Source organism: Rattus norvegicus, chromosome 8, assembly GCF_021556685.1.
Source record: "Rattus norvegicus strain SHRSP/BbbUtx chromosome 8, alternate assembly SHRSP_T2T, whole genome shotgun sequence".
Taxonomy (NCBI): domain Eukaryota; kingdom Metazoa; phylum Chordata; class Mammalia; order Rodentia; family Muridae; genus Rattus; species Rattus norvegicus.
Window position 1 is genome coordinate 29,946,502 of NC_141541.1, and position 135,496 is coordinate 30,081,997.

General features: G+C 38.7%; 1 protein-coding gene and 1 long non-coding RNA gene across 9 annotated transcripts; one reads left to right on the forward strand and one right to left on the reverse strand.

Moving 5' to 3' along the window:
* Positions 1 to 8,863: 8,863 nt before the first annotated feature.
* LOC108351664 (uncharacterized) lies at positions 8,864 to 56,734 on the reverse strand. 3 transcript variants are annotated; one of them, XR_015627083.1, is made up of 6 exons: positions 56,612 to 56,734; positions 24,283 to 24,371; positions 22,033 to 22,245; positions 17,359 to 17,505; positions 15,188 to 15,271; positions 11,544 to 11,856 (listed from the first exon to the last, which is right to left on the reverse strand). It is a non-coding gene; the product is annotated as an uncharacterized LOC108351664 (long non-coding RNA). The 3 variants fall into 3 exon arrangements; XR_015627082.1 differs by lacking the exons at positions 11,544 to 11,856; positions 15,188 to 15,271; positions 22,033 to 22,245 and adding an exon at positions 8,864 to 9,008; XR_015627081.1 differs by lacking the exons at positions 15,188 to 15,271; positions 22,033 to 22,245.
* Positions 56,735 to 56,817: 83 nt separating this feature from the next.
* On the forward strand, positions 56,818 to 120,078 carry Septin7 (septin 7). 6 transcript variants are annotated; one of them, NM_022616.2, is given in 14 exon segments: positions 56,818 to 57,003; positions 62,983 to 62,984; positions 77,504 to 77,606; positions 91,168 to 91,274; positions 98,715 to 98,815; positions 100,184 to 100,318; positions 105,529 to 105,646; positions 108,337 to 108,429; positions 109,509 to 109,605; positions 111,241 to 111,292; positions 113,434 to 113,559; positions 115,741 to 115,876; positions 117,651 to 117,790; positions 119,017 to 120,078. In NM_022616.2, coding segments are annotated over 14 exon segments (1,311 nt in total). In that variant the 5' UTR covers positions 56,818 to 56,942; the 3' UTR covers positions 119,057 to 120,078.
* The last annotated feature ends 15,418 nt before the right edge of the window (positions 120,079 to 135,496 follow it).

Here is a 135,496-nt window from a genome sequence, read left to right on the forward strand (position 1 = left end):
CCGATGCAAAAAAATGTATTTAAGTGCCATGCTCAGAATTAAAGGTGTGCAGGAATTATTCCATCATCTGAGAGCTTCTGTCATAAGAGCTGTAACACTGCCACTTGGGGAAGAGATCTGCTCTTGCCGAAATGGCCACCAGAAGCTCCCCTGCATCCTTTGTTGGCTAGTCAGTCTCCTGCTGGCTCAGCCAGACCCAGCAACTGAAGTGGCAGGCAGCGGCAGAAAGGAGCAGTGTAGCCGTGGAAGGCCTTGGGCACCAATGGAAGAAAAACCCTTGGTCCTGCCAAGGCTGGACTTCCCAGTGTAGGGGAATGTGTGTGGGGGTTGTTGGGAAGGGGAACACCCTTAATAGAAGAAGGGAGGGGTGTTGGATAGGGGGCTTATGTCTGAGAGACCGGGAAAGGGAATAACATTTAAAATGTAAATTTAAAAAATCCAATAAAAAATTAAAAAAAAAAAAGGAGCAGAACCGGCACCGGGGGTGGCAAAAGCTGTTCCACCTCCCTGCCTGAGTTCTCTTTCCTATCTCCCGAACCCACACCCACATACCTAGCCAGGCAAGAGATCGCTGTACAGAGCACCCCTGCACCAGAGCCCAACATGTGTGTATGTGTTCTACATGCATGCTGGTGCCCATGGAGGCCAGAAGAGGGTGTTAGATTTCTTGTAACTGGAGTTACAGGTAGCTGTGAGTTACTGTGTGCACTCTGGGAGCTCAACTGCAGCCTCTGCAAGAGCAGCAAGTACTCTTAACTACTAGAACACTTCTCTAGGCCCCCAATAGCTGTTTTCTGAGCAACTATTTTATATATTCCTGCTGTATGTCAGGTACTGCCCTTGAAGAGAAATACACAGCAGTAAGCAAAGAAAACCCTTGCCCTAGTATGTTCGTAGAAGACAGACAATAAAGAAAATCAGATCGTTCTTCTAGAAGGAAAAGAATCTATGGTTTGTTTGGGAGGGCTGACATTTTAGGTGAAGTGCCTAATGGGCCCCTTAGTTAGAAGACAGTTCTGCGAACATGACAGCAGCAAGTGTGTACTGGGAGACAGCCCTCCAGGAGAGGGAACAGCCTACAGCACGATCCTGAGATAGAATTTTAATTAGTGTGGTAAGTTTTCCTCTTACTCAGCTAGCTCTTAAATAATTAAGACCGAACCATTATATATATATATATATTATTTTTTCATTTTTTTTATTTAATTTACATCCAGATCACAGCTCTCCCTCCTTTCCTCCCAGTCCCAGTCTTACAAATTCCTTCCCCCACTGTCCCTTCCCCCTTATCCTCAGAGAAGGGGGAGCCCCACCTTGGGTACCATCCCACCCTGGGACATCTAGTCCCAGCAGGACTAGGCACATCTTCTCCCACCAAGTGACTGCATGTAGTTCCTGGGAATTGAACTCAAGATCTCCTGGAAGAGTAGCTAGTGCTTTTTTTTTTTTTTTTTTTTTTTTTTTTTTTGGTTCTTTTTTTTCGGAGCTGGGGACCGAACCCAGGGCCTTGCGCTTCCTAGGCAAGCGCTCTACCACTGAGCTAAATCCCCAACCCCGCTAGTGCTCTTAACCATTAAGTCACCTCTCCAGTCGCCAAGATTGGACCATTATATTTATTTAACATGCTTTAAACGCACAACAACTGAGCAGTGTTATTCTATTTTAATCCTCTAAACTAATCTGACTACTTCCCAGCCAAAACTCCCGAGACACTTGCATTTTATGTTTTCTCTGCTCGAGCTGTTTTCTCACGATATGCTGTACCCTCTCCCCATTGCTAATCCACTTCCTCTCTCTCCTGCCACGCCTCTGACTGGGAGGAAGTCCTGCCCTATTCTCTTCCCTGCCCAGTCATTGGCTGATCAGATTTTATTGGCAAATCAGGGAAGAATTGTGGAGGAATGTTTACATAACATTGAGACAGGAGATACTTAGAATAAGAATCGCAACTAGATATGTGGGTACAGAAATCACTGTTTGAATCATACAGTGCACAATAAGATTATGCCTACAAAGCAAGCCTAGTGTGAAGAATAGTGGATTTGGCTGAAGCTATCTAAAAATGGAGTCTGCATAAAGGGAAATGAAGTTTGAGAGTAGGAGATCATGGTTGACTTGAGGGGGAGAAGGCAAGTATCCAACTTACGTTTTCATGGGGCTTCCCAGGCTGCTGGGTTGTGTGAGACTTCGGTACTGTGTGAGAGCACCTCTCACTCCTGGAGAGATTGAGCAAATGTCAGTTCACTCCGGATAGAGCATTAATGACAAAGTAATGAAGCTTCCATCCAAGTCCAGCTTAGTGAGCCAGTGAGCTTGCCTGGGCTACTTACTACAAAGCATAGGTGAGTCAAGGACTCCTCATCACCAGAAAGCCCACCCCACAATATGTGACAACTCATGAAAGCCACCTGCGGCTCCCGGAAGGACTGCATCATTTCAGCAGGTCAGAGTCTCCTGTCCACAGCAGTTACTGCTTATATAACCCAGGCAGGGAGTTTAGTAATTCTGTAATAGTCAGAAGCTGGCCAAGCCCGGTGAGCTTTGTTACTTCCTAAGACTTTGTATGATGTGTACATGTGTGTACAAGTATGTGTGTGTATAGGTGTGCGTGTATGTGCACATGCATGTGAAGGTCAGGTGCAACCTTGGTGCAAATCATCAGGACCTATCCACACAACTTTGGGGACAGGACCTCTCACTGGCTGAAAACTCACCAAGTAGTCCAGGCTGGCTGGCTAGTGAGCCCTGGGGATCCTCCCATCTGTGTTCCCAATGCTGGTACTACAAGCACAGTCACCACACTCATCCTTTCTACATGGGTTCTGGTAGTTGAACTCTGGTCTTCAAGCACTTTAACCAACTGAACAAGCTCCTCTGCCTCAACTTAGTGAGTCTTACAAGCTACCTCCTCCCTGCATGAAGGAAAGTTTCGATTTGAAGAAAATTGCTGCACAGTACAGAACAGGACAGAAGTAGGGTTAGAAATTGTTGCAGTGGTTTATGGGAAATGACACATGTGATGCTCTTACCTTAGTGCCTGATGTTAAAACCACCAGAGTCTGCTTGCCTCTTTCATGTCACATGATGGCCCTTGGCTACCACCCCACATCCTTTCTCAGTACCTATTTTTATTCTCTCTAGGCCTCCTTTCTCACTACCCATATCTGCACTATTATAAACTTAAAGACACACTGCCGTGTCCCAGATATACTACTCCTGGGCATGTAGCCATCTCCCCGTGTCCCACCACAGAGAGAACAGCACATCCACATTAACAGTGTCACTAGCACAGGAGCAAGGGGATCGAACAACCACGGTGCCTGTCAGCATATGAACAGACGATGGCCGTGTGGAGCGTACACACAATGGAATTTTATTTAACTAGTTTACAATACATTATCCCACTCTTAACTGGACCCCTGTTGGCTTCCTCACATTGCTCCGAGGAAAAGTCTGTCCGTCCAAGGAAGCTTTGAAGGTTCTTTTGATTCTTGGTTAGACAGTAACAAGTCTTTCACCCAAGTGGCTTGAAGAGCCACATTCTACAGGGTACATCAAAAGGAGAGACAGACAGTGCTAGAAGAAGGTTCTGCCATAGAAGTTGATTGACATTATTGGTGGAGCCAATCAGATTGCAGCCAGGACAGGAGTAGCCTGTGCATTATTTGCCAGTATAGATGATCTAAGAAAGGCATCCTGAGGACATTTTCTTCATTGAATCAACATCAAAGCATGCACAAAACTGAATGGGACAGCTTACTATAAACCTAAAGATATAGTATAGATAATTTTTTTAAAGCTTTTGATTTTTAAAAACATTTTTAAAACTACTTTTGTTTAAAACTTCTGTACAATTAGAGAGCCTATACTCATAGTTCACAGGAGGCAGACACAAGAGGGTCATTAGCCTCTAGTCAACCTGGGCTGTCTACTGAGACCCTGCATCAACAAACAAACCAAAGCAAAAAACAAAACAAGCAAAGATCAGACATCACTAAGTCCACAAGATCAGGTAAATAATGCCCTCTCCCTCTGTCCCATTGGAATATCTCTAGGGACAATGTCAGATGCAGCTGTCACCTCCTATGACAATAGTAGCTCCCTTTGCAGCTACTAGTAAAAGACATGCCCAAGGATGTTTCACATTAATTAACTAATTAATTAATTAATTTTAGTAAATAAAGTGAGCGTTTTGCTTCCATGTGTATCTGTACACATATGTGTGTAGCACCTGCAAAGGCTAGCAAAGGGCATTGTATCTCTTGGAACTGGAGTTACAGATGGTTTGTAGCTCCCATAGGGGTGCTGGGAATTGAACCCAGGTCCTTTGCAAGAGTAACATGCCATCTCTCCAGCTTTCTATTTATAATGAGAAATGATATACTTTAGAATAATAAAAACATGTCACAAACCCATAAAGCAATAACATTGTTTCGTTATCAAGAACTATGAGCTAAGTGCTGAGAGATAGCTCATTTGGTAAACTGTTTGCTCTAAAGGCAAACGTACCTGAGTCAACCCCCCAAATCCATGTAAAATAGACAGGCCAATGGACTGAGTTCTGAATGCTAGCACTGGGGAGCTAGAAATGGGCATATCCCTCTATCTCACTCTCTGGCCAGCCAGTGTCACTGATGACCTTCAAGCCAGCATAGATTTCCAGGACTACTTCTGGAAATGTATCCTATGTGTACTACTGTATGCTATACATAATTGTATATGCTTACTTTTATACAACTAAATGGTTGTCCCGACAATGGGTTTGTCTGGACTGGCACTGCCACAAATTCCTGAGCAATACACTGTACTACATAAAAATTACAGCAGCTAAACATCATTAAGCAGTTGGGCTTTTGAGCTCTATCACAGGCTTGAGGGACTGCAGAGACATATGTGGCCTGGTGTTGGCTGAAACTCTTCTTGTGCAGTTTAGGACAGTATTGAAGGTGCTACCTGGAAGGATGCTAGCATAGGTAACCAGAAGTTGATTCATCCACTGGCTGGACCTGGGAGTAGCAGGAGTGGGGGTTGGTCATTTCCATTCATAGCACAGGAGGATGAGAAGACAGGACCCATAATTCCATACCTATAGCTCCAAATCAGATGACACAAAAGTATGTTTTATAGCTGCCACCTTCTTGGTGTTGCAATTCAAATGATCTTTCATGTGAGCAACAGAGGTAGTTTTTGGGAGCTGTTCTGACATCAGAGCTGCGATGACTACACAGACATGGGTCCAAAGCACTGAGCCAAACTGACTGTGTCATCCAGCTCAACTGTCTCTTCATCAGAGCCCCAAGAAATCCAAGTCTACTCTAACGGTCCCAACCAGGGGACAGAGAAATTCAAGCAGAGCCAGACAGTGGCCTTAAATCATGAAAATCTCTTAAAATCTCTTCCTTGTGCCTATCTTATGCAACTATTTGGACCTGTGGACACATTATAGACTCCTGTGATGACACTGGAATAATCCTGTCAGGGAAGGTTTGAGCTTGCAGAAAATCAGCACTTGACCAGAACAGACACAATACACTTTGATAGCCAGAAAATTAATTGTGTTACAGGAAAGGCATTAAGGCAGGCAAGAGAGTTTCCTTAGGCATTGTTCACAGCAATAATGAATTGCCCATACTTGTTTGTGAACTAAATCGTACTGAAGGCACCTACTTTGTGGGTACCATGCTCAGCTCACACAGTGAGGAAAAGTACATGCAAGCCGTGTCTTCACAGGGCCCTCCAAGGAATATACTCAACATCAGACAGCCAGTGATATTATCACAGATCCAGGGAGAGAAGATGCTCAGAGTGCAGGACGGGTCATCCCGAGCTTGTGAGGACATTAGAAACGACAGATGTAAGGATTCATTTTTCTCAGGAGCTTTGTTTTTCAGTGCTGAGCACGGCCCCTCTAGCCTTGTGCCTGCTAAGCAGGTGTTCTACACTGAATCATGCTTGAACTAGTTATAGCCACTCTTTGCAGGGCCTTCGAGAGGCTGTTCAGCTGCTTGAGAATATATGTCATTATCATGGCGATTTGAGATGATGTCATGGCTGTATTCCCAGTTTTGCCAGTCCTCAATAATTATCTTTGAGTGCCTATTATTTGCCTAAATAGCCAAAGACTAGGAAAATAGTGAACAAAGGTTCAGAACCCTGCCTTTGTAGGACTGTGTCCGTGAGGGATGGGGTGGGGGTGGGGGAGGAGCAGAATCAGACCGTACCCTAGCTAGCTATAGGCTGCAACCTAGTGATGGCTTCCTTCATGGGACAATGCAGGTACAGATGTGCATGTGTGTCAACAGGGTTAGCCAGCAAGGACAGACTTTCTGAGGGAACCACAGTGTGCTAAGAGTCAGAGATACAGTTAGTGAAACAGGGAAGAAAGCAGGAGACCTATTTATAAAGTTCCAAGTAAAGCTTACTGCTCTGATAAAAGTCACTGTGTAAGGGTGAGAAGACACCTCTGCAGGACACTCATTGGGGTGGGGGGATGGGGAGGTAGTGTGTCTAAAGTAGATGGGAAGCTAAGAATGACGTTAAGCAGGGAGTGACATGGCCCAGGGATATAAAAAATGGCTGCTCTGGCTGCAGCAAAAAATATCAGATTACACTGGTTGCTTCTGCCTTTCTCACTCTGCTTTCCTGTGATTTCAGAGATTTAAATAAATGCACACCTGATATGGCTGGAGGCCAGTCAACAATGAAGAACTGTGTGGCCTGTGGAAGTGGGCACTGCTTGGTTCTGAGCAGCTCTGCCTCTGCCCCTCTCCTCTTACCTCTTCTGGAATCCATGTTCCTCCCGGTCTATGGAGTGGGAAGAGCAATATCCACTCTGGGGAGTCACAAGAGCAATAGCAAAGGGGTTCACCCATCGCCTGGCACTGGCAGAACTCTGTATGTGCCAGCCGTTATAGGTAGCCAATGTGCCACTGCCACGCCAGTCACAGGACTACATCTAGCATATACCTGGTGTGTGTGTGTGTGTGTGTGTGTGTGTGTGTGTGTGTGTGTGTGCCAGCACTACATATTTTTTTAAGCACTACATATTTTTATAGATAGCTAATGATATCCACCTAACACCAGTACATAAGACAAGCTTGTACTGCCTGCACTATTTAAATATAAACACATAGATAATAACATTTAAAACCATTTCTCGGGGCTGGGGATTTAGCTCAGTGGTAGAGCGCTTACCTAGGAAGCGCAAGGCCCTGGGTTCGGTCCCCAGCTCCGAAAAAAAAAGAACCAAAAAAAAAAAAAAAAAAAAACCATTTCTCAGTCTTTTATATGACATACAAGTCATTCATGGTTGGAACTTGTGCGATTATTCCCTGCACCAACAAATCAGCATATTCATTAGCTTGTCCATCCTCCTGCCTAAATGGCATTAACTTCTTAGGAATAATTTTTTCCAACAGCTTGTTGTAGCCCATTGGGGAGTCTGATGTGCCACAGTAGGTGCCCAGTAAAAAACTGCAGGATGGAAAACCGAGTAAAGAATAAGTGAATACATTTAACTACACCTTACGAGGCATTTAAAGAGTGGAATATTTGATATCTAGACTGCCCTAGAAGAGTCAAGAGGTATGATCAGCATATACTCGGACTTTATGTGAGCACACTGTCGCTGTCTCAGACACCAGCAGAGGGCATCAGATCCCATGACAGATGGTTGTGAGGCACCGTGTGGTTGCTGGGAATTGAACTCAGGACCTCTGGAAGAGCAGTCAGTGCTCTCAACCACTGAGCCATCTCTCCAGCCCCCCTTTTTTTAATTTATTTATTTTGTATATGAGTACACTGTAGCTGTCTTCTGACACACCAGAAGAGGGCATCGGATCTCTTTACAGATGGTTGTGAGCCACCATGTGGTTGCTGGTATTTGAACTCAGGACCTCTGGAAGAGCAGTCGGTGCTCTTAACCACTGAGCCATCTCTCCAGCCCACACTCCGACTTTAAACAGAGCTACGGGGAGCAGCTATAACAAGTTCCACTGTGGGCCTGTGCTATGTTTAGTTTTGAGCCTAAAAATTCTTCCAAGCTCCTTGTTCACAGAAAAGAAACAACCTAGATCTTAAAGGTCCTCTGTTTAACCCCAGACACAGGGTCCCCAGATCGGCTTTTCTCTTATCTCACTCGCTATAATTAGCTGCCTTGACCAGACCTCTGCTGGCACTGAAAGAGCAAGCCAAACAGCGGTAGATTTTGTTTGTTAGGCACAGCTGAGCCTGGCTCAACAGAGTGTCGATTCAAATGGGAAATAAAATATGCAGTGAAGTAGAGAAACTGGGAACAAAGAATCCAGTCTGACAATTTACAGGAGAGCTAAAGAAACACTCAAAATGGCATCCAAAATGCCCCAAGAATCCAAAAGAGAGAAGATGGACTGAGAAACTGAGAGGAGCTCAAAGGCCTGATTCAAAGTCAAGGAAGAGATTCAGGGCTTTGGAAGAGGGCGGTTTAAAGTGAGGCTCACTGAAGTGTACTCTATGTACAAAATGAAATTTACCCCTGTGCTATACAGCCTTCTAAGTTTTGACCAGCACATACAACTATGCTGTTATCACCATAGCTATAATATAGAGGTGTTTAATTATTGCAACATTTCTTCTTATTCTTTTGGAACCAGATATTCCCCTAGCCCTGATCTGTTTTCTGTCCCTCTAGCTTTGATAGGAGTGCAACCACAGGCAAGTTCCTAGTTCAATCCCTGGTGCCACCCTCAAAATTAGGAAAGGGGCTAAAACGGCCAGTAGAGCTTAGCCTGTGTGGGTGATGGCTGAGACTCTTTAGCCATCAACGTCTGTCCATTTTCCATGCTGTTTAATCATTTAACGGACATTTATATTAACCAGAAATCGATTATCGATAAACCCTTTAATAACAAACTGTAGACAGCATGCACTGTCTTTCTTTCTTATAGCCCATCTGTGAGGAAGTAGAGTCAGCACTTCTCAGATAAGAGGAGAGAATCACCGAGACGTCCAGCAGGTAAGGCGAGCAGTGACTGAGAATAAAGACAGGCAGAAATGGTACCATGACTTCCCTCTGGTGCTAGATGAGGTCAGTCTGAACTTTCCTCTTTTTTTTTTTAAATCATACTTTGACAATGAGATTATGTTACTTCTGCAAACAAAAGACTACTATGTATAAATGACCTATGTAAATACACATACCTATGCATAAACAAAAAATGATACATGCAAAGTTTGATTCTATAGCCTTTTCTCTTTGCTGAACCGAGCAGAGTGTTGGGAGATAGTTTAAAAGGAGACAAAAGGCTCCTCTTGGTGACTAGCACTCATTTAGAGAGAAGTGAGGCTCACAAAAAGGACTAAAGCTCTTCTCACAATAGCTCTCTGCACTATTGACCATGAATAGACCATTTCAAGCATAGGTGTCACCATAAAGGGCCACAAATAATTGGCCTTGGGAAAGTCCAAAGCCCTTCGAGACACTCCAGACATAGAAAGGCTTCCTATCCTCATCTTTTTATCTTGCCCCATACCTTCAGAAGACCAGACAAGAGGAACTTATCCTCCTGGGCAATCCGAAGCATACGGCTGTTTTAACAGCACTAGAGTGGCAGGAAGCCATATTATGAGACCAAAGCTCAAAATACAGGCCAGATGTGAACATAAAAGTAGTGCATACATTTAAATAAAAGGTTTGTTGAGCATCTATTCCCCAAAGAATTGTATCTAGAACAGTGATTCTCAACCTGGGTTGAGACCAGGCTATGACCCCTTTGGCAAACCTTTATCTTCAAAATTATTTATATCGGGATTCATAACAGTAGCAAAATTACAGTTATGAAGTAGCAACAAAAATAATTTTATGGTTGGGGTCACTGCAACATGAGGAACTGTATTAAAGGGTCACAAGGTTAGGAAGGTTGAGAACCACTGCTCTAAAATAAAAAAAAAAAACCAACTTAAAAAAGTCAATTTGGATTGCCTTCACAATGGATCAATGGATGATACACAAATGGCTTTAATCAGATTCCACTCACTTCCCTTTCTTGAGAAGCAGTCTTCTGCATAATCTCAGGGGTCTAGGTATGCAAAATGAGTACAAACCAGATAGGTTGACAATCCATCATAAGAATGTATGTTAAAACATTTGTTCGGTAGATAATCTGACCATTTCCTACAGAAGAAAACAACCGAGGGGAAGTGTCTGCTTATTATCGCCTGGCTAACTGAACCTGGGCTGAGTATTTTATATTTCAGGCTGGAGAGAATCTTCCCAGTTTCTCAGAGATGACTGAAGTGCTCATTTACAGTCTTTGATGCTGAGGATGCTGTTTTGCATAAATACACAGTACAAAGCAGCAGAGGCATGTGTAGGGTCATTTCAGAAATTGTTGGGAAATTCATCCTAACCATAAGCCAAAATTCATTTAATGTCTTTGTTTTCTTTCTGCCTTATTTAATTCAAGGCAGCAATTCAAATAGCAATTCATAAAAGCATTTAAAATTTTTGTGCTTGTGCCTGTGGTGTGGATGTGGCATGTGTGAATATGTGTATATGTTCATATATATGTGGGCACATGTGCCTATGGAAGAACATGTTAGCATTGGGACTTTTCTTCAATCACTTTCTACTTTATTCATGGAGGCAAGGTCTCTCAATTGAACCCAGAGCTCACCAGTATAATATGGCTAGAACAAGCAGCCATCTTACTTTGGATCTCCTGGACAAGTACTGGAACTGCAGGTATCACCTCACGCCCACCTAGTGCTGAACTCAAGTCTTCGAGCTTGCCTAGAAAGAGCTTTGCCAGCTAAGCCCTGTCCTCAGCCCTCAAAGGGCTGCGTACACTGTAATCCCAGCACTCGGGAGTCAGAGGTAGGTGGATCTGAGTTTGAAGCCAGCCTGGTCCACAAAGGAGGCCAGGACAGCCAGGGATACACAGAGAAACCCTGTCTCAAACAAACAAACAAACAAACAACAAAAGCAAAGCAAAACAAAACAACAGCAAAAAGAAAATCATTCTGAGACTGGAGAGAGGGCTCAGTGGTTAAGAGCACCATTGCTCTTGCAGAGGACCCCAAATCAATTCCCAGCACCCATATGAAGGCTCATGCCTGCCAGTAACTCCAGTTCCAGGGCATCAGATACTCTCTTCTTGCCCCTAAGGGCACCAGGCAGGAATATAGTACTCATACATGTAGGCAAACATGCAAACCTGAAATAAAAGTAAATAACTTAAAAATATCTAACATTCTAATACAGCATGACCCAGCAACGTAAGAAGTTGACATTTACGTGCTGAGAAATGATTTTAGGAAACTACTAAATGATTTTGTCTTTGGGAAACAAACTTGTGTTACTCAAAGAGCAGAAAGTTCATTCCTCCAGTAAAATCACTGCAGTTCCTAACCAAACCATTAGAATTTGAGCTGAGGTGTTATGGGCCACATTCACTGGTGCTATGTGATGGGGCTGCACGAATGGTGCAGTGTAACCAGGGTGGGATAGATTCCTGTAGTAAAACATAGGTGAGCATTGCTAGAAACACCTTTAACTCATTACATAGTTGATTTTGAATTAATTTTTTATTTTTAAATCCATTACTGTTACGAATTTTTGTGGTCCCTCCTCATATTCAAATACATAACTTCATATGGGAACATGACCCACAATTTTTAAAAAGGCTGGAGCTGTGGATTCCCAGAGCTCTCTGGCCACCCCTGTAACCAGGTGATGACATCGGGTTGGTTGAGAGACCCTGTCTCCAGTGGCATGGTGGGACGACAGCTAGCATCAACCTCTGCTTTACACAGGAACAAGTGCAGCAGACACATCCTGTGTTGGTTAGTCTTTGTCTCCGAGACACAAACTACTGTTACCTGGAAAGAAGGAACCTTCACTGAGTACTTGCCTCCATCAAACGTCTGTGGGCATGGACGTGAGGCACAGCCTGTTTGTTTGTTTTGTTTTTGTTGTTTCAAGACAGGGGTTCACTGTATAACCCTGGCTGTCCTGAAACTTGATCTGTAAACCAGGCCAGCCTCAAATTCACAAGAGATCTGCCTGTCTCTGCCCTCCTAATGCTGGGATTAAAGAACTGCGCCACCTGTCTTCGAGGTATACTCTTGATTAAGGAATGACACGGGAGGGCACAGTGCACTGCCCTGAGCTCTGTAACATAGCCATCTGAGCAAGCCAGTAAGCAGCACTCCTCCATGGTCTCTGCTTCAGTTCTCACCATCCAGGTTCCTTCCTTGAGTTCTTGTGTTTGATCTCCCTTGATGAAAAACTGGTCCTGTAAACCAAATGCACCCATTCCTCCCCAAGTTGGTTTTAGATAATTTTTTTTAATCACAGCAATAAAAAGCAAACTATGACATATATTCCCCCCACCACCAATAAAAGTAAAGATACCATCATTAGTCATTAGGGAAAAGCAAATTAAAGTCACAATGTTTTACAAATGGCTAAAGTAGAAGGTCTTGAAAACAAGAAAATTGATACATAAATAATAAAAAATAGATACATAACAATAAATAAAACAAAACAAATAAAAATAGATAATAAAAAATAAAAATGCTCACACACACACACACACACACACACACACCAGTATTGACAGCAGCACAAGTGAAAGAACATGAATTAATCAGACTTTTCTATGCTAGTAGTGGCACTTCAGCTTAGCTACATGTCAAAAGTCATGGAGGCATTTCTAGAGACTTGTGCAGAAGTGTTCATTGCTATTTTAATTGACAAATAAACTGAGCTCACAATGGATCCCTACTCGGCATCATAACGTAACAAAACCTGAAAGACATCATGCTGTAGACTACTCTTTTAAAGGTAATCTTGAGTGAAAGAGGACCCAGGAAAAATCATAGTGTATGACTGTATCTGTAATGAAATGCTCAAAAACACAAAACTAGCCTATGATGGGAAAAAATGAAAGGCAATTGCCTCTGAAGTTGTTAGGACAAAAGGATGGATGTAAGGGAGCTTTCTGGAATAAAAGCAATGTGCTCTATTTTAATAAGTGTTTTCATTTTATAGAAGCTTCGACCTTCATTCCAGAGCCAATGAATCAAACCCAAAAGGTGAATGTGCTTTGACCACTTTAACCAGTAAGGAAGAAGTGAGTCTGACCAAATACCAAACTCTACTTGATGGTATACATACTACAATCTTTAGGGGTAAGGGAGAATAAATGCATGTAAAAAATAAGATGGCTTGTTGAATCTGGGCATGACTACATGCATGGGTGAGGGGTAATTGCTCAGAGAGTAGAAGGCCACTTGTACAATGCAGACTGCAGCATGAGGCTGCTGACATTGTTTTTCATTTGTTTGTTATGTGTTGTGTTTTTTGAAACAGGATTTCCCTGTGTAGCCCTGGCTGTCCTGGAGCTCATCTGCAGGCAGGCTGGCCTCAAACTCAGAGATCGGCTTGCCTCTGCCTTGAGTGCTGGGATTAAAGTCTGTGACAACATTGCCTAATGCTGTTAAGCTTTTTGTCAGGGAACTAGCTAATATTTAGGAAAAAGGAATAATGAGGTCAGACAAAAGGGATGGACTTGATGTAAGAACAGTTTCAGATCTGTGAGTCAGGGAGGGGAACAAAACAAGAGAAGGAAAAGTAAGGGGAGAGAGCTGATCCACGGTGGGCAATGCTCACGTGATTAAGTTCTCGTTTCCATGGAATCTTTCCTCTATAAATATTTTGTATGCTATTCTGAGAAAACATTATTTTTAGAATAGGGTGACGGCCTCCTTGTGTTCTAGCAGAGGGCATGGGGAAGATATGTTGACCACAACAGATTTCACTAACTGCCCAGGTCACCAAACTGTGATGCTGTGTTCTCATAAAGTACCAGCTTTTCTCTTTCTGAAAGAGAAGGTCTGGCTGGGTTGCCCAAGTAGCTGGCAAATGCTTTGCTGCAGCCCTGGGCTTTGGAGGCTAGGTTTTAGCAAATCAACAGGGAGAGGCTTCTTGAAGAGGTCTCTCTTGACACACTACCTTGTTAAAGAGGAGGTAAGTTCACTTCGCCCACACACAATAGACCACAGACAGTGCTCCAAGATAACAATGCTGGCTCCATTCTCTACACAGCCAGGGAAAATGGAGTAGCAGTTCCCAAAATTCTATAACAGAGAAAATGGCTGCAGTGACTTAGCAAGGAAAAAAAAGAAAAGATGGACTCCAAAGCTGGAAAGAACATTAAAAGTTCTCTAAGAAATAGATTCTCACTTACATCATCTACCTCAATGTATCTTGCTAAAGTCGTTCCTCTCCAAGCATGTACCATATGTTAGGAACCACAGGGAAAGATAATAATAGCTTTCTTATACCATATATTCACAATTCTAAGATGCATAATTATTTTTTGCATATTTAGGCATCCCTGAGATGAGATGGTTTTTACAATTAATGTCATGTAATAAGTACTACATTTTTAATGGTGTATGAGATAACTGATTCCTAAAATCATTTTTTTTAGAGTTATTAAGCTACAATATCTGGTGTTTCATTGCACAAAGTGTTCTCATCTTATTTAAACTCAAGAGCATCACATTTTGGTGAGCTGGGCAGTTCCTGAGATCTGGCAATGGACAACACATCTCCCCATGTCCTCAACTAGAATATGATGAGGTCATCACTCTACTCTAAAAATGTTGTTTTCTCTTAATAATACACAAAATATTTATAGAGTGAAAAGTCCATGGAAACAAGGACTTTGTCTTACTTCTAAAGCACCAGGGTACAAAGGATTTTTTGGCAGAGAAGATATTCAATAAATATCTATTGAATAAATGTTGTATTATAGGAGGAAATGAGAGGTCAGAGAGGGGAAGGAGGGAGGGAAAGGGAGAGGGTGAAGGAAGGGAGAGGGAGAGAGGGGGGGGAGGAAGGGAGGGAGAGGGAGAGAGAGGGGGGAGGAAGGGAGGGAGAGGGAGGGAGGGGAAGAGAGAGGGGGGAGGAAGGGGGAGAGGGAGGGAGGGAGAGAGAGAGAGGGAGAGAGAGAGAGAGCGCTCTGAGGGATTTGTGTGCTGGAACACTTATACAAGGGGTGGCTATCCTACCATTTTCCCTCTGTTGATAGTGTTTCATAAATCAGTCAAGTCATCCACCCACAAAGCCTTCTTTGGGTCAACCTAAATGCAGTTGGTCCCCAGCATATTACAAAGCATACTGGTTTCTACATCAACTGACCTGATTTTAACCATCTGCTGCTGCATGAAACTTTGGGAGAGAATATCTAAGTTGTCTTGTTCTTAATCTTTGTTTATCTGCAAACTGAGGAATAATAAAACCTTCAGAAATAACTGTGAGTCTTAAAGGATTTCAGCTATGGTGAATGTACCCAACAAAAGGCAGGGGTTAACAACTCTTCCCTCCCCTCACCCTGCTCTATGTCAGCTTGATTACACTTCATTAGTTTACCTTCCCCCTCAGATATTAATTTAATTCATAGCCAGCTTTTCAACGCTCAAGAGAGTCCCTGACACATTCTAAGTGCCCTTGAATATTTTGGAATTGATTCATTCATTCATTTCATAATTAAATACCTACTATGTGCCTGCTATGTACTAGGGGCCATTCTAACTACAGGGTGTGCCATAATTCTTAATAATAGAACTTGAAAACTCCCTGTGCACGGGTTGAGGATATAGCTGACTGGCAGAGAAATTGCCCAGCATGAACAAGGCCCTGAATTTGATCCTTGGCACTGTTAAAAAAAAACTCTTTGTCTTCATGGTGGGAAGATAGGCAGATGGACAAGACACAAGGAAATGCATTATGGGCAGTGGTAAGTATTGTAGAGAAAATAACACATAAATGGATTATAATACATGTGGGATGGGTAGGAGTAGATTGTTGTAATACTAATTTAAATGTAGTAACTGTTGGAGAGATGGCTTATCGGTTAAGAGCACTGACTGCTCTTCTAGAGGTCCTGGGTGGCTCACAACCATCTATAATGAGATCTGATGCCCTCTTCTGGTGTGTCTGAAGACAGCTACAGCATACTTATATATGCTAAATAAATAAATCTTTAAAAAAAAAGAGCAGAAACTCCAAAGGAATTATGGAAATCTGTGCCCATATCAATCTAGTAATTTCTGAGAGAAATTAAAATATTTATAGGGAAAATTGGAAGAAAGTAGCTAGAGCATTCTAGAAGGTGGAAACATTTGACCAAGAGCAAATTAAGCAAAGCACTGTGTGGACAATGCTAAGTGGACCGTTTACTAGAGAGTCTTAGCACTGTGAATATCAAGATAAGAATTTACATTGTACCTTAAGTACAATGCTGAATTACTGAAGGTTTTTAAGCAGATGGGTATCACTGGAAACTATCTGGCAGAACAACACTTACAGAAAGTGTTTAAAACAAACAAAAAAAAAAAAGACAGCAGCTCCATTTAAAATTCTTGAGTTTGGCATCACAGTGGGTCACCAGGAAAAATGTGCAAGTGTTAGGAAATGTAGGCTTGAGGTTAAGACAGAAAAACCTGGGATTTGAGAGATGGGCTTTGAGATTTCAGAAGCTCAAGCCAGGCCTAGTATGTCTCAGTCTCTTCCGGCTGCCTGCAGATCTAGATGCAGAACACTCAGTTATGCTACAGCACAGTGTCTGCCTGCTTTCCCATGTTCCCCCATGATGATGATGGGTTAAACTTCTGAACTGTAAGCCACCCCCAATTAATGTTTTCCTTTGCTGGGTGGTGGCAACGCACACCTTTGATACCAGCACTCAGAAGGCAAAGGCAGGCAGATTTCTGAGATCAAGACCAGCCAGGTTTATAGAGCAAGTTCTAGGACAGCCAGGGCTACACAAAAAAAACTCTGACTTTAAAAACAAAACATCAAACAAACAAACAAACAAACAAAAAAGTTGTTCTTTATAACAGTTGCCATGGTCGTGGTGTCTCTTCACAGCAATGAAACTCTAAGACACCAGACTAAACAGCTCGTGAGAGTCCATTCTAATGATCTCCCAAGGCTGCAGCAAATGGAACATGTTAAATCTCCCTCCTGACTTAAGAGTATTTCTCTCTGGAATGTTCCACACTTAGCCCAACACTAGATAACCAGAGTAAAAAGCAGAAAACAACGTGCTTTGGAAAGCTCAGATTCACTGGGAATCTGCAAGAACATTTCTCATGCCAGATGCTTCTGTCTTATAGAGGGATTTTGTTTAAAAGTGTGCTATGTGAAATTATCTAAGCACTTTTCATAAAGCAGTATGCCTATAATTAGTCCTATCTTAAAAACCACATGGCCCCTCACATTTGACTTCTCAATCTAGCCCTGACTGGAAGCATCAGAAAAACAATCTAAACCTAATTCTTTAGCATCTGGGATGATCTCTTGTTTACCCTTCAGCAAGCAGAAGTGGAGGTGTGGGAGGGCTGCAGAACCAAGGAGTGGGGTTTATAAACTCCAGGGAGAGAAGACACAGGAAGCAGCTGCTTCTTTACGTAAGATTCTTGAGAGCTGCTACCGTGCTGTGTGACAGTGGAGATCTGAGAAAAAGAAAAAAGAAAATGTTGCTGAAATAAACTTCGTTCTTCCTGACAGAAGTTAATAGTTGTCATCTTGCCTACAATTTCCCAAGTGTGTTAGTTGTCTATAGTTAGCACCAGGTTCCTCAGGAGGAAAGAAACTGGAGGAACACACAAAGAGTTAGCTTGTTTTACTTGAAATAATATCATCTTATTCTAGAGATCTTCAAATGTTTTGCTTACATAACCCCCAAAAGAATTTGAGTTACGTAACCCTTCACATATTTTCAGTTGACATATGAAAATTTCCAACATAAGGTAAAATGAGATGATCAACCATAACTAGGATGATATTATTGGAAAAAACAGGTCTTCCCTCCCCAAGGAACAAAACACTCCAAATTTGAAAGGAATCATGTAAACATTTTCTAAGTCATTCAAAGTTTTTCAGCATTTGTAATTGTCCTGAAGAACATTCCAATTCACATAAAGAGAATCAACACTTTGTCTGCTTTCTAGGTGTGTCAAATCCAGAGCTCCTCCCAGAAAGGCCATCAATCATCCCACCTCCATTTGGGAGTGACACACTTACTATTAATAAAAAGTCTTTGCTAGCTAGTGATTATAATGAGAATGGCCTTCATATGCTCATATATTTAAATGTTTGGTCTTTAGCTGGTGGAACTATTTGGGAAGGATTAAGAGGTGGGGCCTTGTTGGGGGAGCCACTTTACTGGTGGTGGACTTTGAGGTTTCAAAAGCCCATGCAGACCCAGTTTCTTTCTGTGTCTGTTGCTTATGGATCAGATATAAGCTCTTTTGATCTGGTAATGCATCCCTAATTGTAGTTATGTTGTGCCCAATGGAACAAAACATGATTCCTGGGGAATGAAAAAATTTACTCTTTCTTGTATACAGCACAAATGTACATTCAGTATGTAAATATCCATGAAGGACTCCTGTGGTGTTTTTACAATAAGGAAATGGTTGGAGCTAACGCCTAAAAATGATTCCCCCGCCCCCCAGGGGTGTGGAGAAACACTGGAAGACTGAAAAAGCACAGGTCTCTGTCCTGACGCTGATGGACTGAGAAGTCCCCACCCTCAGCATGTGCATTCCCTTGCTTTCTATGTGTGGTCACATCCAATGACTGAATAAGGCTGACTCATACTGTGTCATTTCCACCCAACATGGGGACTTATAAGAGAAGTCTTGACTCTGGAGTTTCTTCTCTGAGCTGAGGAAGACTTGTGGCATCTGCAATGTCTGACTCCCACTACCTCTGTTTCTGTAAACATCACTCCTCTGTACAACATGGGCACTCCTAGCTCTGTTCTCCTCCTAGAGAACAAAACTGGTATTGCGAAGACCAATGCTGGCTCACAAATAGATTTTAGCAATGAGTAGACAGAAAGCTAATGATCTGGAAAATGGCCCCTTTAAAATTGCAAAAAAGTCTTCACCTTCGAAAGGAATAAGGAACCACTCAAGGTTCAATTAGAGAAGAATGCTAAAAACAAATTATTTTAATTTAAGCTAATTTATAATTTATTTAATATGGGATTTAACGTAAGAATTTGATCCTCCTTAATTCTGGGGGCTGGTCACAGCTGGTTGCTTCTATGTCTAGTGCTGAAAGCCTTGACATTCTCAGAGAAAGCATTTGGGAAATAGAGATGGCAGTGAGGCCTAAACAAAGGAGCTCACAGGGAGAGATCAGAATCAGCATTATCTTTCTGCCCCAAGCTTCCAATGTCAGTAATCTGGTACTTTCTGAAGACGCTGGAGTCCATTAGGAGGCCAAACACATCTCTTAAGGGAGGCAGAGAAGCCGGAGAAGCTGCTGTCCTACCCTGCAGTGGTGGGAGTGGCATGAATGAGCTGCAAGAACAGAAGTAACCTGCACCAGCTCCCAGAGTGAGGAGAAGTAGCTGCTGTCCAATGTTCTTTTAGCTGTTTAGATCTCACATATGAAAGGTCCCATGCAGCCCATTCCATTCCACAGGTGCACAGAGAAGGGAATGTGGAGCCCACAGCTTCAGCTGAGCTCAGATGGCACTCAAATCTGCCCCCTCTAACTAAGACCCGCTGACTGCATAAATTACAAAGGGCCAGAATTCCACCTGAAAGTTACATCTTAGAATTAAAGATAAAATGTGTACCTCTGTTGAATATACTAAAAGTTCATTAAGCCTAAAAGTCTACTGGCTGGGGGAGGAAATTACTTCTTTAGGACTTTGGCAATGACCTAGGGATGTAGAAGAGGAAGTTTAAATCTTAGAGATCTAGGGGTGTGTGTGTGTGTGTGTGTGTGTGTGTGGTTGGTTATTAACCTCTGTAATGTTCTGTTTATTCATCCATAAGAAGGGCAGGATTCGGTGAGGATTACAATAGCACACAAAGTTAAGGTATACAGTGTCAGTCCATCATTAGTGTTTACCAAAGGTCAACCATTATTTCAGAGGTGTTTTATAGCTTCTCCATTAATAAAATCATGCTGAGACCGTAGATGCACTGAATTCCTAGACAATCACACCAGACAAAGATTGGTTAGGTTAGAGATTGAAGCTTTCAGAACTATCAGCTCAAGTCCCCTAAAACCAGAGTCACCCAGTGTCCTTGGGTGACAAAAGCAGACACAATTCTGATAGTCCTAATGGGTTAGCTCCCAATTGATCCCACAAATAGCTGAAGGCAGAAGATCATAACCAACGAGAAATGATGCTTCACTGATATTGAAAGTCATTGTTTCCTCAAGGCAGATCCCCCCTTCATGCCTCAAAGAGCTGAACTGACCTGGGAGTTGTGGGAGCAAATAAAGTGTGAAGAGCAGGGAAAAGGTCATTTTGTTCTGTCCTAATGTAATGTGTTTCATCCTCTGCTTCCTTCTACTAGTGTGTAATTTAAGGACCACAAATGCAGTTCTCGGTCAGAATGCACCTGGTCTGGAATTAATCAAAACTGTGTTTTTTGACAACTACAAATCCAAGTCTAACTATCTGTAAAAAGACAAATACTCAAAAAAAGAAAGATGAAAGGACAGAAGATGGGAAAGAAGGAAGGAGGGCAGGGCAGAGAGGGGGACGGGAGGGTGGGGGAGGGAAGGCGTTGTTCCTTATTTGGCTCAGCAATGTGTATTCCAGAGAAAGTGGACTCTGGATTTTGCAGAGCCTTAGGAATCCAATCTCTAGGTTCTCTCTCTGTAGCCCAGGCTGTCTTCAAGCTCATAATCCCCCTGTCTCACCTTCCTGACCATTAGAATTATAGGCATGTGGGACCATGTCTGGAGTTCTGTCTCTGCAGAATGACTTCAAACTCAATGAACTAAATAAACAGTTAGTGCGTGTGTACTCGCCGAGCCCATTCCTAGCTTGCAGCACAGTCTATTACCCTTAACTTTGTCTACAAGCCTCCCGTGACTCATTCATGCCTTTGTGCTTTAAAGAAAGGCTGATGATGCACTTTGCAGGATCCTGTGACGATTACAATAGTGAGCACAAAGTGAAAAGCACACAGGATTCCTGCTGCACCCCATCAACGTCATCCATACTTCCCATATTCTGCATTACTGTACAGAGATCCTACAGCACACTTCTCTGCCACACAAGTCTATCGATTTTTTTTTTAAAGAATATCTGAATTGGCAGCAGAACTCCTTTAGAAACAAAAATAGTGTTTACACCAATTCGAGTTAAAACACTCCTCCTCCGAATGATTTAAGATATTCAAGCAGCGTCTGCTGTTTCAGCCTTTAACAAAGGGTCTTTTACATGGCAGCAGCAGCTGGGGGAAAGAAGAGGGAGACAGAAGCTGCCTCTGCTGTACTCATCTGCCACCCATAAACGATCTTTTCACGAGGACAGCCGATAAGGAGGAGAGGGAAGACAAAAAGCATTCTTGACTGAGGACTGGAAGAGCAGCACCCCCATGCCACGTCTGGTTCAGATATGCAGAGTGGTTTTCTCAGGCCTGTGCCTCTTGTGAATTATGATTCCCCCCACTCCCAGCCCCACCCTCTGGCTTCATATTAGAGACAAGATGCAGCTGTCAGGGTCTCCAGAGATTTCCTAGCAGTCTACTATAGTGAAATAAAATAGCATGTTATGCTGGAAAACTAGCTAGTCCTCTTTTCACATGGGCTGTGCTATCTCAGGGGCAGGACAAATGATCCCTGGCCTTGCTTCTCTTGAGATTTGTACCATGAGTTACACAAACTGTGTGTGTGTGTGTGTGTGTGTGTGTGTGTGTGTGTGTGTGTGTTTTAATGTGTTCCCTGATAATTTATTTTTGAGACTGATTCTCATCATGTAAACTAGGCTGGCCTTTAATTTATATGTAGGGGAAACTAGCCTGGAACTCAAAACTCTTCTATATTAGCCTCCCAAGTGCAGAACCTACAAGGCATGTGCTACCATGTCTGCAGAGCTGGTTGAAGTAGAGTACACTTCTGGAAGAATTGGATTTGCTTGTGTGATATATAAACAACACACACACAGGTGAAAAATTCTCTCTCCCCCCCCTTGGAAATCTGTCCTGAAGGAAGACAACTATTTTGTTTTCAACTGGAGAGAGGTTGGTAGCCCTAGTGTCCCAGGTGACTCAGGATGTTGGCAGCCTCGTGACTTCTGTTTTTATCTTTGGCTCGTTACTAGTAGAGCATCACACATCACAGCATGGGCAGGTTGAACTGCTTCTGCCGTTCCATGCTTAGCTTGATCCACATCAGAGAAGAGCAGAGCTGGCTGAAGTAGAACTGAAACCCTACATGGATATTGGAATACATCAGTAAAATGTTGGGCAGTGTCAACTGTGGGCGCTTTCTGGTTTAAACTGTAGGAGAGATCTCTGTAATTTGAATATGGAATGTTCCAGTGGTTTGTTTCAGGTAAGTTCTAGCAGGAGCTTTTAGAAACTTCTGTAGCTAAAGAGTACAGGGAAGAAGTTAGACTGCTGGGGCCATCCCCTCCAAGGGACCATGGAGACTCTAGCTCCGTTCTCTCTACATCCATGCTGGACAGGGTGAGCAGACCTCTTGCCTTGCACACCCCCAATCATGATGTTTTCCCCACTACAGACCCAAAAGCAATGGTCCCACATGACCCTGCACCAAAACTCTGAAACCAAAAGCCAGAATAAATCTCTAGTCCTTTGTATTGTTTGTCTCCAGATTTTGGCAGAGCACCAGAGAGCTAACTTACACAGAGAATGAGTTAAAAGCAAATGTGACACCTCATCTTCACATCTTGATTTCAATCTTTGGACATACCTCATGCAGAAATCTTTGCTAGAATAAAATTATCAGTTGCCAAAAAACAAATCAGTTCTGGACTGATAACCTGGTAAGGACCTAATTCAAGACACAAATATAAAATTATGTGTTCATTCAGACAGATCAGTCACTCAAAGCAAAACCTGAAGCAACAGAATTAATTTATCAGCTGAGGGAAAAAGGGAGATTTTTTGGTTTTCTTTTTTGCATTAAGAGCTTAATAAATATAGTACAGCTAATAAATACAGTAGAGTAGTACATTGAATTTATCTATGTCTATTTTAAAGACACTAATTCAAAAGGAATTGACCAAGTACAACAAATTATTAACTTTATCCTATATAACTTCTTATTTCTAAATTATGGTAATTTTAGTATCAACTATGCTGATATAGTTTTTTTCTTCAGAATCTCTTAAGTTTTTTGTGAACTAGTGAAACTCTGCTGCCATAATCTGATTTGGTCCTCACAAAGGTAGTATTACATAAGTATTCTTTTAATATCTTTGTACAAATAAAGAAGCAGAGATTTAGAGAGGTAAGTGATCTACTTTGAAGGACATCACTTAAATATGAAAATTCAAAATCAAACTTGGCCAACCTTGGTGGTATTCGCCTGTAACTCCAACCCTCAGAAGCTAGAGGCATGAGCATGGCAAACTCCAGGCCAATTTGGGCTACACAGACATGGAGAGAATCTGTTTTGCACTACTCATCCCTGCCCCCAAGTCAAGTGTCTTTGAATCCTGAATAAAGTATTTTTAAAAGTCTCTCTCTGGCTCTCATCTCTTCCTCTCTTCACTCCTCTTCCCTCTCTTCCCCTCCTGACTCTCTTCCCTCCTTACCCTCCCCCTTTCTTTTCCTTCTTTACCTCTTCCCTTCCTTTTCCTCCCCCCATTCCTCTTGTCTGTCTCCCTCCCTTGCCCTCCTCTCTTCAGTAGTAAACATACTGACGTATGCATATTTCCTGCATATTCTCTAAAGCTTCCATGAACCAGTGAACTTCCATCGCCAGAGACCCTTGCAGTCCCACGCTGTAAAGATAAGCAGGATGGCTGACATTCCTGCTACTAGACAGCCATGAGGTCGTTACCCAGATGCTAGATTCACCCGATACTAACTACTTAGACTGCTCAGACTGCGGCTGTTCAGGCTGGGGCTGTTCTTGGATTTTTTTTTGTCACTTAAGTGTATTAATGGCAATCATTAACTTAAAAAGCAAAGTTTAGAAATGACTGTGACTTTGGTCAACTAGGTTGTATAAACATGTGCTATTGATGTAAATAATGTGCATCAGACATTTGCTTTTGGTGGTTTGCAGAAGCACTCTTCACATTCCAGAAATCGTGAGAATCCAAGTAATATCCGGGTCACAGTTACAGTTTTTCCTTTGATTCAACACAGAGACACATACTTCTAATCACTAATACTCGGCCCTATAAACACACTGCTCCATGGTTTTACATATGTTATCTTATTTAACCAAGGCTTATAGGAAGCAGGCATAAGCTGACTAGTCAAACGACTCACTGGCAAAGACAGCTCTCCAGTATACGTTGGCCTTATGTCAGATCTAATTCTGAATCTCCTGCTCTTGGTGACAAGCCTGTGGCATCCCTCTACAAGACAAAAAAGAAATAGCTCTGTCAAGGAATGTGGAATCCATTCTCAGATTATTTTAAATGTTCACAAATGTAATAATAAAAGGCAAGATGAAATCTAATATTATCCCCTCTAGCCAACAGATAAGGAGTTGTAATGATTTCGTAAAAGGAATAGAGCCTTAATTTGTGAGCAATGCTTTTTCAAGGACCTAGGAAAATGAGGAAACCGCAGAGCACACTCTGAGATACGCAGCCTTCCAAACATCACCATTTCGTCTATGGGATAGCAGAGCCAGGAGTGGGGGTGGGGTGTCCAGAGAGCATGGCTGGGATAGATTTGAAACTGGTCTATTTATCTGGAGATGAAAGGGTCAGAAGGGCCAAGGGAAGATTAGAGCTAATGACTCACAGGACTAGAAGGTGGGTGGCTACTACTGTCATCATAGAACGGACAGTAAGGATCCAAGAATTAACTACTGGGATGGTAAGGCCCTTGAAGACCAAGACCTTTTGGAGGATTTTGCTATAAATAATTTACTTCATAAGCCACAGTCTTTAGGACAACACTTGTTGTATTAACTTATAATCATTACTAGCTTGAGGAAAAAAAGGAAAAGAAATCTTGTAAGTTTTTTCTTTATATTTGTGACTTTGTGAAGAAAGTCAATACCAAGAGTCATTTTTTTTTCTGAAAAGTTGGAATTATTATATCACTCATCCAACTCCAAAAATTCTAAAGGACCACACACTTCAGCTACTCTGGCAATAGATGATTTCCCCCTCCTAAACACTACTTTTCTTAAATGTCTATGCAGCTTTACCTTTCAATGGATTAAGAATGTTGTAGGGATGCAGTTACCAAGTTCTGTAGGTTGGTGTGAGACAGGTAAGAGTCTGTGTCCTTCAGTGGCTGTCAGATTGCTCTCTAACAGTGAGAAATACATTCTGCCCTTTGCTGATTGCATTCCCATCTGGAATGGCTAAAGCAACAGTGCAAAGGGATCACAGAAAAAGAAGCTCATTTGTGTCCCAACTACCCTTTGAAGGTTATCAGATCACAATTATCTTTTTCCAAAAAATCTGGTGGGAACTTGCAACGTACTAGCAGAAATTAGTGCGGAACAGCCAAGCATTGGTAAGTCCAAGAAGGTTTAAAAAAAAAGAATCTTGACTTTGAAAAGTATTTACATACGTTCCAGAGCATTCCAAGAACATAAAGAAAAAACTCAGCAGAGAAAGGCATTCCATGCCCCAAATTTTGTCTTTGAAACTAGGATTTGTGTGGAAGAAATACATTCTGTTTCTGCCAAGTGGGGAGAAACAAAACAGAAGTCAAAGGCCCAGATGAAGTGTTCTTGGAAAATTCGTGAGAAAGAGGGGCAGACACCATGGAGAAGCTTTGCAGAAGGACATGCCTTGCAATTTGAGCATTTTTGAGCTTGCAATGGAATTTTAAAGCCATCCAGAAACAACAGATGTTTGAACCCAAATGCTTCAACTTCTTGAAGCCAAAATGAGGAGGGCTCTGAAGAGGAATGATAGAGTTGTAACATATGAAGAATAACTTCAGGAACTCGTTTTCTCTAGGCAAACAGTTCAAAGAGATTGATTCTGTGGCTTGCTGACCTGCCTCCCCACGGTGCTCATTTATATTCTAAGCGATAAACTTCCTGTCAAATGGGAATATTAGTAACTCAGGTCCACATCTTCTCTCTAGCTAGGTCTGACCTCAGTCTCTACTCTTCTCCTCGTTCATCGTAACTCCTGACTACACTGAGATGTCAGAATCTTATATGTAAAAATCTCTACTTATTATGGCTGCTGGCTCCAGCATTACCTAGCTAATTTAATATCTGCAAGCAAGACACTGTGAGCATGCAACCAAACTAAACTATTATTAAGGCCCTTCAGCAATTAATAAGCCAAGTCCACTTCTGAAGTTTATTTTTCTGAGTATATGCTATAGGTGATGGATACATGTCAAATATGCTTTATTTGATTTAAAATAATCTATCATTCCTTCTAAAGCAAGATTATTATCATTATACTAGCTTGTCAGACCAACTCTGCCTTTCTATATCTCTCTGTTTAAAAATGAGTGCCGTACAGACTACTGCTTCACTCTATTCAGCTTCTAGAAACATTTCTTGTATACCATATTTACCAAATAAACTTCCCAGAGAGGGAGCAAGGTTAATTTATTTCCAGAAAGTTATTGGAATAAAGATATGCCATAATTAGCTAGAGAAATACTGTTAAATAGCATCTTGCGGAGAAAGCAGCAGTATGGCTGTACTGTTAAACGGCAGCCAGGAACTCACATTGCAACTGCACTTTAAAAATAGACAAGCAACTATGATTATAATTTAGCTCCACAGCACGTACGCATGGTATGAACAGGAAGTGGGAGTGCATCTTCTCAGCCTGATAAGAGTCTCTAATGCAAGACATATGCTTTGCTGCTTAGCTGGCAAGCTAGGCCTTGTCAGAAGGAGGAAGAGCATATATATTTATCTTAACTGAAAGATCAAACTTATAAACCTTGGAAGACTTTTTTAATTACTTTGGAATAAAGCTATGACATCAAGAGTCTGTGGCTTAGACTCAAGTTTTGAAAAGATAGATTCATTGGAAGAAAATAAAGACTTGAAGTAATTTCCAGAGAAAAATTCATTAAAGTTAGTTAGGTATTGCCAAGCTGTTATCTCAGGGCAGTCTCAGCAGGGCAGGGTCAGCCCTTACAGAAATCACTCTGGTCAAGAAAATGTGCCTAACAACAAGAACAGCAGCAGCAACAACAACCACTCACCAATGTCTATAAAAAGTCAGTAGTGAGCTTTCTATGGATTTTATGTTTCAAGAACATTTTACAATATCAATGATTATTCATAGTTTAACCTGGGGCACATAAAAATATAACAGAATACATTTGAGGTTACTCTTATGTTTTAGGAAGAATCTGGTAATTCTAAACTTCCAGATAAGTGTTTTAGAAAATAGAGAAAACAGACCAACATGGTTCAGCAATGGACACATGATAGTACATCAGCACAGATTGTTAAGTTTTCCAGTCTATATTAAAAATAATGAAGAGGGGACAAATGCAAAACCTATCATCAAAATTCAAATGGGATTCCTTAACATAGTGATATAATTCATACTAAGAAAAATCCGAGACACATGGAAAACATTTTAAAAGGGACTTTGATTTTAACTTGTATTCCTTTAGAAATAGAAGTCTTGGAATATTTCTCTGGTTATTCAGAATAAGAATGAGTTTACTCACCTTCCAGTTTCCCTCTGTGCCCGAAGGTGATTCTGTGCCACAGCTCTCTCCTCAGGAGAGAGCTGGACTCCCAAGAGTGCTGACACACTGACTTACAGGAGGGTCAAGCCACTGTCAGAATCAACAGGACCAACTAATACCAGAGATAAGCAGATGGAGAGAGGCAAGCACAAGAACATAAGCAACAGAAACCAAGTCCACTCGACATCATTAGAATACAGTCCTTCCACCATAGCAAGTACTAGAAAGCCCAACACACCAAAAAAGCAAGATTCTGATTTAAAATCACATCTCATGATGATGATAGAGGATCTTAAGAAGGACATAAATAACTCCCTTAAAGAAATACAGGACAACACAGGTAAACAGGTAGAAGCCCTTAAAGAGGAAACACAAAAACCCCTTAAAGAATTATAGGAAAACACAACCAAACAGGTGAAAGATTGGAACAAAATCATCCAGGATCTAAAAATGGAAATAGAAACAACAAAGACATCACAAAGAAATACAACCATGGAGACAGAAAATCTAGGAAAGAGATCAGGAGTCATAGATGCAAACATCACCAACAGAATACAAGAGATAGAAGAGAGAATTTCAGGGGCAGAATATAACATAGAAACATTGACACAACCATCAAAGGAAATGTAAAACTCAAAAAGCTTCTAACTCAAAACACTCAGGAAATCAAAGACACAGTGAGAAGATTAAACATAAGGATAATAGGTGTAGAAGAGAGTGAAGACTCCCCACTTAAAGGGCCAGTAAATATCTTCATCAAAATTATGGAAGAAAACATCCCTAACCTAAAGAAAGAGATGCCCATAAACATGCAAGAAGCCTACTACAGAACTCCAAATAGAGTGGACCACAAAAGAAATTCCTCCCATCATATAATAGTCAAAACATCAAATGCACAAAACAAAGAAAGAATGTTAAAAGCAGTAAGGGAAAAAGGTCAAGTAACATAATGAAGGCAGACCTATCAGAATTACACCATACTTCTCAAAAGAGACTATGAAAGCCAGAAGATCCGGGGAGAGGTCATATAGACCCTAAGAGAACACAAATGCCAGGGTAGGATACTATATCCAGTAAAACTCTCAATTACCATAGATGGAGAAAATAAGATATTCCATGACAAAACCAAATTTACACAATATATTTCCACAAATCCAGTGCTACAAAGGATAATAGATGGAAAACTGCAATGCAAGGAGGGAAACTACACCCTAGAAAAAGCAAGAAAGTAATCTCCTTTAAACACACCCAAAAGAAGATTGCTACACAAACATAATTCCATCTCTAACAACAAAAATAATAGGAAACAACAACCATTGGTCCCTAATATCTCTCAACATAAATGGACTCAATTCCCCAATAAAAAGACATAGACTAACAGACTGGATAAGTAAAGAGGACCCAGCATTTTGCTGCATGCAGGAAACACACCTCAGTAACAAAGACAGACACTACCTCAGAGTAAAAAGCTGGGAAAATTTTTTCCAAGCAAATGGTTCCAAGAAACAAACTGGAGTAGCCATTTTAATATTGAACAAAATCAACTTTCAACCAAAAGTCATCAAAAAAGATAAGGAAGAACACTTCATACTCCTCAAAGGAAAACTCCACCAAGATGAACTCTCACTTCTGAATATCTATGTTCCAAATGCAAGGGCACCTACATTAATGAAAGAAACTTTACTAAGGCTCAAAGCACACATTGCACCTCACACAATAATAGTGGGAGACTATAACATACTACTCTCAGCAATGGACAGATCAAGGAAACAGAAACTAAACAGAGACACAGAGAAACTAACAGAGGTTATAAACTAAATGGATTTAACAGATATTTATAGAACATTTCGTCCAAAAAAAAAAAAAAGAGAGAATATATCTTCTTCTCAGTACTTCATGGTACCGTCTCCAAAACTGACCATATGATCAGTCACAAAACAGGACTCAAAAGATACAAGAAGACTTAAATAATCCTCTGCATCCTATCAGATCACCACAGACTAAGGCTGGTCTTCAATAAGAACAAAAACAAAAGAAAGCCCATGTATACATAAAAGCTGAACAATGCTCTACTTGTTGCTAATTTGGTCAAGGAAGAAACAAAGAAAGAAATTAAAGAATTTTTAGAATTTAATGAAAATGAAGACACAACATACCTAAACTTATGGGACACAATGAAAGAAGTGCTATGAGGAAAACTCATAGCTCTGAGTGCCTCCAAAAAGAAACTGGAGAGAGCATACATTAGTAGCTTGACAGCACACCTAAAAGCTCTGGAACAAAAAGAAGCAAATACACCCAAGAGAAGTAGACTGCAGGAAATAATCAAACTCAGGGCTGAAATCAACCAAGTAGAAATGAAAATAACTGTACAAAGAATTAACAAAACCAGGAGGGGGTTCTTTGACAAAAATCAACAAAATAGATACATTCTTAACCATACTAACCACAGGGCACAGAGACAGTATCCAAATTAACAAAATCAGAAATGAAAAGGGAGACATAAGAACAGAAACAGAGGAAATTCAAAAAATCATCAGATCCTACTACAAAAGCCTATATTCAACAAAACTTGAACACCTGGATGAAATGGACAAATTTCTAGAGAAATACTAGGTACCAAAGTTAAATCAGAATCAGATAAACCATCTAATTAGTCCCATAACACCTAAAGAAATAGAAGCAGACATTAAAAGTCTCCCACCCAAAAAGTCACCAGGACCAGATGGGTTTCGTGCAGAATTCTATCAGATCTTCATAGAAGGCTTAATGTCAATACTCTCCAAACTATTACACAAAATAGAAACAGAAGGAACACTATCCAATTCATTCTATGAAGTCACAATTACACTTACACCTAAACAACACAAAAACCCAACAAAGAATTAGAACTTCAGACCAATTTCCCTTATGGATATCAATGCCAAAATACTCAATAAAATTCTTGCAACCTGAAACCAAGAACATATCAAAACAATCATCCATCATGATCAAGTAGCCTTCATCCCAGGAATGCAGGGATGGTTCAATATATGAAAATCCATCAATGTAATCCACTATATAAACAAACTAAAAAAAAAAAAAAAAAGAAAAAGAAAAAGAAAACCCAACACAAGATCATCTCATTAGGTGCCGAGAAAGCAAGCATTTGACAGAATTCAACACCCCTTCATGGTAAAAGTCTTGAAAAGATTAAGAATTCAAGGCCTATAACTAATCACAGTAAAAGCAATATATAGCAAACCAGTAGCCAACATCAAGCTAAATGGAGAGAAACTTGAAGCAGTCCCATTAAAATCAGGGACTAGACAAGGCTGGCCACTTCTCCCTACCTGCTCAATAGAGTACTAAATTCCTAACTAGAGCAATTATACAACAAAAAGAGGTCAAAGGGATACAAATTGGAAAGAAAGAATTCAAAATATCACTATTCACAGATGTTATGATAGTATACTTAAGTGAGGCCAAAAATTCTACCAGAGAATTCCTATAGTTGATAAATAACTTTACTAAAGTGGCTGGATATCAAGTTAACTCAAACAAATCAGTAATCTTTCTCTACTGAGAAGATATTCAGGCTGAGAAAGAAATTAGAGAAATGACATCGTTCACAACAGTCACAAATAACATAAAATACCTTGGTGTGACTCTAACCAAGCAAGTGAAAGATCTGTATGGCAAGAACCACAAGTTCCCTAAGAGAGAAATTGAAGATCTCAGAAGATGGAAAGATCTCCTATGCTCATGGACTGGCAGGATTAACATGGTAAAATGGCCATCTTGCTAAAAGCAATCTACAGATTCAACGTGATGTCCATCAACATTCCAATTCAATTGCTTATGCTCTAAGATCAGGAATTGGCAAATGGGACCTCTTAAAATTGCAAAGCTTTTGTAGAGCAAAGGACACTGTCAATAGGACAAAATGGCAACCAACAGATTGGGAAAAGATCTTTAACAATCCTACATCTGATAGAGGACTAATATCCCATATATACAAAGAACTCAAGAAGTTAGACTCCAGAGAATCCAATAATCTATTTTCAAAAAGGTACTGAGCTAAACAAAGAATTCTCAACTGAGGAATATCGAATGGCCAAGAAGCACCTTAACAAATGTTCAACATCCTTAGTCATCAGGGAAATGCAAATCAAAACAACCCTTGAGATTCCACCTCACACCAGTCAGAATGGCTAAGATAAAAAATCAGGTTACAGCAGATTCTGGAGAGGATGTGGAGAAATAAGGACACTCCTCCATTGCTGGTGGGATTGCAAGCTGGTGCAACCACTCTGGAAATCAGACTGGTGGTTCCTCAAAAAACTGGTCATAGTAGTACCTGAGTACCCAGCTATACCACTCCTGGGCATATACCCAAAGATCCTCCAACATATAACAAGGACACAGGCTCCACTACGTTCATAGCCGACTTATTTATAGTAGCCAGAAGCTGGAGAGAGCCCCGATATCCTTGAACAGAGGAATGGACAGAAAAAATATGGTACATTTTTACACAATGAGTACTACTCAGCTATTAAAAACAATGACTTCATGAAATTCTTAGGCAAAAGGATGGAGCTAGAAAATATGAGTGAGGTAATCTAATCACAAAAGAATACACATGGTATGCACTTACTGATAAGCGGATATTAGCCCCAAAGTTCAGAATACCCAAGATACAATTCAGAGACCACAGGAAGCTCAGAAGAAGGAAGACCAAAGCATGGAGGCTTCAGTCCTTCTTAGAAGGGGGAACAGAAATGCTCACAGGAAGAAATATGGAGACAAAGTGTGGAGCAGAGTCTGAAATAAAGGTCATCTAGAGACTGCCCACCTAAGGATCTATCTCATATATAGCCACCAAACCCAGAGAATGTTGCCCACGCTAAGAAGTTCATGCTAACAGAAGACTGATCCAGCTGTCTCTTGAGCTGTCTGCTAGAGCCTGACAAATACAGAGGCAGATGCTTGCAGCCAACCATTGAACTGAGAACAAGGTCCCCAGTGGAGGAGTTAGAGAAAGAACTGAAGGAACTGAAGGGGTTTGCAACCCCATAAGAATAACAATATCAAACAACCAGACTCCCCAGAGCACCCAGGGACTAAACTACCATCCTAAGAGTACACAGGGATGGACTTATGGATTCAGCTGCATATGTAGCAGAGGATGGCCTTGTTGGGCATCAATGGGAGGAGAGGCCCTTGGTCCTGTCAAGGCTGAATAGCCCAGTCTAGGGGAATGTCAGGGCAGGGAGGTAAGAGGGAGTTGGTGGGTGGGGGAGCACCCTTATAGAAGCAGGAAGATAGCGGGTTTCTGGAGGGGAAATTGGGAAAGGGGACAATATTTGAAATGGAAAAAAAATCCACAAAAATGAATTTAGTAAATTCAGCAAATAGTATATTGTTTCCTGTATATGAGGTCCTGTTGTCCTTGCAGAGATCTGGCAATGGGAAAGATAGATAGGATGATGGAATTCAAGAAGAAGTTGACAGTCAAGAAGCAGGTAAAGGAAGAGCCCTTCAAGCCTGTAAGGGTGAGGTGTTGTGGGTGACAAAATAGGTAATAGAATACTGAAGGAGAGCTTTGAGATGAGACCTGAACAAGTGGAGGAAACAAAGTTACTTCCCCTCACCCCAGCTTTCTCTTCCTCTCCCCTTCCTCTTTCACTTTTTCTCTCTCTGCCTTGTAGAATCCTAAGAAGCAAGCACTAATCCACAGATCCTGATCCTGAAGAAAATCTAGTGAAGTCTGAAGATGGTGACTGAGAGATAGAAACTTGGAGAAGATCAAACTGGAGCTATTGTGCCAGGTAGTGTGGTTTGGATAAGTATTTCCCCGACAAAGTTCCACATGTTAAGGGCTGAATCTGCCTGTGACACTATTGGGAGTAGTGAAGCTTTACATGGATGAAATCTAATTTGATAGTCTAAATAGGATTTAGGGTCCACTGTTGGTGATGCTGTCTGGGGAGGGCTAGGAGGTATAGCTTTGTTGAAAGGAGTATGTTGTTGGGGTGGACCAGGCTTTGAAAGCCCCAGCCTACTTCCAGTTACCTCTCTCGGCTTTGAGCTTGTGGTTTAGAATAGCTCTCAGCTTCCTGTCGGGCTGTCATGCCTGCTTGATGCCATGCTTTCCTGCCTTGATGGACTGTACCACTCTGGAAACTGAAGCCCAAATAAACTTTTCATTCTCTAAGTGGAATCATCCATGGTATCTTAACATAGCATCAGGGAAGTGACTAGTACATCTAAGAAAGAAAGTTATGTTATTGGAGCATGCTTCTGATAGGAATAGTGGGATCCTGGTCTTTTCTCATTCCTGCTATTAGTTCCTGGCACAAGCTGAGTTATTCCTTTTGTCTTGTGCCTCACCATGATCTTGCTACAGGCCCAGGAACAATGTGTCTACCTACTGTGGATGGAAACTTCCCAAAGTATGAGGCAAAACAAACCTTTAAGGTGATTTTTCTCAGGTATTTTGGCACAGTTATGGAAATCATAAGAAGGTCAAATTCGCTGAAAAAGATGGTCCTTTTCTAAAGAGATCAAATAAGTCGGGATCATGTAATACTGAACACGCCAGTTTTCCACAATCCTCCTCATGCTTTCTTAAATATCATCTTTCCTGTAACCTCCTATATCCCTATATGCTCTCACTTATGTGTTTCTCCCAACCCCTGTAAAACCATCTGTTATCTCTGGGGCTCTCCTTTGTATGTAATTCTTTAATATCATTTAAGACATAAATTCATGGTTTTTGTGAGTTTATATCCTTCACTTAAGTGTAACTTTATCTAAGAAACCAGTTAGTGTAGTTCAGTAATTTTACACCCCCAGACTGCAAACTATTGCCTAATACAATGGGGGTCTGAAAATAAATTACTAGATTATTAAGTTACCAAAGTTGAAAAAAAAAGAAATCTAATTTTTTTCCATCCTTGAAGCCATGTTTTGGTTATTATCTATATTTAAAGTCCTTTTCTTAGATCATTTGTAAAGATGAATGAGTATTCTCTATGGAGATGAAATACTAGGCAGTGATCCTTCAAAGTACTTCAGCATTCATTTCCTTCTTTGGGAGGTTAAGATGTCTTGTTCTCCCTTTGTGAATGAAGTGCTAACATTTTAATGGTGAGTCCAACTGTAGATACGGCTCCAGCAGGTTTGTGGCTCTCTGTTTAGGCTATTTTTCCATTCCTGGGTGATGACCTATGCTCTCCACTGAAAAGATATGAGGCACAGCTCCTGCTAGTGATTAAGGTGAGTACGAGGTGGCTAAGGGTGCATACCACAGAACAGAGAGCTCTTACTGAAAGCTGGAAATGTGACCTGGCTTGACTAATAACAATTTCATAGGTGTGTATATGATTCTGCCTTGATGAAAACCAATGTGTGTGGTAATACATACTGTATTTGGAAATAGGGTTCATTATGAATGTAAGCCTTAACATGGAAGCTTGTGGCAGACATCTCTAAGACACTAGGCTGAAATACTGTTAGATTAGTACATGATAATCAAGAACCTTCATATACACAGAACTGCTTAAAATATAAAGAAAACTATTTATAATAAAGAGTAATAAATATAATATGTTCATCCTGGCTCATTTTAAGAAAAAGGGTATCAGGACCTGAAAGCCCCATATCTACTACTTGATTACACAGATGAGGTCTGAAGGTCTTTAAAATATGCTATATTGTCCTGTCTGTGGTCCTCTCCAAAGGCACACAAACACGATCTTTATAGAAGGCAATTTGACAAAAGTGTAAATTGCAAATAACTTCCTTTTTAGCCAACAGTGTCATTTCTGGGAATTTATCTTTTATTATTTGTATAATTCAAAATCGTCCATGTGAGAGGCTGGAGAGATGTCTTAGTGGTTAAGAGCTGTTCTTCCAGAGGTCCAGAGTTCAATTCCCAGGAACCCTATGGAGAGGCTCACAGCCACCATAATAGGGTCTGAGGCTGTCTTTGGCATACAGGTGTAAACGTAGATAGAGCATTTATACAGATAAGATAATAAATATTTTTTAAAAGTCCATGTGAAGCATTGCTACGTTGTCATAACTATAGTTATGAGATGCTTGAGAAAAGTTCTTCAGTGTTATTATGTGTAGTAAAACGTAAAGATATAAAAAGCAGTTGTGGATGAGGATGTTGGTCATAGTCAAGAGTACTGAACTAGTACTCACAAGGCTTTGAGCTGGGTCCTAGAACTCAGGTTGAGGAATGGGCAGTGATTGTCGAAAGCTTGGCAGATCCAAAAAACATTGTTTAAAAGGAAGAGTGAGCTATGAGAATGTTTTTAATTAAAAATAAGGAAGTCGAGCTGTCTTGTGCCTTAGGGTAGTATTCCCTCATTGGATATTTCAGTGGTAGACATAGGAGAGGGACAGAAGGGAAAGGTAGAAGCTACTCATGAAAACAAAACTGTAGGGCAGGAGAGCTGGCTTGGCAGTTTTAAGAGTCCATGCTGCTCTTGCAGATGTCTGGATTTGGTTCCCAGTACTCATGCCTCCTGGCTCACAATTTCCTGTAACTTCACCTCCAATGGAATCAGACACTTGTGGCCTCCATGGGCACTTGCACACAGCCACATGGAGATACATGCACATGCACATATACATGATCGTTAGTCCTTTAAGCTAAGGATCCTGTGACCTATCCATCCTTGTACCACATGAGCTGGGAAGTCCTCCATTCTGGTTACCCTGAATCGATATAATGCAGTCACAAAGGCTGTGAGTGGGCACAAGCCACTAACAACACAGGCTTTCACTCCATGGAGAGTGAAAGGCCTGAGTGGAAACTTCAAAGTTCAGGCCTCACGGTTAGTGACCTTTCTCACCCAAAGTTGATATGGAACAGAGTCTGGTCTTGAACTCCTGATCTTCCTGCCTCTATCCTGGGATTATAAGTGTGAGGAGAGATTTTCATTAAAATATTGATATGCAGATATACGTGTAAAATAGGAATGAAGAGATAGCTCAGCAGTTAAGAACACATACTGTTCTTCTAGAAGATCTGAGTTCAATATTGGCACATCAAGTGATTCACTGTCACCTGTAACTCCAGCTCCAAGATAACCATGCCTCTGCCCTCTGTGTTCACACCTGCATTCATGTATGCACTAAAAAAATAATTAAAAATAACCAAGCTCATTATTGTTTTGTGTGATTTTTTTTTACATACTATATGAGTTAAGAGAAGATCTCTAAGAGGATAATTGGAGGTAGAAAGAATGAAAAAGAAGGCTTACTCATCAGCTGACACCATTCTGACCTGGATTTTAGAAAAATACAATGTAGACAAAATTTACTTGTTTACATTAATATACCAAAAAATTAAAGCTCTTATCATAATCCTTAAGCAAATACAGAATTTTTGAATACTGATTTGAATTATTGGGAAGTCTTTTGGCCCACAGATGAAATATGCCAACACAACATATTAGGTAATATGATAAATACAGAAATTCTATTTTCTCTTAATGGCAACATCCACATCTGAAGCAAGCTGTCAGTAGGAAGCAGTTTTGCTCGAGTTGCACAGCTTAGCAGATGTCTTTGTTAGGAATGTGACAATTCTGGTCATATTTACTTCACTGAATATCAAGTGGGAGAGAGAGAGAGATGCCAAGTCCTTGGCAATAGCTCGTGATTAATCACATCAAGCAAGCTTGGTGCATGCTTTGCCCTTTGTTACTTGTTCTGCACATTATCATAAAAATACATCCTAACTCTGATTCCAAATGGAACCCAATGCAGTTAGTATCGATGGTTACACAAACTATGTAAACTCCACGGGGAAAAGGGATTCCTGTCCCTTATGCTTTACTGCATAATACTGCTGAGTACCAATCACTTGGCATTTACTCTGTACCAAATTATGAGGAAGTACTCTGCAGTCACTATTTCGGACAATTGTAATCAGAGAGTCTCTGATAATCACACATATTCTCTCACCTGCTCTCTCTTCCTTTAACATTTTATTTGTTATATCAGTTAATCACTTGTTTTGATACGATGAGTGCTGTGAACTTTTGTGCACTGAATAATTCTGATGATAAAGAGTCTGTGCTGAATAGGAAATTATTGGGTAAAAAATATCAAATTACTGCCAAAAACAAATTTAGAGTATTGCTGCCTCAAATAAGTGAAAAAATCCATCCTTAATTCTATGGATTAAAAAGAAGCCAGCATTAATATAGCATTCAACAGTTCAGTGAGCAATTAAGTGCCTACTGTGTACATGCTTCACAGTCATCTAATAGTACACCGAAAATGAACTTGACCCAGCTCCTCTCTTTCAAGTATTTGCTCTAGTGGAGAATAAACAGTAATTTTTGTGCAAAGACAGATTTAAGTATTTTCTGTGTTCTGGATAGTAATTTAATTTAACACTGTGGGGGGCGTATTTTTTGATTCTGATGATGGGAAGAAAGCTTTTTAGAGAATAATTTGAATTTGGTGTCAAAAGTCTCTACTACGGCATGAATAGTGAGGGCCCAAGTCTAGTCTTCCTTGTGCCCTGCAAAGACTATTTGAGAGGAAGCCACAAGACACAAGCAATACTCTAAGAAAACATGATTGAGTACAGACTATGTTTAGGAACTTGTTACAGACCAACACTGGAAGGAGTAAGGTTAGAGAGACAGAGATGGACTAAACTAAGCAGGGTTTGACTATAGAGAACAAGGGGTGAAATCCTTTGACCTGAAAGTGGAACCCACTTAGGTCTGAGCCTAGGGAAGATAACTCTAGCAGCAATGTCCTAGAATGCAGTATTTAAGACACCGGTTGATGCAGACAAATAAGCTGAAGAGTGGGAGAGAGCTTTCAAAACCATTAGCGTGTGACTCCACTCCAGCAAATGGAGTGAACACTGAATGAAGGACGGGAAGCCTATTGCAAAGCCCCACACAAGGATTAATAAGGTTCTTGCTCTTTTCTAGATATGAAGCAGCCAGTGTGAGCATGCAAACACAGTATCTATGGCTACCTGAGCAAAAAAGACATTAAAGAAAAGGGGAACAAGTGGAGAAGAAAAGGGGGTTCAGGTTGTGGGAAGGGGATAATAGGATAATGGAGGTTGAATATATCCTCAGTGTATATATGCATGAAATTGTCAAAATGAAATAAAAGGTTGAAAAAAGAATTAATAGGCTTCTGGGACAGTAGAGAACAGGGAAGAGTGATTTGGGAGTTAACTGGGAAAGATACTGTATTGGATTCATTGGCCAAGATGAAGGACAATGCAGGAGTAGGGGTAAGGTGCATTCAGTGTAGGCCAGAGTTTAAAGTGTCTGAAATCCACCACCTTGCGATGGTCAGCATTTATAAGAGATAAGGGCATACAAACTAAAAAGGAAATGAGGGCTTGTTAGAGGAAGACAGATGAGGGTTACAGCCACCATACTGGGGGTCACTCTCACAAAGAAGACAGACAGACAGTTCAAGCCAGAAGGTTGATGAAACTAGGATAGGCTATTGGCAATTAAATGAAAAACACTGAAATACCAATCTTCAGATAGTCTGCATTTAGATAGCATGGGGATTGTTTGTTAGTGGGGCTGCTTTTTGTTTGCTTGTTTGTTTGTTTGCTTTTTTTAGGGAGAAAAGAATCCTGAATGGAACCTAAAGGGCAGCCACTAAGACAGGAGAACCAGAAGAACGTAACAGGGATACCAGGGTAAGAGGAGAGTTCTAGTAGGAAGGAGTGGGCACTGTGTTAAATGGAGCGGATGGACTAGGAGGCTCTGGCCTTGGGAAGCCCAATAGGCTAGTGATGCCGAGGACCCAGTGGGAGAAGAAAGCAAAGAGCATGAAGTGTAGACGGAGACTGGTATACCACGAGTGGAGTTGTCATTTAGGAGCCTTTCTCATTAGAGTAGGAGAGCAAAGGTGGTCGATGTCAAGGGAGGGCTTGAAAGAAAGGTAGGCTCAGAACACACAGAAAGGAGTCATGTCAAGAAGGCTGTGAAAAGGAAACAGATCACTGTACCTAATAAAGTCGCTGAGCTTTTCTCCAAAGTAAAAACCTAGTTACTTTTCAAAGTTTAGAAAACTGTGCCTCTGTGTGTGGTAAGACTGGAGAGAAGGTAAAGGGAATGGGTAATAATCTTAATACAGTTAAACAAACCACATCACATGACCACTAGCATATTCTAAAATAGGCAGCAAGCATGATGTGGAGAAATTTAATGAGACTACGGAAGATTGAAATAACAGGCATTATTATTATTTTAAAGAGTAAATCAGTGAGAGGTGAGAACAGGAGCACAGTGTTGTTGAGTCCCCAGGCTAACTGAATGGGAGGCATTTTACATTATCCTAACAACCCAATGATGCTATACATTCTGGAGATGTCCAGGTGCTTAGAAAAGTAAAAAGAACACACAGATGGATGCTTTAACCAGTGTTGAAAATTGGCTGAAATAAGAATAATTGGTCAGTGGGGCTGGAGAGATGGTTTTGTGGTGAAGAGTGGCTTGTGTGCTTGTAGAGAATCTAGGTTTGGTTCCCATCATGGCTATCAGATGGCATACAACTGTTTATAACTCTAGCTCCAGATGATCCAACACCTTCTTCTGACTTCCAAAGCCACTGAACTCACATGTACAGAAAGTACATCTAGACATACATATATATACACTCAATTAAAAACAAAAAATAAGGGGTGGACAGATGGCTCACTGTTCATCCAGGGGTCTTGAGTTCAAGTCACAGCAATTACATGGTGGCTCACAACCATCTGTAATGAGGTCTGGTGTTGTCTTTCAGTGTGTCTGAAGATAGCTACTTTATACTCATATTCCTAAAATAAATATTTAAAAAAACCCTAAAAATAAAAAGTTTATTAAAATATAAGTCAAGATCAGAGTGCATGCAGTTAAGGGTATAGTGAAATAAATCTGCCTGAGATTTGGGAAAGGGAAACTTACAGAAGCTTGCTAGAAGATGACTCATCAAGGGATGAATCAGGAGTGAGGCACTAAGTAGAGAGAGGAAGATAGGTAGTCTAAGACTCTCCAGTATGGAGAGGTTATAGGTGACAGTGACTATTAGGCATTATTAGTTTGCTAGAGGATTTGAGGCAGAATTATGTGGGAGTGAAGGAGGACAGAGTTAGAAAGATGATCAAGAGCAATTATAGACTTTTCCAATATGACAAAAGCCATATTAATATGGTACAAAAGAATATCTGCAAAAAAATATTTAGAAAGACACTCAGTCTTTTTCATTCATCAAATATTATGTATTGAGTATTAAAATGTATCCAACATGAAACTATATTTAAGAAAGCATGCAATGTGAAAGACTCTTCTGTAAATGATGGCTTAATTAACATTTAGACATTAGTTCCTGCTGTCTGTACTGATGGGTGACCTTGTACTAAAAGTAAAAAATAGACAGAGGTTACCTTGAGTAATGGAAAGAAATAAACTAGAAAGGCTAAACCTAGTCATTGTGAACCACCACCCTACAGTGAAACGGATAGCTGACCCAAGTGAATAAGTCATTCTTAAGAAACTGCTTGTGCTCATCTTGAGATCACCAATCATTTCCCTTCCCAATCATTTCCCTTTCCATAAGCTTTCACGGTCTTTCTGTGTCAATGAACACAAAAAAGGCTCATCACCATATCCCCTGGGTTGTCATAAGACTAACTTGGAGGTGGCACATCTGGAGCCACTGAACACACAAACCACAACAAGCTGGAATCACTGGCCCTTTGTACCCTGGGTGGGTACAGAGCCACGATTTTCTCGAGTTTGAAAAATAAATAAGTTGTTTTTTTTTTTAGAGACAAGTACAGTGACTCTATTATATACACTCATCAGGAGACTGTGCAGAGTTTAGGATGCTGTAATCATCCAACTGAAAGAGCAATTGTTAGCTCAGCACTGAAAATATATGTAAACAGGCTCGGCGAGTACACACTATCTCTGAGTCTTTGACCAAACATGACGGCATTGTTTACACAGTGTCAAACACTCTTTAAAGATGGGGAAGCCCCATTTTTATATTACTTAAGTGGAATATAGACAAAATGTTAATTATGGAAGTTGCATGGCAGATAAAAAGTTTATTGTACTTTTCTTGTATCTTTTAGCTGTGCTTAAAATTTCCTTTAATTAAAATAAATTCGAGAGAAATCCTTTTTGTTCTCACTCTGTAGCTCCGATTGCCCTCAAGCTCACAGCAATCCTATTTCAGTTTTATAAGTTCTAGATTTGCAGGTACATGCTGAATCTGGTTTAGAAAATCTACTTATTGTGCTAATGTAGCTAGTAGATGTGAGGTTAACATTTTTGTTTTTCTCCTCCCTGTTGACATACACTGCAATGTCTGGAGAGTAGCTTATCACACTTCCTGCTTTTCTAGGACAAATTAGACGACATGGACACTAAAATTTCACTGAAGTTGGATGGTATGACATCATTACTATTGTCCCCTCATACCTTGTAACTTTTACATAGGCTGCTACTTCATTGATTTCTATGTACCTAATACATTCACAGCTTTTCTCCTAAATAGGTGCCCTACCTTGATTCAGGCTGAATGGAACAGGTTTTAATTAATCACCAATGGATCTTGAGAACCTAGTATATATCATTATTTAACATTACTTTATGTTCAATGGCACACAAAATGTAAAGTGGAGAACAGCATGCAATAGACTGTCTTGAATTACTCATTAAAAATTTATTGGGCTGGAGAGATGGCTCAGTGGTTAAGAGCACTGACTGCTCTTCCAGAGGTCCTAAGCTCAAATCCCAGCAACCACATGGTGGCTCACAACCATCTGTAATGAAATCTGACACCCTCTTCTTGTGTGTCTGAAGACAGCTACAGTGTACTTATATATAATAAATAAATAAATCTCTTAAAAATTTATTAATGCCTATTATCTTCAAAAAGGCTACCAAGGCCTTGGTCATACAGCATACTGGGAATCTCTGCAAGGAATCAAGAGTAAGTAAGGCACAGTGATGTGGAAGTTCTAAGTGAAGAGTGGGGGATTTTATAAGAATTCAAATTCCCAGATCCAACAACAAGAGGTCCCAGGAAGCCGTGAAAACTACTGCTCTCAGTCATCAAGCCTCAAGGGCCCATAGCCCATCCAGGTGGAACTGTTTTCCAGTTAGAATGCAGGAAATGTGTTTGAAATCCATCCTGATGCTGGAAGGCAAATGCAAAGAGGGTCAAAGCCTAGAGACAAAGCAACAGGATCTGGGTAAGGGTGAGAACTGAATCTCAGAAGCCTGCGGATCAAGGCTGGCTGGCTTGGGTCCTGTTGGAGTCCTAAGGTCTATTTAAAGATGGGTTTGTATTTTGTCATTGTGTGTGTGTGTGTGTGTGTGTGTGTGTGTGTGTGTATGTATGAGAGAGAGAGAGAGAGAGAGAGAGAGAGAGAGAGAGAGAGACTATGTAAAGCTCTTTACTTGTGTAATCTCATTCCATATTCATGACAGTTCTGTGAGACAGGAGCTGATGTGTTCAAAGTCAGATGGCTAAGAAGTGACTAACAACTCCTTCTAATGATGTCTTGTTCTGTCTTCCCCCCTTCATGTTGCCTTTAAAAGCAGGTCAGACTCCTGCATAGATAGCTGGGAAAACATTTAAGCATGAGGGGCTTGTCTTTTTTAAAACATTTTAATTAATTCTTTGCGAATGTCATACATGCACACAGTGTATTTTGTTTGTATTCACGCCCTGCTCCTTCATCCCTGTCAATTTTTAAACTTTTCTATTAATTTTTATTTATATGAATACACTGTAGAGTCTTTAGACACATTGAGGAGGACATCAGATCCCATTACAGATGGTTGTGAGCCACCATGTGGTTGCTGGGAATTGAACTCAGGACCTCTGGAAGTACAGTCAGTGCTCTTAACCACTGAGCCATCTCTCCAGCCCTAGCAGCCATGTCAATTTTATGTCTTTTCTCTCTCTTTTACCATCATGACCACTGTGTGCTACCTATATATTCATGAATGTGGGGGCATCTGCTGGAACTTGTTTGACCGTCTTTCTTTCCTTTAAGGAAAAACAATTGTCCTAAAAGTCATCAAACGTAGATAGCTCTCCACTAGAGGTGGGGGCTTGTGCGTCCCTTCCCTCTTCATGCTGGAATGCTGACTGGCTTGATGTGCAGTCCTGGGCAGCAGCCAGTTACAGCTGCTGTGAGGTTTTCAGTGCAACAGTGCTTCCATACCCAAATAACACTGCTTAGCTCCAGTCCTCTCCAACCTATGGCTTTACGGTCTTTCCATTCCCTTTTGTCTTAATAGACCCTGAGTCTCAGGGAAGAGATTATGACATAGATGACCCACCTACAGCTGAGCACTTCGTAGGCTTTTATTGTCTGTGCTTCGACCAGTTGTGAGTTTCTGCAAGAACTGCTTTCCACTGCACAAAAATTTCTGAGTCCTGAGAGCAGCACTAATCCATGGGTACAGAGAGAGGAATTTAGAGGCAGTTTGATACTATGCCCATTTAACAAGAAAATAGTAGATTCCGTGCTGGGGCTTCTGAGCTTTTAACAGGTTCTTGGCCAGATTTACAGCATTAGGTATGTATTTCCTTCTGTGGAGCAGGCCTTAATAAGTGCTACTATTTTGTCCATGGTATATATCACCATGTTGGTTGTTGTTATAGCTGAAAGGGTTCACAGCTGAATAACACATTTATGGCTTTTCTTCTTCAGCAGCCTGCATGGCACCTTCTAGTATGATGAATGCTAGCCAGTGGAGGAGGGATTGGGGGTGGGGGGCTGTGAGGGATGGGTGGGTGGGATTTCTAAGTCAGTATCAACTTGATATCCCCATGTCCTGTGACGTTTTCATCAATGGAGTCTTAACATCAAGTTCTACTTTTTAGGAAGCTTATAAAATAGTAGGTTTCCAATCAGCCTTTTCAAACATCCTTAGTGTTAGTTGTCTCTTCAGCTCCTCCAACCTCTCATCCCTCTCCCCTTCTTAAACCTCTCTTCCAGTTATTCAGTCATTACCTGTATTAGTCAGGGTTCCCTAGTCACAGAACTTATGAAACGACTCTATATATTAAGGGAATTTATTATGATGACTTACTGTCTGTAGTCCAAGTAACCCAACAATGGGCAGCTGTGGAGGGGAAGTCCAAGAATCTAGTAGTTTCTCGGTCCCATGAAGCTAGTTGTTTCAGTTGGTCTCCTATAGAAGTAGGTTCTAACAGATGTGCTGGCAAGCAGGCAAAAAAGAGTGAATCTTCCTTCTTCCAATGTCCTTATGTGGATCTCCAGCAGAAGGTCCCCAGATTAAAGCCTGGATCTGGGACTTGCTTGTCCTAGGCTGACCTTGAACTCAGAGATCTCCTTGCCTCAGTCTCCTAGGATTAAAGGTGTGTACTACATTGCCTGGGCCTAAGCTTTTTATGGCCACTATGCCTTAAGATCTCCATGCCAAGATCCAGGTCAGAAATTTGTATCTTCCAGCCTTAGATCTGGATCACAGGTGAGCCCTCCAATTTTGGATTGTCGTCAAGTAGTAACCATTATATTCCCTTTCATATCACCCAGGGGCTCCTCTTACAGGAGATACCAGGCAGCTTAGAGTGTCCATACCATATTCATGAGGGGTGAAATAAGCTCCCATTAACTTATGACTGTGAAGGCTCCCATTATTTGCAGAATCATATCTCAGCCAACGTTGGGAAGTTTGTCTTTATGCCCTCCATGGCTATCTAGTTCTGTTTCTCCTCCAGTAATCAGGTTGTGTGTTTGGGTGGGCTACCTAATATTCTTCAACTGCCTTCACATCAAACAATAGTCTGTTGACAGAATCAAAAGGGCTGTGCTTTGGGAACCATTGATTTTGAACAAAGATTGGGAACTTGAATGAACGAAAGTAGTATCAGGACAGGGGCATAAGGGTTTGACAGATATGCTGAATTCCTGAAGTCACACTTTGGGATAAACTGGAGGCAAAGTGCTGTAGGAGAGAGATAAGATCTCAGGAAATAAAGGGACCAAGGGTTCTGCTGCTTCAGGTTCTCTACAAGTACTCTTCCTGCCACTGTACAAAGTCCTCAGTGTTCACTGGGAACAATGAGTATGTGTACATTTAAACAAAGATGGTCATTAACGTTCACAATCCGTCAAAGCCACTTTCTTTTGATAAGTGAGGTTACAGACCTCACTACTACTATGTTAGTATTCCAAAGGAAAGTCTGTCCTGCCTACAATAAGGGGTACATAAAACATCTCTCCTCGTACTCTTTATTTTAGTGCCACAGGAACTCAAGACAATGGACTTTTTCTACTCACCAATTACTGTTGAGCTCCTTATGGCTCTAACAAATGCATCCGACTAGTGGCTGCCACATAGATTTAAGTACTTCCATACTTTTAGATTTAGAAGTGATGTTTGCTGAGGGAATAGAGACCAGTAAATGATATTCTAAGATAATGTCAAACTTTGGATAGTTTTCTATATCCTGTATATAAAACAGAAGTAATTTTGTAAGTCAACAGTACAAAGCCAACAAGAGTTGACTTTGTGGTTTATTCTCTGCAAATTTTGAAAATCACCTGACTCTCCTACGATGTGCTTTCCACGGTGTACTACAATAGAGCAGCAATAATAACACTTGCCTAGAGAAGTTCTTCCAAGAATTCAAGTATACTATCTGGGAAAGTGCTCAAAGATGTTGATGGGGAGCTACTTGATGCTCAATAAATGAAGCTTTGAAAATGTATTGTCAAACTTTAGAGACTGGAATCCTATCTACCTAAGTGTGTAGAGGAGAATTTAAGAATTATCAATTTCACTTTTAATTCAAAACAACATGTCTATTGAGGTATTCCAACTACACAAATGGACAGATAAAAAGTACAAGGCTCCATCCCAAAGTTTATACCTTGGAGGTAGTCATTCTTGACAGGGTGACGTTTAGCTAGGTATGTTCGAATATTTAATTTTAAATCATAGTGTACATTATATAGTGTTCTGCAATTTTAAATTTGACTTAGCAGTGTATATAGACTCACTGTTCTATTTCCTCAGTTGGATTCTAATTTAATGATATAAACATGTTGTTAATGAATAATTGGTCGCTTTATTATTTTTTGCTCTTTGACTCAAGGGGGTAGTGAACATTCTTAAGTATGTACTCATATTTTGGCATGTGTACTAGATATTTTTTTCTAGGACAAATTTCTAGAAAATTGGTAAGTACTTGTACTGACCGGCCTTTGTTAACTTGAATGGAGAATGTTACAGCATGAGTTGTGTCCCTCAAGAACTACAATCCTTTAATTTACCTGGTGCTTCAGGGTGAGAATGTATTTCAAGACAGAGCCTTTAAAATGGAGATTAAGTTATTAAGAAACATGTTGTTAAAGGGGTCCTAACCCTGTCTGACTGGTATCCTAATAAGACAAAGATGTTTGGATGTACAAAGACATCAACAACGTGCACACGCAGAGCAAAGAGACACGGAAAAGTCAGGCATCTGTAAACCAAGGCGAGAAGCTTCAGGAAAAGCTAGCTTATTAACACAATTCATCTTGGCCTTTTAGCTTCTACAACTGTAAAAAATAGATTCATGGACAACATTCACATTGTGGTATGGTATTTCATCATGGCAACCCTCCCAGACTGTGAAAGTCACTAAAGGCTGTGTCACCTGCTTTGCTGAGCCCAGTGTTAAGAAGCTGAGGTAGTCCCTCTCTCTGCACCTCTGGCCTATCCATCTCTCACTGCTTGTATTGCCCTGCCTTGTTGCTGTTTATTTAATCAGATTGTTTACTCTGAACCTTGGGGAAACCAAGGATTTTGGGAGGTTTATGAAAAATAATTATTTATACTTTTAGGGTTTTTGTTTTGACTAGAATGTATGTGTACTTAGTATATATTGCTAATTACGTATCACAGCACATGAATGGAAATTAGAAGACAATTTGTAGAGTTTCACCCCCCAATCCCCACCATTTATATGGATCAGTTATCTGACTTGCACTCTTACCTGCTGAGACATTTCTATGGCCACATCTTTGGTCTTTTTGTTTTGTTTTGTTTTGTTTTGTGCTTTGTTGTAACACATTTTGCCAAAAAACTACAGGTCAAAATATTTTCCACTGAATCATTTTCTACTTTTTCACAATAAAATAGTAAAAGTAAAAGCAATAATTTCTTCCCCTCAAATTTTCTCAAATATTTCTTTCTTGGATTGATGGGAAAACACGTCTCCCTTTAGTAGATCATTTTGAGCTTATTAAATATGTTGTTCTGTAATACTAAGGCTTGCACTTAGAGATTGCATATGCCAGGCAAGCTGTCTTGCCACTGAGCCACTTCTCTGTCCCTTCTAGGACTTTTATTTTGATTATTTTTGGAGACAAATTCCCGCTAAGCTGTTCAGACATCCTCGTGTGACAGCTTCCACATAACTAGTATTATAGGCCTGCGCTACCAGGCAGACACTCCTTCTGGGTCACATAATTAAATGAACCTGGACTAACCCAGTAGCTAAAAGGCATCTACCCTTTCACCGAGTCCCTCTTGACCACTCTGTTTTCCCAACCCTCAGTAAATTTGATGTGTGTGCTTCCTCAAGAAGCAGGAAGGAAACCTGAAATTACGGCCTGCAGCCTCATCAGCAACCTTCACATACTTGACATTCTTTTCATTTCCTAAAGAAGTGACTCACCCAGAACTCATAGCCAAGGTAGCTGGAATGGTTGGCCTATTTCTTTTCCTTTAACAATTTACTTGTAAAATCAAGGCTGCTTTGCTGGATATTTTTGCATGTTGAGAATAAAAGCAGAGGAGAGTCTGTCAGGGGTCTAAAGAGGATTTTCCTTTTCTGATCTTTCTCATTTGTTTTCTTCCCATTTTGGCCTGGTAAGTCTCTTTACTATCAGATTAGTAAACCATGGGAGCTGAGTCAGAACTGACTCAACTAAGTGATCAGGAGAAGCATGGCCTAGAAGACCTGACTAAAGTAAGGCAGGTTAGCACACTCCCAATGTGATCAACTGAGCCTTTCATTTCAGTGTCACAGAACAGAAAGAGAAAAGAGAAGAGAAGAGAAGAGAAGAGAAGAGAGAGTTGTCATGCAAAATTCACAGGAAGACTATTTACCAAAGGACTATTCTCTTGTTTGTGTTTATTTTTTCTCTAATGTTTTTGCATGTATGTGCAAAGGAAGTTGGGAACAATTTAAGAAGCAAACCCAAAGATAATCTCCTTATTTGTAATATTCATGTTCTACTTTTTTGTTCTTTGTATTTTTTGATATTGCCATTTCCATTTTATTTAGTTTACTAAGTCGCATAAGAACCTCAAAATATATGCAATTATTCCCAATAAACTTGAGTGCTATATTAGGCCCTGTATGAGACACTAAGTTCTATATCAGATAGTTAAGATTTAATCTATCTCAGCATCTAGAGATCTACTCAACAATTTGCAGACACCTAGATTTTAAAGCTAGTGGCCACTGGGAAAAATTTAAATCACTTATATTTAGCTCAAAGCCCAAGATTATTTTGAGACAATAACAATTAAATGAATACTTTTATCAGAAACTAATTCCAGAAGTGTTCGTTTGTGTGTTGAGAATCATGAAAGGGAAAGGGAGTTACACCCGTGGCATATGTGCACTCCGGAGCTACAGTAATATCATCATCTGCGATACAGCTGCTTCCCTTAAATGCTCACACTCATAACTTCAATAGTAGGCAGGATATGAGCTATGAAAAGGCAGTTCTGCACTTGGTGGGTAGCTGATTGAGAGTATGAGGTCCTCTAACCTTCTAACTCTGAGACTAAGTGAAGGACACACATAGAGAGAGCCTTTGGGGTCAGGAACTTGAATAGATAAGCAAGCACTACTGTCAACTGTGATATTACTATCATTTTGGATGAAAAAGATGGTCATTATTTTCATTTCATGAAGTCTCTTCAATCTTTAGTGTTCAATGCATAATGTTATTACTTACTACAAATTTTCTGGAACAAATAAAATACGAAAAAGTATTAAGATAAACAAGACAAGTCATTTGATTCATGGAATCATTTGATTCATGGAATGAAATCACATTATGGGTAGCAATCATGAATACTATTACTTGCCTCTTACTTTTTGTCAGGTGCTTAAGTACCTCTCTAGAGTAGAGTCCAATCAACACAAAATGGCTAATGATACAGTAAGTCTCTAAGTTGGGGGGCTGGAGAGATGGCTTAGTTGGTAAAGTGCTTGTCATGAAAATGTGAGGAACCCACACTAAAAACACAGATTTGGGCCAGGTGGTAATGGCAATACACCTTTAATCCCAGCAAGAGGCATACAGATCTCTGTGAGTTTGAGGCCAGTCTGGTCTACAGAGTGAACTCCAGAACAGTCCGGGTTCCACAGAGAAACCCTGTCTCAAGAAAACAAAAACAAAAATGAGGCATGGTCCATATGCCTGCAATCTCAGTGCTGGAGATGCTGAGACAGAGAGTCTCTGGGGCTTCTTCTCATTGCCAGTGGAGCCACTTGATTCAGCCTCAACAAAATAAGATGGAGAAAAGACTGAGGAAGACACCTATTGACTTCTGGTCTTTGTACATATACACACATGTATGTGGACTCACATGAAAACACATATATGTATGTGCTTACACATACACACAACACAGTCTCTGAAGTTGTTAGGAGCCTCACAAAAAAGGGCAGCAGTGACACAATATTGTTACTAACAGTTTGACTTGTCTCAGTCTCCATGGTACTGTAATGCAATTGCTCACTTAAAAGAAACAGACTAGACTAACAAAAATGTCAAGGCATTTGCTTCCACTTTAAATTTCCCCTTATTCTCTCAGGTATACCTTCAGAAAACTCATCAGTCACTAATCATGGTTTATAGGGATGTAATAGGTCAGCTAGAAAAGAACAGGGCTAGTGCCTACTGCTTATAAAATGATGGTCAACTGCTAACCTATTACATCCTTATAAACTTAGTTAAGTTCAGTTCACTTTTGTATTATTTAGCAGGAAGTGTTCAGCCATTGCCAAAGTCAATATATTGAGCCTAGTTGCTGCAGGCAGCTGGTTTCCCATAGATAGAACCATGTGGACCTATTTCCTATTTCAGTCAATTTCTGATTCAGTGGTAGGAAATGCCAAAGGGAGTTGGCAGCAATGGCCTTTTCCACTTGCAATAGATTTTATAAACTTTGGATTTTTTTCCTTGATAGCTCTAAAACAAGGTACTGATGTCAAACAAATCATAATGAAAAACAAGGTAAGTGCTTTATTCTCGTTCCTGTCCCAGAGGCAACTGCACTGCCAGTCTATTGCCAGGGATGTGGGGCCCTCAAGGAACAGAGGGATTCTCATATGTATGAGAAATACGTTTGTAAAAAAGGCTGGGATGTGAACATTCCTTGAGACTTCAGTGATAAATTGAGATAAATTTGGACTTCTGGGACATCCTATTTCTGTGCTATGATTTTACCCACTCTCTTCTTGGCTGGTGGGAAAAATAGGTAGAGGTTAAGAATGGAGGTTGTTCTGATATTTTTTCCATTTTTTCAACTCTCTGGAATGAAGCTGAAATCTCCCTGCTTTTCCTTCCCTCTCTCTTCTTGCTGTGTATTTTGGCTTTTCTTCTACAATGTTTCATCTTTAAAGTATGGGGTTTTATTTTTCTCTATTTTTTGTTCATTAACCTCAAAAATGTCCCATCTTGTACTTCAGATTCTTAATCCATATAGGGATAAATCAGTATCTATTCCCTTTTGTTTGTCAAACACCACAAATTTTCAATTATTTTAATAAGCTTGTCTGAGCTCACCCCGACTTTCTTCTGGCACTATGCTATTTAATTACAATTATTTAATCTACACTCAGATTTCATGAAAACTTAAAGTGATTGTCTGGACGGTACACACATTAGTTTTTTGTTGTTGATGATGCTGTGATAAAACAGACTGACAAAAGCAGCTTAAGGACGTCTCTTTTTCTATTTTCCTTTCTTTTCTCTTGGTTCCAGAGGGATAGAGTCTTGGGAGGGCAAGGGAAAAGAAGGTAGAGGGGGGAGAGAGAGGGAGAGAATTCCTATGCACTAGGTGTGGGGAAGCACATGTGCCATTTCAGCACTAGCAAGAATGAGGCAGGAGGATTGTTAGTCGAAGATCAGCCTAGACTACACAGAGAAGCACAGCATTTCAAAGTGTCCTAAGTAGTTGTCTTGGAGTGCTGGTAAAGTGGAAGTCACTGGTGAACAACAGACACCTGGCATGCATTACCTATGCCTCTGCAGCAGGGCTCACATGTTTCCTCACACAGCACCTTGCTATTACTCAAGTCACTGAGGATGCTAAGGTATACTGCCTATGTGGAATACATGAGCTACTTCATTTGATTTGTTTTTTTTTTTTTTTTTCTTTTTTTTCCGGAGCTGGGGACCGAACCCGGGGCCTTGCGCTAGCTAGTCAAGCGCTCTACCACTGAGCTAAATCCCCAACCCCGAGCTACTTTATTTGAAATTAAAACCGAGAAAGTTTAGATTATTTTCTAATTCAATTCACAAATATCTAAAATACATTAAAATATAATAATCTATGTCAACACAAAGCACAGCTTATGAAAAATATCTGTATCTTCAAAGCAATAAAAATTAGTTTGGGACATCACTGCTTTATATTTTGGCAGCTAAAAATGTCGAGCTTGATAAGAAACAGCTAATTATTTATTTATTTATTGCATTTAACGTGTTACAATTATCATACTGAAAAATACTAGTGTATTTTTATGAGAAACAGATTTAATAGAGAATAAAGCCTCATAATCAGTTTAATATTGCCTTTAAAAGTCAGTATTAGTATGTTAAAATATTGACCTCCAGCTCCCACATTGTCAGAGACACAGTTCCCTACTCACTGTTGGGATTCCTCATTCAATATGTAGTACTATATTAGTGCCTACTACACAATTATCCCTCAGGAAATAGCTGCCGAATTAAGTAGTGAACACTGTACCCTATGTGGGGCTATCTATGTTACCAAGAATCCCTGCTCTTAAAGAGTTTGTACTCCACTGGAAGGGAGACAAATATTTACAAAAATGTACTATTAGCACAATTTGAAAGTAAATACAAGAAACTATAGAAGTTTAGAGGGCATGTCACCCAATCATGGGAGATCAGAAAAAGACTTTTAGAGAAATAATGGTCAAACTGATACTGAAAGGAAAAATAAAAAAAGCATGAGTGCAGAAAAGGAAATGGAATGTTAGAGTATTACAGACAGAGGGTCAGCAAGTCTTGCTAGAGTCTAGAGAGAGAGAAACAGTGAGCAGGCCAGAAATGAGGAAATATATCATGTACACCTTCTGGTATAAAGACTAAACAGACTGATCTAGTTAAGGCTTAGAATGGTCACTATGGATATAGAAGAATGAGTTATAAATCATGAAGCAATAGTCACTGGAATGATGATGATACCATCTAGAGATCTGAAGCAAACATAGACAAAATGAAATGAGAAGTTTAGTTTCAGATGTTATTTTGAAATACCTTGGACTATGTAGGATAGACATTTTAAAGGTATGTGAACTTTATTCTTAAAAGGGAGAAGTAGACTTGAAACTTATACTTAGGAGTCATCAGCACACATATGATCTCAGAAGCCAACAAGACACAAGAGGACTGTTAAAGGTGAAATGGGATTCGGGATGGTGCAGGGGATGAAAACACTTGCTGGGAAGCCTTATGAGTTTCAGGGATGGAATCAATGGTGAAATGATAGAACAGATTCCTCAAAGTCCTCTGACTTCTGCACATATGTTATATGCACATATACACAGTAATATACTACTAATAAATGACTTTTTAAATCATGAGACAGGGATCTGGTGAGATGCCTCAGTAGTTACGGTTTCAGGCTGATCTTCCAGAGGACCTACTTTCCATTCTCAGCACTCATGGCAATTCCTAATCTTTGGCACTACAGTCTCAGGGATGTGATGGCCTCTTCTGGCCTCTTTGGGTGTCATGCACACACATGATTAATAAACATATAATACATAGTGCGCGCGCACGCACACACACACACACACACACACACACACACAAAGTGAAAATAGGAACAAGTCCTATATATAAAGTGAAAATACAGATCAATTTGAACAACTTCTAGGTGTTAAGCGATAGGCAGATGATCCTAGAGTGAAAGATTAAAACAAACAAACAAACAAACAAACAAAAAGGTAGAGATCTAGGAGGAAAACCAGGAAAGTGTAGTTTTACAAATCAAATGATATATATTCAGAAAACCATGATTACTACTATCTAATACTGCAGAGAAGTTGATTTAATAAAGAAAAAAAGGTCCACTCTATCGAAAAACTGAGTACTGATGACCTAAGGTAGAGTGATAGGGATAAAATCCTGAAGCTTATTGAGTGGAATAAAATATCTGTTGAGAGAAGTTCCTGAAGAGACAGAAATATGTGCTTCGGAGATGGTAGGGGGTAAGGGAGTATCCAGTTCCTGGTGCCAAGTCGGATGCCTGTGCAGGCAGGCTTGTGAATGAGGAAACAATCCATTGGTTTATATATTTTTTTCTTTTTTCTGAAAATAAGTGAAAGATGACTTGAAAATAATGCAGAAATTCTGAGGAGGTTGTTGTTGAAAGTGGAAAGAAGAGCTGACTAGGGAAATAAGCACTTGATGAAGCTGGTAGTTTACTGGATGTGTACATTGTAAATATATATTGGAAATTTCCTGCATGCTAAGCCCAGAAATTTCTTTTTCAAGACTCTCTCTGAATTAGGTTAACGTCTAGGCATTATTTTGTTAACAAGGACACACAACAGATCATAAAATGAGCATAATTGGAAACTGAATCTCTTTCTGAGAAAACTCTACATGGTATAAACTCATTTCCTGTAATTTACCATGCATTTTCAATAGAACACACTGACGTTATTATTTGGGGTGAACTTAGTATGACAGCACAAATGTACCTTTGACATTATTTATATTGAGAATTTATCCATTTCCAGGAAATGACAAAGCTCACAATTCACTAATCTCTTAAGATTCAGATCCTACTAAAAGCTTGTCTTCAAAGAAATTTACTTACAAAGATAGATATTTTCTTTATAGACTATTAAATTATATAAAAATATTTTAATTTTGCACTATAAATTCATCATGATAAATTAACTACATGTAAGAAATATCAGTAAGCTTCTACTAGGCAATGGGCATGCATTAGTGTACTGAATTCAGACACTTGTAGAGGAAGAAACTTGATCATAGAAAGTTAAGAAATTTTTCTGTCCTTGGCCACGTACGTGCCTAATAATGTGAGCTGGGATTTGAACCCAAACACTCTAACTTCCTAGACCTTGTATTTTCTATACTGCTCTTTTATTCGACCCCCTCCCCCCTCAGTATAGCTCTGGTTGTCCTGGAATTCACTCTGTAGACCAGGCTGACCTCGAACTCAGAGATCTGCCTGCCTCTGTCTCCTGAGTGCTGGGATAAAGGTAGTGCCCTACCGGCCCAATGGCAGGCTATATTGCCTTTTTTGAGACAGAAACTTAATGAAAGAACTTTAACACAATAATTGGTTGGCAGCTAAGGTGGGATACATTGATAAATGTAAAAATGTAGGTGTAGGAACAGCATAAATCAAGATACAATATAATTGGATTTTTAGATAAAATTTCTTTCTTTAAAAAAGGCTACTTGGAAGTATTTCAAGCACACAGGAAATTGAACACCCTTGTGCCCTATACTTAATTTTAACATATTTTAACTTTTGGCTGTCACATTTTCTTCAGATTACTTGGACAGAAAATAAAAAGATACAATGGAACGCTTCCTGTTACACTCCCTCTGGTCCTCAGTAAAAGTAGCCATTATTTTAAACTTGATATGTATCATTTATGAGACCTTTGCACTTTGATTTCACAGCTTCTCATTTAAAAAATAAAACCTTTCTAAAAACATTACTTATACTAGATAATTTTTGCAACCTGCTTCCCCCTCAGTATTGCGTTCTCCATAAATGCTGATAGCTGTACTTCACTGAATTCACATAGTAGTCTGTGTACCAACTTTTTAAACGATGTGGGATTCCATTAGTAGATACTGTTTCACTGACAGAGCTGTGCTGCTACGAACATTTCTTTAGGGCTCACAGTAACTTTATACAAAATGTCTTAAATTGTGCACCAACTTTACAGAACCATCAGTTTCAAGCAGGGACGAAAGAAGGATCATTCATAGCGACTTAAGAACACTCTCACTAGGGAGGGAAGGTTCTAAGGACCGTATAAGACGACACCTCCCGCCTTCCGATATCCTCAACTGTTACTGAGTTTCTTTCTCATGCGTCCATTCATTTCCTCAACCAGAGGGCGAGCAGGGACCAAGGTGAGTCAACAAGTGTGATGAAACTGCAGCAGTCGGTCTCTCGACTGCGCCAGACCACCAGACATGACAAGAAGGAAGTGTCCAGGCAAGCAGGGCCTAACCTCACTTTCCACCCACAAAGTCACGGAAGTGAGGAAATGGGGTGGCCAGGAGAACTAGGAGAACAGACACCTGCCTGTCTCTTCTCTTTCACAAAGACGTCAGCTCCACAGCAGAACCGCCTAACCGGGGGCCCCCACCCTGAGGGCAATTTTCCAAGAGCTGGCTGGCTCTTTAACCAGCGCCTCCCAGCCTTACGCCAATTCCGTAAGGAGAAGCGGGGGCCAACCCCGCGGCTCCCGCTGCTCCAGAACCTGAGGTGAAATTGCGCGGGGAGGCACTGGCGGCGGCCATCTTTAGTTCGGGCAAGACCCCGCCCTCGCGCCCCAGTCACCGCTCCCACTAAATCCCCAGGACTTTCAGTGACAAAAGTAGCGCAGTTAACCGTAGAGGTAGTGTCGAGAAAAAAAAAAATACTGAAGACCCTACTGTCCACGACAACGGAAGTGCCCAGACGCGGCCAATGTAAACATGGCGGTTGAGGAGGCACAGCAAATCGGCGGCGGCGCCAGGGAGAACACGCTCAGAGCGAACGAAGCAGGGCGGCAGGTCGCGGAGGTGGGTAATCTCGCGAGAGCGTAGCCGCCTCGGCTCGGCCCGGAAGCCTCAGGGCGGGCGAGAGCCAGTGGGGCAGTCCGCCTGCTGCCGTGTGCGTAAGTGGGGCAGTGACGCTGGGCGGCTACGCTGCGGAATCGGCGTAGGAGGTTTTGGAGAATCCGCCGGCTGCGCCGCGCCGGGGCTGGTCGCGGAGGGGGAGGGGATGTCGGTCAGTGCGAGATCCGCTGCTGCTGAGGAGAGGAGCGTCAACTGCAGCACCATGGGTGAGCCTCAGCCCCCGGCCGCCGGCGATCCCGGCTCCGGCTCGGGACGCGCGGGTACTCGGCGACCTCCGGACCAGCCGGGGAACGCCCTGGGGCTAGAGGGGCGAGCGGCACGGCGGGGAGGCGGCGGGCCCGGGGCGCGGCGGCCGGGGGGAGGGGAGGGGAGGCGGCCTCGGTGACAGTTTGAATTGAGCGTGAGCGGAGCCGAGGCGGCGGCGTTTCCTGCGCTTTGGCGGGCAGGCCGGGGGAGCGGGCGGGCGGACCGTGGCCTCTGAGGCCCGAGTCGCCCGAGCCGCCCCGTCCCAGCCCAGCCCTCACCCGCCTTGGAGGCCAGTCTTTCCTGCGTCTCCTCTGGGCCTCCGGCCCTCGACTCTTCGGTCCCGAGGCCTTGCCTGCTCGGGTCTCCCGCCCGAGCAGCCTGGGTTGAGGTCTCCTTGTGGGTGTGTAGGCCGGGCGAGCAGGGTGGGGATGTTTGAGCGAGTTGGGCGCGGGTTCTCCGTGGGCCGGCCAGGGAGGGCAGCTGGAGGGAGGGAGGGAGGAAGAAGATGCCCTGGGCTGGGGCTGCGATGGAGGCGGCGGCGGCGGAGGCTGCAGCAGCAGCAGCAGCAGCTCCAGCAAACGTGGTGCTGCTCGCTTCGCCTTCTCCCGGCTCAACCCTGAAGGCCGGTGGATGGCGGGCGAGTCTCGAGACAGATCCTGAGCTTGGTTTGGGTTTAATTTTTTAGGAATTAGGGAAAGAGAAGGTCTCGGAGGGCGCCCCCCGGAGGAGGTGTAAAGGGATGGGAACGGTGCCTGGAAAAAGGAGGGGGTTGGGCAGACACGGACTGGAGAAGTTTAAGGAAATTAATTTTTGAAAATAATTTTAGTAGTCTGTTTTTCTCTTAAGCCTTTTCATTTCCTCTCCTCCCCCACATGCTGGAAAAAGAACAGGCCATCTCATTCATATTTTCCACTCCAGAGTTCCACTTCGTACTTTTTATGTAGTATGAACTAAGCAATTGAGTCTTTTTTCTTACACATTTCTTTTTCTGCTAAGTTACTTTTTATAGTACACTGTTCCATATCTGCTTTCTTTCAGTTGAAGGGTTAGAATCTGTGATGACCAGATGTTTGCTAAGTTGCTGAAATCATTACTTGTTACTTAAATCTTGGCAAGCTTATTGCTAAGTAGTTCAACTTTGAGAGTTACTTATTTTAATTCTCTAATTTTGATGAAAAGGAAAGCTCTTTCCAATTGCCTCTGGGGAGAGGAACAGGTAATCTAGAGTGACAAGCATTTTTTTTAAAACATATTTATGTGCATTCAGGTAGTGAGAAGTTGAGGAAACTCTGGGATTCATGCATATAGCAGGACTGCAACTTGTAGAATCTTGAGAGACTGAAGGATGGGCACAATTTCTTCCTGGATTCATTATTTCTCCAATCAGCAAGGGAAAGAGTAGGGGATGGTGGGGTTGGGGGAGTAGAGGCAAGAAACAATCTTCATTACAGCCAGCTGAATGAGACTAGAGGAGATAGGGCTTGAATGGCACTATCAAAGAAATATGGAAGCTACATGGGTAGTTTACATGCTAAAGTGTGCCATTCAGTGATAGGGCAGCGATGGAGCTTGGCCCTCTTTATACTGTTATTAAAAATATCACATTGCACTCAGGCTTACATAATTGAAAACAAAGTTTCTGTGTGACTATGAGAACTTGGTGAATGTTTTCCTAATTTAGCAATTTATAGGTACTGGTTTTGGTTTAGAGATAATTTGTAGGTAAGGACACGAAAAGTTATGGTAAAGACATAATCTATTGGGATATTTGAAGGACTCTTAGACCAGACTCTTATTATTAAGTTCAATCTACAGAAAATGCTCTTACTATTAATGCAAACCAAAACTGTTTATGAGAGCGGGGATGCAGCTTAGTGGCAGAGCAAGGTCAGTTTAGCAGAGGACTCCAAGCCGACCTTAGGACAGTTTAAAGGACTGTAACAACCAAAGTGTTAAGGAAGCAGGAGGAGAGTTAACTTGGGACTTTATGACAGATTGGAATGAAGCTAGTTGTAGAGCAGGTTGGCCTCAGACATATAATTTGATGGTATATATATATATTCAGCATAGACTGGACAGTAGTGTTGCTTGACTGAATTGCTGACAGAAAGCCTAATTTCATATTTTGACTTAAAAAGCTATCTTCAAATTTTTATTAAAAGTTGAAATTTGTTAATGCATTTTACTGAGCTTTGAGACAAAAATGTGTAGATTCCATTCTCTGTACTGTGTGGTCAAAAAGTGCTGTTGGTCAAAAGTAAGGATGTTAAAAGGGTTTGCGGCCTTGGTATGAGAAAAGAAGATTTAAATAAAGGCTGTTAAGTTCATGTTGCCTTTTTCTTATTTTTGGCTTCAGTTATTCTGCACACCAGAAGCTAGTAGGGCTAGAGAGGCCATATTTGTAATCTTCAGAAGAGGTCACCCTCAAAACCAGATAAAAATCAGGGCTGGTCCAAAAAAAAAAATAGTAGCCAATGACTGTTTCACCTTTTGAAAAGAATAGTTTTGTAGGGTTTTTATTTTATTTGTTTGTTTTCTTTTGATCATTTGTGTCATCAGATTTCTAGAGAGTCTAGGAGAGGGGGAGGGGCATTTTCTGGTTCAGAATCTTAATGAAAGTACACCTTTGCATGATTGAGAACTTGAAGCTTGATGTCAGACATAGATTCAGATCTTCACTTGCTCCTTCTACTGAGGTGTCACTCATTTTAAGTTAGTGTTCACAAAAGGTGAAGGATTTTTATTTTTTTCCCTTCCCCTTTTCTCCTCACTACATAAGTCCCTTTCTTTCCTCACTGCCCCAAATCCAAAGTTCTGCAAACGTCTTTTAAATAAAAGCAGAATGAGAAAGATAGCAAAAGTCCCAGCTTCTTCTTCTTAGGTCTAATATACAGAAAATGCTCTTGCTATTTTAGCAAAACAGAACTGTTTATGAGAGAGGGGATGCAGTTTAGTGGCAGAACACAGTTAACTTAGCATCTACAGGTTCTGGATTTGGTTCTAGTAGCCTCAGTCCTCACAGGAAGTCTTATTTTATTATGCTTAAAATTTCTATCTTTTAATATAATCCTGTGCATCTTCATACACTGGTCTGCCATGCTTTCAGAATAGAAACCTGGATTAGGGCGTTATGCAGTAATTTCTGGGTGGCTAAAGATGGTGCCTTATCAGATAGATGACTTAAAAGATTATGTACTTGTAGCCAGTAACTTTAAAAGTACTTTAAAAACTGAGAAGAGCAAAGTATACCTGTGTTTAAAAAATAGCAGGAGGCTGCTCCTGTTTACTTTATGTAGGGCTTTAGCTTTGCATCTTCATGTATTTGTGTTTTAGTCTATGTTTACTTTACAAAGAATATTAAGAGTATATCTCCCTTGGTAATCAAAAGTTACGATGACTCCTTTTTATTTTTAAAATTTTAAAATTTGTGTATGACTGTTTATATCTATTGTGGTGGGGGTGCATGTGGAGTTGAGAGGACAATTTGTTAGAGTCGGTTTTCTCCTTTCACTGTGTTTGGCACAGAACCAAGCTCAAGAGGTCAGGCTTAGTGGCACTTTAGAGGTCACCTTTGTGCCCCAAGCATGCTAAATCTGCTCCATTTTACTCTGGAGTCATAAATGAATAATTTTGGAAGCTTCACTTGAGATGAGCCTTCAGTCAGTTTCTCAATCTTGGCAATGTTAATGTGTATAGAGTAATATATAATAAGAGTTTATTATTGTTCTGTGAGTATAACCTGTAGGAGCATGTGTGTGCATGTATGGTGCATGTATGTGTGCATATTACATATACTTAGTATTTCTCAAACTTGAGAATTAGGATTATCTAGGTAGCAGTTTTGCTTTTATTGTTCATATTTGATTCATCATTATTATTATTGTAATTCCTTGACATTGTGCTAGATCAGTCAATAGATCCCAGAGTATAAATTGTGATCATTAAAAATGAAGAGGCCATCATGACCTTGTGTTTAAAAGTGCAGATTATCTTATTCTCAGTAATGTTCCTAGATTCGTAGTGTTTGGGAGAGGAACCTAGAAACCTTCATTTCCAAGTATTTTTCAATTTAGTAAGTTTATTAAGGTATTTATGCTATACGTTTATTTATACTATATAACTTTATTAAGGCCCTTATACTATAACATTTACAGGTTTTAAGCATGCACTTCAAGGAACCTTGATATGTAAGCACAGATATATCTTGTAGCCTTATGTACCAATCAAGACATTGAACATTTTAACATCTTGACATTTTCTTGTTTTTCTTTTCAATCTTAACCTTGTTGCTCCAGGAAACCATTGATCTGATTTCTGTTAGTCATTGATTAGATTAGGCTAGATATTAGATTACATACATTTATATATATATAGTTTTATATATATATATATATATATATATATATATAGTCAGTCTCTCTATATAGCTATATATAGTCATAGTTTTTCTGGGTAGTTTTTGAAGTTTTTCTTCCTTCCTGATTTTGTATTTGGTGCATATGCGTGTGTGTGTGCGTGTATGTCTATCTGTGTGTCTACCTTTGTGTCCATCCATATATTCAAGTGTGGCAGTCAGAGACTAATCAGTGGTTGATGCTGTCCCCTATGGTCTCCACCTTATTTTAATTTTTGGTACATGTTTTTGTGCTGTGGTTATGCACATGACTGTGGGTGCATGTGCCTAATTGCATCCATGTAAAGGCCAACGGAGGACATTAGGCATCTTCATCTATTACTATTATATTGAAACAGAGTCTCTCACTGAACAGAAGCTCAGTTTAGGGGTCCATTTGTCTCTGACTCTCCTCTTTCTGTGCTGGGGTTAGAGGCATGTGCATCCATGCCTAGCTTTGTGTGTGTGTGAGTGTGTGTGGTGCTGGAGATTTGAATTTAGGTCCTCAGGCTTACATAGAAAGTGTTCTTATTTACGGAATCAACTCCCCAGCCTATTTGTCTGATTTATCAACCTGAGCTCTCTGATTGGCTAGACTAGCTTGCTTGTAAGCCCCAGACATCATGCTGCCTACACCAGTCCGTACAGGGTTGCACATGCGTGGTGTCATCTGTGGATTTTATGGCTTACACTGGGGTAGTGGGAATCCAAATTGAGACTCTCATGCTTTCATGGCAAGTACTTTACTGACTAGGTGATATCTGCAGCCCCTTTATAAGATTTCAAATGCACAGAAAAAAGTTAAAAGATCACCTTGGTATATTTAAAGGAACATAATTCTAGTAGCTTTCTAGAGTTTGATAAACAGTCTTGGGATGGGCCTCTGGAAATATGAATAACTTTTGTCAATATAAAAAAATTTTTTTACAGCGTCTGAACATTGTAAAATAGTCTTGTAATGACAATTTGATATTTTGTAAGCCCTTTTTCATTTTATTAACAGATACTGCTTATAGAAGTCTTATACCTATGGACCCATAGCCTTGTGTATATTATTGTGTTTCTATTTTGTTTCTGGAATTGCTTTTTGTCCCTCCTCATACCTTTTCCATTTTTTTGGTGGGAGTGTCTTACTGTGTAGTTCAGGCAGGTCTGTAACTCATTATGTAGACCAGGCTGACCTAGTAGTAATCTCAGTAGACCACCTGCCTCTGACTCCCCCTGGGATTAAAAGTGAGCACCACTGTGCTGAGCTCCTCCTATCTTGAAAGTCATCTTTTCTACTCTTCAGGCCATCTATGTTAATAGCTTCTTGTATGTTAGTTTGAAGAATTCTTTTAAAGTACAGAATCAAAAATCATACAGGTTTCCTGCCCTATAAAACATCATATTGTGTTTTAGTTTGTTTGTGCTGTGATAACAGTATACCTAAGATTGAATCAATTCTAAAGAACAAAGTCAATTCTTACAGTTTTGGGCTGAGAAGGTCAAGATCCAAGTGCCAACAGGGTTACCTGGTTAGCTGGTTATAGCCCAGTCTGCTTAGCTGTGGCTTCCTAAGGAGACAAGTACCCTTTCATTGTGGTGAGGAAGCTTAGAATAAATAGTTTTCTTGCACCTCTTCTCAACAGTGCTTCTATTGTTTCTTTCTTTTTCTCTTTCTTATTTTTTGGCTCTAAATATTTTTATAAGATTTTTATTTTTTGAAATTTAAAAAACATCATTTCCCCTCTTCTCGCCAACCTACCCCCCCCCCTCTCTCTCTCTGATCCATGACTTTTTCTTTAGTTGTTATTACACACACGCTATTTGTACATATGTGATCTCAGGCTTAGTATTCTATAACCAATTGAATTCTTCTTGGGGAAGAAGACCATTTCTCCTTCTCAGCATTTCTCAGTTGCCCATTACTTACTAGGGTTGAGGGTCTGTGAGCTTCCCCATTCCATGTTGGCATGCTCATTGGTGTTGTTGATATATATGCAGGTCTTGTTAAGGGAGCTATGTGGATGAGACTTCTCCACATGTGGATCATCACCTCTGACGTTTCTAGGAGTTGCAGCCTCATAGCAAACTTGGTGTTCCAGCTCTCAGAAAACTTTTTACTCTCTCTTCCAAAAATGTCCCCAGAGCTCAGGAATTGTGTTATAGGTGGATCAGTTGGGACTGGAAATCTTGTTTTCTGTATTTTGATTTATAGTTTTCCGTGATGATCTGTGTTGCAAAGAGAAGTTTCTCTAATGAGAGCTGATAATTAATACTTGATGGTATAAGGGTAAATATTTAGATTTTGCTGATTTAGTAAGGTGAAAGTTGTAAGTTTTCCTCTAAGACCTCACTAGCCCTGGATATTTGGCTAGGTTTCTAGTACCCGGCATGGTTTCCCTCTTGATAAGAAGGTCTTAAGGAAAGAGTCTTTGGTTGCTACTACTGTACCCTTAGAGTTACCATGCCCATGCTTGTTTTTGTTGTGGTTCATAGTTGGCATATCTGGGTAGCACTGTTGGTCGCTTCCCTCCTTTGGAAGCTGGCATGGGTGTCTTCTGGTACCAGGAAAGCTGGTTCTCGTGAAGGAAGCGTGTTCTCTAGGTCCTGTGTCTGAAGTAGATGCTATCTTCGGCAATAGGGCTTTAACCTTCCACTTCTGGGGTGGCTCAACGGGTAGCAGCAATAGCATATTTTGGAAATTTCTTATGCAATCTTGATAACAACTTAAAGGGGGCTTCTCATGCATAGTAGAGGGGTTTTCTTCCTTTTTTTTTTTATGTTTGTTTGTCCATTTGTTTGTTTTAAGATAGTCCATGGCTCTTGGGAGGAGCACTGTGAGTCCAGGTGGGAAAATTTCATTTAAACAATCTATGTATGTATGCATGTACACATACAACACAGACTTGATATGTGCTATATTTCATTTTAGGTAGAGAATATGACCCCTTATGGCTTCTCTGATAATTGTTTGTCTTCCCCTTTTATATTCATGCACCTCTCCCAAATTAAAGTCCCATTTTCCCCATTTCCCCCTTGAATTCACTTAGACTGTGTTAACGCCACTTCCCCCTTCCTGCTTTTATTTCCTTGTTTTCTGCAGTTACCATATACTCATATCTGTAGACTTAGAGGAGCTAGGAATTGCAGATGAGCGAAAACCTATCGTCATTTGCCCTTCTGTCTGGATTGCCTCACTCAATATGATGAGTTCCATAGATTTACCTTCAAATTTCTTGATTTGATTTTTTAAACAGAGGAATGGTGTCACATAGTGTATATGTATTACATTTTCTTTATCATTTGTTAGTTGAAGGGCAGTTAGGTTGTTTTGATTTCTCTATTGTGAAAAGAGAGAGTGCAAAGAAGTTGGCTGAGACAAGTATCTGTACAGTATGATGTTGAGTCCTTTGAGTATATGTCAGGGAATGCTGTAGCTGGGTCATATGGTAGACTTGTTTTTAGCTTTCGAGGGTTCCTTCATACTGATTTCCAGAGTGGACGAACAAGTTTGCGATCCTACTGACCCGAGTGAGGGTTCACTTTTCCACACATCCCCTCCAGCATTTGTTTTTAGTTTGTTGTTGATGATCTTTATTATTTTTGACTAGAATAAGGTGAAGTCTCAAAGCTGTTTTGATTTGCGTTTCCCTAATTGTTCAAGATGGTAAACATTTTTGAGATATTTTTGAGCTATTTAAAATTTATTTTAATTTTATTTTGTACGCATGATTGTTGTGCCTGCCTACATGTCTGTGCACCATGTGAATGCCCAGTACCCACAGAAGTCAGATACTCTAACTGGAATTCCTGATGGTTGTGAACTGTGCTGTATGTGCTGGGTACAGAGTCCAGGTTCTCTAAGTTTTTGCTTTTGATGTAATATACCATTAGATTTTGACAACTTTGACACTACAAGTTCGTTCATTTAACAAATACATGTCTTGTATCTGCTATTTGTGTGTTTGGCTCTGGGAAATTGAAGCTAATACTTTGACAGAAGCAGAGCCATGATGATTAAGATCTTAGGTTACAAAGTCTGACCAGGATTCACATTTCAGGTTTAATGAATGCCTAACTGAATGCTGGGCAAGTAAAGTAGCAGTTTTCTTTTCCCTTCTTAAAGTAATAAGTAGACAAATCTTATTTAGCATGATGCCTGCTAAATGAGAAACATTGAGATAACTACCTTAGGAAGTTATCAGACTGTATTACTATATAGTGGACTGCCTCCACTATGCATTCCTGAGCTTGTTTGTTTTGTATTCCCAGATCTTTGTTGTACTTAGTAAATAACTTGTGGTGTGATTTAAAGGCCTGTAGCATATACTGATCCCAGACTGCCCTGTTCAGACTGGAGAAGGGGAATCTTTGGTAGATAAAAAGGATGGTTACTTTGTTACATGCTGAGAAATCATGGTAGTATCAGATTATGAAGCTAGAGGAAAAGATAATAAGAAATAAACTCATTAAAGAAGTTTAAAAGAATAGCAATGATGGGAATCATCTTGATGGTTATCACTGGAAGACTGGATAAGGTATCAAGGTAGGGTCAAGTGATTGGAAAAGGTTATTTATCTTTCCCAGGACTAAGATAGAATTAGAGCAGTCATAAGGAGACAAAGGGTTGGTTGGTAGCTCTTAGGGAAGGTGGAGATGCAGGCATAGAGTGCATAGGTACCTACCATTTCCTGACTGAGATGGACAGTTTAAAACATGAGACAGAGAGGCTTGGAGAGAGAGAGAATGAATGTGTGTGTGTGTGTGTGTGTGTGTGTGTGTGTGTGTGTGTGTGTGTGTGTTAGTTTTATTTCCTATGGTATCAGTAAGACATGGTCACCTAAGATCTAAAAGAACTGTTTTTAAGATTACTGTATTCACTTGTGCCTTAATTTATTATATTTTGTAAGTGAACAGATTAATTTGCACATCAGAAAATTCTAAAAGTGATTTAGTGAAGTTTTCCTGTTCTCGGTTAGGCCAAATCTCCTAATTTCTTGAACATATTATTACTAAAGTTTATTAACATTTGAACTGGTACATTTCAAACTAATGTCTTTTTTTTAAAAGAATTGACATTTTGTATCTTTTAAACTTTTAAAAAGTTATTAATTTAAAAAAAGATTTAATGTATGTTAGTACTCTATTTGTATGTACACCCGGATGCCAGAAGGTATCATACCACAGTAACCATGTGGTTGCTGGGAATTGACTCAGGACCTCTGGAAGAGCAGACAGTGTCTTAACTGCTGAGCTACCTCTCCAGCCCTATGTTTTTTTTTAATTTTATTTTATGTGCATTGGTTTGAGGGTATCAGATCCCCAGGAACTGAGTTAGACAGTTGTGAGCTGCCACATGGTGCTGGGAATTGAACATAAGTTCCTCTAGAACACCTAGTCCTCTTAATTGAGGAACCATCTCTAGTCCAAGATTTTGTATTCTTATATATAGTCAAGAGTTCTATTGAAGGATTTTTTTCTATTTTATCAAGTTTAGAGACTATTTTGAGGGAGATTATTTGTATAAGAGGAAAAAAAGTTTTTTTGTAATTTTATCTTTATGCTTTTAATGTATACTACTATTAAAAATAACTTGAATACCATTCCACTTGTTGTAACATTCTGAAATATGAAGTGATTTTCTACAAAGAAAACTTCTCTAGTAGCTAACTCATTTCTAATACTGACATTGTAAACCATTTTTAAAGTAAGTATAAAAATAAAATTTTAGTGAATGGACTTTTATGATTAGGTTAAATAACAGGGAACAGGGAAAACAGTAACTTCAATAATCGCTGATTAATTCATTTCACTCTTAATTGCTATAATCAGTGTTATTATTAAATGCTATAATCAGTGGTATTATGCCCAATTTTGGTGTCGGAAATATTTAAAGTATATAACCCATTCAAAGATTCATTTATTCTCTAGGTGAGAGAAAGGGTCCAGAAATTTGTATTTAAGTATTTTATATTTTAGGTGATTTTGACGAATAGCCAGGGCTGAGACTCTTTATAAGAAAGAATCTTTCTTACAATATGAGGCAATATATGTGAAAATATTCTGTAAATACGTTATGAAAGTTTGGTATTCACTTAATATAGTCTTTTGATCTATTAAACCATTATTAGTATGTTTTAAGTACATTTAAAATTTTTAAACTTCAGAATTAAATGTGTTAAAGTTGCTTATCTATTTTGTAGTTTCTGGACATTTTATAGCTTCGATATTTTAAATTATAAACAATATTTTAAAGAGAATATTTAGCAAACCTCTTCCCCTTCTCTAGTTATTCTTACGGTGTTTATTAGTACTTTAAGTTAGTAATTTACTTTTCTTACATTTTTGGGATGAGTTTTAAAACTGTAGCTTTTTGAATTTTCTGCTTTGTACATATATCTACCTACCTTTTATTCTTATTTCCTGGTTTCTTTTTTAAAAAGCCATCTATCTGACCTATGTGTTTCTGTCTGTCTATCTATCTATAAATATAAATATTTAAAAGGTAGTTTGACAACATGATATAGGTTTTCCCCTAGGGCCTTTGACTTCCTTACTCATATTTTGACCATGTTTACAGTACCAGATCTCAATTCTCCTGTGTAAACATGCCTCAAATTCAGTCCAATTTAAGATCTACACTGTTAATCATAGAGCTAGATTACTTGTTTAGCTCTCAGTTTTTTTCCTATAAAGTTGAGATGCTGGTTGAAAAGGAAGTTAATTTAAGTAGGGATAATCTTGTTCTGCGGATATATAAAACAATCTACTAGTAAAGGAGCCACCAAACCCATTTAGGCTGTTGACTAAAGATGCTCAGAATATACGGCTTGCCCAACAGGGTGAATTGATTACTCTAGTTTAAGTTTGGAGAAATGAAAATTTGACGTGAATGGAAATAGTGAAAGCATACAGAAAGTAGTCAGTCTTGCCTTGGCGTTTTTTGTTAGAAAGCACAAGTTGGTTAAATACAGCATACTCATAGCTTACTTCAGGCTTTTTTGATTGAAGGGTAGGTATTCTAAGTTCTGTTGGTTATAGGTATTGTGTTTAATGAAGTAGAATCTAGTTAAGTTAAACAAAGGACCTTAATTCCCGTAGCTAGCTTCTTCATCAATCTTTACTGTTTTGGCTTTTTCCTAACTAGTGAATCTGTGTTGAGAATATTGCACCTAAACCTCTACTTTAATAAGCTGGTTTATCTATTACTGAACTTTAGTATCTTTTCATTACTTACAGTGTGGGTTTTTAGGTTATTATTAAGATTACTATATCTCAGGCTCTACAGCCAAGCTATAGATTTTAATTGCCTATTTCTAGGTGGGGGTTAGGTGTGTGCTTTCATCAAAAGCTTACTAGAATCTGTAGCCTTCAAAGCTAAAGAAAAAAGGCCATACACCTTTTTTGTGATATTAAGTTATTTTTTTGCTTCAGTAGCTTAACAAAGAAGGCTTTTCAAATCTTTAGTTATAGAATTTAGCTTATAATTTTAGAGAAACCTTTATAATTTATTAAGAATTTAGCTAATAATTTTTGTAAAAATTTTAATTTCCCAGCAACTACATCAATATGCTAGGTCTGTCACAACTACTCTCCCCCACCCCCCAAAACCAAGTGTTTGTTTTTTCATGGGAATGCAGTAGGGAAGCAATACAAAAATAGAATTTTTTTCACTTACAAAGTTTTTCTGTTCAGAACCCTACAGTAAAATTAGAGAATGCTCATATATTGCATAAAGAAAAGATAACAATGACAGACGAAAACTGTGATAAAACTAATCCCTAAATTTCTGGGATAATCTTCCCAATAATTTCAGGAGATTGTAGGACAGGAAATAAATCATTTAGTCTCATCATAGAAGCAGCTCACCCTGCAGTCTAAGTTAGGTGGTTGCTTAACCCTGAACTGTCCGACATAATAGTAACACATGGTGGTTGAACACTTTAGATGAGGTGAGGTGTGAATTAAGGTATGGATTGTGAAACATTTTTATATGAAGTATCTTGTTAACTTTTTTTGTTTTTTTGCTTTTTTCCTTGTTAATTTTATATTGATTATAGAATGTTTTGAACATCTTGCATTGGTAAAGTATGTTGTTACATTAATTTTGTTTCCTTTTGCTTTTTTAATGTAACTCAAAGAAAATTTAAAAACACTTATGTCCTGTATTAGAACTCAGAGGTTCTCATTTGTTTCTTGAGATCAGAAGGCTATTTCTTCTTCAGTATTAGATAATCTTCTGGAGGCAATCCTGCGGCTTTTCTGAGGTTTGGGAGTTTGTTTTCCTTTCTTTTGACAGTGTTTATGAAGCAGACAGCCAGGGCTTTTGTACCATTGCTACTTCCCTCTGAACTATATTTTGTACATGGCCTTTCCTGGGGTTACATTCTAGAGAAATAAGCTAATGAATCTTAAAGTTAAATAACCTTTTAGGACAGTTTTGTTTCCCTACTGATGTATGTTGTCAACTAAGATATATTTCTTTTTTCCTTGGGCTGCTATATAGTTTTTGCTTATTCATTCTTTCCTTAAATTTGGAGAATTTACTGAATAGATCAAATATGTTTTCCATCTCTTATTTCTGAAGTTCTGTTCTAGTTATGACCTTCATTAAAACTTTGTCTTTCAGAAAAGGCACACGGTTTGGCTAGAGGTCTAGAGTCCTAGAAAGTAACTTTTAGCTTAGTCACTTGCAGACTTCACGTGTACCTTCTGTTTTTTTCACTGAATTAAGAAATAATAGGACTTAATTGGGGTCATAAGACTACCAGACTCTTGAAATGTCTAACTCTGCTGTGGTTGATATACACTTGAGCAACTGTTTATCTGTCTTACTTTATTAATAGTTTATTTCTCGACTTTCCTTGTATTCTCCTTACAGCTAAGATTTTTTTCTTTTGTAGTTTTATGAGTTTGTCAACATACAAAAAGTCTAATTTACCTGTTTAAAAGAAAGAGCTAGGGGCAGGACTGAAAGAGCTGAAGGGGATTGCAACCCCGTAAGAACAGTATCAACTAACTGGACCACCCACAGCTCCCAGGGACTAAAACACCAACCAAAGATTATACGTGGAGGGAGCCAGGACTCCAGATACCTATGTAACAGAGGATGGCCTTATTTAACATCAGTGGGTGGGGAGGGAGGCTTGACCCCCCAGGGTAGGGGGATTCTAGACTGTGAAGTGGGAGTGGGTGGAGAAGCATCTTCATAGAGGCGAAAGGGGAGGGGAGAAGGGGAATGTGGTGGGGGTGGGGGGTAACTGGGAAGGGGAATATCATTTGAAATGGAAACGAATAAAATGACTTAAAGAAAAGTAAACACACAGTAGTTTATGAAGTACATGGCTTCATTTTCTTTCATTGTGAATTTTTAAAAATTGAGTTGCTTCTGATTCCTTGGCGATAACTTGGGAGATAGTAGAAGAATTGCCATGAAGCCCAGCTAGCCAAACAACACTGATGTTAATTAAGATTGGGGTACTGTCTTCTTTTATATTGTTTTTATTATTTTTATTTATTTATTTACATTTGTTTATTTATCCTGGGTATGGGGATACTTGTGGAGGTCAGAGAACAACTTGCAGGAGTTGGTTATCATTGTCTTGTGGGTTTGGGGAAATTGAGCTGATGTCTTCATGCTTGCCAGCAGTCACCTTTTCCCACAGAGCTCTTCAGCTGGTTGGCTGTTAATTGACTTAAAAAAATTCTGTAGTGATGATGACTTAGGGTTCATTTCTTTAGTCTGACTCAAATACACAGATGTATACATGTTAATTTTTTTTCAAGCTATTACAAATCTTTTCCAATTAGTAGCAGTACTTATAGTCCTACCAGGAATTTATTACAGTTAGGGTTTTCTATATACTCATTTATTATATTTATAGAGGTGACCCATTTTATTTTATTTTATTTTATTTTATTTTATTTTATTTTATTTTATTGAGGCAAGTTCGCTTTCTGTTATTCTAGGACTTGCTTTGTAGATAATGTTGGCTCCTATGTGTGATCCTTTTGGCTTTGCCTCTGAGAACAGTCAATGATCCAACATGTGTAGTGGAAAAGAGAATATTCTATATTGTGAGTACACACCAGAGAGCTACATCCTTAACTTCAGCTAGAATTTTAATGGCCGTATAAGGGGCCTGAAACTTGTGTTTCTTTTGTTAAATCTTAAAAAGACACTCCCTTCTACAGTTTTCACACTTCACATTCTTTTAGTTATTGCCTTCTCCACATGTGACCCCTTAATTCAGCTCTACTTGCCAGCTCTCTTGAGTCTGGTCCTTTTGTCTTTTCCAGAGAATAACAGTTTCAGATAAATCCTAAATTTGTTACTTTATGTTCAAGTTATAGGTTGCTATTTGAAAACAAAATATCACATGGCTTCAAGTTTACATCCAAAGATTTTGTGATCTACAGCCTTACTTTTTATTTTTACTCTCTCTTTTTTTGTATTTTGAATCAGGTTGAATCAGGGCCTTGTTCATACTAAACTCTCCAACACCAACTTACATCATATTCAACCTTGTTAACTTTGGCAGGCCTTGAACCTGTATTCTTCCTGCCTTAGACTCCCTAGTAGCCACCAGGTCTAACTCCTTGCCCTCTCTACCTGTTTTTATTGTTTGCATATATTTGTCTCTTAAAATTTTTCTAGTCATTCCTCTCTTTTAAGATTAGAAGAATTAATCTAAATTAATGGTACATTAAATTGAAATGATTTCTATATTTACTAATATGTACAACAGTTCATCTAGTTGTTCAAACCTGAAATCAGAAATATAAGAATTAGCACCCCCCCCAGGTTAATTATAGAAGTACATCAGCTTAGTACTTTGGTATATAGTCCAGTATACATCTACTGCATTTAATTTAATGCATTTGAGGCTGGAAAAGTGCTCAGTGGTTAAGAGGCTTTTGCTGTTTTTTTCAGAAGACTTTTATTTCACAGCACCCATACTGGGTAGTTCACAACCACCTGGAACTTCAGCTCCAAGGGAGTTGATGCCCAGTTCTGGCTTCTATAGGTACTCATGTGCATGTGACATGTACACACACAGACACACGTAGGTGCACATGAATGAAAATAAAAATGAATTTTATTTTAGTTCATCACTTCCATCTGTAATCCTATCACTAGCTTAAAATTTACAACAGCAGAAATGAGATAGAACCCCCCTCAACATTGTAGAAATAAAGAACTGACTCCCAAAATTGTCTGACATTAGAGCCATGATATCCACAAGTTTGTACTCACACAAAATACATTTTACAACATAAAAAAACCAACAAAAACAAAACCCACATTGCAGTAGAAACTAGCTGGAGAAATACAGAAAAGCACATGAACCTTTAAAATAGGAGTAGGAGATATGCCTATGTAATCCTGTAATATTTCAGTGTTCGTGTTATACTAAGTTTAATATGTACTTTTTAGATTATTTATAATAAAAATATTCATACCATTTTAATGGTGCAGTTCTTCAACATTTTCTCTTTTGCTATATGATTTAGAAATTCAGCTAAGCAAGTGCCTGAGAGTTGTAGTTATATGTATTATGTAATGCTAGAGATATTATGTAGTAGACAAGTAAATTTTTGTGGTAATATCTTTTCCTTTTATAATTTGTGATTGGTTCTCATAGTTATAATGAGTTAATTAGCTTTGCAGTGGAGGTTTCACTGGGCTGGCCTTGAGTCCCAGTGCTCGAGTGACTCTGTTGCTCTGCTTCCATTTGGGGCTGGGACTGCGGCTGTGCACCACTGCCTGCCTCCTCCATTAGAATTAGTTGAAAGACTTGGAGGTAAATTTAATTTTTTGTCATTGAGTAAAACAACATGTAATATACATATATGCTAAAATTCAAAGATTGAATTTAAACCATAGAGGAAAGATCAGTGTTTATCCATGCTATTTAAAGTTATTGATGTATCCTTTGTATCTTTGCAACCTGGTATTTTTTTCTTAAATGCAATGACAGTGGGAGAAATAGAATCTATATATATGGTAAAAAAAAATATAACCCAGTTCTGCAAAATTTTCAATTTTATAGCCGGTTATAACTTATTTGAAATATATTGTTATTCTAGTATTTTTTAATTTCTACAACTAGTTAAATGAATTTAACACAGATCTATACAATGTATTTTATTTCCATCAACAGAGTAGTTTGTCTTCTCAAATAAGATATTTGATATAGAAATTTTATCTATTAACTAAAATATTTTATAAATACAAGCTATTATAAGAGATCAGTGTTGCTTCTTATGTAACTAGCTTCAGGTCAGGGAGTACCTTCATGATCCAAGGGCCTCAGTGAAACTGTTTATTTATAGTTTCATTATTATAAAAGTCATAATTATACCACTCACACATACATATAAATAACATTTCCTTACCCAGAGATTTAACTTCCTTCTGGCACTGTGACTATTTTATGTGTGCAGGAAAAGGAGTAATGGGTGGTTAGGACTTTCAGATTTAGGGGCTGGAGAGATAGCTCAGTGGTTAAGAGCACTGACTGCTCTTTTGGAGGTCCTGAGTTCAAATCCCAGCAACCACATGGTGGCTCACAACCATCTGTAATGAGATCTGATGCCCTCTTCTGGTGTGTCTGAAGACAGCTACAGTGTACTTACGTATAATAAATAAATAAATCTTTAAAAAAAAAAGACTTTCAGATTTAAAGACTTAGGTTTTTAAAGTTCAGAGTTAGGAAAGATGCTTAAAACTTATCTCCTCTGGTTAACAAACAGTGTTATGTTGTTAGTATAGTTTTTACATTGTATTTGGTGCCAGGTTAGCTCCAGGCTGTAGGTTTTGTATTTTCTGGGATGCTTGCATGCAAATTCTAGGAAAATTTGTTGGCGGCAGTAGCCAAATTACTTTGTCATTTGGATAAATTTTTTTTCAGAAGAAATTTGTTTTGAAAGTGTGATCATCCACTCTTTTGGAGATTATCAGTTATGGATTCATATTTTGTTAGGATTTTAGAGAAAATCTAGCACTCAGAAACCAGTCATATGGGAATTGTTAAGTTAAATGTTCTAGATCATTTAAATTTAAGTGTACCTAAATCAGCCTAATCACATCTTTGCTGTATTATTAAGAGTGGTCTTGTTAAAAGGTAGCAGTAAACTTAAAACTGTACAGGTCATCTTTTCCTTTGTTAGGTATAACAGTTAAAAGGCTGTCCCATCCTTGCAGTCTTAGTTTTCCTCCCATCTTCCTGGTAGGGTTTTCTCAACTTTAATTTTCAGCCTAATGTGTTAGAGTGCGTCAAGGCTTTGCCTTGGAGCCTCTTCCATTTGGAATCCAGTAGTATCCATGTGCAGATAACTTGCAACCTTGGAATTTTCTAGTCATCTGTTTAAAGCTGTCTACTGAACACCTCTGCTTGAATAAGACATCCCAAACTTACATGTTTAAGGCTGTGTTGATTTTGGCATTCCCTACCCATTTCCTCCATTACCCAGAGTTTTCATAACTATCACTAACCATCAAGTTGCTCAAGTCAGAAGCCAGTAGTTACTCTTGATTTGTTTTTTTTTTTCATTGATATTATCCAATTTATTAGCAATATTCCACCAACTCTACCTTGAAAAACACACTTGGAATCCTTAATCTCTCATTGCTTCCTGCTAGTAGCTTAATTTAATGTACTCTTCGTTGGATAATTGCAGCAGTCTTCTTAGTTCTTCTGCTTCACTTAGCAGTAAGAGCTATCTTTAACTTGTTAATCAGGTCACTTGCCTGTGTAAAACCCTCCGGTGGCTTCCTTTCCTGTCTAAAATAATATTCCAACTTCTTGCTTTAGCTGAGTCCCATATGATCTGGCCCCTGCCTGCCTCCCTGACCTTATTTCCTATCCTGTTGTCTTTTTCCTCTGGTGTAGATCACATATCTTCTCTTTTGTTCCCGAAAGTAGCAGATTTATTGCCAGTTTAGGGTCCTTCCTGTTGTCTGGAATGCTTCCTGCCTTTTCTTAATTCAACCCTAAAACAGTACTGATTATGAACCAAGGACTACTGAAGAAAAGACAGTAAGACACAGGTACATACTCTGAGGTGTTTCTACCTTCTGTCTGGTGGCTTCCTTTACATGGCATGAGAAAAGGATAGGTGGTGAAGACTTTTAACTCGCAGATAATTTGCACAGCAGTGCGTGAGTGAGTGTGTGTGTGTGACAGTTTTTGAAATTTTGCTTTTACTTATTAAATTAATTTAATTATCGGCTACGAGAAGACCTTAACTGCCTCAAATTGTTTGAGGTAGGCTGTACACAAGTGTAAACATGTGCCTTTCACAGGGAATTGATTCTAATTTGTTTTTCTGTGTTCTTTAAGTTGTCTTCCAGTTTTCATAGCCTGTAGTTTACCTAATTATGCCTGTGTGCTACCTTTAGCTACAATCTACTTGTCTTTTAAGTCTGAATTGACAGATTTTGAAATGCTGCATTGAATGTGTCAAAACTTAGCTATTGACCGACAACAATATGAAATTCATAGTATACCTTCCTGAAACTTCTTAGGTCTACATTTTCCTCAGCGTTTCCTGTAAGATTTCAGGTACATAGTATAGTAACTGGCTTTTAGTAAAAGATAGGAGATCTTTAAATGTTTCCAAAGGAAATAGCAAAAGTACTGAAAATGTGAGAGTATTCCTTGGACATGCATAGGAGTCTGTCTTCAGTTTATTTTAGCTTATTAATTTACTTTAATTTGTTGAGTTACATGTAAGTAACTTTCATTTTTCTGTATTTTGCTGTGTTCCAATGGATCTGCTACTCCTGTTTGGACTGAATGGGCCATTTTGTGGAATTCTTCACTTGTCTTCTGTGAATTTGTTCTGTTGGAATCTGGAATACTGGAATGATGGAAATGTTTCCATTACAAAGTAGCTGTGAGTATACTATGTAATTTATATAAAACATTGTTTATAGTCTAAATTAAGTTAAATTTAACTTATAATTAGATGAAATATGATCTTTAAGGAACTTAGCTGTACTCATAACACTTGGCTTTAAAATATTATAGTCTGATTAGACTCCTAATTGCGCTCAAAATTAACTCTTAATTTATTTGACTAGCTTGGGTCTTCAATATTTGGATTAAAAATTAGTTTAAAATAGTGGGAAGCATGGAAGTTGTGGTTTAGCTGTAAATGTGATCCCAGTTAAGAGTATAGACCATTTGAATCCAGACATGTTGGAGTAACTCTTTGATATCACATGTTTTACCATTAGAATTGAAATGTGTCAGAAACAGAGTCAGATTTACTTGACCAATTTAAAATTATTTTTAAAAATTACTCATGAAATGATTGTTCATCAATGAATCAAAACTCCGTATAACTGACATAGTTATAGTTTATTTTAAATCCAGTATTATACGTTTTATTTCATGAAGAGGGAGGTAGCAAGATCATGGGTCATCTTGAAATGATACAAGATCATGGGTCATCTTGAAATGATACAAGATCATGGGTCATCTTGAAATGATACAAGGTCATGGGTCATCTTGAAATGATACAAGATCATGGGTCATCTTGAAATGATACAAGTGGGCCTGGGATTACAGCTAGAAAGAAACATGCCTTTTGACATTGATACTGAAAATCTTCAAGATTTATGGAAAAGATGTGCTTTAAGCACAAATTTTTATATTCTTGCTTGAGTCAAGATAATTTAAAGAACATTTAAGTGTGGAAACTAGTGTGCAAAGGTTGTCAGTATATACATTTAAGGGGATTTGGTTTTTTCCTGTTAAAACTTCTTTGTTACTTTGTTGCTTTAGTAAGTCAGTCAGCTCTTGTTACTAATTTACTGTCAAGTGAGATCTTTGCTCTGAGAATAGGCTTTATTCATTCTTCCTTCCTGGGTTTTAGTAATTAGTCACTTTTATTTTCAAGTCGTGCTCAATTTTTCTGTACCTTTTTCAATTAATGTTTTTATTGATGATAATATAAGCTATTTGACTTGCTATGAAGAATAGCTTGTATAATTAAAAAAATAAGTTAATGAGGGAATTTGTAATGTTACAAAATTAATACATGAATTACATGGTTCTTCCTACCTTCCTCAGCAACCGAAGAACCTTGAGGGCTATGTGGGATTTGCCAACCTCCCAAATCAAGTGTACAGAAAATCGGTGAAAAGAGGATTTGAATTCACTCTTATGGTAGTAGGTGAGATGATTTCTTACTAATCTGAAGTTTTGTTCTTTTTAATCATCTTTGGTTAAATTTAAAAAATAGTATCTCTAACTTCAGTGAATGTATGTTGAACTTTATCTTATGTTCAAACATTTAGGAATACAGCTATTGCATAATAGAGTTTATATCTCCTCCTTCCTTTGGTAAAGCTGAGAACTGAGAAATGATGGGCATAGTAGTTGAGTAGAACAACAGTAATTCTCTCCAAGTGATTGCTAAAAGGGAAAGCCACCAAGTGGCTGCTTACTACTGTGTTTGTCCTCTGGCTAACCTCCTTTAGTGAAGTTAATGTTCAAGTGTTTGCTTTGAATTTTGGAAAGAAAGGTGTGTTAAAAGATCATAATTCAGATTATTACCTTTTGATTTACATTCATTGTGTGACTGTTGCAGGGAAGTGCTATTGTTTTCTAACTCAGTCTTAACACTTTGATCTATAATCCACTTTGAAGACATCATTGAGGGTTATTTTGAATATAGGTTGGTTAATGCCATCAGTTTATATATAGAAATAGCCTGTATTTTTACTCTGGGTAAGATTAGTAATCTTCAAAGACATTCTTATTCTTTTTTTTTTTTTTAAAGATTTATTTATTATGTTTACAGCACTCTGCCTGCATGTACAACCGCAGGCCAGAAGAGGGCATCAGATCCCATTACAGATGGTTGTGAGCCACCATGTGGTTGCTGGGAATTGCACTCAGGACCTCTGGAAGAGCAGACAGTGCTCTTAACCTCTGAGCCATCTCTCCAGCCCAGACATTCTTATTCTTAAGTGACTGTTTTCACTGGCTAGAGGCTGGCTTTACATTCTAAAATCATGAGTGTAAAGGAAATTTGTTATATTTCCTTGTTCCTGGTTTTAAGGATGTGAAAGCAGGACAGTGGATAAACTGTTCTTGACAAAGTCGAGTCCATGCTGGTCTTACACAGTGTATATTGTTTTGCTAATCAAGCTTTACCACATATTTATTCTGATGTTAAGATACTAGACTTAACTCAAATACTCTTTACTGAGGGGAACATTATTTTTTTTAATTACATATTTTTCCCTATTGGTTAATTTTTTTTTGCATTTTGGAGGTTGCATTTATTTTAATAGTTCATGTGGTTAAAACATTACAGTTTTATACTTAATAGTGTTAGTGTAGGGTTTTGAGAGGAAAATGTCCCTTCATCTGAACATTGGTTCCTGCGCTCAAGCTGTGCTCGTTGTGGAACTTCTGCTGCCTGTGGAGGATCAAGATGTAGAACTCTCAGCTCTTTATTTAGCACCATGCATGCCTGGATGCTGCCATGCTTCCTGCCAGGATGAAACTCTACTAAACCTCTGAAATTGTTAGCCAGCCCCAATTAAAATGCTTTCCTTTATAAGAGTTGCCATGGTCATGGTGTTTCTCCACATCATGAAAACCCTAAGACACTAAGAGAACTCTTAAAAGTATTTTAATTTAAGGAATAGCATTTGAATGTGTTTTAGTAGAATAATGCCTGGTAGTTTGAATAAGATGCCCCTATAGTCTCTGTGGTGCTGTTTGGGGCAAGCTGGAGGATGTGGCTTTCCTAGAGGAAGGATGTCACTAGCAGCAGGCTTTTAAAGTCTGTTTCATGTTTGTGATTCAAAATATGGGCTCTCATCTTGCTGTTCCAGCTATGCCTGCTGCCATGATTTCCCTGCTATCATGAGATTCTAATCTTTTGGAACCATAAGCCCAAAATAAACTCTTTAAGTTGCTTTGATCGTGATGTTTTGTCAAAACAACAGAAAAGTAAGTAATATACTCTTGTAGCCCTGGCTATCCTGGAACTCTCTTTGTAGACCAGGCTGGCCTAGAACTTAGAAATCTTCCTGCTTCTGCCTCCCAAGTACAGGTATTAAAGGTGTGTGCCATCATACCCAGACAGCTTACCTTTTTTCTTAAGGGGGAAAAACCACCCATTCCTGGACTACTTGCCTAGAGGTGGCACTGCCCACAGTCAAGAAAGTGCCCCATAGACTTGATAGAGGCCCTAGTTGAAGTCTCCGCCTTCCACATTACCCCATCTCCACACACTCACACATACTTTATTTCTAGATATATCATTGTTCATCCCATTATTACTGAAAACAATCTTGATTTCTTCTAATTTTGGACAATTATAATAAACAAGGAATAAGAAGTCTTGGAGATTTTTGTATTGGACACATAAAACCAGCTAGTACACCACTTGTATATCTTATTTAGTAATGTCTCAAAGTATTAGGCCCATTTTATACCCCCACCCCCAGTTTTAAAGCATCTGTATATTTTTTGGATAATAGCACTTCAGTCCTTTATCAGGTATGGAGAGGCGTATGTGCGTGTATATGCATGTTTGTGTATGTGTTCTGTCTTTTCATTCTATAGACATTGCCTTTCACAGAACTGAAGTGTTTGATTTTTAACAAAGTCTAGCTTTTCATGAGCTCTACCTTTTAAGGTTCTAAGAAGCATTGCTATATAAGGGACATCTAGGTTTACTCTTATGTTATCTCCCATGAGTTCTGCATTTTCAAGTAGGACTATCATCTATTTGGAGTTATTTTTTTTTTTATGAAAGGTGTGAAACAGATTTTTATTGGATTATGAATAGTCAGATGTAACACATAGTTGTGAAAATAACTTTTTTACTCTGGAATATACCTTTATTTCTGTGTAAGATTGACTGACTCTATCTTAGTCTCTCTAGGTTGTCTATTCTGAATTAATCTGTTTCACATGTATATAAGCATATGTACACATAGATATATGAATATAAGGTGTATACAAATACATAATTGAATACATTGTTTCTATTATTTTGAGCAAAATATGTTTTGATCAATTATGAATAAGAAAAAAAATGAAGATAAGAAAACTAAAAGTTGGCGCTGGTAAGATGGCTTAGCCATTAAGAGCACTGGCTGCTCTTCCAGAGCCTGAGTTCAATCCCCAGAAACTACATGGTGGCTTACAAGCATCTATAAGGAGAGCTGATGCCCTCTTCTGGCCTCTGGGTGTATCTGCAGCAGAGCACTTATACATTAAATAAATTAAATAACTGAAATAAGAAAAAAGTTTAAAAAGAAAGCTAAAAGTTGCTGGGCATAGTGGTGTACACCTTTGATCCCAGCATTTTGAGAGTCAGAGGTAGGTTGATCTTTGTGAGTTCAAGACCAAATTGGTTTACAGAGCAAGTTCTAGGGCAGCCACAGTTAGATAGTGAGCCCTGTCTCATAAAAATTAAAAAAAAAAAAAAAAAAAAAGGAAAGAAAAAATAAAAAGGAAACACTTAAATTTTCATTAGCTGTTGTTTTTCCTTTGATGCCTTTTTTTTTTTTAATGTTGCTACTGATCTGCCTTATTCAATGTGGTATTTCCCAATTACATCTATTTGCCTAAGCATTTGCAGTTTTTGGAGGATTAAAATAAAATACACATGTCCTTTAGGTGTGTGCATGTTGTCACAAATGACAAGATATACATCCCTTTTAAGGCTGACCATTATTCCATTTTCTGTGTGCCATGGTTCCTTTAAGTATCTACTCATAGACTGTTGAGAATCATGGTGCAGTAAAACACTTCTTCCGATGTACCAGTTTCACTTGCTCTGGTTACATAAACATTAGTTGGGTCGCTGAATATGTAGTTCATTTAATTTTCTTTTTCATATTTCTATGTTGTGATGGTGTCTTGTATGTGTAATTTCATGATTACATGTGTATGAGTGTGCATGTGAAGGCCAGAAGACTGTCTTTGATCACTGTCTAATTTACTGAGACAGGTTCTCTTGCTAAACCTGAAAGTCTTGAATTTGCTCCAGGGAAATTCTGTCTCTGCCTCAGGGGTACTAGCTCCATCTGGTCTCTCTCTTTGGTATATTGAGTATTCCAGTCCTCACGATTGCTTGGTATATGATTTATCCACTGAGACTTCTCTAACCCCTTATTTTTATTTTTTTTAAGAAGTACTTTACTGTTTTCTATAATGCCTATCCCACTGGTGCAGAAGGGTTTCCTTCCAATTCCTGGCCAACACTCAGTTACCTCTTTCCTTCTGACTAATAGGCATTATTCTAACAAGTATGGTCTGATGGTGCTTTTAATTTGTGTTTCCCAGTTAGTTACTAAGACTGAGTGTGTTAGGGTTCTCTAGTGGAGTAGATCTGATTTTATAGATTGGCTTACACACTATTGTCTGGGAAGCCTAACAGTGGTTCTCTCCACACCAAAGAAGCTAAGAACCTGCCATCTGCTCTGTTATGAGACTGAATTGTTTGGTGAAGGCTTGGTGGATTACTGGGGAGCCACTAGTCCTCATGCTGTGTTGGAAGCCTCCAGGAAGCTGGGTTCTGTTACTAGTGAAGAGATGTAGAAGTAGCAGCAGCTGCAGCAGCAGTAGGGTAAATGAACTTGTCAACAGGGTTAAGTGAACGTACCAGTGAAATATGAAGGCAGTGAAGCATACAATAAAGCATATTCTCTTAACTTTTGTTTTTTAATCTAGCTATACTGGAAAGTGCCACCCACATTTTACAGTGTGTCTTCTAACTTTAAGTAGCCAGGTCGAGAAGATCATTTATATGTGTGTGAGTGAGTGCTTTATCTTTTCATTGAATCTGGATCTGGGGCAAGTTGAAAACTTAAGATTTAACCATCACACAGAACACTTTTTACATATATGGTTATTTGTAACTTTACTGTTTCAAGACAGGGCTCAACTGTGTAACCCAGGGTGGCCTGGAACTCTGTGTAGTTCAAGCTGTCCTTGAACTTACATTCATCCTGCCTGTTCTTTCTATGTGCTGGGAGTTCAAGTGTCTTCGTGGTTCATATGTTCTTCTTTCATAATGTTCTTCTAACAGAAATGTCTGTTGTAATCCTTGCCCAATTTTACATTTGCTTGTTGCTATGAGTTTGTTGTTCAGTGGTGAGAATCCCTCACCTATTCTGCATAGTAACCCTGTTGTATGTGTGTTCAAGATATTTTGTCCTGTTTTGATCATCCCTGTCCCTGCCATGCTATGAAAAAGTTTTTTAGTTTGATGTAATCTTGTACTCCTATTTATTCCCCCACCCCTATGCTTTGGGGGAGGGTCATATCAAAAGCCCCCTTAAACCTTTAACTGAGAATCCAATAATTACTGAGATATATTTCACTGACTGGTTTCCTATGTTTCTTCCTTAGGATTTTACAGTTTCAGGCCTTATGTTTAAATCTTTAATTCATTTTTAATTAAATTTTGTAATCTCATAATTTTGCATTTGGACATTAGTTTTTTTAAACACTGTTTATTGAAGAAACTGTTCTTTATATGGTGTGTTTTTCTCATTTATGTTCTTTGCTGACAACCAATTGGCCATAAATTTAAATATTTCATAAACATATTCTAAGTATTCTCTTCTGTGATCTTTGGTATCAGAACAATTGTTCTCATTATAATAGTTCTGTAATGTAATCTGAAATCAGTTTAATACCTTGCTTTGTTTATGTTTCTTTTTAGGGGTGTGTGTGTGTGTGTGTGTGTGTGTGTGTGTGTGTGTGTGTGTTAGTGGTGTACTTGCATGTATGTGTGTATGTATGTATGTATGTGTACTGTGTGATTCCTGGTGCCCATGGAGTCTAGAAGAGGGTGTTGGATTCTCTGGAAGTGTAATTATGATTGTGAAACACCATGTGGGTAATGGGTCCTCTGTAAAAGCAATAGGTATACTTAACAAATGAACCATTTCTCTAACCCTGATATTCAAGAGTCTTTTTGTGGCCCCGTAGGAATTTGCATATTCTTCCTCATCAGTCAAATATGCCATTGGAATTCTGATCTCTTAAGCAATATTGTTATTTATTAATGTGGATTTTTGTTTTAGTTCATAAACACAGGCTTCTTTGTTTTTATTTCTGGTGTCTTTCATTTCTCTTGCTTTATGTTTATGTTTATGTGTGCTCTTTCATCTTCCTGGGTGATTATCCCTCCCTCCCACCCCCTTTTTTTGAGATAGGATTGCTGCGTGTAGCCCTGACTGGCTGTCCTGGAACACTCTCTGTAGACCAGGCTGGCCTTGAATCAGGGATCCATCTGCTTCTGCCTGCTGAGTGCTGGGATTAAAGGCATGAGCCACAGCTGCCTCCGTTTATTCCTTCATATTTTTGGGTGCAATGAGTTTCTTTTCCCTTCTCCTTTTATTTATTTTCTGTATAGTTAATTATTAGTATGTAGAAACACTGTCTTAGTTAGGGTTTTACTGCTGTGAACACATACTATGACCAATGCAAATCTTATAAAGACAGCATTTAATTGAGGCTGGCTTACAGATTCAGAGATTCAGTCCATCATCATCAAGGCAGGAGCATGGAATCATCCAGGCAGGCGTGGTACAGGAGGAGCTGCGAGTTCAACATCTTCATCTGAAGAATGCTAGCAGAATTCTGACTTCTAGGCAGCTTGGATGAGGGTGAGGGTCTTAAACCCACACCCACAGTGACACACCTATTCCAACAAGACCACACCTTCTAATAGTGCCACTCCCTGGGACTAGCATATACAAACCATCACATTCCACTCCCTGGCTTCCATAGGCTTGTCCAAACATATGAGTCTATGGGGACCATACCTAAACATAGCATAACGCAAAAATACATTTAGTCCAACTTTAAAAGCCCCCATAGTCTATAGCAGTCTGAACAGTGTTAAAAGTCTAAAGTTAAAAATCTCTTCTGAGATTCATCCAGTCACTTAACTGTAATCCCAAAGCGAGACAGGAAACCATCTGGGCAAACTCCAAACTCTGATTCTCCATGTCTGATGTCAAAGTGGTTTTCAGATCTCCAACTCATTTTTTATCTTTGTTAACTGTAACAAACTTCTTTCTCCTGGACTGGTTCCACTCCCTGTTAGCAGCTTTCCTCAGCAGATAGACCATGGTTCTGGCATCTCGAACATCTTGGGGTCTCCAAGGCAACTTCAATGTTACAGCTTCTTGTTTCAATGTCTGGGATCCACACATGATCTTCTGGACTCCTCCAGAGACCTGGTGTCACTTCTCCAATTCCATCCTCTGTAGCACTCTAAACTCAGGTTGATCCACTCCACTGCCACTGCTGTTCTTGGTGATCATCCCATGGCACTGGCATCTCCATACACTGAGGTCTTCTGTTGCAACTGGGCTTCACCAATAACCTCTCATAGGCTCCCTTCGTGGTGCCAAGCCTCAACTCCTTTGCATTACCCTTTCAGGCGTGGGGCTTCAACTGCAACTGAGGCTGCACCTTCACCAATGGCCTTTTATGACCTCTCACAGTGCCAAGCCTCAGCTTATGACCCCTTCAGGCTTTCAAAACCTGAGTGACTCTTACACATTACCAAGTACACCTGCAGCACGGGATACAACCTTGACTTTTTCTAGAACACAGCTTCTTTGTGCTCTCAGAAAACACTTTGCCGAAGATTTCACCTCAGTGATGCTGGTGTCTTCTAATTACCACTGATTTCTTAGCTCCAGCTAACCAGTATTGATTGTCTCAGTAATCCCTTTCATTCTGGAGTCTAAAGCCAAAGCCACGTGGCCAAAGCTGACAGATTCTGCTGCCTGCTGGGGTTGGAACATGTGTGTCCTCCCCACCCCCCTTGTTCTATTATATCAGCTTTCTGCTTTTCAACTCCTTCACTGCCTAAGCTTGGCTTTCCTGGAACTTGCTCTGTAGACTCACTGAATTCAGAGATCTACATGCCTGTCTCCTAAACACTGGGATTAAAAGTGTGGTTTACCAAGCCAGCCTGGAATTAAGTTTTTCTTCACCTAGAACTTGCTCTGTTCTAGACCGGCCTTGAGCTCAGAGATCTGCTTGTCTTTGCCTCCTGGATCAAAGGCTTGTACTACTATGCCTGGACCTAAACTTAGACAGGTGGGATCTTGTCCCAAGGTCACTACTCCCTTAATTCAAGTTAATATCCCTGAACACAGGATTCAGCTCCATTTCTCTTTCTGGTGTCCCTTTAATACATGAACCATATATATATTTTATATTTTTCCCTTCTCAGCTTGCTATGCTTGTTTTAAATACTGTTCATGAGAGTTAACCAGAGAATCAAGTCTATGACGGGCATTTCTGAGACTTCAGTCTCTGTCAGTGCAATTAATCTTAGTCTCTTCACCTTAGGCTCAGGCAGACTCTTTAGACAAGGGCAAAAAATAGCCACAGTCTTCACCAAAATACCACAAAGATTGTCTTTAGGCCACATATGGAAATTTTCCACTGAAACCTTTTGGGCCAGGTCCACACAATTCAAATCACTCTCAGTAACAAAGTCTTCCATATTCCTACTAGGATAGCTAATTAATCCCCATTTAAAGCATTCTAATGCTTTCTAAATCCAAAGTCCCAAAATCCATATTCTTTCAAACAAAAGCATGGTCAGGCCTATTACAGCAGTACCTCACTCTGGTACCAACTTCTGTCTTAGGGTTTTACTGTTACTGCTATGAACACACACTATGACCAATACAAGTCTTATAAAGGACAACATATAATTGGGGCTAGCTTACAGGCTCAGTGGTTCAGTCTACTATCAAGGCAGGAGCATGGCAGTATCTAGGCAGGCATGGCACAGGAAGAACTGAGAGTCCTACATCTTCATCTAAAGACTGCTAGCAGAATTCTGACTTTCAGGCAACTTGGATGAGGGTCTTATAGCCCACAGCCACAGTGACATGCCTACTTCAACAGGACTATACCTTTACTCCCTGGGCTGAGCATATACAAACCACCACACACACACTGTGTGTGTGTGTGTGTGTGTGTGTGTGTGTGTGTGTGTGTGTGTGTGTGTGTGTGTGTGTGTGTGTGACCACTCCCTACCCCAGAAGTTTGGTAGACCAAAAATTTAGTCTCCTAAATATAAAAATTATGTCTTATGTCACCAGAAACCAAACAGTTTTTCTATTTTAGACCCTCCTTTCTCTTACTTGTCTGCTCTGACTTGGACTTCCAGTGCTATTGTGCTCTGTACATGTGGTAAGAATGAATATCTCTGTGTTTGAGCTCTTAAAGGAATAGCTTTCATTTTGCATTTGAGTTTATTAGCAGTGAACTTGTTGAATGTTTTTCATGAAAGGATTTTGTATTTTGTCATTTTGCCTTTTTTGTATCTATTTTCAGATTTGTGTTTCTTATTATTAATGGTGCCATTGTTTGATTATGAAGAGGAATCTTTGCATTTAAGGTGCAGATTCTCCCCAGTCATGGGTTATGATTCTTCTAATGTGCTGTTGTATAATTCATTTTTCTAATCGCTTGTTTAGGACTTCTGCATCCTAGTCTTCAGTGGTGTTAGTCTCTAATCCCATCCTCTACACCTTCTTGTTTGTAAGAGTATCTCATATAGTCTGTATTTTCCTGTAACTGACCGAGGCTACTGTCCAACTCTCGATCCTCCTACTTTGGGATTGTAGGCCTGAACTTTTACAAAACCCAGCTTAATTTTCTCTTCTTAGTTTTGTTTCAGCTTAGTATGAAGATGATTCTAGCCTCATAGAATGAGTGTTCCTCCTCTAAGTTCTGGGAAGGATTTAAAGAGAACTGGTTTTCTTTAAGTGCTGGCGAGAGTTCTTTAGTGAGGCTGTTCAGCCCAAGGCTTTTCTTTGGTGGAAAGTTTGGTTAGTTGCAATTTTCTTCCAAGATGTAAATCTATTAGCACGGTTTCTTCTTCATGGCTCAGGTTTTATCGGGCATTTAAGTTTCAGAGTTTTATCTGTTTCTTGTGTTGTCCAATTTGTTGGCATATTCACAGTACTCTGTTAGCCATTTTTTTCTGTAAAATTCAGAATAATCCATTCTTTAATAATTTCAATATTTAATTTTTCCTCTTTTATTCTCAGTGTAATTGATTACTTGATTGTGTAATTGATTGTTAATTTGAAGGCCCTTTTGGACAACTCATTTAGCTTTGCTAATTTTTTCCCTCCCTCCTTCCTTTCATTTTTGGTTTGCTATGATCATTATTATGTTTAATTCACTTTTTTCTAGATCTATAACCTGAAAATGTAGTTTTAATGTAAACATTTACAACTGACAGTTCCCTAGTGCTGCCTTACTTACTGCCCTAAGGCTGGCACTGTCATTTTCATTGTTCTCTGTATGTATTTTAGTTCTTCTTACAGTTTCTTTTTTTAATCCTTTTGTTTATACAAGAGTATGTTGATTCATTTCTAAATATGTATGGATTTTTCAGTTAATTTTTTGTGTTTGTTTATGTGTTCGTGTGTGCATGCATGTAGAGGTCAGAAGATGGTATTGGTGTCTTCCTCCGTTGTTTTGCCTCCTTGGTTTTTTTTAGACAGTATCTCACTGAACCTAGAGCTCACTGGTTAGGCTAGGCTGACTGATGAGCTCCAGGGATCCTCATGCCTCTGCTTCTCTTGTATTAGGGTTACAGGTGAGTACGGTCAGATCCAGCTTTTAAACATGGATACTGGAGATTAAACTCTGAACTTCATGTTTTCATTGCAGAACACTTTACTCACTGAGCTGTCTCCATAGCACCAGTTTTATTAATTATGATGAGGAAATATGTGTTTTATTTCAGCTTTAAATTTTAAGATCTAATTGTTACTCTTAGAGACTTATTTTTGACTAGATAGACTCAGACTTAGATGTAGAAGCTGTCAGCGAGGACAGCTTTCATCTCTTGGCAATCTGTTCCTGGAGCTTTTCTTTGGATTCCTTCATTCTCTTGACCAACAGTTTAGTATAATCTGCAGCCTCCTTGTTCTTCTTAGTGCATTGTTTCTTCAGAGCAACACATCTGCATTTGTGTGTAGGACACGCAGAGTAACAAGACAGTAAATGCTGGGTGCTTTGGTCCCGGGCTTCTTTACCATCTTTATTTAAGGTCTTTCTGACAGTATATTGGTGACCATCATCTTTTAGAGAGATTGACAGGTTTTCATATCCTGCTAGCTCTTTTAGTCCCTGACAGAGACAGAGGCATCTGTCAGGTCTACAATGTCCTTATCTCCTTTTTTCTCCTTTTGGTCTAACAATATCCAATTTGAGAACACTTAGATTGAAAGACTTAAATTAGAATCTACAATTTGTCTGCAAACAGATTTGTTTTTCCTCTCTCCAGTTCTCCCTAGTCTATAACAAGAACACCTCTTACTCAACAGGAGGTGCACTCTGTTGTCAGTCAGGATTCTTTGATTATTAGGAAAACCTTGTTTCTCATTCCCACCCCTGATGCAGACCAACATAACCCTTCCACTCTTCACCCAGAGCTCCAGCAGCCACTTCTGTGGCCATGTGCTTCTCATAGAATGTATGGAACTTGACGTCATCTACTTAAACGAGTTTTTGACAGCTTACCGAACACCTGGGAGGCACCCCAAAAATGAACTTTTTAAAAAGACATAAGACGTTTAGTCATCCCTGAGAACAATGTGTATTATTCTACTGAGTTCAGTGTTTTATCTGCATTGTTAGTTCTGCTTTGTTTATAGTATAGTTTAAATCTTACCTTTCCTTCAATTTGTGTGATCTAGTTGTTCTGTGTATGACTGTATAGTTCTGTGTATAATGTATAGTGTGTCCATCTATAGTTATAGGACTATTTATTTCTTCACTGTTATCATTGTTTCCTTTACATTCCTTGACATTATGGCATTTGGTATATATTATAAGCATTACATCTTTGTGTGTGTTGTATTGATGTGTGTTTATAAGTCATATCTTTGTGAATTGACACTTTTATCAGCTTGGAAAGGTTTTTTTTTGATTGTCTTGATAGTTTTTTAATTTCTGTTTTGTGTGATAATAGCGTAACTGTTCTGCCTCTTTTTGCATGGAGTGTCTTTCTAACCTGTCTGTATTCTTAGGTCTAAAGCGACTTCTTTATAGATACCATGCAACTATATAATGCTTTTTATCCATTCGACTCTGGAAAAATTCACATGTAAATGTTATGAAGAACTTGCACTATCCTGCTATTTGTTCTCTGGATATCTTGTAACTGTAAGGATCTTAATTCTGTTTTGAGATATTATGAACAGAACCCAGCCTGCAAGTGTAAATTTATTTATTCAAATCATGCCTATTATATATTAAGTGGTAAAATGCATTAACTATTGCATTAATCATTATGTTTTATAATACATTTTAACCTTGTATGTTTTTGACAAAAAATGAGCCGTATGCTTGGTAGTATATATTAGACATACAAAATTGAAGAATATGTGATTGCAGTAGAAATCATGCTATAGCCCCTTTTCCTCTTTGTTGGGCATGCGCATGGAAATGCACGTGCCCTTTGAGGCTCGAGGCATTGATCACCTGCAACTGGAGTTTTACACAGTTGTGAGCTACCCGAATTAGGTGCAGGGAACCTAATTTGGTTCCTACCCAAAACAGTATGTATTCTTAACCACTACTGAGCTGTCTTTCTAGTCCCAGATTTCTGCTTTTTAATATCTTTCATCATTTATTATTATCTGTAATAACGATTAATACTTTCACTTTTTATTTCACTGTGAAGTGGTGATATACATGCTAGCTAATCTTTTTTTGTTCCTTAAAATGACTGTTTTTGGTTGCTAAAATACTTTTCTGTTAAATGTGTCAGTTACAGTATTAGATATGTTATTTATTTATTTATTTTTTTTTTTGGTTCTTTTTTTCGGAGCTGGGGACCGAACCCAGGGCCTTGCGCTTCCTAGGCAAGCGCTCTACCACTGAGCTAAATCCCCAACCCTAGATATGTTATTTTTAAAGGGAGATGGGTGGTAAACTATTAAACATTTATTTAAAAAACCTTTGGTGTGGATCTTATTTGGTCAGTGTTTTACTTTTCCTGTGGCTTTGATAAAATACCCTGACAAAAGCAACATCAGACGGGTTTATTTTGGTTCATAGTCTCTTGTAGCAGAGAAAGGCTGGTATCAGAGACCCAGTCAAGAACCAAAGAAAGTTGATTGTTCTTCTCAGCTGTCTTTTCTTTATGGAATCCCGGACCGTACCCCCAGGTGTCTCCTCTCAGCCCCCATTCTTTAAAGATGGGTTTTCCAATTTATATTACCCAAATCAAAATTATCCCTCATTTGTATGCCCCGTGGCTAATGTAATCTAAAGAGGCCAGAGGTTTGTTTCCTAGGTGATTCAAGATCCTATCAAGCCTACTGCCTTACCTATCACTTCATGTGAAATTGAGGATAAATATTTTTCTGAGCCCTGGTCTTTTCTGAAAAGAAATGGAGAACCAGTGGCGACAGGGGAAACTCAGGGAGACAGGAATGGTGGGAAGGGAGGCTGTGGTTGGGATATATTAAGAAAAGAATAAATAAAAAGAAAAAAATTAAAATTTTTTTTCTAATATGGAGTCTTGATGTTTTAGATCGTGAACCTAGCCTTTGATGGCTGAACCATCTTTTTGGTCCCAATATAGAGTCTTCATAGTTTATTTTTGAGTGTCACTAGCTAGTGAAGTCCTAGTGTGATAGTCATTGTATAAAACAGCTAAATTTGACAGATTTTCCTTCTATTTCTTTTAGGTGAATCTGGACTGGGAAAGTCGACATTAATCAACTCATTATTCCTCACAGATTTGTATTCTCCAGAATATCCAGGACCTTCTCATAGAATCAAAAAGACTGTTCAGGTATATATGTTTCTGTTAACTAGTAATAAACTAGAGTTATGTTGATAGAGAACAAATTATGGTAGAACTTTGATTTGGTCTCTAGAAGTAGATTCATCTTTGACCTTAACTGGAAAGTAATAAGCATGACTTCACTAAATTAAAACCAAAACCACATATATAGCTGATCAGAGGAATTATCTTGACTAGAACCTGCCATAAATTACCCCTGCAACCCTGCTAGAAATTGCATTGTGATCTAGTAATAACCCTAGAGTTGTGTTGTCCATTATCATACTCACTTTGCACATATGACTAAGCTTTTTTTTTTTTGGTTCTTTTTTTTTTTTCCGGAGCTGGGGACCGAACCCAGGGCCTTGCGCTTCCTAGGTAAGCGCTCTACCACTGATCTAAATCCCCAGGATGACTAAGCTTTAACCAATACCATTAAGTAAAGTTTAGAATGCAATTTCTTAATTGCATCATACACATCTCAAATGCTGTGTTGCTATATGTGCTTTTTCTTATTTTGGGCAGTCATGTAACATTTCCACTATTGTAATAAGTTAATACCACATATTAGCTAAATGTCACTAGTAGTTATGTAAGACAACCAAGCTATGTATGGTCCAATTTATGACCCCTTAGTCTTAGTAAGTATACAGATGAGCTATTAATTCATATGCTTCCTAATTGTGAATATTTGTGGTAGGACTGGATTTCTGCATTTTTGACAGGATCACAAGTGGTATAGCAAGGCCTAGACTCTAGACCAGTGTTCTTCAAACTTCTGATCCTTTAATGCAGTTCTTCATGATGCAGTGACCCCCACTCATAAAAGCATTTTGTTGCTACTTCGTAAACATAATGTTGCCACTGCTATGAATTGTAGTGTAAATATCTGATATGTAGGATATCTGATATGTGACTCCCAAAGGGGTTACAACCCATAGATGAGAACTGCTGCACTGGACACCAGAGCTGTACTTTGCAACACATTAATCTGTAGCTCCATGTTGTTCTTGAGTTTTTGCAATAAATGTTGTCCAAATTAGGATATTGTGCAGGTGTAAAATGTACTGCAGAGTTTGGACAGTTAGCATGGAGAAAAAGAATGTAACTGCTCTCATTTTTATGTCAACTATATTTACAGTAGCTAATGAACAGTTTTAAAGTACTAATGTAGGTCACTATACATTTTTGTTTGGTAGCACTGGTTCAACTTTTGGTTAAAAGCTTATTGATGGGCTGATGAAGTGATTAACACCACATTGTTGAGGGGTTGTGGGCTTAGAGCTGGATTGAAAGTACTAATGACTATGTCAGTGTTTAAGATTGACAGAAAACACATACTCACTGCTAGACAGTTTACTCATCTGATTAAGGAGTGTTTTGTGATGAAAATAATTTATTTTTCATTTAGCTTTGTTAGAGAGGGAGGAAAATGAAACCTTAAAATGAACCCACTGGAAGATACTTGAAGGAATGTGAATCTACCTGGTGGCATATTTTGTGATTAATATTGATTCTAATCCTGAAGAACAAAAACTCATATTTTTTTAATATAGGTTGTAGTATTCAAGATTGGGAAACTTGGAAATTTTTAATCAACTCTGCAGAATAGACTTCTAAATTCAGATGATTTGGTATAAAATAATATGCTAGATATTGTCATGGACCTACAAAATCTATTTTTGGTTAGGTAATTTTCTAAGTTTTCATTATTGTTCTAACCTGTAGGTGACTAATTCCAGATCTACATTAATAATAAAATCTAACACTTAATGAGTCACTGCTGTCACCGTCTAGCTACTACTGTAAATGCTGTGAATGTTTACTAATTTACTTTGTTCTTAGTCTTTGTGTGGTAGGTGGTAGTAATAGCTCATTTTACAAATGCAGCAGTTGAAACAGACTGTGTTGTGCCCTGAGGTGATGTAATGAAATGGAAGAGACAACTTCCAACTCCAAACTGCAGGGTGTCCACTTTCTAGTCACACACATGCACACAAACATATATGCTGTAGTGTTTAATGACTGTTAGTTGAATAGACTAATCAGTTCTTCATAAATAGATTAACTTTCTTTATTACTACTTTAGAAATGACAACATGCTGTCAGTTTATAAATTAACAGCTTTCTTGTGGTTTATTTTGCTAAATGACCATCCCAGGTATCTGCCTTAGGAGCTGTCAACCTTGTTTTTTGAGACATGTCTTCCTTCCATTGGCTGGGAGCTTGCTACTTAGGCTGTGTTGGTTGGCCAGTGAACCTCAGGGATATTCCTTTTTCCACTGTCCAGCATGGGGATGGTAAATACACACTGCTGCTGCATCTCGCTGGCCTCTTACGTAGATTTGGGGAATCAACATCTGGTCCTTTTGCTTGTGTGCCAGTACTTTACTGACTTATCTCTCCACCCCTCGTTTTTAGCTCTTTATACATTCAGTATAACAGTTGAAAATATTAACATGTAATTTTGGGGCTTTCAACACATAGGAATCTAGTTTAACACGTGATATGAAAAAATATTTGGTAAAAGATTATAGTCATGGGAGAGATGGCTCAGCGGTTAAGAGCTCTGTTTTCCAGAGGTCCTGAGTTCAATTCCCAGCATTCACATGGTGTCTTACAACTATCTGTAATGGACTCTGATGCCCTCTTCTGGTGTCTGATGACAGCTATAGTGTACTTATATTCATAAATAATTCTTTTAAAAAAAGATTATAGTCATGGTTAATTGATTGTTCTACAAATTGTAGAAATATCTAATAAGTGGTTCATAGACACTGCCATCACTGATTTTCTACACTACATGCGATATTTTTCCTTTGACCTTTTAACTCAGTTTTGTTCTGAAAATACTTTTTTTTTGTTTTGTTTTGTTTTTTTTGTTTTTTTTTGTTTTTTTTTTTCCGGAGCTGGGGACGAAACCCAGGGCCTTGCGCTTGCTAGGTAAGCACTCTACCGCTGAGCTAAACCCCCAGCCCCAAAATACTTTTATTATTAAAACATCTTTTTGAAAAAAAAGCGCAAATGTAAGCAAACTTAAGTATTAAGGATTGTCACACATGTATACATATATCCAGTTTCTGGGTCAATGAGTACTACATTTGCAGCTGGTTGTACTTGTGTCTCATTGATGGGGAATATTTTGTAGAAATATATTACAGCATATACTTTCATTTTTGAATGAGCATGTGGGTTTCTGGTTTTTTACTTACACTAATATTCTGTGCATATGTCTGTATAGGCAAAAGCATCTCATTGCTTTCATGTATTGTTTTCCATGTTCTGTAAGGTAGAGTATGTCTGCTTTACCAGCTGGCTAGTGAGGTGTCATTGGACTGCTTTGGTCATTTTAATACTTCCTATCTTTTCTTCCTCATTTCCAGCACCTTACAGGTGTCTACCCAGGTAGCATTTATTTAGGAAGGTAAAACTTTTGCCCATTTACTCCCAGGGAAGAACATATTGTGGATGAGTGTCATTCAAGAGGCCCAAGTACAACTAGAATTTGATCATCTTTTGCAGCCTCTTGACTGCCCGACAGTCCAGTAGTCTAACAGATGATTTGTCCTTGAAGTAATAAATTGATTCAATAGAGGGAATTAATATACATTATTATATTATATTTCATACATATAAACCAATTCTGGAGTTTCAAAAGACAAACATCTGACTTTGATGACCTGAAGGTTTTTGTTTATTTTGTTTTGTTTTTAACATTTTCAGTTTTTAGAAAATGAAAGAAAAATCCTCTCCTATGTTATTTATATCAAAGAGTAAAACTTTGATAAATAATACCACAACATCAATCTCTTTCCTGAATGTTATATTTATAGGAGATTGTGTTTTGGGGAAGAGATTCGTTGACATTCATAGGCTTGGAAGATTTCTAAGTATTTAGTAGAAAACTGGTTCTGAGATCAGTTCCTCAGTGGTTCTGATGGCAAATGAAGATCTCACTTGAATAAGATTTATTTTAACCTCCTCCGTTGGCCTAAGGACCTTTACGGAGCATTTCTAGATGTGAGCACATACCAGGCATGGGTTTCCCTATCCTAGGTTCTCATCATGGGTAAACATTAAGTGGAAGCAAGGCCCAAATAATTTCATCTCTTGTAAATTCATAGTTTGCTGTAGTCACAAAGTTTAACATTCAAGAATATCTGCTCTGTGATGTTCCTGGACTGTTGGAAACTGCCTTTATTTTATCTCGGAAAAAGTAGGAGAGGGAAGTATTTCTCCTTACCACTTTGAAGTGAATGCGTTGATGTCATGTTTCATCTGTCTTGGTTTATATATTTTTTTTACCAATAGATTATTAAAGTTAAGTGACGGGAAAGTAGACAGTTGTAGTCTTCATGTTCTTATTTCAAATATAGACCCCAAGATTGACAAAAAATTAAGCAAACAGTATTCTGTATACAATAGCAAATGTATGCAGTAATTACATTCTGTTTCACATTTTATACTGATTTTTAAAAATTTAAAATTTTTTGTTATACGATTGTGAACTATCTTTCCTTGGAGAAAATTGTCTTTTATTTGAGATTTAGTTCATTTCAATGTTAAGTTCTTGGTTGGCCAATTTATCTTGATGTACTGTAAATGTTTTCTTAGTATATGAAGCTTAGTAATCACTTTAATAATCATTCGGTAATGATAAATATTAGGTAGCTGCACAATTTTTCTGGAGGCAAGAAAAATTGAAAGCAGTAGAATATACTCAGAATAAAACATTTCATATTAGAGCATTGGATACTTTTCCAGAAAAACGTAGGTAAATCTGCCTATACATATTATTCCTTTTTGGTTTTTGAACCATTCAAGTGCATAAACAAATTGAGTGTTTTACATAATAGGTTGGGGGGGTCTTCAGTAATGATAGAGACATTTTCGAGAATCTGTATGGAAAACAGAACAGTATGAAATAACCAAGATGCTGTCCTAGGGAAGGTGCCATTGAGGTAGTTTTTAGGGTTTAGTGAAGTGGTATGATGGCAGGAGTCAGTAGGTTGAGTGACAAATGAGGCATTGAAGATCAGTGATAGCTATGCAGAAAAGGGCAAGAATGAATAACTATAAATGAATATAAAGGAAGCATATATGAATATATTATATATATGTGTGTATAAACATATATGACATACATATCTATTGCTGTTGTAATATATTAATACCTCTTACATAAATTATAATAAATTTAAACCTTTTAACTGTAATTTTGTTTGTTATATAAATTATATTTCATCCTAACTTACCTAATTTTTTAGACTTAAGTTTTTCAGTAAGTTATAGATGAACTAAACATTCATGGAATTACAACTCACATTGAAGTTGAGTTACTCACATTGTAGTTAACATTTTTTTGACTCTCAAAATACCCAGTAAGTTTATCATGAGGTTTTTGTATTGTGCAAGGGTTGTGCATCTCTACCAGGTCTCCTTCACTTGCTATGTTTTCCAAATAAAGGTTTGAGGTATTAAACGGACTATTTCCTATCTTTGATTCAAGTAAATGTATCAGGCTCTCTTCAGAGCTTTGGCCTTACTGCCACTTCTTGAGGAAGTATGAGTGAAGGTGTAAACCCTTGACAGAAAGTTTTAACGTTTCCTTCAGCAAGTTACTCACTTAATTAAATAATGCATTTTGTTTATGTTAATACATGTCTTGTGAACATGAGGTTAAAAAGTGGATTGCACTTTGTAGTCCTTTGGTGGTAAAGCTGAATAGTAAGCATGAAGACATGGCTTGTCCTTCGATGGAAAAGCTACAGTGTTAGAAGTATAGGTATCTTTGATTTGTTGAATGTAGGGAGTCAGAAATGCCTCAGTAAATCAACAACACACATAAACAATATGGAATGTAGTTTTACTTCCTTTCTAGAGAAAATCAGTAGAAAATGCCCTTGCTTCATTCCTTTAAGTCACTTCATTTCTTTGATGTTAAGTTATGCATTTAATCTTAGAGAACCCTTGCTGATGCTTTAGAATATGCTGATGTGACCTGCACAAGGAGAGAGAGAGAATGGGAAAGTGACTGTTCAGACAGATTGTTAGGAAAACTTTGAAATTCCTGGGCTTGAATTAACTTGTCTTCTGTGGATCCCATAAGATACTTAGAAAATCAGATGAGATGACAGAACTGGATCCTGTGAATCAGTACTTTACAGTTGCAGTTTTTGGATCTTTTTTTATTGATTGCTGACTTCTTTGTATTTGATCATGTATGGATACCCAGAATTTCATAGGCCAGAGAAATATCTGTATAAACAAATGCATCAGAGTACATAAAAACTTAATTTTTCTTATCAAATCAATAAATAAGTTAAATTTTTAAAAAATGGTACCGGAGGTTGAACCTGGGGTCTTGAAAATGCTAAATAATCACTTTGCCTCTTTATTTACATTCCCAGTGCTTATTACTCTTTTTTTAGTACAAAAATACTTTAAAATTTAAGCTGTCATGTTAGCATTAAAGGAATATTAGATTTGTTAGTAAGAAAACCAGACACTACTTGAAGTAATTTGATTTATGATATGTATGTTATGTGTATGTACAGCATGTGTGTGTTCAGAGTTTAGAAAGAATGTCATGGCTCCTGGGACTGCAGTTACGGTTCCTTGTAAGTCACCCTGTGCTGCTAGTAACCAAACCTGGTTCCTGCACCGCACACTCTTAACCGCCGAGTCACGCATTGTTCAGCCTCCGGTGGTTTCTGTTTATGACACCGATCGATCATTAATTATTATGAAAAGGCTGGGAATGGATTAAAAATAATTTGAGATGTAGATTTGATGAGATTATCCTTTGGGGAAGCATAAGAAAATTTTAAAGTCTGAATTTCTTAAACATTTGTTTGATAATCGAATGCTGATAAGTAGTTAAAACTCTTCCTTATTGGTATTTAGTTTTAATCTATATAGACCTCATACTTACTAAAATTTAATTGATACCTTCAAATATTCTAATTGCTAGTAGATAAATATGCTTATAGTCAATTTTCACTGATGATATAAGCCAAGATCAAAGCAGTTTGAATAACTTACATTCAAGGCTTACCTAAGAGATAGGAAACAAGCCTTCCTTCCATAGACAGGTATGTCCAAATTGTTGGCTTTTTCCCCCAATTTCAATTCTTTCTCCTAATTTCAGTATCTTTCTGATAATAAACTACTTTCATAAAAAAAAACACTCTTGTGATAAACATATAATGTTCAGTTTGTTAGCTACATGAAATAAAACTAAATATTCAGTCCTTGGTCACACTCATCAACATCCCACGTGGTAACAATGGGGACAAAATAGCGCTCACACACATGCATGTAGGTGGTTAGATTTAATTTGCAATCAGTTTCCAAATTGGTTTTAAGAAACTTGAGTATTCTTACCTCTTGTTATAGAAAACAACTCACATAATACATAATTAACTTGTACAACAATGACTCTTACAGGTGGAGCAATCCAAAGTTTTAATCAAAGAAGGTGGCGTTCAGTTGCTGCTGACGATAGTTGATACTCCGGGATTTGGAGATGCAGTGGATAATAGTAATTGGTAAGATTGCTGTTTTGCCCCCATTGTTTCCCAGTATAGTCAGACCTTTACCTTTTATTTAATCCTATCAGTTTGGGAGACAGAGGCAGGCATGTCTTTTGAGTTCAGGGCAAGCCTGGTAAATAGCAAATGAGACTCTGCTTTACAAACAAAAACAGAATAACAAAAATGTAAAAACAAAAAAAAGTAACAGTGAGAATCATTGATTTTAAATGGTTAGGACTTCATATACCAACTTTGCTATATCTCTTATTTGAAAATACTGCTTTCCGGAATGGTTTGGGTTCTTGTTTTGTCGTTTTTTTTCTCTTGGTGTTTTAAGACAAGATTTCTTTGGGTCCCAAGATGGTTGAGAACTTAAATCCTCTTGCTTAGCCTCTGAGTTCTTTCTATATAGAGTGGAATGTTACTGTTTATACATATATATTATATATGTATGTGTATAAACATATATGACATACATATCTATTGCTGTTGTAATATATTAATACCTCTTACATAAATTATAATAAATTTAATCCTTTTAACTGTAATTTTGTTTGTTATATAAATTATATTTCATCCTAACTTACCTAATTTTTTAGACTTCAGTTTTTCAGTAAGTTATAGATGAATTAAACAGTCATGGAATTACAACTCACATTGAAGTTGAGTTGTAGTTAATTATCATTTTTTGACTCTCAAAATACCCAGTAAATTTATCATGAAGTTTTTGTATTGTTTAATCTTTGTTAGAAATTTAAAACTATGGATGCAGTTTTTCAGATTGCATAATATTTAGCATTGATATAGTTATCAGTGTAAATAATTACTAATTATCAAAGTTTTGTTGACACAGAACAATTCATTTTTTAATTTGAGAGTTAAATAATGAATCAAGATATACTTCATGTAGTTTAATCTATTTTTTTTCTGTGTGTGTGTAGGGGATTGCTGTTTTCATGGTGATATATATAAAATGTATGTACATTCAAGTGTAGAGGCCCAAGGTCTAGGTTAGTGTCTCCTTGATTACTCTCCACCTTTAACTTTTGAGACAGGGTAAAGCTTATCAGTTTGGCTAGACCAGCTACCAGGGGTCCGACTCGACCTCACAACTCTCTTCAAGTTTGAGGTTACAGGCACTTGCCACTACACCTGGCTTTTTATGTGCGTTCTAAGGATTAGAATACAAGTCCCCATGCTTTAGTGGTTGAGCCATCTCCCCAACCAAATTTTTACCTACTTTTGAGTCAGTATGTAGAAAAAGGTGAGATGTTTTCTGCTGGTGAGTTCTTTTATTAAATTAAAACTACTATCCTTTCATTGTCAAACAGTTAATTCTTTGTAGGATTGCAACTTAATTGTTCTCTTTATCTGCATATACAGCTGGCAGCCTGTTATCGACTACATTGATAGTAAATTTGAAGATTACTTAAATGCAGAATCTCGAGTGAACAGACGACAGATGCCTGATAACAGGGTGCAGTGTTGTTTATACTTCATTGCTCCTTCAGGACATGGGTCAGTACCTCGATGCTTTGCTACATCATTGTTTTTATCGTGTATCATTATGTAAATCATATCTATGTTTTAGAATAATGTCTATGAAGTACATGAAACTAGATCATTTATAAAACAACGTAATCCCATGTAAAAGTGGTTTGGAATAACCTGTTTAAGTCCTAGGTTGTCATTTTACTCCTTAATTCTACATACATACTGCATTTCATCTGCTTCACAAAAGGAAGCATGTCCAGTTTCCACTCTGAGTTTTGAGATCTTAAAACTGATAGTTTTTGTTTTAACCTCACTTTTATAAGAGATTGAACCACCAAATTAAAAAGACAGTCATAATTTTTGAGTTTATATAAACCCCAAGGCAACAACCTATAAACAAAGTAACTTACTGTAAACAATAGAAAAGGTAATAATAATTAAAAATGAGCTTAGATGCCAATGGTTTCTTAGTTATCTTTATATTTTTCAATAAGTGGTTTGTTACACCTTAACTGTAAAGATTACTTTAAATCAGTATTACTCTCATTTTAGGTAGTTAAGACTGAACTATTAAGACATTGGTCTGATACTCTCTACTTGATAATGACTAATCCCTTCTTCAAAAACAGAAAAGTTATGTACTCTTCTACTATTACTAATATTATTATTAGCTATTAATATTTCCATTAATTTTCACCAATTTATTTTGTTGGTGGGGCGTAAATCACAGCCTAATTTAACCACTTAACATGGTAATTCTACCTTCTCTTTGCCAAAAGGAACTAGACTATTACATGATATAAAGCTATAAAGTATTATTACCCCATATTCAAATTAGAGTGGTATACCCTCTTTTTCCTCTACTGCTTTTGATTTCTCTTTCTGTGTCCTACTGTAATGCCTGTTTTCATTCTGGTAGAACAGGGAGCCATAGTTATGTGATCACTGTTTGATTTGTGGGAAGATTAAAAAGGTTTCTTTTATGCTTACTATTATGCCTTATTTTCAGAATTTTATTTATATCACTAAACCATCATATCTACTCATAAGACTCATTTTTGTTTTGTTTTGTTTTGTTTTGTTTTAGAAATGTGACACACCAGCAGGCTCTGATGGCCATACCTTTAATCTCAGTACTCAGAGAGCTCAAGCTAAAAGGTTGAAAATTCAAGACCAGCCTCGGCTGTGTCTTTTGGTAGCAAAATCCTATCAAAAGAAAGAAATACTAAAAATAGATAAAACAGCACAAAACCATGCGCTAGGATGTCGCTCAGTTCAAAGCTCTGCAGTCAGTCCCCAGGACAGCCAGTGCCTTACCCATGTCTCTCTACTTCTCAGAAGTCAAACCAAAACCCCAAACTGTCACTCACACACTGCATGTACAGCTTTCTATGAGCATGTAGGTAGCTCTAGAATTTATACTTTTATCTTCTTTTTTTTTTTTTTTTGGAGACAGGGTTTTTTCTGTATAGCCCTGCCTGTCTTGGAACTTGCTCTGTAGACAAGGCTGGCCTCAGACTCCTATAGATCCTCCCGCGTCTGCCTTCTAAGTACTAGAATTGAAGGTCTGTGCCACCACACTCCAGTTCTACTAACTGGTTTTTATTAGCACAGCTTCTTAGAAGTCAGCCTAGTAAGAGCATCTACAGTTAATAGAAATCAGTGAGTTTCTAACAGATGTTTTGTACTCTTTCCAAGTGTTAGGATTCTCATGAAATTACATTCTTATTTTCCTTAGAGGGTAATTTTTATCTTAAAATTACATGGGAAATAAGAGTTGTTCTATTAAAGAAATGAAATTATAATTCAAATGATATATATGGCTTTAATCCATTTCTTGATTTTTCACAAGGGAAAATTTTTATTTCCTGTGTCTTTTCCTAAACAGTCGACCAGCTTAATTTTTAGAGATGGAACAAAATTTTTCCTATTGGTATGTAATACTCATAGATTAAATTGAAGAATATGACAGTGAATTTGGTATCAGATTATACATGACCTGCTCTCTCTGTGGGCTGAAATTATATACAATATGGCAAATGAAGCATGGGCCTTCTGTGAGTCCCTCAGTTCTATGCAATATAGTATCAATTCCTTTTTCAATCATCTACTTGTGTCATTACTGGATATTAGGCAATTCAAATTTCATTTTCGATTGCTTCCTTTGTCTTGTTCACTGTTCAGTAACTGCTATTAAAAGCTAGGTTTAAGATAATAAAATACTGTTTTATCCTTTTAATATCGATTGTCACTTTAAACAAAGATGACTCAATTAGTTTTATTTAGAAATGTATGTAATTGTAGTTTAGTTTAAAATCATGTTACAGGCTTTGAAGTAAAATAACCTTTTCCCTTCTAGAAATTGTATATGAAGGTCTTTTTATTGTTTAAAAACTAATTGTTGAGTTGAACATTTTAGTTCATACATGTAATCTCACCTTCAGAGTTGGCTATGTAGTGAGTTCAAGTTTAGCCTGGGCCTGTCTTAACCCCCACCCCCCCATTGAATTTATATTAATTTAATCTTTGAAAACTAAATGGGCACAGAAAAAATTTCAGCCACTTTATGCTCAACATGTTGAATTAAAGTTTTTTAAGCATCCGATACTTTTAAACTGATTTAAAAGTATAGAAGGGTTTTATGAAGGCTTTTATCCTCCCTACAATTTAATTTTTAAATTGATTTCGATGTTCTTTGGTTCTGATTTTATCTATTGCTTTTTCATATTCCAACTGTATGAACCAGTCTGTCCTGTAATGTGCTTTGAAAACCCACTTCCTTCCATCCCCCCAGTGCTACAGTTACTGCACACCCTATGACTGCAGTGCTACAGTTACTGCACTCCCTATGACTGCAGTGCTACAGTTACTGCACACCCTATGACTGCAATGCTACAGTTACTGCACACCCTATGACTGCTGTGCTACAGTTACTGCACACCCTATGACTGCAGTGCTACAGTTACAGCACACCCTATGACTGCAGTGCTACAGTTATAGCACACCCTATGACTGCAGTGCTACAGTTATAGCACACCCTATGACTGCAGTGCTACAGTTACTGTACACCCTATGACTGCAGTGCTACAGTTACTGCACACCCTATGACTGCAGGAGCTCTTAGTTTATGCTTATGACATTAAGTTCCCTGAGCCCGTGCCATAGCTATTATAGGTACCTCCCTTTTTAAAAGTTGTGATACTATACACTAAGTGCATAGTATTTAGATAATAGAACTAAAACAGAACTTATGTATTGCTTTTAAATATAAAATCCTTGTGTAGGCAGAAAAACTAAAAACTTTTATGCTGTTTTATACTGTTCACTGGGAAGATTCTGTTAAAAACTGAATTTTGCCTTTATCACTGTTTATAACAGTGAATTATAACAGAATTCAGCCTTTCTTCCATTTTTCTCATTGTTCCTTATACAGTTAAGGAATACGCTTTAGGATCGCATTTCCGTTATCTTGACTTACTGCTGTGGATCATCAGTTATAGTCCTGGAACATTTTAGGGGTACAGACTCAGTCCTCACTATGGTTTCTAAAAGACTTGAGATAATGATAGCTTTTTACTTCTTTTGTTAGCACCTTTGCTGGATGCTAAAAAAACACAGATGATTGAGTTAAAAAGCACTCAACTAAAAGGATTTTTTTAGTGTTAGAATGGAAAAACAGGGCAAATGTTTCTTAACACAGCACATAGAGGATCTAGAAAATGATTTCCAGAGGGATTGAACTGTCAACCATGTCTAAAAGAATGCATAAGTAAGAAATGAATCAAAATAGGTGGGGTGTAAAAATAAAGAGTGTTCCAGGCAGGGATGGTAGTAGCCTATGACACTTTTTAAGTATAGCACTTTTAAAGAATTGTGAGAAGTTAAAAACATCCTGGTACATTGCAAGTAGATTAAGGAGAGAATATTTGTCTTCACAATGTTAGTGAGTCATAACAGCTAAAGAATATGGCTTTTAGTAAGACTGTCAGTCAAATAATGAATGCTGCTGTCAGATTGAGGTAGTAGTTGTGTGGGTACGGTGCTAGGAAACCGGAAAGGCTTATGTAGAGAACTCCACGGTGGACTTCTTGGGGGTCTGAATTGAAATGTTTAAAATGGATAGGGTATCTGTTTTAGTGCCTCTGTCTTTCATGCAGGCCTTGATAATCTCAGGAAATGGAGAATAAATGAAGGAGAAATCTTAGGTGTTTGGGTACATTGTGAAGTACCTACCATGTATTAATAATGGAGAAGAGGAGTGAAAAATGAAGGTTCAGATGGAGAATGGCACATACCAGGAGTATAACCACTGAGTTAGACGGTATCTTGGACATCAGAGTGAAGTTTTGAATGGGTGTAGTTTGGGGAATTATTGGCACTAAATGATTGTAGTGATTTTAGTCAGAAAGAATGTAGGGTTAACAAATAAAGGTGACCTAGCACAGAAGTCTGGGGAATTCACAAGTTAAAGATCTACCTTACTGAACTGGAGAGATGGCTCAGTGGTTAAGAGCACTCACTGACTGCTTTTTGAGAGGACTTGAGTTCACTTCCAGCAGCCACATTGTGGCTTACAACCATTTACACTGGGATCCAAAACCCTCTCAAGACAGCTACAGTGTACACCTATACTTAAAATAAATAAATCTTAAAAAAAAAAAAAAAGATTTGACTTACAAAGGGGATCCTGAGGGTTCTAGAGGTGAGGGAATGTGTTTTAGATGCTGCATACTGGCCACATTAGATGACAAGTACCATAGTTTTATTTTGGTTTTAAAAGTATAAGGCCAAAACACAGCAGCCAGATGATAACAAACAGGCATATTGAGGACTGACTTTTAGTATTTTGTCTAAGAAAGATAGTTGACAGCAAGAATTGTGTTTATCAAAAAAGAACTAAAATTTTTCATGGAAAAAAAAACCCTTACCCACCTTGTAAACCTTAATAGATATAAAGCTGATCTAGGAAATACTATTAGGAGCCTTTCAGGTTTTTCCAGTTCCTCCAGGACCAAAAATCAATGACCAGGGTATTTCAAAGCCAAGAGTCAAAAATCCTCCTTAACCACTCCATTGCTTCTTTTAAAGTCCTGTCCTGCTTGTTGGCTGACCTATTACATCTTTAGAATGTTTCTGATAAGTAAGTAAAGTAGCTCACTGTATTCATTGTCAAAGATGTGAAGAATCTTTTTTTTCAAAGAGATGAATACAATATTAAATACTATATATTTCAGACTTAAACCATTGGATATTGAGTTTATGAAACGTTTGCATGAAAAAGTGAATATCATTCCTTTAATTGCCAAAGCAGACACACTTACACCAGAGGAATGCCAACAGTTTAAAAAGCAGGTAAGCAAGAATTAACCTACATGTTTTCCAACCATTCTTGTCATTAATAGCTTTTATTACAATATACAATATAGTCCATTTATCTTTTGCTTATCATTATAAGCTTATGCTTTTTCTATTTTCTCTTGAATCTTAATTTTGCTTGTATTACTTAATAGGATAAACATTTAGAAGATAATTGTGTGTGTGTGTGTGTGTGTGTGTGTGTGTGTGTGTGTGTGTGTGTGCGCGCGCGCGCTTCCTCCCCTAAACTCATGCCCTGTTACCTCAGTAATATTCTTAATGATACACTTTTCTCACATTATTGTATTTGTTTTGTTACATTTGACATCTATGAACTCTAAGGTAAATTTCTGAAAGTCTGTCTATTCCAATAGTCTATTTTTTAATTTTAGGCCAATATTTTAAAAACAATAGAAATTTTGTATTATATTCAAAATAGACTTTAGAGTTTTGTTATTTCGTTATCTTTATAGGCTTCAATGTAACAAAATATCTTTTTAAAATGAATTTTAGAATACTTCAAAACTTGTTACAGTAAGAAAAACCTGTTTAAATTTGCTTTGGAGTGGTGTTGAATTCTTAGAAATTTTGACATCTTAAACAGATTTTACTACTAATATTCTCAGTATAGGTGGTTTCTTCCTTTAGCCTCTTCCATTCTTTTTCTTCCTCCTTCACTTCCTGTTCATCTTCCTCCTTTTCCTCATTCCTCTTTCTACCTGTTCTCTTCCTCTTTCCCATTTTTCTTCTTATTTCTCATTTTTATTTGAGACAGGGTGAATGCAGCATCACGGCACTATTTCTGTCTCTACCGCTAAAGTTTCTACCTTCAATGGTCAATATCTTTGTGTGGATTTATTGTGACAAGTTAGAAGTAAAAGGATGGATTAGTAACGAGTTCTACTTTCAGATTGGTCACATGCCTATTTGTTGTCTCCCTTCCTCTTTTTCTTTCACTGAACACTGAACCCAAGTCCTTCGGTGCATATACTTGACACCTGTGTTCTTCTAGTCTTAAATTTCTTTTTTGTATGCTTAGAGCCATGTTTCTTACCCATAGAATTATTTGGAGGTTTATCAAAATCATTGTTGGACATTATCCTTACCAATTAGTTCTGTAGGATAAGTTGGGGTCGTAGGCTTTATTTTGAAAATGCTTGCTTACATAAGTTTCCTGTGTAACTTCTGACCAAGGACCACTACTGTTAAAGCTAGGAACTATTTTATTGGTTGGTTATTTTATTAAAGATAGGGAGGGTCTCTATGTAGTCTTGACTTTATAGACCAGGATTTATGGAACTTGTTCTATAGACCAGGCTGCCCTCAAGCTTACAGAGATTTGCCTGCCTCGGCTTCCTGAGTGCTGGGATTTAAAACATGAGCTATCACGCCAGGTATCACTTATTTTCACTGTTTATCCTTTGAGACAGGGTCTCACATTGTAGGTCTGGTTTGCCTGGAACCCACTATTTAGATCAGGATGGCCTCAAATCAGAGATCCACTTACCTACTAAGTGCTTAAATTAATGTCATGTGCCATTTCACCTAGTCATTATTTTGTTTTTAGAGTAGATATATGCCCAGTGATGACGATATGGTCCTATTGATGGGCATTGATAATTTAACTTGTTCTTTTTTTTTTTTTTGAGATAGGCTCTTATCTACAGCCTAGGCTAGCAAGGAGCTCTCAGTCCTCTTGTTTTAGCTAGTATTACAGGCATGTACCAACATGCAGATCTTACTTCTGTTATTTCTGTTCAGTATATTAGTCATTTAACTCACCTTGTTTATAGCCCCTTTGTTGATGTTGGAGACTCTTGCTGTGAGAATAGCCGTGTAATAAAAGTACAGCCAGGGAAGGTTGTGCTAGGAGAGTGGTAGGAGTTCAAATTGTATGGGTGGGTGACATTTTATTTACATTGCATTCCCTTGTCTTTGAAATCCTTTTGGATTTCATAATTTGTTTTAATCTTCATAATTTGTTTTGAACCAGGTAATTCTGATATTACTAAGTCTTGAGGTTCTTTATTTCTACTGTGTGTTTTCTCTATACTTGCTTTAGATTTATGCCTATGCAATGTGTCCATGTAATGAATTTTTCTGTTAAAGTGTAAACCTTTCTCCTGCGACTGTTGTGTTTTTTACTTGTTCTTGGTACAATTTTTAGGTGACTTTAAGCTCTGTTGTTTCAGCTTTCAGAATTAAGATATATGAAGAAAAATAATCTCCTTCTCTTTAAATAAATGACCAAAAACCACTGTAGTGGAGACCAGCTGAATAAATGCCATTGTAATTGTAAAATATTCTGTAATTCTTTATAATTCATTTGGGACAGGACTCATATGATTCACACTTCTGAAATAGTTGAATTTAAAATATTTTAAATTTCATTTCACTATTTGTCTTTGTGTACCTGGGTTAAGGAAGGTGCGTGCCCTGTCGTACTTGTAGAGGTTGGAGAAGAATTTTGTAGAATCAGTTCTCTCTTTCTGTTTTTTTCTCCTTCTACTTTGCACGGTAGGCACCGTTATGTTCTCTCCCTGTTACCCTGTATTGGGTTTTGGTATTTAAATAAAAACAAGAAAGCACCAGAGGTCTCATATTAAAATAGAATCTAAGACATATTTAGTAAAAATACTGCCAATGTCATAATCATGTACGGTGCCCTTTCTCTTCTTCTGTTTTAGATAATGAAAGAAATCCAAGAACATAAAATTAAAATATATGAATTTCCAGAAACGGATGATGAAGAAGAGAATAAGCTGGTTAAGAAGATAAAGGTAGGCTCCTTTGTCTGCACAGTAAACTGTTTGAGCCTTCCAGTTGTGCTCTAATATGAAAGACCACAGTCTTAAAAAACAAATAGGGATGTTCCCTAATGTTTATCAGCCTTACAGCTACCTCTGACTGACAGCACCTAGACCAGCATTGCAGAGCAGTGGGTGAATGCCACCCTGAATGGGTGTCAGTACATTGCTTTCATATTTATAAACAAGTATGAGTAGGAAGGGAATTAATTTTTGTTTTCCGTTTTTTTTAAGAGTCTGATAAAACTTACTTCTTTTTATCAAAGTCAACAAAAGCCCTACATCATTTTAATTTTGTAGTGTTTGTTATGATAGGTTCCTCTGTGTAGCCTGGCCATCCTAGAACTAGCTCTGTACACCAGGAGGACCTTGAAACTCCAAGGTTGATCACCTGCTTCTGTCTCCCAGATGGTGGGGCCACCACACCTGGCTTTTAATTTTGTGTTTTTATTCATACTTGTTTTTGAGTACCTGGAGCCAAAGTGGTTTAGTAAATACTGGTCTTTTATATACATGTATAATTGATAGAATATTTATGTCTGACCAATGAAGAATTTCAGAAGTTTTGCAAAATAGCCTCTTCTAGAATTCTGAGAGAGCAAAAATATTGGAAAGTTCTACTCTGCATTAAAATGAGTGGATATAGATTTAACAAGTGGGTGTGAGGTTCTGACTAGTTTAGAAAATAGGTATTTCCTGCACCTCATATTGTTAAGGATAATAATGAAATAGATTTGTGGTCCTTTCCCTTGCTCTCTTTTCTTTCTGAATATCAATGTATTTTTTTATTCTGTGTCAAATATGGGATGCTTTTTAGAGTAGTTTTTGGCAACTAATTTGACAAATACATAATACATTATTCTTAAAATTGTACCTAAAAAGCAATTATTTATCATATACTCTCATAATAATGCTTGAGTAACCATTTTCTGGATAATTATTGCTTGCTGGTAAGAGTGAATGTAGGTAATTTTTTGTTAATATGTTGAATATTTTATTATTGAACCATGAGTACTGTAGAGATGTGTTTATAATATCACTTTATTTTATAGGACCGTTTACCTCTTGCTGTGGTGGGTAGTAATACTATCATTGAAGTTAATGGCAAAAGAGTCAGAGGAAGGCAGTATCCTTGGGGTGTGGCTGAAGGTAAGGTTTTTTTCAGTGAATAACAATGTAAGGTCTCAAAAAGGGGCTAAAAATGTGTACTGAAGTTTGTAATATAAAATCACAATGTATAACACACTCCAGGTTTTCAAATGATAGGTTTTATTTCATTTTCCTACTCTTCATTTTTCTGTTAAGTAGAATTCTGTTTCTCAGTTACGTAAGTTAGGGAAGTATATATTAATTCTTCAGCTCCTATACTTTGCAGTCAGCAGTCATTTGTCATTGTCCCCCTCTCCTGGACCTGTACAACCTTCATGCCAGTTTATCTTTCTTGAAAGCATGTTTCATAGTTGAGGGTTTTTTCCCGTGGTCTAAGGTTATTTCCTAGGATCTAATAAATCTTTGGAAATGGAGCAATTTGGAGAGAGCCAGTCACAATCATGTGACTAGTGCCTTGTTTTCAGTATGGTTCCTAGTATGTTAGTTTTCAATGCCAGTAAACTTTTAGTGATAACATCAAACCTCAGAAATCCTACTGGAAAGAGAAGTATTTTCCTAAGTTTGTAGTATATTAGTTTACTCTAATAGTTTTCTATGTTGTACTAAGTTCTTATTAGAAAGAGAAGTATTTTCCTAAGTTTGTAGTATATTAGTTTACTCTAATAGTCTTCTGTGTTGTACTAAATTGGAGTTGTTTGCTTTATTATGTGTTGATGTTTTAAATATTTGTGTAATTTTTATAAAATCATGCCAAGTTATTGTCCTTATTTGTGATTTTGGCCAAGGACTGTCAACTTTGTTCCCAAGTGACCTGCAATTACTGAATTAAGGCTTTGCAATTTTTATGTCCCTTAGAAGCATACTCTGAAACAATTGCTTTATTTATGTAATTGCTATTTTTTTTTTTTTTTTTTGCTCATTCCCTTGCTATATCCTCATTTAGTGTTCCTGTTGATGACTTTTTTCTTTTTAAATAAAGAATCTTGAAGATCTTGACTAGCCTTTTCATTTTGGTTGTCTCAAGGAAGTTTTTATATATATTCTCCCTTAGCTACAACACCAAGGATTTTTAATGAATCATGTAATAAATTTATTCTATACTAATAAGGAGAAAGTGCATCTTTCTTTAAACTTATCAGTATTTGTTTCCAGAGAGCTCACTTAGGACATTTCTATCACTGAGGATTAAGTTACATGAAGATGCGCTAAGGGGTTGTCTTAGTGGATAAAAATGCTTGCCATAAAAACATGAGGACTGGCTTGGCATTCAACCTGTAATCATAGTGCTCTGAGGGTCTGCAGGTTTATCAACAGACTGCTTCTATAAATAAAATCGAGGGTGGAAATTAGGAGGCCACATTTGATGTGAAACTTTCCTTCACAGATACACATACATACATCCACACATACATTGGACCTATATAAACATTCACAAAGAAAAGTCTAAGAATAGAAAAGTGATGTTTTTAAAATGCTCCAATAGCAGTATTGTGCCTATTGTTCCTTGTTAGTTCCATAGTATAGTTCTATGTTAGTATTAAACCATAGTAAAAATCAGATCTAGGCAGTTCTCTCTAGACATATTCTCTCCTTGGTTTTATTTTCATATTCCTTTGAAAATATAAACGTTATTAAAATTAACCTGTGGTCTATTTTCTTTTACTTTTTCTACAGTTGAAAATGGTGAGCATTGTGATTTTACAATTCTAAGAAATATGTTGATACGGTAAGTGTGAGCAGCAGTGAAAGCAGCACTCAGTACAGTTCAAGTTCAGAGGCCACTTTGTGTTTTATAAGTATAGCTATTGTTATGCTATCTTTACTCCTGTTGACTTGTAAATAATCTGTGACAATAATTTGCATTGTTTATCCAAGATTTTAGTTATTAGTTGCTTCAGACCCAGTAAGGAGGACTCCCTAATATTGCAGAGGAGCCTGACCATGTTTACAGGAGGATTTAATAAGCACATCAGCACTTCATGTACATAGGAAAATATAAATTCTGCTATTAGACTGAAGAGACGCTCACCAATTAACATCACCGGCTGTTCTTCCAAATGACCTGGGTCTCGTTCCTAGCACCACATAGTAGCTCACAACTTTCTAACTCCAGGGAAATTCCAGAAACTCTGACTGCCACAGCAGCAGGCACACAAGTGGTACACAGACATACATGTGGACCAAGCACCCATACACATGACATAAAAGTAAAATTTCTAGTATATTTGCCATAAGAGGGATGAGTGTTTGATGTAGCTACTGGTTGTTTAATAAGTATTTGAAGAAAGGAGATGCCAATGCCAATTGCCTAATGCCTGTTTCTATAAGTCTTGTCTCAAGTTTGAAATCTTACAGGCTAACATCGGGAATCATACTCGGCAATCACACTCTAGTGACATAGATAACCACCATGCTAAATGACACTAATATAGGAGTTTGACAATATCTTAATTTATTCATAAATTTATTTTATTAGTTTTTAAGGGATATAGTGATTAAATTAGATTTAAATTAAGACAATAACATTTTTCTTTAATTTCTAATTTTAGTGAAGTTGTAGTTAATGTTTCATGCAGCCCAGCCTGACCTTGAACTTTGTATATAGCTATAACACTGGCCTTGTATAATTGATCCTGCAGCCTCCACTTCCCAATATTGGGAATACAGATTTGCCCCACAACACTCTGCTAAAAATGTTTCATGTTAGCATCATGAAATTCTCCTTTTTCTACATTTGGAAAAACTTACATAGTGATATATTCTTAAATACTATTCATCTTACCTTCTGAATATAGTTACTATATTTTTTACAGTTCCACTATCTAGTATTTATCCGTAGCAAGAGCATAAAAGAAATACATCTTTTATTTTAAAGAAGAGCTCACAGTATAGCTAATTATATAGTTTGATGTCACTCATAACTTATACTAGTTCCAAAAGATTTAACAAATTAGTGTGAGTTGTTTCATTTCATTTCATGTGTTCTAGGAGCTGGGACCTGCCCAGCCTGACTAACGCCGAGGGAGTAGAGGCTTAGGTATAACTGTTGTAACTAGAAGAGAAAATGAGTGTGTTGTAGACAGGAAAATCAAACTTAGTACTAAGACAAGTAAGCTTTGAGAACTGGGAATATCAGATAGGAGATTAACCAGATACTTAAGTTACCTGCTAACTTAAGGTTAAGTACCTTCATGATGTGAGGTAAGGTACTTCATAGGAAATGGGATTTGGATGTAAGGAAAGACAAATACTGTGTGTTCTGTTGAAGCTGTGATAAAATGGTAAAGATGGTGTATACTGCAAGTGTGAAGTGTGGTGGGAAAGAGAAAAAGGAGGGTTATTACTCAGTCTTTATCATCTCTAATCATTGATAATCATGCCATCATATCCTATAAGTTGTATACTTTATCTCTTGTACCTTGATTTTTATATACAATATAAAGGTTACCCAAAACAGCACATTCACTGGACAGCTTGGATAAACAGGAAGTTATTATAAATTAAGATTCCCTAGTTAGTAAACAATCTGATCTATTATTTTAAGGGTCCATGTGTAAACTACCTTGGTAACAGTTGCTTCAAGGAAAGCAATTTCTGTTTCTGTTAGGTACGACCTTCAATAGCATAGCAATCCACTTTTCCTTCTTTAACTATTTCTTTGGTAGAAAGTTATTCTTTGATTGATTGATGGCCCTTGAAAGCTCATCAGGAATTTAAATTTCTGTTTGGCTTTATCTGCTTTGTCTGTCAATGAAGACATGTGAATGCCATCTTTCTTAATAGTTTAAATTTGAGATTTTTATCTTGGTGAAATTTTTAATTGTGTCAAAGCCTTTAACAAAAGCAAACTCTTGCTATTTATGACAGAACACACATGCAGGACTTGAAAGATGTTACCAATAACGTACACTATGAGAACTACAGAAGCAGAAAACTAGCAGCAGTGACCTACAATGGAGTAGATAACAACAAGAACAAAGGGCAACTTACCAAGTACGTATATATTTTTCTCCAGGAAAACCCGAAATATTTTATTTCCTTTCTTGAAATTTTTGTTACTCTTAGAATATTTGGGCAAAAATTCTCTATTTATAACTGCTGTTAAGATTTGTCTTGGTAGTTTTATGTCTTACTGTTAATTGTTGGAATGATTATTGTTCTGTTCTTTAAGAACTATATGTTTTCTTTCCATTTGCCAGTCATCTTTATAATTCATACAGCACACAAGCTAAACAGATAAATAGATAAGTACAGTTTCGAAGAGAAAGTTATAAGCAATATTTTGGGCTGGCAAGATGACTCAGCTGGTAAGAGCACCTGGAGGTGCATTTTATTGTGTGATGGAGTTTTTGTTATTGTAGCTTGAGGGTCATAGTTGGGTTTGATTGAAGACCTTTCTCCTGGTAGGATGCATATCATCCTAGTGGAGGTTAAACTTCAGTTGAGTACCAGCTGTATTTTTCTGTGTTCTTTGATTTAAGTTTGTGATGTCTTCAGCAAGAGGATCCTACCATCAAATCTGGAGGGTAAATAATGTTGGCAGTGTCTTGTAATTGTATGCTTGGGGGAGTTTTTGGGGATCCCATTTGCCAACAGGTTAAAAGGGGATAATCCACTTGTGATGCTGGGGTAGTTATCTGTTAACATGTGGTGAGTATTGCCCTCAATTATAGGGAACTTCATTTAACGTCCTTCTATGTGGGTAGATTTTAGAAAGCATCTACAGTAGCACATTTTTGCATGACTTTTTAAAAGGCCTTTAGTGATATCTTCCCTCACACTTCCTTCCTGTGCTCTACCACCATACCCTGTTTACTCTTTGCTGTAGGGGTATTCCTCCTTTATCCCTTTATAACAGTGTATTTTATTTCACCCTCTTTGAAAGATCTCTGTGGACTTTAATGTCTACAGACTGAACTTGTTTATTTAATTCTTTAATGTCTATTCTAGTATTTCAGAAACATTTTATGTTTAGCTCACTGAAAATGTTTAAAACTTAAGACATTAAAATATTTAAGTGAATGGATTTTCATCAGCATTAAAGTTATTAAGAACATAAAGGTAGCGTGCATAACCTAAATGGTATTTTAGGTATTAGATAGTAGTTATCTTGGGCATTTCAATTGAGTTGCATAAATAAAATATAATAAATGTAATTGTGACATCAGTAGTTATCTTAGAGAAGATTATAATACTTGAAATTTTAGTAAAACGAAACATGTTCTTTACATACTGACTTTGTTGGCTAAGTTATTTTTTTCTCCCACTGAGTTTATTTCTTTAAGGAAAATCATGTGACTTTCTATGATGTATTTTGGAACTGTTCCTTTTTTGGTTTTCCTTGTACAGTTTATTTCAAATGTAACATTGTCTATAATAGATCTGGTTTCTGTTGCTATGATAAAACACCATGACCAAAGGCAACTTGGGGATGAAAGGGTTTATTTTACTTATACTTCCATAAAGTTCATCACTGAAGGAAATCAGGGCAAGCACTCAAAACAGGGCAGGAACTATAAGGCAAGAGTTGATGCAGAGGCCAGGGAAGAGTGCTGCTTACTGGTTCACTCCTTATGGTTTGCTCGACTTGCTGTCTTTTTTTTTTGACTTGCTGTCTTATATACACCAGAACCACCAGTGCCAACAGAGTGGCACTACCCACAATGGGCTGGGTTTCCCTTATCATTCACTAATTAAGAAAATGACCCACAGATTTACCTACAGGTAAACACAGGTCTAATCTTATCTAATCCATTCAGATCTCCTACTCTCACTGGCTTTAGCTTGTGTCAGGTTACATAAAACCTACCCAGAGCAATCATCTTTAGAACCAAGGTACACAAGACACAGAGAAACAGCTTCCCAGCAGTGTTATTCTTAGGCTTTACTTCATAGTACACATTTGTAGAGATTGAGATTTAAATAAAATACTAATGGAGGGGGTGTTAACTTCTATGATTATGAGCATATTTATACATTTTACAGTTTCTGAAGGATTCTTCACCCATATGTATTGTATAAGACTTGGAATTTGTGTCTAAAGTGATGTAAATATTTGTGTGCATCCAAATGATAATGGCCTCTGTAACATCTCGTTGTTCGTCAGCTCCTTGATAATTTAGTGTTGCAGTTTTGACTTACAGACCTTAATGGTTCTTCCTCATGTCGTGGCAGGAGCCCTCTGGCGCAGATGGAGGAGGAGAGAAGGGAGCACGTGGCCAAGATGAAGAAGATGGAGATGGAGATGGAGCAGGTGTTTGAGATGAAGGTCAAGGAAAAAGTTCAAAAGCTGAAGGACTCTGAAGCCGAGGTAATCACTTTAATTAGCAGTCTGTCAGTATTCCTTTTAAATAACATGTTTATTAAAGTTCAAATGACATCTGTATACATTTCAGAAATAATATACAAACATAGTAAGAGAAGAAAAAAGTAGATGCGAGGAAGGGTGAAATACATTCGTCAGTACTGCCGATGCATGAGCCAGCATGAGGACAGTGTGTACGCGTTTTGGTTGTTGTTGGTGCCTAGATAACTCAGAATGTCTATTTTAAACATAATTTAGTTATTTTTTTGTGTTTCGGGGTAAACACATATCATGGCATGGGGCTGGAGGTTAGAAGACAACTTGTGGAAGCCACTTTTCTCCTTCTACCACGTGGGTTCTGGGGATTAAACCCAGGTGATCAGGCCTGGTGGATGGCACCTTTACAGCTGAGCCTCTGTCTTTCAGGCCTGTTGCTTTTTTAATATTTGAAAAATTTTCAGCTTCCTAATACATTTGACCCAAAGATTTCTTGGAAACAACTCATTAGGACCTATGGAAATTATTTATTTGTAAATTTTAAATGTTACTTATTTGTAAAGAATAAACAGCTTTAAGCCTACTTCACAGCTTGAAAAAAAATAACTATGAATTCATTTCAGTTCTGTATGTCCTCTCCTGTATATGTCATCTCTCTTTCCCAGAGGAAATTACTGTTCTGAATTGTATGTCATTGCTTTGTATTCTTTTATACCAACTCTTTGATACAAAATTTGCATTCTGCTGTATTACATTTTCCTTAGTAAATTGCTGTCATGAAGAAGGTTTCACCTCAGATTTGACTCACCTTGGAATAAATTTCTTTTATAGGAATTAGATGAAATCTTTACAGTAGAAATAAATTTAAAAAATTGCTTTTGAGGATAGACAAAACAAATTATATGCAAAATTATATTAAAATTTAAATCCAAATTTTTTTATCAATAACTCTTTAATGCATGTGATTCCGGAATAATGTCAACTCAGTCATTGCGCATTTAGTATAGTGTGACTTAATCTGTTCTCTTTTTTCTTTTTAATTGTCGATTTTCTTCAGAGACAGATTGACTAGTGCTGCAATGATTTTTCTGATGATCCATTAGATGTATGCTTTTTGGTTCCGTAGTTCACTGCCTGTGAGCCAGCAGTTCTTTACAGCATTAGTTCTCAGCCTTGGAAGGACCACCACCATTAGAAACACTGGGACCTACCTGTTGAAAATCCAGATCTCTACATATAACACCTGAAGGTTCTAATCCACTGGCTTTTGATTAAAGTTTAGGGTTCAGTATTTTTAGCAAGCACCCCAGGTAAAATTTGTATGAAGAATAATGTTGGGGAACAACTCCTTTACAGGAATTGGGAGACGTCCACTGCCAGGATCCATTTGGAAATAGGTCCTTCACTACTTGCTCTAGTTGCTGACTCAGATCTCTGAACCTGGAATTAGGAAACTTGGGCTTAAGTTCTTTATATTGTCACTGTCTGGTCTGTAGTCCACAGCTATTTCTTTGTCAAGAAGGGGTAATGCTTTTTCTGTTCAACCTCCATCATGCTTGTGAACCAAAAAAAAATGAAATAACAGTTGTCTATTATAAAATGTTTTCTAAGGTAATTCTTTGAAGTCATTGGCTTTTGGGGTGGCAGATTCCACAGTGGGAAAAATCTCAGCAGTGCTTTCCAGGTAGCACTCTGATATTGTGACACAGGCACCCATTTTTGACACTAGAATATCTACCCTACATGTCTTAAGCAATTTACTTCATCTATGATTCTGATTTAGCTCCAGCGGCGCCATGAGCAAATGAAAAAGAATTTAGAAGCACAGCACAAAGAATTAGAGGAAAAACGTCGTCAGTTTGAAGAAGAAAAAGCAAACTGGGAAGCTCAACAACGTATTTTAGAGCAACAGAATTCTTCAAGGTAACTAATATCAGGATACCCAAGTAGATATTTTAAAGAACTTTTCATCTATTTTTAAAAGATTCAAAATCCATATTCTATTATACATCTCATTCTTAGTTTTCTATTTCAAAGTAAGAATTCATTTAGGGCTTGCGATTGTGGCAAGAGCATGCATGGGTGCCAGCACGCCTGCGACACTAGAGCAGTAGGGAGAGCTTACGTCATGATCCAAAGCCAGAGATGGAGGGAGCTAACTGGGATAGCATGTGCTCTTGAAACCTCAAAGCCTGCTCCCAGTGACACTCTAACACGCTCACATCACCCAATCCTGTCCAGATAGTTACACCAACTGGGTGCCAAGTATTCAAATGAGAGTATGAGAGCCTACAGGGGCATCTTACAATCACCACAATCCCCTGCCAGCTGATTTCATGGTAAATGTTTTAGGTTCACTTGGTGTATGGTAATAGTGTTCTCTTCAGCCCAGATCTTTGTCTGTGCCTAATTTTTAAAATTGTGCATCATAACAGTATCCACAGTTAGCGTATCAGAAGTGATTTCTTACCTTAGGTGTTGGATATATTGATGGTTTGGGTGCTGGGATGGAACCTGATGCCTTGTACTTACTAGATAGGCGCTCGACTCCCAGCCCTTAGGAGGTGCTTTAATCATATCTTTGGACTAGGTCCCCTAAGGTGATAAATAAGAGATATATAATTTGTAATACACCTAATCATTTCCTCCTCTTAATTATACAAAACTCAGTAGTGTTTGTACATTGGTTTCCATCTTTTGATAATTAGTGTCATTTAACATTGAAATGTGATATCTCTTTGAGGAGTCTCTAAAGTGTTCTCCTAGCCAGGAACTTAGCTCTTCTTCCAGCACCTTCCTTCCTGTGAGTTGTCTGCCCAAAGAAGAAACTACATTTGTTAAGCAGATATATCTAAAGATACAGCTGGCAGTAGAAAGGACACCAGAGTAATAATCTTTTAAGTTTTTACAATTTTAATTTGGCAGAAAAAAATTCTTCTAAATTAAAATGAATAAAATGTTGCCATACCGTGTCATTTATGCTTGTTTTGGAATTTTTGTCAAATACTTGATTGTCTTAAGACAATTTACTTTAAATAATCTAGGATTTTTTCTTCTCGTTGAATGCATTGTCTGTGGGTCAGCTGTTGCTGCCCTTTGTTGCCTAGCATTTGTATGGCCCTCACCCTCACTGTTTTCTTATTCCTTAGAACCTTGGAAAAGAACAAGAAGAAAGGCAAGATCTTTTAAACTCTATTGACCACCAGTTATGTATTAGTTGCCAATACGCCAGCTTGGACATCAGTGTTTGTTGGATCCGTTTGACCAATTTGCACCAATTTTATCCATAATGATGGATTTAACAGCATGACAAAAATTATTTTTTTGTTGTTGTTCTCGAAGGAGATTAAGATGCCTTGAATTGTCTAGGATATTGTGTACTTAGAAATTAACAGCTCTAAGTACCTTTCTACATTTTTTCTTTTTTTTTTTTTTTTAAATTAAAAAGATGTCTTCAGTTTAATGCAAGAAAACATTTTACTGTTGTACAATCATGTTCTGGTGGTTTGATTGTTTACAGAATATTCTAAAATAAAAGGACTCTGGAAGGTTTTCATTGAGGATAAATTGCCATAATATGATGCAAACTATGCTACTCTATGATAATTATAATACAGAGGTTCCATTCGATGCAGCCTATACAATAATGTATTTAGTCTAACACAGTGGACCCTATTTTTTGACACTTCCATTGTTTAAAAGTACACATGGAAAAAACCTATATGCTTACAGTGCACCTAGAGCTTTTTATAACAGCCTTTTTTGTTGTTTGTTTTGGATTCTTTAAATATATATATATATATATTATTCTCGTTTAGTACCCCTTTAGCCAGAATCTCATTACTGCTTCATTTTTGTAATAACATTTAATTTAGATATTTTCCATGTATTGGCCCTGCTAAAATAGAAGATAGCATCTTTCATATGGTAGAAACCAACGAGGAAACTTTACTTTAACTCCCTTTTTACATTTTATGGTAAGTAGCAGGAGGAAAAATGCATTTGTAGATCATTTCTAGGCAAATTGTGAAGTTTACGACCAGCCTGTTTCTACCTATACTCAGTCTTGTTTTACTAGAAATGGGAATCATGGCCTCTTGAAGAGAAAAAAAGTCACCATTCTGCATTTAGCTGTATCTATATATTGCATACCTGTATTTTTTGTTTGTATTGTAAAAAAAATTCACATAATAAACAATGTTGTGACGTAACAGAGTGCAGTGTCTTGTATATTCTGTAGTAGATTGACAAGTTGGGAAGACCCAACTTGGGAAGAGCCTCTGAGGGTTTGCTGCTTGTCTGTCTTGGTAAGTGTGTGCACAAGCCAGTTCTCAGAGTGCCAGCACCCTCAGCTCTTACTAGTGCTCTGTAATAAGTTACTTCTAGGAACATTTTCCCATTCATTTGGATTATATGTGCTCTGGAACACTTTCTGAAACTATTGCATCTTTTTTTTTTTTTAAAAGAGTGTAGTGCTGGGTTGTTTGTTTGTTTGTTTTTTAAACTAAAGTCAAAATACTTGACTGTGGTCAGATTTTTGAATTTATGACCAAAGCGTAAGTAAATGATGATTCTTATTAGTTAGTAGTTTTTAATTGAGAACTTAAAGGCTTAAATCAGAATGCTTGAAAGATGCTTACTGCTTTTCAGAAATTTTAAAACATTAGTTAGAAATACTGTTCATATTACAGAATCATTATCTAAAAATTCACCCCAAGTGGCTATTTTAAAAGTAAAATTTACAAGTCATTTCAAACATTACTTAGGAAAACCCAATAGATATTTATCCTTAAGAGATGGCCCTGGTTAATTTGAAATTACATTACGTATGTACTTTTATTAATCCTAGAATATCTACCTTTAGAAAACATAAAACGTGTGTGGCTTTTGGAAAATAAAAGTATAGCAGTGATACTGGTTGTGGTGGTACATACCTTATTCCTAGCTTTGAGGAGGCAGAGGCAAGATGACTGCTGTGAGTGTGAGCCCAGGCCACATAGTGAGACATCGTGTCCAAGATAAGTGAGTGCATTTATACAGTGTAGTCATGTGTGCTGAAGGAGGATAACTGGCACGGATTGTTGTTGGGAATTTTTTGTTTTGTTTTGTTTTGTTTTTTTCCTAATATTGTTGAGGGATTTACAAAAGCCCTGTATAAAAAGGCCTGATTTGTTTAAGAACTTAAGTTGGAAGAATGGGAAATGAAAAGTCTTTAGGCTTCCTGTTTAATTAAGAATTGTTGCTTCTGTATATGGTTGTCATATACTCTGTGTTATGAAGATATGGATAAGATCTTCATTTTATTACCCTTAATGAAAACACTCCAAAGCCCTATCTATCCATGCCCAGCCTTTTACCTGAGTCCTATAAAGGGGTCTGTGGAATTTTATTGAGTCTTTCGATCATTAACTCTTGAGTTTTAAGCACAAGGACAGCCATTTTGCTGTGTGACTTTTGTATATCTGATTTTTTTCTTTTTTTTAAGGTTTTGCAATGTGTTTTAATTTTTTAATTGGATTTTTTTATTTATTTACATTTCAAATGTTACCCCTTTCTCAGTTTCTGTCCATAAACCCCCATCCCATCCCTCCTCCCCCTTCTATGAGGGTTTTCCCCCCACCCATCCACCCAACCCTTTCCACCTCCCCGCCTGACATTCCCCTTCCCTGGGGTTGTTGAAGTCCATCCTCTGCTGCATATGTAGTTTGGATGGTGGTTTAGTCCCTGAGTGCTCTGGTTGGTTGGTACTGTTGCTTTTACGGGGTTGCAGACCCCTTCATATCCTTCAGTCCTTTCAGTAATGTCTCCAATGGGGACCCTCTTCTCAGTTCAATGGTTGGTTGCCAGCATAGCATATACCTCTATATTTGTCATGCTGTGACAGAACCTCTCAGGAAACAGCTGTATCAGGCTCTGTCAGTATACATTTCTTGGCATTAGTAATGTTGATTGGGTTTGGTGGTTGTATGTATATGGGCTGCCCCAGGTAGGGCAGTTTCAGGATGGCCTTTCCTTCAGTCTCTGCTCCAAACTTTGTCTCTGTCTTTCCTCTTATCGATACTTTTGTTCCCCCTTCTAAGAAGGACGGAAGCATCCACACTCCTGGTAATCCTTCTTTTTGAGCTTCATGTGGTCTGTGGATTGTGTCTTGGGAAATCTGAGCTTATCAGTGAGTGCATACCATGTGTGTTTTCTTGTGATTGGGTTACCTCACTCAGGATGATATTTTCTAGTTCTGTCCATTTGTCTATGAATTTCATGAAGTCATTGTTTTTGATAGCTGAGTAGTGCTCCATTGAGTAAATGTACCACTTTTTCTGTATCCATTCCTCTGTTGAAGGACATCTGGTTCTTTCCAGCTTCTGGCTATTATAAATAAAGCTGCTATAAACTTAGTGGAACATGTGTCCTTGTTATATGTTGGAGCATCTTTGAGTATATGCCCGGGAGTGGTATAGCTGGGTCCTCAGGTAGTACTATGTCCAGTTTTCTGAGGAACCTCCAGACTGATTTCCAGAGTGGTTGTACCAGTTTGCACTCCTACCAAGAATGGAGGAGTGTTCCTATTTCTCTACATCCTCAAAGGTATCTGTTGTCACCTGAGTTTTTGATCTTAGCCATTCTGACTGGTGTGAGGTGGAATCTCAGGGCTGTTTTGATGTGTATTTATTTTCCTGATGACTAAAGGATGTTGAACATTTCTTTAGGTGCTTCTCAGCCATTCAAGATTCCTCAATTGAGAATTCTTTGTTTAGCTCTGCCCCATTTTTTATTAGGATAATTTGGTTCTTTGGAATTTAACTTCTTGAGTTTGTTGAATAGATTGGATATTAGCCCTCTATTGGATGTAGGATTGGCAAAGATCTTTTCCAATTTGTGTGTTGCTAATTTGTCCTAACGACAGAAGCTTTTCAGTTTTACAAAGTCCCATTTGTCTATTCTTGATCTTAGAGCATAAGCCATTGGTATTCTTTTCAGAAAAATTTCCCCTGTGTCCATGTATTTGAGGCTCTTCCCCACTTTTTCTTCTATGAGTTTGAGTGTTTTTCTTCTGTTTTTATGTGGAGGTCTTGATCCACTTGGACTTGAGCTTTGTACAGGGCAATAAGAATGGATCGATTTGCATTCTTCTACATGCTGACCTCCAGTTGAACCAGCACCATTTGTTGAAAATGCTATATTTCTTCCATAGAATGGTTTTAGCTCCTTTGTTAAAGATCAAGTAACCATAGGTGTATGGGTTCATTTCTGGGTCTTCAATTCTATTCCATTGATCTACCTCCCTGTCTCCCTGTCTCTGTACCAGTTTTTTTGTTTGTTTGTTTTGTTTTTTGTTTTTTTGTGTTTTTGTTTTTTAATCACTGTTGCTCTGTAATACTGCTTGAGGTCAGGGATGGTGATTCTCCCAGAAGTTCTTTTATTGTGGAGGAGAGTTTTCACTATCCTGAGTTTTTTGTTACTCCAAATGAATTTGCAAATTGCTCTTTTTAACTCTATGAAGAATTGACTTGGAATTTGATGGGGATTGCTTTGAATCTGTAGATTACTTTTCACAAGATGGGCATTTTTACTATATTAATCCTGCCAATCCATGAGCATGAGAGTCCTTTCCATCTTCTGAAATACTCAGTTTCTTTCTTCAGAGACTTGAAGTTCTTGTCATACAGGTCTTTCATTTACTTGGTTAGAATCACAGAAAGGTATTTTTATGTTATTTGTGACTATTGTGAAGGGTGTAATTTCCCTAATTTCTTTCTTAGCTGGTTTGTCCTTTGAGTAGAGGAAGGCTATTGATTTGTTTGAGTTAATTTTATACCCTTCCACTTTGCTGAAGTTGTTTATCAGGCTTAGTAGTTCTCTGGTGGAACTTAGGGTGTCACTTAAGTACACTATCATATCATCTGCAAATAGTGATATTTTGACTTCTTCCTTTCCATTTTGTCTGATTGCTCTGGCTAGGACTTTGAGTACTATATTGAATAAGTAGGGATAGAGTGGGCAGCTTTGTCTAGTCCTTGATTTTAGTGGGATTGCTTCAAGTTTCTGTCCATTTAGTTTGATGTTGGATAATGGTTTGCTGTATATTGCTATGTTTAGGTATGGGCCTTGAATTCCTTATCTTCCAAGACTTTTAGCATGAAGGGGTGCTGAATTTTGTCAAATGCTTTCTCAGCATCTAATGAGATGATCATGTGTTATTTTTTCTTTGAGTTTGTTTATATAGTAGATTACATTGATGGATTTCAGTATATTGAACCATCCCTGCATCCCTGGGCATTTTTCATTAAGTTCTGAAATGTCTTTAATTTATTTCTTTCTTGACCAAGTTATCATTGAGTAGAGCATTGTTTAGTTTCCATGATTATGTGAGCTTTCTGTCATTTTTGTTGTTATTGAAGACCATCCTTAGTCTGTGGTGATCTGATAGGATGCATGGGATTATTTCAATCTTGTATCTGTTGAGGCCTGTTTTGTGACTGATCATATGGTCAGTTTGGGAGAAGTTATCATGTGCTGAGAAGAAGGTATATTCTTTTGTTTTAGGATGAAAAGTTCTATAGATATCTGTTAAAATCCATTTGGTTTATATCTTCTGTTAGTTTCACTGTGTCTCTGTTTAGTTCTGTTTCCATGATCTGTCCATTGATCAGTGTGGGGTGTTGAAGTCTCCCACCATTGTAGTGTGAGGTACAATGTGTGCTTTGAGCTTTAGTACTGTTTCTTGTATAAATGTAGGTGCCCTTGCGTTTGGAGCATAGATATTCAGAATTGAGAGTTCATCTTGATGGATTTTTTTTTCTTGAGGAGTATGAAGTGTTCTTTCTTACCTTTTTTGGTAACTTTTGATTGAAAGTTGATTTTGTTCGATGTTAGAGTGTCTACTCCAGCTTGTTCTTTGGGACCATTTGATTGGGAATTTTTTCCCAGCTTTTTACTCTGAGGAAGTGTCTGTCTTTGTTACTGAGGTGTGTTTTTTGTTTGCAGCGGAATGCTCGGTCTGTTTCCCTGTCCAGTCTGTTAGTCTGTGTCTTTTTATTGGGGAATTGAGTCCATCGATGCTGAGCGACATTAGGGACCAGTGATTGTTTCCTGATATTTTTGTTGTTAGAGACGGAATTATGTTTGTGTGGCTATCTTCATTTGGATTCATTGAAAGAAGATTACTTTCTTGCTTTTTCTAGGGTGTAGTTTCCCTCCTTGTTTTGGAGTTTTCCATCTATTATCCTTTGTAGGGCTGGATTTGTGGAAAGCTATTGTGTAAGTTTGCTGTTGTCATGGGATATCTTGGTTTCTCCATCTATGTTAATTGAGAGTTTTGCTGGATACAGTAACCTTGTTAACAATTTTTAGGGCCTGTATGACATCTGCCCAGGGTCTTCTGGCTTTCATAGTCTCTGGTCAGAAGTCTGGTGTAGTTTTGATAGGTCTGCCTTTATATGTTTCTTGACCTTTTTCTCTTACTTCTTTTAATATTCTTTCTTTGTGCATTTGTGTTTTGACTATTATGTACCAGGATGAATTTCTCCTGGTCTAATCTATTTGGAGTTCTGTAGGCTTCTTGTATGTTTATGGGCATCTCTTTAGGTTAGGGACATTTTCTTCTGTAACTTTGTTGAAGGTATTTACTGGCCCTTTAAGTTGGAAATCTTCGCTCTCTTTTATACCTATTATCCTTAGGTTTGATCTTCTCATTGTGTCCTGGATTTCCTGGATTTTTTGGATTACGAGCTTTTTGTGTTTTTCATTATCTTTGACAGTTGTGTCAATGTTTTCTATGGTATCTTCTGCCCCTGAGATCCTTCTGTTGTTGATGCTTGCGTCTATGACTCCTGATCTCTTTCCCAGGCTTTCTATCTCTAGGGTTGTCTCCCTTTGTGATTTCTTTAATGTTTCTATTTCCATTTTTAGATCCTGGTTGTTTTTGCTCAGTTCCTTTACCTGTTTGGTTGTGTTTCCCTGAAATGCTTTAATGGATTTTTTTTATTTTTCCTCTTTAAGGGCTTCTACCTGTTTACCTGTGTTGTCCTGTATTTCTTTAAGGGACTTACTTATGTCCTTCTTAAAGTTCTCTAACATCATCATGAGTTGTGATTTTAAATCAAAATCTTGCTTTTCTGGTGTGGTGGGGTATCCAGGGCTTGCTGTGGTGGGGAACCTGGGTTCTGATGATGCCAAGTGGTCTTGGTTTCTGTTGTTTATGTTCTTGCCCTTGCCTCTCACCATCTGCTTATGTCTGGTGTTAGCTGGTCTTGCTGTCTCTAACACTAGCTTGATCTTCCTATAAGCCTGTGTTTCAGCACTCCTGGAGACAGGCTTTCTCTGGGTGGGATTTGGGTACAGACATTTTGTCACAGGGCCAGCCCTGGTCCTAGGTGCAGACTGAAAGGATCCAGTCCCAGACTGCTCCAAGCAGGTTCTTCTTGGGCCAGGAATGTGAGCAAAAGTGATGGTGTCACCTGCGTTCTCAGGATTGTTGTCACTTCTGAGAATCTAGCTTTCTCCCCATGGGATCTGGGTACCGTGAATTTCTCTATGCAGTCACATAAGTAGGGCTGACCAGCCAGGTGCTAACCCAAATATATTGAAATGCCTAAACACCTGATAGTATTCTACTGCCATCTGGTGGACAATGGACGGATTGTTTCTACTTTCACAGTTTTAGATTGTATAGCTCAGATTGCATTCATGAAAGCTGAGGAGGGGCAGGGCTGCCTCTCATGCATGCTGGCTGTGTGTCATCTCACCTGTGTACTCTGATCTAGGAGTGGAAGTCAGGTTGGAAAAAGGAAACATTCACTGTTGCCGTTTATGCTGCAAGAACACTGGTGATATAAAAAGTTGCCTGGGTCCCCAGTTCTAACCCTGATCCTGCTTACTTAGTAAAATATTTTGGATATACAGCTGGAGTTTTATGTATGCGAATATGAAGCTCTAAAATTTGCTAAGAATATTTTGAACATTGAACTAAAGTGTGCTACCAAATTATTGTGAGCACTGAAGTAAGTAAATCTAAGTTTAGCATTCAGTACGCTGTGTGGGAACCAGTGATGTAGGTTGTGTTGCTAGTAGTTGAACACTGTCTTCCTCTTCTGAAATGAAAACTTGGCACTCTAATAAATTACTAAAAGCCTTGCTCTAAATAACTGGAAGTGCCTGCACTTCATTCACCCACGACTTCTTCCCCTAGTCATTTATGAACTGTTCCAGAAAATAAACCCAGTATAAGTGTACTATGTTTAATCTTTGATAGATACCATACCAGAATTGCTTGCAGAACTAAAAACAGGTTGGGAGGTTTGTACTCACCTAATGGGTAGTTCCTGACAAGGCTGAGTGAATATTCTTGTTTGGTTCAGGACTTGGGTGGATGGGTTTCATGGTATCACCTGGTCTTGTCTGTCTGTCCTGGTTGTCTCTAGTCATTAGCACAAACTGATGTCACTGGTGCTCTGTGGCTTCAAATCTCACCTGGAGTGTATCCCAGTACTAAATAGTACTTTTTCTCCTCAGTTTCAGGAGATGGTTCATTTTGAGTGTCTGTGCTGCTGTAAGTTTCTATGCCTGCTTCTTTGCACACAGGAGATAGCCTTTGGTATCTTTTTATACATTTTGTTTTGCTTTATGTGTCTGTGTCTATTTGTGTTTATGCTCCAAGTATTTGGGTGTCCTTGGAGGCCAGAAGAAGTTTGCAGTTAGGGATCCCTGGCAGTTGTGAGCCACCTGATGGTGGTACTCGGAACTGAAGTTAGTCCTCTATGAACAGTAGCAAGCACTGGTATCAGCTGAGCAATCTTTCCAGCCCAGGAGAGAGCTCTTTGGAATTAATGAATGAACTCTCTCTCGATAGTAGGCCATTATGTAGACATAAAGTAACTATTCCATAGATGAAAGCTGTTAATAATGGAAGTCAGAAAGTGTTGTTCTGCGTAAGTAATGACTAAATTGTTTACTGGCCATCTCTGGTACGTTTTCATTTCTCTCTAGGACACTCTTAGCTTTTGTGTTGGAGGGAATTAATGAATGCTCTGCTAAGAATACATCCTAAGAAACAGAGGTAGATGGTAAGTAGCCGTGAAGTAGCCCAAGATAGTTTTGGCTCCTGACCTATGCAGCATCTCTCTCTCTCTCTCTCTCTCTCTCTCTCTCTCTCTCTCTCTCTCTCTCTCACACACACACACACACACACACACACACACACACACTAAATAATTAAAATTATATCAAAACTAATTACATATACCTTAAGACAGTTTTTTAAAGCTCTGAAGTATAAAATGTAAATATTTGACCTAAGAGTTGACAAAAGGGATGTTCTTAGGATGGTTTTGAGTTTCACTACCTGGGAATCTCAGTTGAGAATAAAGAGGGCCTTCTCTATTCTACATGGATATACCCTTGAGAGTGCCATTCATTTAGACAGGAAATGCAAGTCCACAATTCACTCCCAAAGCTGCTTAGAAATGCCTGAAGATGCCCTTTTCCTCAAGGCTGGAGTCTGCTGTGGCATTTCCCAGTAAGTGAGATCACTTGTTTTTAGCTTTCATTCATTAATTCATCATCTCCCATGAACTCCTGAAAGACTGATTCTAAATTTTTAGTTACTTTTGAAATGCCCTTACAATAGTGTTCATCCCATCCTGTCTCCATTCTCACAGGATGTCCAATAGGTAAAAGAAGCTAAATCCTTTTTCAGACTGGGTAGATACTAGATTCAGAAGAATGTTTTGAATGAAAGAAGCCAGGAACTTGAGTGACTTGCTAACTGATGGTTTTAGAGTGGTATGTGTTCAGTCAATCCAGATTATTAAAACTAGAAAATACAAGGTCAGTCTTACAAATAGTTGCAGCTACTCATTTGTCAAATGAGTCCTGTGCTCAATACAAAGCCCCCAACTCAAAAGTTAATCCTTTCTCACAGGTGGCTTCTGAGGGGAGACTTTAGCCCAATGGTAAAGCTACAAATTAGCATAACATCTTGGTACTGGGGACATTTGGATAAAACTTAATTATCCAATTCAAATAGTTCATTTTGTGAAGGGCTAAAACAAAATACGTGTTCTTAAGGCTAGTTTTTGAAGCTATAAAAACTTAAAATGGAGAATCAGGTTTCAGTTTGATACTAGCATGTTATATTTTGGCCTACAACAGTTATGAGAAGCTGTAATTGTGGTGAACTTAATCATGTATGTCCAGTTAAGTGACACGTTTCACAAGCTTTGCCACACACCTCCAGATTTGTTCTCATTTATACTTCTACTTTGCAACAATCTTTACTTGTGGGATAAACCATCATCCAAAGTTCTTTTTCGTCCAAAAGCATTTTCTTACTAACCTGATTTCATTTTTTCACAGTTCTCCCCTTTATACCTAGAGCTTCTCATAGATATTCCCATTTTATAAGATGGCAGGCAGAAACACTGAAAAGCTGGACCCTGAGAAGAAACATGGAGCCAAGGCTGGTGCCAGAAGAGTGTTTTGAAAGGGTAACCATCCAGCTGAGAAGCAAAGAGGGAGCAGCTTCCAGCAGAAGCCTTACCTTGGTTAGAGAATTGGCAGACATTACTAAAAGGCTATGTATTCCAGGCCCTATACACGAAAAAATACTTAGCAGCTAAATTCAACGTTGGAAAAGTTCTTGTTACTGTCACAAAGCCAGGATGGTGGTACAGGGGCCTTCAGCTCAGAGTGCCTGCAGATGTGCTGCAGAAACTGCTGTGTTGTAGCAGAGGTCTCCAGGTGGCATGTGGAAAAGTGGTATGCTCTTGTCACTCCCAGGGTCATCTCAAGGAACCCTGTGTCGGATGCGGTGCTGTCAACTTGAGCTCTTGCTCCAAGAATACTGTGAGACATGGTAAGTGGATCCGAGTTGGCTCTGAGTAACATGTCCTACCCTGGAAGTGGTTGCATGAACTTACAGCCATAGAACAGAATGTTGTACATTAGTGCAGGAGCTGTGGAGAGAGCTCAGTGAGTAGTGCACTCACTATGCAAGCTTGTTAACTTGTATTTGAGCACTAGAGTCCACACAAAGCTGGATGTCGTGGTATCCATCTGTCATTATTCCTACACTTCTTTAGTGAGGTGGAAGGCAGAGATGAGAGATGCTTGTGGACTAGCCATTTCTGAGGTAGAGAAGGCAGGGTAGCAACAGAACAGAGGCCCTGCTTCAACAAGGCAGAAGGGAAGAACTGGCTCCCTAAAGGTTGTCCTCTGACTTCTACATGTATGCTGTGACATCTGCACCCCCTCATAACATAAGTAATAGGTGGGAATTTTTGTTTTGTTACATATGCCAAATACACTGGTAAGGACACCAGACAGGCAGGTTTTGCAGATTTCACTGATATTTTAGATTCCGGTCTGCTAAGAACATATTCCAAAGTTTTAGCTACTAGTTAAAGGATATTAGACCAGAGACAGAGGTGATAAGTGGCCATTAAGGATATTAAAGATAGCCTTGTTGTCTATCATTTCAGTTCTCTCCAATCAGAAATTCTAATCAGTCTGTGGACTCTGTTAACATAAGTGGCTTTTGGAGGGAATGCAAGCTTATGAGTCATTAGTCTCAGGAAGAGCTATTTCACTCGGCATCAAGAATGAGTTTTCTTGTTTTGTGTTTGCTGGGTAGGATTTAGAATCTGCATCTCCCCACCTGAGCCCCTTACATCATAGTGCTGCATTAGGTCACCCCACGTGGTCTGTTAGGTTCCTGGAACATGGCCTGAAGACAACTGAATTCTCTCTGTGATCTGTGCTGGCAAACCGGGCTTGATGATCTAGTTCATGCCTTGCATGGAATGTGCTATTTTTTCCAACTGTACTATAAGAGTTGTAATACTCACTGGGCAGTGATGACACATGCCTTTAATCCCAGCACTTAGGAGGCCAGAGACAGGTGGATCTCTCTCTGAGTTCAAGTTCTGGCCATCAGAGTGAGTTGAGTGAGTTCCAGGACAGCCAGAACTACACAGAAAATCCTGTCCCCTAAACCAAAACCAAATTAACCTATCAGACCCATCCCACCAGTGTGAACATTTTCAATAATACTGGTAAATATACCTATTTAGCAAGCAAAAGAGCTTTAAAATGTGAGGGAAGGGGGAGACAGTAATACAGCAACAAGAGTGGAATACCTTCTACATGCCAAATGCCAATTCCATCCGGGTTCTCAGAGCCATTCAACCCGACAAACAAAGCCTCCTAGTATTGTGTATACTCAGTCTCAGAAATGATAGACGCCCTTCAACTCTAGCAACAGCACCTGCAGTGTGCATGCATGGCAGGGGCTAATGGACTAGCTAGCTGCTTCTAGCTAGGGACTGTGGTGCGGTTGTCCACTGAGGCTCTGGTCAGCAAAGGGTTTCAATGAGCCTGCTGGAGCACATGTCACTGGCAAGCTGGTGTCAGGAGTACTCCGTCTCCTTTGCCACATGAATATCTTCATAGGATTGCTTTGAATGCCTTTTGGAATGATGTAGTACAAGTGCCCCTCAAAGGCTGAACAGGTCAGGAAGATATACTCGGACTTTAAAAAGACTGAGGTCCACGCAACATGGATGAATCTTGAAACTGTGGTACCAAAAGTGAAAGAAGCTAGACACAAAAAAGTGTATGACTGTGTGTGTAAGAGAGAGAAACACACAAACTCACAGAGAGAGAGCGAGAGAGCGAGCTAAAACACCTTAGGGCCTGTCTGACAATTGCCATCTAGCTTCACAGTCTTAAGAAACAAAGCCAGGAAGGAGCCTGCAGCCTATACCAGAGGTTGCTGTAGAGAGGGGTAATATGGAAATTTCTGGTTTCTTTAGAAAATTTAGTTGTGTCAAATGATGTTCTTCTGAAAATTGTCTTATAAGATGATGTTTTGCTGAAGCAGCTGCTTGAGTGCACATGATTTGGAAAGGGTAGAGGTAGAGCCCCATAGGCAGTGAAAGGACCCTTGCATTGTTATGCTGTGCAACAGTTCACCGGTCTTTGCTTGCTATGCAACTCTTAGCTAGTCTTTGCTGGTCTTAGAAACACCAAAGAACTCATGGTACTCTGGATAATTCCTGCCGATTTGCTGACTTGTGTTAATTTGCTGGAGCCTCGCAGTTTCTGCTGGATCGAGCCGCTGCTACTGATTCATGTTTGGTGTTTGCTATTGAACTCGACTGCTGGTATCCTAATGACAAAGAGTGGAATCGCCCCAAAGAACTACTACTTCTAAACAGGTCCACAACACCCTTTTCCTAGAAACCTTTTTCTAGTTGGTGGACTAGAAGGGAGGTTGAAGCATTCAAGAACCCTAAATAAAATAGGTTTAGAGAAAACTCTAAGCCTGCAGAGGGGTGCAAGGGCTAGATTGCCCAGTGGAAATGGCCAGGAGAGATAATGCTGGGCCAGGGAGACAATGGAGTGCTAGACATAATGGTAGCAGATAGGTTACTGTGTATGTCCCATTTAAAGCTGCAGTCAAAGACAAGGGGCAGAGGCACCAGTGCCTTGGTGACTTTGAAGGGGGTAATATCCACAGTGGAGAATTATCTGACTGGATTTGGAAGTGGAACACCAGGGTTACAAGTCCTGTGATAGTGGCTGAGCAGTAGTGGCACCTGCCTGTAATCCCAGCGCTTGGGAGGCAGATGCAGGCTTACCTTTTTGAGCTCAAGGCTAGTCTGGTCTACAAAGTAAATTCCAGGACAGCCAGAGCTACTCACAGAACCTGTCTTGAAAAGTAAGAGAGACAGATTATCTAGATAGCTAAATATCTGGGCCATGGAGCTGCCTGCAGGCTGTAGCTACAATGATTGTGCCTTGTGAGCCTTGGGATGTCTGAAACTGAAGTCAGGGAGGTATGTGGTAGCCTGGAGCTCCTGCAGAAACATGTCATTACTGAATAGGGATAGTCCTTATCTCCGAAGGCTGGCCCACAGCATAGAGCTGTCACTGCTGCTGCTCACCCATCTGGAAAGGGCAATGTAGGGCTATAGCTCTACTCACAGGCTGCAAGCACAACCTTTGTGCCCTGGGAGTCTTGAGGCAGTTGGCACCAAGGGCAGGGAGGTGTGCAGTGGCCTGGAACTCATGTAGATCTACCCTCCACCCTCAACAGTCACCCCTTCTCTCCATTGCCCTGCCTAGCAGAATAATCATCCTGACTCTGGGCAACAGCAGGATATCAGGGAGGAGTCACCGTAATAGTCCAGTATTTATGGTGCTAGAAACCAGAAACCTTGAAACAGACCAATGACTCCTTGCAATGACTCGGGGAAAATACTGCAGTGCCACTCTGACAATGGAGAGAGGAGGAATTTGAGATGTGATAGTGGTGACAAGTGTGAGAAAAGGCTGTGGTAGACAGAGTAGCATGTAATTACCAAGTAGAGCCAGAGGGTTTGTCTGTAGCACCTGGAGATTGTAGCCTCAAATACACTACCCAGTTGCATGGCTGCCCTGGCTCTGAGCTACAACAGAATGTCCTAATGGAGAACAGTTCAGTTTTGGATTAGGACTCCTCCTCTAAAGACTTCCAGGTTCCATGCTGCCCTGGAGGCCGTGGTGGCATCCATGGCCTGTGCTACCACTGGAGGCCAAGAGCACGTCTGTGGTATGTGCTACTACTAAAGGCCATGTTGACGTCCATGCTCCATGTTGCTGCTGGGAGCCACAGTGATGTGTATGGCCTTTGCTGGTGTCTGTGGTCCTACTGCAGCTGGGGACTGTTTAGATGTCCATTGCTGTGGATCTGCTGATGAGGTATGGGGTTTGGCCACTGGGGAGCAGGCTAGACTGTGTTGACCCTGCACCACCACTGTCCGGTGTTGGGCTTTGGGGAAGCTCTGAGACACCACTCAGAGGATGGGGAAATGCAGCCTAGCATGGGATGCCAAAGTTGGAGTTTCTTGACTCCTGGCCATCTAGTCACAGCTTGGGTGTTGCATAGAGGGGTGGGGAACAAAGGATCAGGAATCCACAGGCCACTATCAGACCAAGACATCCAGGTGCAGCTGAGTCTCGAGGAGTTGGGAACAGAGTCATGGAAGCTCGGGCTTAGGTCATCCCTGATTCCCTTGGCTTAGCAGCAGTTGTCTAGAAGCAGAGAATCCTTTTACAAGGGACTTAGGCTATGACTAGGTGAAGACCTCCAATGTTCTCCAAGGCGGTTTTCATAGAGAGAGGCCATACTGTTTAACTGTTCATATTTGAAAATGGATGTATACCCACTTCTCAGGGTAAACTAGAGATTAAATACCTTTTGCAGGGAGGAAAGTTTATTGGCTAATCCCTTAGTGCTTCTAGATATCTCATTAGTATGGAGAACTCTGCCCGGGGATACATCACCGCAGGCTGAGTTTCCTTATGTGGGAAGTGTGGCACGTGTCCCAGGCCAGGAATCTGTCAGGGAGCTGCCTACAGTCTCAGATGGGTGCCCAGGTGCCGGGGACTCTAAACTCACTCAATCTACCAAGTTTCCTGGCATAGTCCACTGGCTGGTGTTACTGCAGGATGCCATGTTGTTTGTCCATGGACAATGTTACCTCCAAAGGCAATGTGGATATCCCTAGTCTGTGTTGCTGCCTGAAGTCATGTTAGTGTCCATGGCTTATGTTGCCATTGAAGGCCATGTTGATATCCATGTTCTATACTGCTGCTGATGTCCATGTTGATGTCTGTGGTCTGTACTGCCACCAGAGACCTGCTGAGGTCTGTGGTCCGTGCTGATGCCAGGAAGTATGTGGAAGTCCATGATTCATGCTGCTGCTGGTTCTAAAAGGTAAGGTAGCTTCTTGTGCAGAGGTATTGATGGCTTCAGACTCACAGTTGAGAATGGGAGACATAGATGACCTCTGTGACAGCCTCTTTCCCCCACCTCCAAAAAGTTAACGGCCTAGACAGTCAGCCATTGAAGAGAACTCTTAATATTTATGATAGGAATCCTGAAGCAGTGTAGTTCTTAAAAAAAGATTCTGGAAGGGTGGGGAAGGACTCAGCTTTCTTAAAGGGCTGACCGTGATCCAGTGAGTCTATGGGCCACACAAATTGGACTTAATATTCTCCCCCCATCCTTCTCCTCCTCCTCTTCCTCCTCTTCCTCCTCCTCATCCTTCTCTTCCTCCTTCTCCTCCTCCTCTTCCTCCTTCTTCTCCTCCTCCTTCTCTTCCTCCTTCTCCTCCTTCTTCTCCTCTTCCTCCTCCTCCTCCTCCTCCTCCTCCTCCTCCTCCTCCTCCTCCTCCTCCTCCTCCTCCTCCTCCTCCTCCTCCTCCTTTGGCAGAAGTCACAAAGGTAGGGGTGTGGACCTGGGAAGTGAATGTGGTTGGGGTGTATTATGTGAAACTCCAAATAATCAATAAAACATTCTGTTTGGGAAAAAAGTTCCAGTGGTTTTAACCCTATGTATGGAGGACACAAGCCTCTTCAATAGGTGAACTCAGCTTGCATTTTTCACGCCCTAGTAGACAGACTGGAATGGTGAATGCACACTCTGACAATGTTTATTGACATTGGTAGGTGTGTGTGTGTGTGTGTGTGTGTGTGTGTGTGTGTGTGTGAGTGTGTGTGTACTTATGGTGGTGTGAAGCTGCCAGTGCAGCCGTGTCCTGCCTGAGAAGATGGTTGGGAAGAGCTGGAGCACGGCTGCCAGCAGCC

Bases quoted from the DNA above. Each gene is read 5' to 3' on its own strand.
- Septin7 (XM_087563576.1), top strand. The intron at 115,877-117,650 runs GTAATCACTTTA...ATTCTGATTTAG, and splicing joins TGAAGGACTCTGAAGCCGAG to CTCCAGCGGCGCCATGAGCA. The intron at 117,791-119,016 runs GTAACTAATATC...CTTATTCCTTAG, and splicing joins GAGCAACAGAATTCTTCAAG to AACCTTGGAAAAGAACAAGA.